We start from the raw sequence: 125,376 nt of genomic DNA, 5'->3' as shown, positions 1-125,376 counted from the left end.
ACAGAAGAGTAGTAAAAGGGAAATGAATTTAAGTAAATCTTAGAAATATGAGTAAGTTGTAAATGATGGTAAGACCACAAATGTTAATAAAGGTTGAACTTCATACAATTTCTGAAAAAGCTCACGAAAAGATAACAGAAAAGGTATCTTTTACTGAAAATAAAGGAATAATTGGAAAAGTAAGGAAGAAATGAGAGAAAATTATACATCAGGACCTGGACTGGAAATGAGTTTAAGGGAAACAAATTTAAATATCTGACCAATGGAGAATTGAGGTGGAGAAGTGTCTTAGTGGACTCAGATTGCTATAGCAAAGTATCAGAGACAGGGTAGCTTATAAACAACAAAATTTTATTTCTTTTTTTTTTTAAATATACTTTTATTGATTTCAAAGAGGAAGGAAGATGGAGAAAGAGAAACATCAATGATGAGAGAGACTCATTGATTGGCTGCCTCCTGCACACCCCCCAATGGGGACCGAGCCCACAACCCAGGCATGTGCCCCTGACCAGAATCGAACCCAGGACCCCTCAGTTCACAAGCCAATGTTCTATCCACTGAGCCAAACCAGCTGGGACTGAAATTTTATTTTTTACAGTTCTGCAGGCTGGATTCAAGATCATGCTGCTGGCACATTTAATGATAAGAGCCGTTTCCTCAGACCAGTTTTCTCTTTGTAACTTCACGTGGTAGAAGGGATGAAAGCTTACTTGGGCTTCTTTTTATAAGGGCACTAATGCCTTCACGAGGGCTCTGCCAAGGCCTCCCAAAGTCCCACTTCCAAATACATAAGCCTGTGTGTTGGGGGGACACAAACATTTGGTCTACAGCAGCAGTCACTTTCCATGGTAAGGGTACCAGAAAAACTAGTTTATATTGAATAATTGATGATGGAAATAGATAAAAAAGTAAGAGAAAGTTGCAATATCAAATTCCATTTGTCAAAGAGGTGTGTGAAAGGAAGAGGGAAAGGTGAGGGGACTATTTCTTAGATCCTAAGAAACTCATTTACAATATGATAGGAAAGGGTCTTTGGAAGACTCTTGAGTTGTAAAGGAGACTGGTCATGAAGGAAGAAAATGCCTATAAAGTGGGTTGTGAGCTAGGAGGTAAATCCAGATAAATTTGTGGTCCTGAGTAAGGTAAGGAGGAAAAATCTCACCTGTAATTTCCAAAAAAGGACAAAGGCAGTAAATTTTCTCATCATCCTGTTTGCAGAGCATACAGGGAACAAAGGCCTCTTGAAGTTGTGGCCCTTATCATTTCCCTTTGTTAATCCAGATCTACCTCAAATGTGCTCTTTCCCGCAATAGCACTGATTTCCAAGCTTGAGTCAAAACCCAAGTTGGTTTCTTAGAAGAGAAGCCTCAGTCAAAGGGGCTTCTCTAATCTTACCAGCAGTTCTGGAGTAGCAGAGCTTTCTGTTTGGCCTTCTGGGAGGCTGGGCCTTTGTTGCTAAGCTTAACTGGTGTCCACTTTAGAGTTTCTAAAGGAAAGGAAGGTAAAGAACCATTGGTCTAGACAGGTGCACAGCAGCCTTTACCCAGCAGATGGTGCTGTTTCTCCAGAGACCTTCTCAAGTGTGAGGCCACCAGATACAGGGATGGAGCTAACGTAGTTCATTTATCCTTAAAAGGCAATCACATGATATTTTAGGAGTCAGAGCAATTTGGAAAAACAGGCAGTAATACAGAATGAAATTCACCCACTAATATGCCTCTTCCCCCTTCTCCTCTAAGTCACATTTTCTTAAAAAGTGATTTTTGGCCCTGGCTGGTTTGACTCAGTGGTTAGAGCAGGTGTCCTCAAACTACAGCCCGCGGGCCACATGTGGGTGTTTTTGCCGTTTTGTTTTTTTACTTCAAAATAAGATATGTGCAGTGTGCATAGGAATTTGTTCTTTTTTTTTTTAACTATAGTCCGGCCCTCCAACGGTCTGAGGGACAGTGAACTGGCCCCCTGTTTAAAAAGTTTGAGGACCCCTGGGTTAGAGGGTCAGCCTGCAGACTAAAGGGTCATGGGTTCAATTCCTGGTCAAGGGCACATACCTTGATTGCAGGTCCAATCCCTGGCCCCAGTCAGGGTGCGTGCAGGAGGCAACCAATCAATGTGTCTCTCTCACATAAGTTTTTCTCTCTTGCTCCTCTCTTTCCTTCCCTCTACTCTCTTTAAAAGCATCAATGGAAAAAGTATCCTCAGGTGAGAATGTAAAAAAAAAAATAAAATAAAAGATTTTTGGAAAGCTAGTTTTTCTAGCTGAAGTGTAAAAAGGACTTGTTTTTAGGTGTTTAAACTTCCCACCAGAGCACAAAGTTGAATTAATATATGCCAACACAATTTATTACCCCACCACTCATTACCTGATGGCAAAATGCTATTATCTTAAACCTAATTTAAGAATAATTTGTAGTTTTTGCTAACACATTGGAGTAACTCTAATAGAAGTAGAATTCACCTTCCTTAAGATTTAACCCAAAGTGTTCATTCAAATATTAACTAAGCATCTACAGTATAATGTGCCCTGGATCTGCTGGGAAAATAGGATAGAGTGACTTTTTCTAGAGGGTTGCTAAGAAGGTAAGTAACATCTAATCTGAACGACATGAAAATGTAAGAAACAAGAAGGAAAAGCATTCCATGAAGATGGAAAGGCATAGAGTAAATATCTAGGTGCATATTCGGCATATTCCGTAATTGAGAGTAGGCCAGTGGCTGGATGCCATTAAAAAAAAGTGGGCAGAGCCAGATTGTTAGGACTTGACCATGATAAAGTTTGCTTTGTATTCCAAGTGTGGTGGGAAGCCACTGGAGAATCCTCCTATATAATAAAGAGGTGATATGCAAATTGACCATCACTCCAACACAAGATGGCTGGCAAGGGAGGGCAGTTGTGGGCGATCAGGCCTGCAGAAGAGGGCAGTTAGGGGTGATGGGCCAGCAGAAGAGGGCAGTTGGGGGCAACCAGGCCTGCAGGGGAGGACAGTTGGGGGAGGACCCAGGCCTACAGGGGAGGGCAGTTTAGGGCAACCAGGCCTGCAGGGGAGGGCAGTTAGGGGCGACCAGGCCGGCAGGGGAGGGCAGTTAGGGCCAACCAGGCTGGCAGGGGAGGGCAGTTAGGGGCAACCAGGCCTGCAGGGGAGGGCAGTTAGGGGCAATCGGGTCGGCAGGGAGCAGTTAGGTGTTGATCAGGCTGGCAGGGGAGTAGTTAGGGGGTGATCAGGCTTGCAGGCAGGCGAGCGGTTGGGATCGGGCCTAAACAGGCAGTTGGACATCCCTCGAGGGGTCCCTGATTGGAGAGGGTGCAGGCTGGGCTGAGGGATACACTTTCCTCCTCCCCTTCCTCCTCTTATGCTCTGGGCCTCTAGTTTTAAACAGAAGATGACAGAACTTGATTTACATAAGGGAATTCTCCATTGGATGGAGAAAGCGTTATAGGCAGGTAAGAATAGATGTAGGAAAATCAGGAATATCAAGGTTTGAGTGCCAAGTCAGAAACCACTTTAGGTATCAAAGAAATTTATAACAAGGAGTGAGGTGTTGACAAAATCAATGAGAAGGACTAGAGTAGTAGTAGTAAGGGAGGCTGCCATTGGACTGTGGAGTTGAAGGACACCCTATCTCCACTTTAATCTTCATTATTTCCTTCTACTTGCTTTGGGTTTAGTTTGTCCTTTTTCTAGTTCTTTAAGGTGGAAGGTTATTGCTTTGAGATCTTTTTTATTTTAAATATGTTTTTATTGATTTTTGGGGAAAGAGGAAGGAAAAGGAAGAGAGAGGAGATAAAAACATCAATCGGCTGCCTCCTGCACAACCCCTACAAGGGATCAAGCTTGCAACCTGGGCATGTGCCCTGACCAGCAATCGAACTAGTGACCTCTTGGTGTATGGGTCGATACTCAACCACTGAGCCACAACTTTGTGGACAACTTTGAACTCTTTTAATGTAGTTTATTTATAGCTCCAAATTTCCCTCTGAGCACTACTTTCACTGCATCCCAGAGGTTTTGATATTTTGTGTTTTGTTTTCATTCATCTCAAAGTATTTTCTAATTTCCCTTGTGATTTCTTCTTTGACCCATTGGTTGTTGAGGAGTGTTTTGTTCAGTTTCCACATGTTTGTGAATTTCTAAATTTCTTTCTGTTACTGATTTCTAATTTCATTCTATTGTACTTGGAAAACATACTTAATGATTTTGATCTTTTGAAATTTATTGAGACTTGTTTTGTGGCCTAACATATGGTCTATGCTAGAGAATGTTCTTTGTGCACTGGAGAAGAATATGTATTCTGATGTTCTTGGGTGGAGTGTTCTATAGACATTTGCCAGGTCTAATTTATAGTGTTGAGTCTTCTATTTCCTTGTTGATATCTGTCTAGGTGTTTTATCCATTATCGAATGTGGAGTATTGAATTCTCCATCTATTATTTGTTGAACTATTTCTCCCTTCAATTCTGTTTTTTTTGTTTTGTTTTTTCTTCTCCTTTATTTGTTTGTTTGTTTTGGTACTCTATTTTAGGTATATACAGGGATAGGCAAATGTAGGTTTACAGTTGTGAGTATGCAAAACAGTTTATTCTTGTATTATTTTGTGTTGTTTTCCTTTACTTAAATCATTTTTTATTTTTCAATTACACTTGACATACAATATTATGTTAGTTTCAGGTGTACACCCACTCCAGTGATTAGACATTATATAACTAAGTCGGTCATCCCAATCTGACACCATACATTGTTATTAGGATATTATTAACTATATTCCCTATGCAGTATTTTACATCCCCATAACTATTCTGGAACAACCAACTTGTACTTCTTTTTTTTCTCCTTAATATATTTTTATTGATTTCAGTGAGGAAGGGAAAGAGAGAGAGAAACATCAATGATGAAAGAGAATCATTGATCAGCTGCCTTCTGCATGTCCCACACGGGATCGAGCCCACAACCTGGGCATGTGCCCTGACCAGGAATCAAACAGCGACCTCCTAGTTCATAGGTCAACGCTCAACCACTGAGCCATGCCTGCCAGGCTCTTGCTGCTATTAAGATTCTTTGTCTTTATTTTGGGACTTTAATTATGATGTGTCTTCATATGGGCCCCTTTGGGTTCACCTTGTTTGGGACTCTCTGTGATTCCTGGACTTGCATGTCTATTTCCTTCACCAGGTTAAGGAAGTTTTTTGTCATTATCTTTTTCAAATAGGTTTTCAATTTCCTGCTCTCTTCTCCTTCCGGCATCCCCATGATGCAAATGTCGTTATGCTTGAAGTTGTCCCAGAGGTTCCTTACACTACCCTTTTATTTATTTTTTAATTCTTCTTTTTTATTTCCCCTGTTCTGATTGGGTGTTTTTTGGGTTCTTAGTTTTTACTTCCTTATATTCCAAATTGCTGATTCGATGCTGGGCTTCATCTACTCTACCATTGATTCCCTGTAAATTATTCTTCATTTCAGTTAGTGTATTCTTCATTTCTGACTGGTTCTTTTTTATGGTGTTGAAGTTCTCACTAAGTTTATTGAGCATCCTTATAACCAATGTTTTGAATTCTGCATCAGGTAGATTGCTTGTCTCCTTTTTCTGGAATTTTGTTCTGTTCTTTCATTTGGGACATGTTTGTTAGTCTCTTCATTTTGGCAGTCTCTCTGTGTTTGTTTCTATGTATTAGGTAGAGCTGCTGCGACTCCCAGGCTTGGTAGAGTGGCCTAATGTAGTAGGTGTCCTATAGGGTCCAGTGACACAGCCTCCCCTTTCATCCAAGCTGGGCACTCCAGGTGCAACCCCTTGTGTAGGCTGTGTACATTCTCCTATGTAGTTTAGACTTGATTGCTGTTGGTACGTCAATGGGAGGGATTTAGCCCCAGGCCGATGAGCTACAAGGACTGCCATCCTGTCACTTGCTGTTGGGTACAGTTTGCAATTAGAAGATGGATAAGTTCTGGAGATCTCATGCACAGCATAGTGAATATAGTCAACACTGTGTATTACATACTTTAAACCTGATTTCTATATTTCTTTATATATTTTTTTGTTACTCAGTCCCCCATTACTGCCTTCTTTTGTGTTAGACATTTATTGTATATCATTTTAATTCTTTTGTTGCTTATTTCACTATATATTTTTGTTATTTTCCTAGTGGTTTCTCTGGGGATTATAATTAACATCTTAATTTCTTACAGGCTAGTTCTAATTAATAGTGCCTTAGTCTTAATAGAATATAAAACTTTGCTCCCCTGCTTATGTTTTTGTCACAAATTATGTCTTTATACATGTGTGCCCATCAACATAGATTAATAGTTATTGTTTTATGCAATTGTCTTTTAATTCAGGTAGAAGAAACAAAAGGAGTTGAAATAAGTACATTTATACTTCCTTTTAATATTTCCCTATTGTATTAGTTTCCTATAGCTGTGGAGTACCACAGACTGGATAGCTCATAGCAATGGAAATTTATTCTCTCATAGTTCTGGATGCCCAAGGTCTGAAATCCAGGCCTCAGCAGAGTTGGTTCCTTTGGAGGTCGTGAAGGAGAATCTTTCCCAAGCCTCCTGGCTCCTGGTGCCAGCTGCATCTTGGCTTGTAGAGGCATTACTCCACTTTCTGCCTCCATCTTCCTGTGCATCTTCCCTGAATGTGTGTCTTCACATGACTGTCTTCTTAGAAGCACCCTGGTGGTATTGTATTAGGGCCTTATCTCCTCCGGCATGCCTTCATCCGAACGAATTACATCTGTGATGATTCCATTGCCAAATAAAGCCTTACTCTGAGGTTCTGGGTGGGAGCTTAGGACTGCTCCAACTAAAGGAGGACAACAGAGGTGATGGTTTGTGACTTTCCAGGCGCAGTTAGGAAAGGATACAGCGTCTCTGTTCCTCTTTCAGGAGCTGAGGGTTAGACACTCGCTCTGGAAAGCCATCTACCGTGCTGTAAGAGAGCACAAAGTAGCCCAGGTGGAGAGGAACCAAGACCCCAAACTGACCGCCAGCCTCAATCTCCAGACCTATGAATAAACTTGCCTTCAGATACTTCCAGCCTCCGGCCCTCAAATCTTATACCTGAGACCTCAGACATCAAGGAGCAGAAATAGACTGTCTGAATTCCTGACGTATAGAATCTGTGCACATAATAAATAGTTCTATGCCGCTACATTTTGTGGTAATTTGTTAGGCAGCCACAGCAACCGGCACAGTCACCAAGTGAATCAAAGGCTACCAAGCAGTGGCTCGACCCTTTAATCCCTTTCAGCACAGCGAGGCTTTCAAAAGGCCTTTGCCAGAGTTTGCAATTAGGAGCAACAGATTGTCTCATTCTCTGTCCTTCCAAACAGTGACATCTGTCTTCCTAGACTTTGCAAGATTCCCCATCTTCCCAATCATCGAGGCTTAAAGCCTCAGAGCATCTGATTTTCCCTCCCCTTCACCCTCTACGGACACCCCTTCCTCACAAATTCGTGCTTTTCTTCCCATTCCTAACAGTCTGTGCTTGAAACTCAGGAGTTCATTATTAGCTACAAAATAAAGGCCATGGAATAGAAAATGACTACCAATAACAGGCTTAGTGTTTCTAGATGTCATACTGGAAAAGGGTAGTACTTAAAGCTTTCCAAGGGCAAGTGATGATAATGTTTATAGGTAAGATGTGGAAGTCCACTGTATTTTGAGAAAGCTGTCTGCCCCCTACTAGGGCAATGCAAATAGCAAATCACTGTCTAGTCTCTGGAGTACTTCGAGCACATGCATCGACTTTGTTCTGTGTTTAGTCATAGCCCTTGTCCTCCATTTCCTCTTAACTATCCTGGCTCCAAATCTAAATTTGGTTTACAAAAATCTACAGGTATTAGATGTTATCTTAATACTGACTGTTGAATAAATCTAGTTCTGCTTTCTACAGAAATGTTTATTCAACTGATTATATCTTTTTCTTTATCCTGACCTAAACAGCATTTACTGTAGGGAGAGTTTTTGATGAGTTAAATTTAAAAATGTGAGTTTAACTTACAGTGTCAGCTCAGCTTCTTAAAAACAAAATATATGCAGTTTTCCTCAGGTAAAGACCCAGTTATCCCCACTATTTTATTTTTGAAGCTACATCGGAGGAAATCAGGCACTGACACAGTTTGCACAAGGATTATTTCAGGTCCTAGTTAGACCTTGGGTACTTAACATATACTAGTTGCTGCCAATACTATAAGAAATAACTCTTTTTATAATCTAGAACTTACTCCTTAAGACACAGAAGGCTATTTGCTATGAGAGCAGGATGACAATTGCATCATCTGAAATCTGACATTACCATTGTTTCTGAAATGCCTTTTTTGAGCAGCTCATATTTAAGAGACCAGACCTTGAAAGAAAGAAGGAAAGAAAAAGGGGGATAGCTACTTGCTATTTATTTATTTTTAAAATATCAAACATTTAACTACTCTGGGAACCCTAATCAGTGTATGCCAGATGTTCAAGGCCACTCTGAGTGTGGGAATCCTAATCAGGATGTTCAAGGCCAAGTTGCCATAGGCAGGTGCAAGGATGCAGCAAGCTAAACACTGCACAAGCGTGCCGTTCTGTAACACAAAGGTTGAGGTCATTACTTGGCAAGAAGCCTCTTTTGTCTAAGTTAGTATAAAGTATATTACTGACCAGCTAGTGAGAAGCTGCTGTTATGTGAGGCCGGCTCCTGTATAGCTCCTATGTTGGGGGCTGCATTGTAGGAAAGATGTATTACTGACCAGCTGGTGCATGGCTTCTTGGTCAGACTGTTTTGTTAGCAATGGCTCCTGTGTTTGCTATTGTATTAGCAAGGGCTACTCTATGTTTACTACTGTGTTAGCAAGGACTACTTTGTGGACTTCCTTATTAGTAATGGCTACTTGGACCACAGTAAAGACTCTCTTATATACTTCTCATATCTTCTCCGTCGAATACCCAGTGTTCAAGGAGGTCCAGTCCCTGGCAGAGGGATTCAGTCCCAAAAGTTGGCAGGATAAAGGACTTGTACTCCACAATTGGCGCAGCAAGCAGATAATGAAGGAGAAACTTACTTCCCAACCAACAACTGCATGACATGGTAAACAAAAGTCCCTGTCCTCAAGGAAATGTGCATTTTAGGAATGAAGAGAATGAGATACGAGAGTAAAATGTGTTAGACTGTTACGGATGTTAGAATTTTAACTAATCACAGGACCATGTTTTTAAGCCACTATAGAGCAAAATAAAGCTGGAAAGAGCCATAGTGGTAGGGTGGGCTTTGAGGGGGTTACATTTTAGAGGTGAGGGAGGTCTCAGTGAGAAGGTAACATCTGGATATGTGAAGAAGGTGAGCAATTAAAATATCTCAGTGAGAAGGTAACATCTGGGTATGTGAAGAAGGTGAGCAATTAAGTACCTGAAGATGGTCCAGGCCAGAGGTTTCAGCAAGTGCAAAGATCCTGAGGCTAGAGTATGCCTGTCGGAGGAACACAAGGAAGCAGAGGGACTGGAACAGAGAGAATGAACAGTGGAGAGGCATGTCTGGTTGGGCCTTGCAGGGCGTTTCAGTGATTGGGGTTTTTCATCTGAGTATAAGAGTAGCCATTGGAGGGTTTTAATCAGAGGGGTGATCTAATTTAGCTTTTAACAAGATCATTTTGACTGCTGTGTTGAGGGCAGTGAAGGGAGCCAATAATGGAAGCTGATCAGTGTTTGTGAGCTATTGTAAAAGTCCAGGAGAGGGAAGTGATTTGGATAAGATGGTAGCAGTAGACAAATTTTAGAATAATTTTTAAAACCTTTTATTGATTTTATTTTTTTAAAAATATATTTCTTTATTGATTTCAGAGAGGAAGGGAGAAGGAGAGATAGAAACATCATTGATGAGAGAGAATCATTGATTTGCTGCCTCCTGCACGCCCCCCACCGGGGATCGAGCCCGCAACCCAGGCATATGCCCTTGGCCGGAATCGAACCTGGGACCCTTCAGTCCGCAGGCTGATGCTCTATCCACTGAGCCAAGCCGGCTAGGGCTCTTTTATTGATTTTAGAGAGAGAGGAAAGGAGAGAGAAACATCGATGTGAGAGAGAAAACATCAATTGGTTGCCTCCCATATGCACCCCCCGAACTGCAACCTAGGTATGTGCCCTGACCAGGATTCAAACCCGCCCCCTTTTTGGTGCACAGGACAAAGCTTCAACCAACTGAGCAACCTACTTGAGGCTAGGTATAATTTAAGATAAGCGCAAACTACATTTGCTGACAAATGTGGGATGTGTGAGAAATTAAAAAAAAAGAGAGAGAAGAAGGATTATTTCTCAAAGTTTTAGTCTGAGCAACTGATAGAGATGAGTGGTCCTTAACTTGGATGGGAAGAAATATTTTAAAGGTCTAAGATCAGGATGTGTTAAACGTGAGATGCCCTTCAAGTGGAGATGGCACAAAGGTAGTTGAATGTACAGGTCTGGCATTCAGGATAGAGGTCTGAGGTGGAGAAGTGGAGAGGGCAGTATTTAAAGCTAGAAGTCTGGATGAGGCTCCCAAAAGAGTGAGTGTAGATAGGAAGGAAGGGCTCTGAGGACTGAGTCTCAGGCACTCCAATATTAGGATGTCGGGGAGACAGCCTAGCAAAGGAGGTTGAGGAGGCAAATTAAGAGGGCACAGTGCTCTGGAAGACAAGTGAAGAAAATGTTTTAAGCAAGGTGATCAAATTGTCAAATGTTGCTTATGGGTCAGGATAAGGTATTGAAAGAACTAACCACTGCATATAACATTACAAGGTCTTTGGAGAACTTGAGTAAAGCAGTTCCAGTTAAGTGGTAGGTGCAAGAGCATGACTGGAGTGTGGTCAAGAGAGAATTAGGAGAGAGAGATGGGAGACGGAAAATAGGGACTTTTCCTTTTTTAAAGATGGAAGAAATAAAAGCATGCTCTATGCTGATAAAAAGATCTTTGCTTTTCCAGCGATGGACCTAGCCTAATGGTTCCCAACTTTTTTTTTGGCCATGCCCCACCTAAACATCTCTAAAATCCTGATGCGCACCCGCCCCCCCGACATATAATTCTTATTATTCAAAAACTGAACTCCTATTTTCGTGGAGGAAGCCTAAGAGGCCATTAACTTGGTCTCAAGAACCTTCCAAAGAACAAGCTTCCAAAGAGCATGGCGTCCATGAAAGAGAAAAGAATGAAAGGACAGTTGAAATACTGAGGAAGAAACTACTAAGAAATTGTTGAAAGAAAAATAATAATATGAAGTGATATGAAAAAATAGCAAATAAAGTTTCAAAACATAATAGAGAACTGAAATGCATAATATGTCACAATACATATTTATTTACTGTATAAGAGGCCCCTAAAACCATAAGAAATGCAAAAAATTCACTGTTAATAACTCATTCTCAAATTGCCCCCCTTAAAAATCAAATTGCCCCCCTGTGGGGCATGTGCCCCAGGTTGGGAACCACTCACCTAGCCTTTTCTCCCCAACTCCCTTTTTTAGGCTTCAAATTTGGATATTTGCTATTTCTTGGAACCCCAACTTTGAGGAGTGTTTTAATAGGACATCTGAACTCATATGGTGCTGAGGATTGTGAAAATAAACATTTCAGATGTGGAATTCTCTTCCTCCCCAACTGTTGGTTCCCACTACTTGGAGGAATATAACACATTTTAGATGTGGCCAAGGGTCCTTAGACTGAGTGGAATTACATTTCTCTAATTTAATTACTACTTGGATGGCTCTTCATACTTGTAATTTGGTGCTCTATCCCAACCCCACAGATAGCTACCTTCCTCAGTTTCTGCATGATGATGGGTTCTTTACCGATCTTCAAGGAATGGCAATGACCCATGAAGCCTGAAAAACTCACTGTGAACCCTGTGGTGGTCACTCGGCTGTTCACAAATATTTCTCCTATTCTGGGCAGATGGCAGGAGGGCCACAGATATGGCCATGTGATCTGCCCTGGCCAATGAAGTGTGAGCTAAGTGACGTTCCATTTCCCAGCAAAACCTTTAAGAACCAGCGAGCAGCCTGCCACATTTTCTAGGCTGTCAGCAATTATGGAAGCATGTATGAAATGAAGCCTCTATCTGCCAGGGCCTGAGCCATCGCCATGAGCAGAGCCCATTGCGAACCCTGGGTAGACTCTAGTATGAGAAATGAACTTTAATTTTATTAGCTTTTATCTTGGGATGGCAAAACTCAACTATTCTGACACAATGCCTAAGGACAAAAATAAAATGAACAGTGGTGTTCGGGCTCCATTACAACCAATAGATGACTCATTTCAGGGTATAAAGGTTTTACTTTCCCATACCAGGAGCAAAGAAAATTCAATAAATAACACAGGTCATAAAACTTTACCTCGCTGTCAGTTCTCCATTAAATAAAAAAACGATTGAACCTTTAAAATGTTAACATTAAAAAAAAATATTTCTCTCTTAACCAGGAGGGGAACGTTTTTCCTTTAGGAGGCTTAGCTAGACTACCAAAAGCATAGTCTAATGTATTTCAAACTTTGTTCTCTGGAGGCCATCTGTGTTAGATCCTCCAGGACTACTCATTCCAAAGGCAGAGTCCCGGGTCTTGGCTTCTTAGAAGAAAGCTGTGGCTCTTAACTTCCAGGAGGTAATTTTTATCTTTGTTTATGTGTGTGGTATAATACAAAAACATATTTGGTCTTTGTCCTCAGTTCCTGCTGCGGAGCTGCTAAGACTCATGGAATTTCCTGATAGGATGTGTTTTGTTATTCATAATGAGCCCTGGAGTTTATGCTAATGAGTGAGGCCTCTTAGGGTGGGGCTCCGAGATAGCCTTAGGATGGAGCTGGTAAACTGAAAGCCCAAGCGATTAGACCTCCTGATCAACCTCCAGGAACAGTGATCTATAAACTCTTGAACTGTGAGATTCGGAGAGCTTTTGGGTTGGTGAGCACATTGAAATGCTGGGAGGTTGGCATGCCCCCAAATCCCTCCTTCCCCCTTCTGGGCCCAATGGAAGTTAAGTGTTTTCTTGAGTTCTGTGAGCCATTCTAGCAAATTATCGAACTTAAGTGAAGGGAGTGGTGGGAACTACCCAACTTTATAACCAACTTGGATGGGAGTATGGGTGACCTGGGACCCAATACTAGCAGCTGGCATCTGAAGTGAGGGCAGCCTGGTGAATGCCTTAAACCATGGGGTCTAACAGTAACCTCGCGAGTTAGTGTCAGAAGTAAAGTGAATTATAGGACATCCAGTTGGTGTCCAGAAAATCAGAGGATTGGTTGTTGCTGTTGGAAAACACCCTAAAAATGTGTTACCAATATAACATGGAAGTTCATTTCCACATACTGTCTTATTGAGTTTACACGTGCTTCAATATTAGAGATAGTGTAAGAGACAAATCACAGTTCTGCATAAAAATTTTATTTAGTGGTCAGATCCCAACAAATAATGTCAGTCATTGCTTGGTTCTGCTAAAATGTGCTATATAAGATATGCTCATAAGAAAGTGTACAGTGCATCACCAAAAGCTGTTTAATTTGGATTGTATAGAGCAGTGATGGCGAACCTATGACACGCGTGTCAGCACTGACACGCGTAGCCATTTCTGATGACACGCGGCCGCATGCCGAGGATGAAACATTTGCTGCTCCTGAGGATGAAACATTTGCGACTAGAGTCTTGGAGTTAGTTTTTTCCTCAAAGTGACACACTACCCGAGTTATGCTCAGTTTTTTGGCGAAGTTTGACACACCAAGCTCAAAAGGTTGCCCATCACTGGAGAGTAACAGAGAACTTCATAAACCTTTGTTCTCTGATAAAATTTTTAAAATATAAAAATGAAAACAAAAAACCCAAAAGCAGTATTTCAAAATGATAAATGTCACCTTGGACTATTTACAGTAAGATACCGTTAGAATAGAATATTCTCTGCTTGATTATTTTCCTCACAAATTTTAAGTATTCTCACTCCTCCTATCATTCGCATCTTCCTAGAAATAGTCATCCTCCATTCTCTCGCTCGTCTTTGAGTCTTTCTCTGATACTTCTTTTTCCTACTCTTAAATGACCAATAATTCTGTTCAACAGACATTTATTGAGCACCCATTATGTGCCAGGCACTGTGTAGGAGGTGGAGATAAATACAGAGGTGAAAGGTCAGTGACACCCCCGCTCCTCAAGAAGCTGAGTTTAGGTTGAATTTAAAAAAAGAAATGTTTTCACATTGTATTCCACGAAATCCCAAGCCCCTATAAAGTAAATTTGGGGATTTCTTGAAACAAAGTGCACTCAGGGAGGGTCTGTCAACGTGGCCTACCTCCAATTCTATTCTTTTCTATGAAGCACAGCCTCAAAAGCCCAGGCGTGTAGATTGAGTTCCACACTCTTAGCAGGTGGGGCTACATGTCAGGCATTAGGGGACAGCTGTGCCAATTTGTAGGGGGGGGGGGAGTAATCTTTTAATTGGCTTCTACAAATTCCGAATCTGAAAAGCCCTTCACCACCACCCCCAATACAAAATTTGACCCATAGACACATAGGAAGCAGCTCTCCCCTGACCTGGACTTGCAACAAGATGCTGGAAAACTCCTGTCTTTCATAAATGGCCAGCGGGAGCTCTTTCATGACCTCCACACGTTTCTTTGTGCTTTTCTGTGAACATGTTCTTAGCTTCAAACATAAAAGCAGCACATTAAGCCTACAGGTCACCTTTTTGGGGGGTTTTCTTTTATCATGATTGAAACCAAAACAAGCTCATCTCTTGCATCTGGCCTACATCTTTGTCCATGAAGCCTCGAGAGACCCTTGGTGGTTATTTTTAAAAAAGAAGGCAAGCCATGAACTAGAAAACAAAAAGGATAGACAGCATACTCTAGAAGCAACAGGGAAAGCACACCCTCACTGCCCCATCCTGTTCCATGCCGAGCAGACCACACACGTTCACATTTGGAAATATTTCTTGGTCACAGTAAAGTCCGAATCACGACGGCGGGCTTCACTCTCCCAGTTCGTAGCGTATTCCTCTTTCACGGAATCCTCACAGCCAACCACTGAACAGTGATGGAGTTTTTGTGGGAAAGTTATATCCTCACAGGTTACCCAGGGTCAATCTCTGTACAGCTTCCATCCATTTAGATGACACACTATACATTCACGAGTATTAGTGCCAGGTTCAGAACTTCCTCAGGAGCTGGTTCCAAGCCCTTGGGATCTGAAGGCAACTTCGGGAGTTGGCATTATTCCCATGATACATTTGGCCTGCTCTACCCTATGGTAGGGTGATCGCAATGTGTGAAACGTGAAGAGAATGAAGAGCAGGGAGTACTGGGAGAGAGGGAAAGTATTGGTGATCATACACAAACTTCTTGCTCTGTCGTGCATATATTTTCAGTGTAACAGCGTGTGTTTTGACATGTAAGGGCTTGTGCTTTTTTTGTTACAGAAATAACTCGCCCCGAAAAACTCATTTGGCAAACGTGTGTGTGTGTGTGTGTGTGTGTGTGTGTGTGTGTGTAAACTGTGTCATGAGGTTATGTGTCAAGTCCAGTGGGTGTGCCCTCCTGGCCCCTCCCCCACTGTCACACCCAGCTCACCAGCAAGGAAAAACTGATAGGTTACACCTGGTCAGTTTGATATTCAGAAGCTTCGGACAGGCTTTCTGAGAAGCTTAGGAAATTCTCCTGGTGCTCAGAACAAACAATCTCGTAACGGTAATGCCGGAACTCCACAGCGAAGGTGCCAAAGTAGGACAGGAAGCACATGACCAGGCCCCACTGGACCCTGGCTGCGTACATGTGGATGCCTTGGGCCATGAGGATGAAGTCTGGGGAGGAACAGTCAAGGAAAGTACTTCTATCAGCCACGTGAAAACTGGGCTTTTTTCTGGGCAGAGACAGGTTACAGGAAAAGCTTGGCTCTGCCCCTCACTAGCAAGAGTTAGCCTGACAGAGCTTCCTGACACGAACATCTACAGGAACAATGCTTGATCACATTATCGAGCTCTTACTTTGTGCCAGACATGCTTCTAGGTGCTTTCATGGAAAATCTAACTTATAATCCTCCTAACAACCCTATTGACATCATTAGTTCCTTGGTGTGCCGCAGGTGGTTGAGTGTTGTTCTGTGCACCGGAAGGTTGCTGGTTCGATTCCCTATCAGAGCACATGCCCAGGGGCGTAGGGGAGGCAGCCAATTGATGTTTCTCTCTCATATCAATGTTTCTCTCTTTCCCTTGCTCTCTAAGATCAATAAAAACGTATTTTTAAAAAATAGGGAAACTAAAAATAAATAAGAAATAGGGAAACTGAAGCCAAATGGGTAATTTGCCCAAGGTCACACAGGTTGTAACTGGTGGGCCCAGGATTCAAACACAAGCACTCTGACTCCCAGGCCTTGCATTCAACCACTATATTCCACGGCTGCCTAATAAACTGTGAGATTAGCAAGAGTCACAGTACCAAAATAAGTAGTTGGCCAGAAAAATAAAGTTATCTTTTTAAAAATCACTGCAAATGACTGTGGATGCATAGTCATCATTCTATCTGCAGAAACAATTTTGAACATATCAAATCGCTAATTACCTCCATACACGCTGCATTTTCTCTGCAGTGTTACTAATAATGTCTAAGTAGTCCCTCTTCCTTTTCTGTCTAGTTTTCACTATCGTATTTCAGACAATACTGTATAGGTTAGTTTCATTCATTCGTGGTGTCACATTTAAAATTGTACCTAAATGAAAATAATTTAAAAAAACACAGATAAGATTCCTGTGCCTGAATATACATGGAGTATGTGTGTTGAGAAAGACTTAGTGAGAGGCAGAGAGGTCAAGGTCTAAATAACTATTTAGAAAAATCAGTAATACCCCCTTAGAATTAGTTCTATTGTAAGAACTTAGACTTAAGATCTTGGGAAAGTTTCAGCCAAGCTTTGCTCTCCAGATTAGACCTGGATCCATTCACCTGGGAACCAAGAAATGGCTCCACGTGTTCAGAAATAACATGGATCAGAATCACTTGGTATAAGCTCACACACTCAGAATAATTTAAAGTCTGTACATACTCTTCTGATTAAGGGTTCAAAACATTGCCAAAGCAATAGTATTACTTAGGTTAATGGGGAAGGAATGAATCTTCAAATCTCATACTGGCAGAGTTCTGACCTTTTCACTCAAAATATTCTATTAGGTTGCTAACAATAAAGTTTTTTGGTTTGTATTTTCAAATCCTTAAATGTTCTCTAATGCAACAGCAGAACTTCAAAAGAAAAACCAGCCGAAGCCGGTTTGGCTCAGTGGATGGAGCGTCGGTCTGCGGACTGGAGGGTCCCGGGTTCGATTCCGGTCAAGGGCATGTACATTGGTTGCGGGCACGTCCCCCAGTGGGGGGTGTGCAGGAGGCGGCTGGTCGATGTCTCTCTCTCATCGATGTTTCTGGCTCTCTATCCCTCTTCCTTCCTCTCTGTGAAAAATCAATAAAATATATTTAAAAAAAATAAAAAATAAAAGAAAAACCAACCAAACCATAAATGACTTAATGGTAATTTGTGAAGGAAGAAGAAATAAAAGACTCCAAATACTCCACTACCTAAAGAACATCACTAAACACTACATCTTTTTATATTTCAAAGCTACATTCTCTAAGGTGAGATCATGTATTGAACTGAGCCTGACTTTAAATCAAGATCACCACATACTGTGTGATCTTGGGTAAATTGACCTTGGTGCCTCACTAGTCTTACCTGTGAAGATTAAGGAAGTTGATACATCTAAAGCAAGCATGTCAAACTCGAGGCCCACGGGCCACATTCAGCCCACAAGGAATATTTTTTGCGGCCCAGTCAATATAATGGTATGTAAGAATCGTTTTAATAAAAATTTTGTAACTTAATTTTTACAATATCCTGTTATACATAATCCTAATATATAAAAACCCTGGGTCTTAACGACCAGTAATGACTGGAGGCTGACCCACCAGAAGTCAGTGCTGGCCCCGCCCCCAAGCAAGTGGGTAGGGGCAATCAGGCAGGCAGGCAGAGTGGTTAGGGGCGATCAGGTAGGCAGATGGCCCCTCGCAGGGCTGGCCCCACCCCCCAGCAAAGACAGAGGGAGGCCCAGGCCAGCCAAGCCATTGCACCCCAGCCTGTCGCCTGCAGAGGGAGGCCACCGGTGGCAGGGGAGGGGGGGACAGTGCTGCACAGATGGCAAGCAGTGGCAGCAGCGGGGGTGGGGCCAGCTGCTTGAAGCCAGGGGAAGGAAAGCCCCAATAGGCCCTGATCTCAGGCCAGGCCTAGGGACCCTACCCAAGGGGTCCCAGATTGTGAGAGGGTGCAGGCCGGGCTGAGGGACCCCCCCGAGTGCACGAATTTTCGTGCACTGGCCCTCTAGTTATTAATAACGAACTACAACATTCACTAATGACTGATTACTATAATCGTGTTGCATTCATTTCCCTTATGCGCAGGCGCACCATTTCTCTCCATTAATACTAGCAGTGAATATTTTTGCAGCCAATCGCCACATCATTAGCCTTGGACTGACTTGTTTGGTGTGCGCAACAGGAAATATTTTGCGTTCAGAGAACAAGAAAAATAGGTTTATTTGCTTGACGCTTATTAATTTGTGCAGTTATTCAGTGTCTGGTAAGTTAATGTTCAAGAAAAAAATATTAATTTTTATTAAAATGTTCTATTATTTTATGTTAACTATTACTCATTTATTTCAGTCCTTTGAATTCAGCATGTCTCTACTGAAATAAACCTGTGTTTCTATGAAAATTGAAGCTTTTGTTTGTTTGCGGCCCACATAAACTTAAACCTTGCTTATTTGGCCCGTGTTATCCTTTGAGTTTGACATGCTTTATCTAAAGTATTTAGGATAACCCCCAGCACATTATTAATGCCCAGTAAATATTGGCTACTGTGTGATGGAAGATGTGTAATTGTGTTACCTATACAGTTTACCATCTAGGAACCTTGTTCCCTTCTTTGGTTTCCTATGGGAGTGAACATTTATGATCACTCCACCCCATGGAATGATTAAGCAATCTGACTGGTGGGATTGAAATTGGCTGGCCCACTGGGCCAGGCCACCAGTAGGTGAAGTCACTGTGCTCCATCCTAGACTAGTCTCTCTGTCTGTCTCTCTCTTTTTCTCTCTCACTCCCCCCCCCCCCCTTTTCTCTCTGATCTGTTTGGGGTTAAACTGAGTGAAGCATCTCTTCTCTTCCTTTCCCTGGTTTCTCTGCTTGTTACTGGGTGAATGCCAGGGTGTGAGATGAAGGCCTGCGGCATTTTCCTTTCCAAATGTACCAGGAATGAAGGCTGATTTCTCCTCATTTGGATCCTTGTGTCTGTTCACCACCGGTTTAATCTCTGAGGGAGGAAGGGAAATAAACAGCACCTCAAACCTCAAAAATATGTTTTAGGACAACTATACCTGCAGTAGTAATCTAATTCTTGAATTTGTTTCCTAGAAAAGCTTATTTTCCCGAAAGATATAAATGTAGTTGTCCCTTGAAATTCATGTTAGAGTGAATAAATTGTAGGGCCATTAATAAAGTTAAATGAAATTTTTTCAAGATAGAGGGGGGGAAAAAATCACAATTCTCTTTTGGTTAATCATTCTATATTTCTCACAAAGGGAAACTTACGTCATTAGTAATTAGGAGAGTGCATGACACCATGTCCACAGAGTGAAACAATCTTGTGATGGCAGAACTTATTTTTATTTTCCGTTCTCCTCTTTGGCGTGAGAGTTTTTATTTTTATACCTATTTTCTTTTCTGTTTTATCCGCCGTAAGATTCTGAAATGATCTATCTATATCCTAACCAACCTGGAATGGCAATTTTCTCAGTTATCTGTATTTTAATCTCAGTGGCAAAGAGCCTTTTCACATTCAAAGGATACAGAGGACCACACAGAGCGTGATCAATGCTGAGAGAATAACTCGTGGGATTCCAACTTTGCGTCCTTCATTCTTGATGTTGACTTTGAGTGTCAATGCAGCCTGGATCCAGCATGTCAATGTGCCAAATCCAAAGGTCAAGGAGGTGCCAACATTATGGATTTCTTCATCATTCGTGAGCTAAGGGATGAACAGTTAAGAACGTGTGGAGGCCCATTTAGAAACAACATAAAAGCCAATGGAATAAGTTAGGGGGGAAATAGTGACAGCCCAACAGTGAAATGATGAGTTTTAGAAAGATTAGAGTCCTTCATCTCCACTGGCTCCTTGGGTCAGTTCTCAGTTGGTTTGAACTCTGAGGGGAAGAAGAAATAAATAGTACCTACAAACCTCAAAACTTTTGTTTGAAAAAAACATACAAGGCAGTGCTAATCTATTCCTTGAATTTATTTTCCAGAAAAGCTTTGTAGAAAAGTCAAAGAAAAAGGCAGGAAAGTTATACCCCCAAAATAGAGAAATGTCAAAGTTTCTACAAACATACACCCCAAACTTTGTTTTTTAGACTAAGAAATGAGACCTGGGATCTGTCTGTGTGTTTACTGATTGAGGGGGACCAATGCTAAAGAGGTCACTATTGCACTGGCATAGACTACTAGTAACACCCAGACTGTACATTACTCCTACAAAACTGGCCTGTCCATACAGAGTGAACACTTCACTGTTAATGGGGTTTGTTTTGTTTTCCTGTTATAATAAAACTGCCTCTGAGCTTTTGCCATCTCTGTAGACCCATTAAAGGACAACAGTGTTTGAAGATTCGTGGCCACGGCATTTATAGAGCTAATGGGTTAAAGGAGACCCATTTGAGTTATTTCCATTGGGTATTAGAGATGTAAACTCCCTAAATCATCACCCACTGATTTAAAACAGTCATTTGTCACTTAAAGCACCTTTAGTAATTACATATATTTAAAAATACATATTTAGGAAAATAAAATCTATTTTGAAGAGATGGTTTTTAAAACATGGTGAAAGCCCTGGCCAGTAGCTCAGTTGGTTAGAGCATCATCCTGATATGCCAAGGTTATGGGTTCGATTCCTGGTCAGGGCACATACAAGAGGCAACCAATGAATGCATACATAAGTGGAACAACCATCAATGTTTCTCTCTCCCTCTCCCCTTCTCTCCCTCCGCCCCATCTAAAATAAAAAAGTTTTTTTTTAAGTTTGAAAAAAATGTTTTTAATATATGGTGAAAATCTTCTTTTGATTTACCATTGCCTTCAGATGTTTTATTATTTGACATTGCTGTTATCAAATCAATATTACTTTCCTTTTACAAATTTTTCTTTTTTTTCTGTATGATTTCCCCCCCTCTTCTTTGGAAGAGGCCACTTTTTCCTCTCGTAGTTAAAAAGACATATTTCAAAACTTATTTTAAAAAATGATTCCTCAAGTCAGTTTTTACTTCTAGGAAATTGGTTTTCTAAACTCCATTCGTTTATTATTTTAACCTAATTTAAAAAATAGATAATATAGTTACATGGTTCAAGCTTTCAAAAATTATAAAAAGTATAGACTGAAGCCTGTTTCCCATCCCATATACTAGCCACCTGGTTTTTCCACGGGCAACTAATTCGTTATTTGTTTCCTGTGTATCCTATGTGGATATTCCAGAAAGTGTTTTTCATGTGTAGCGTCATCATGCAGGGCTTTGAGCAAAACAACCTAATCTCTGGGTTTCTCCTAGGACTTTAGTAAAGAGCAAAACGTCTACTCATTAACTTCCATCCAAGTCCTGGTTGAGAGAAACGATAGTTACTGGGCCCTTTTCAACATGCCAGCACCTGCAGCCCAGACAAAAATCTCAATAAAAACGCTCCGTGCCCTAACATGTTGGAGTTTGACAGGATAAACTCTCCAGAATCTCCTGATAACTCATTGTCCTATGGATACAGCTTCTTGTTGTCCAGCTTGACACGGGATGAGACTTAGAAGAGTTAGAGGAATTGGTGGGGCTGCCTATCGGTCAAAAAATCCCCGTTTAATGAATTATCAGGACTGAGGGTCAGGATAAGAGACACTCTGAGAATCTACTGCCATATCTTCTTGAATGTCTATGCCATTTGGACTGCACTCAACAGAAGGGGGAGATGTGTCCAGGATCAGGTGTTTGACGACAAGAGGTAAGTGTCTAGCAGCAGCATACAGCACAGGCGGGAGGCTGCTGGGAGGGAGTGGAGGCAGGGAAATCAGACAACTACCATAACACTGCAGCCGTCTCCTTGTCTGTTTTACAAATGAAGTCATGCAGGTCAAGAGTTGGGTGATGGCATTGGCGAGGGAAATTATTCTTAAATGTGGTGACCTTGGGCTTCTACATTTCTGGGAAGAGGAGTTAGTGTCTCTTTATACAAGTCGTAGGTATTCTAGAGAAATTCTGGGTTTTCAACTTGAGCTTGCTCATCTGAAATGCAAGCTTTCATCCTAAAAGGATGCTCAGTGTTTAATAATAGAAAGGCAGTGATCCTATTAGGTTTATAGAAAGGTACATTAGGATACAATTTGTGATGAAAGAAAGTATAAAACACTTTGAAATCTTTTGTAGAAAATGTACAGCGATTTTTATAGTTACTTTTCCCAGCAGCTGTGCTGTATTTCCAACGCATAGTGAGCACCTTCCAGAGTGTAATGCAGAGTTAGACAGGCCAGGCCGAGAGGCCATACAGGGGCTGCCGGAGAACCTGGGCATGTTAGGAACCACTCTTAGTAATGTTTTGAAAGATTCGTGCAGAATGAGATGGGCCACATAGTGACTGCCCCTCCGTGGCTGTGATGATCATATGGGAGAAGTGTGAGACGGAGGTGAAAAAGGCCAAATGAAGTACCTGAAAATTACCAAGTAAGGTCATTCCAAAGGAAGACAGACACAGGGCCACCAATCCACTAATATTCAGCCACGGGTTTAAAACCTTTGGTTTCAGTTGTATGAAGCGCAGAACAGCTACCACAAGAGCTAGGGGATAAAAGAAAGTGTTAAAACAGAAAAACTGAAATCAGACACTCAGACGATGAGGCAGCGTTCCAAAGCAAAATTAAACTTTTCACCACAGTACGTTTTTAAGTCCCCGAGATGACAATTTTTAAAAGAAATTTTTCATGCGGTGCTTACCATTATTTAGATGTTCTATTGTACCGAACCTGGGGGAAGCAGAGAGGGCCTCAAGCAGCAAGTAGCCCTATATGTTTGTTATTTGGGTGATAGAACTGTTCATAGTGCTCTCAGGGTTTTCAGAAACGAGGCCGGCACCGGACAGACTGGCTTAGGAGAGAGCACTGCAGAAGCTTGATGCGTGACACATAAGACAGGATAAAGACAGCCCCTGGCACGGAAATTCAGACTGAATCATCCTTTAGCTCAGAGCAGTGTTAGAACAGACAGGGCAGGGACACACGGGGAAGAAGACAGGTCTAGACAAACCTGCTGGTTCCTGTGCCAGAAATCATTTCTGCGGACAGGAAGGAAGATAAGGCAAGCGCACAAACCCCTTTCCTACTGGGTTATTTCTGCTTCCCTCTGACTCCACCTGGAGGTGTTCATGGACAAAGGAGAGCAGCTACAGTAACCAAGTGACGAACTATGAATTTTAACATAGCGGATTTGGGGGTCTGGTATGTATTTAAAATCACACTGATTATATTAAGAATGCTCAATTATTCCAAATGATGTTAATTACTTATTTTAAAAGACCACTCTATCTTTTTGCAGTAAATTGTCATTTCAGACCCCGAAGAAAGAGTGAAGTAAGTTACTTAGATTTCAAATCTGACTTCTTCTTTTTTAATTCAATAAATATTTATTGTTCAGATTATTACAATTGTTCATCTTTTTTCCCCCCATAGCTCCCCTCCACCCGGTTCCCACCCCACCCCATTCCCTTACCCCCCGCCCCCTCACTGTCCTCATCCATAGGTGTACGATTTTTGTCCAGTCTCTTCCCGCACCCCCCACACCCCTTTCCCACCGAGAATTGTCAGTCCACTCCCTTTCTATGCCCCTGATTCTATTATATTCACCAGATTATTCTGTTCATCAGATTTTTAACTCACCTGATTTTTAGATTCACTTGTTGATAGATATGTATTTCTGGTTCATAATTTTTATCTTTACCTTTTTCTTCTTCTTCCTCTCTTAAAGAATACCTTTCAGCATTTCATATAATACTGGTTTGGCGGTGATGAACTCCTTTAGCTTTTTCTTATCTGTGAAGCTCTTTATCTGACCTTCAATTCTGAATGATAGCTTTGCTGGGTAGAGTAATCTTGGTTGTAGGTTCTTGCTATTCATCACTTTGAATATTTCTTGCCACTCCAGTCTGGCCTGCATAGTTTCTGTTGAGAAATCAGCTGACAATCGTATGGGTGCTCCCTTGTAGGTAACTAACTGTTTTTCTCTTGCTGCTTTTAATATTCTCTCTTTGTCTTTTGCCCTTGGCATTTTAATTATGATGTGTCTTGGTGTGGTCCTCTTTGGATTCCTTTTGTTTGGGGTTTTGTGCGCTTCCTAGACTTGTAAGTCTATTTCTTTCACCAGGTGGGGTAAGTTTTCAGTCATTATTTCTTCAAATAGGTTTTCAGTATCTTGCTCTCTCTCTTCTTCTGGCACCCCCATAATTCGGATGTTGGTACGCTTGAGTTTGTCCCAGAGGCTCCTTACACTATCTTCAAATTTTTGGATTTTTTTTTGCTTTTTGCTTTTCCGGTTGAGTGTTTTTTGCTTCTTTGTATTTCAAATCTTTGACTTGATTCTTGCAGTCCTCTAGTCTGCTGTTAGGTCTCTGAATAATATTTTTTATTTCAGTCAGTGTATGTTTAATTTCTAGTTGGTCCTTTTTCATATCCTCGAGGGTCTCGCTAAATTTATCCGCCTTTTCTAGGAAACTCTTGAAAAACCTTATAACCGTGGCTTTGAACTCTATATCCAGTCATTTGCTTTCCTCCATTTCTTTCATTTGTGATCTGTTTCTTTGTCTCCGCATTTTTGCTGCTTCCCTGAGTTGGTAGAGTAGCTTTGTGTGGTAGGTGTCCTACATGGGCCAGTGGCTCAGCCTCCCCAGTTACCTGAGGTGGACACTCTTGGTGCACCCCTTTGTGGACTGTGTGCACAGCCTTGTTGTAGTTAAGTCTTGATTGTTGTTGATGTCACTGGGAGGAACTGACCTCCAGGCCAATTGGCTGTGAGGATCAGCTGTGTCTATGCTGGGAGAACTGTGCTGGAGACACCCTTATGGGAGAAGACTTGCAAAAGCCTCTGCGCTCAGCTTGGATGGGGCGGAGTCTTAGGGCAGAGCAGACAGCCTTGGCTTCCCATCAGCCCTGCCCTATGAGGCTCCTGGGTCTCAGTGTCCCTTGGTATTCGCTGTAAGCACCTCTGAGAGAAAGCCACCCTTGAGTTTTGTCCACTGCCAGACAGTCCAGTTTCTCCCCGAATGAGTCTGGGTTCCCAGAAACTCGCCCAGAACTGGAGGTCAGCGCAGCTGGGAGCTTCCGTCTCCCTCCCGCTTTAGAAAGCCAGCCACACACTCAGCCGCCCATGCACTCAGCAGTCAATCCTCTCTGTGCATGCGCACCTCCAGACCTCTGCCTTCCGCAGCTCCCCTGAGTCTCAGTGTGCTTTCTCTTTTCCTGACAGTCCAGATTCCCCCCGAATAAGTCTGGTTTTCCAGAGTCTCGCTCGGGACTGGAGTTCAGCACAGTCAGGAGCTTCCGTCTCCCTCCTGCTTTAGAAAGCCAGCCGCGTACTCAGTCGCCCATGTACTCAGCCGCCTGTCCTTTCTGCGCACACACGCTTCTCCATACTTCAGCCTTTTGCAGCTCCTCTGAGTCTCAATGTGCTTTCCTCTTTCCTTCTAGTTGTAGAATTTCCACTCAGCCAGCTTTCCTGTGGTTCTGGATGGTGTCCGTTTTGTCTTTTAGTTATAGTTTTGATATTGTTGTGCAATGCAGCAGTTTAGGTGTTTACCTATGCTGCCATCTTGGTTTCTCCCCAAATCTGACTTCTAACAGTAACCTTGAGGATGGTCCATACTTAAGCCATGAATCTAAGAATCCCCTTTATATTGCTTAGTGCAAGGATCCTATATAATAAAGAGGTAATATGCAAATTAACCCTCACACCCTCACAAGATGGCTGCCTATGACCAGGCCGGCAGGGGGTTTAGTGAGGGAGGACCAAAAGACTGAATAGCAGGCTGCTTGGGGCAACCAGGCCAGCAGGGGTGTTAGTGAGGGATGACCAAACGACTGAACAAGCAGGCTTCATGGGGCGACCAGGCTGGGGGGGGGGGGGGGGCCGTGAGGGGTAACCAGGCCGGCAGGGGGGGTAGTTAGGGGCAACCAGGCCGGCAGGGGGGCAACTAGGGGCAACCAGGCCAGCACAGGGGGGCAATTGGGGGCAACCAGGCCAGCAGGGGGGGCCAACGTTGGGGGCAATCAAGCAGGCAGGCCGGTGAGTGATTAGGAGCCAGCGGTCCAGCATTGTGAGAGGGATGTCCAACTGCTGGTTTAGGCGTGATTCCCAGGATTGGGCTTAAACCAGCAGTCTGACATCCCCCAAAGGGTCCCAGATTGGAGAAGGAGCAGGCTGGGCTGAGGGGACTCCCCCTGCCCCCCCGTGCATGAATTTTGTGCACTGGGCCTCTAGTATTTCTCTAGTATTTCCATATTTATACAAAAAGCTGAGAGAGATTAGTTTACGAATGATAAAAAAGATACTTGCAATTAATGTAAATTATCTATACATATAAAAGCCTAAGAAACCGGGTGACTGGCCGGTAGCTATGACATGCACTGACTACCAGGGGGCAGACACTCAAAGCAGGAGCTGCCCCCTGGTGGTCAGTGTGCTCCCACAACAGGAGCGCTCCTCAGCTGACAGACAGGCGCCAGACGCTGGCTCATGGCTGGCGAGCGCAGCTGTGGCGCCGCAAGCCTCTTCCGTGGACACTTTTCCTGCACACCCAAGTGGCGGTGGGGCCGGGATGAGTGGGAATGGCGTGGCACCCAGCCTGGGCTCAGCTCCTCCCCAGCTGCCTGCCATTTCCCACACTACTTCGTGCTGTGCAGGATTGATGCAGAGAGTGGGCTGGAGTCCAACGAGCTGGCGGGTAAGGCCAGGCTGCGGCAGTGCGGAAGTCCACTGATCCATGCACCGGGCCTCTAGTCCTACCTAATAAAAGAGTAATATGCAAATTGACCCCAACTCCGCTACACCCACAAGCCACGCCCACCAGCCAATCAGAGCGAGTATTCAAATTAACCCAACCAAGATGGCTACAGCCACAGAGAAAGTAGGAGGGAGGCTTGGGTTTCCAAGGCAATAGAAGAAGCCAAGCTTTCCCCTGCCCTGGCCGGCCTAATCTCCACTCAAGGCTACAAAGTTTCAATTATAGAAGGTAAACAAATCCAAACAGAAATGGCTGCTGGCCACGGAGCGAGCAGGAGGCTTGGCTCCACTCCAGGCTACAAAGTTTCAATTGTAGAAGGTAAATAAATCCCAGATACCAGGGCCTCCACTTGGGTCGCGATTGGCCTGCAAACCCCCACAGGCCGCTCACTCAGGCCGCCCCACTCCCCAAGGGAACCCCCACCCTGATCCGGGACACCAGGGCAAACAAGCTGGCCCCTACCCATGCACCAGGCCTCTATACTATCTAATAAAAGAGTAATATGCAGATTGACCATCACTCCAACACACAGTATAGCTGCCCCCATGTGGTCAAAGATCCTGCCCCCATGTGGACACCAGATGGCCACCACAAGATGGCCAGCAGGGGAGGGAAGTTGGGAGGCACCAGGCCTGCAAGGGAGGGAAGTTGGAGGCAATCAACCCTACAGGGGAGGGCAGTTAGGGGTGACCAGGCCGGCAGAGGAGGGAAGTTGGGGGCAAACAGGCTGACAGGGGAGCAGTTAGACATCAATCAGGCTGGCATTGGAGTGGTTAGGGGGTGAACAGGCTGGCAGGCAGGCGAGCAATTGGGAACCAGCAGTCCTGGATTGTAAGAGGGATCCCAGATTGGAGAGGGTGCAGGCTGGGCTGAGGGACAGCCCCCCGCCCCCGTGCATGAATTTCGTGCACCGGGCCTCTAGTATCTACATAAAAGGAAATGCACTTATAATTTCCTAAAACAATTTATTTTGACATTAAGGTTTAGCAGGGAAGACAATTAGAAATTCAAGAATTACTCTATACAGCAATTAAGTAGGTAATTGCATGCTAAAGGTTTTATAGCAATCACAGGCCATTATTAGTAGCCATTAAGAAAGAAAACCCATCCATAAATTTGCATTTCCAAGTATGCTAAATTTCATAGTTTCAAGCTACAAGCTCAGTGAGTTGACATTCCCTCTCAAGTACCTCTGATCAAAGAGTGGTCTACAACTTGGACAATATTGGATTTGGAAACAAAATAGAAATACACCATAACTTATGCAATCTCAAATTTCTGTTCTGATTTAGCTTTTAGTATATTCATGTTTTAGCTAATGCCCACTATTGATTATAATATTAATAAATTATATTTGAATTGACAATAGTTTTCTAACCTCCTTGTTTGAGGAACCTAGTTAGGAGTTATATTATATTAGAAGTCCATTTAAAAAATATATATTTTTATGTGTTTCAGAGAGGAAGGGAGAGGGAGAGAGAGATAGAAATATCAATGATGAGAAAGAATCATTGATCGGCTGCCTCCTGCACACCACCTACTGGGGATCGAGCCTGCAACCCAGGCATGTGCCCCAACCGGGAATTGAACTGTGACCTCCTGGTTCATAGATTGACACTCAACCACTGAGCCACATTGGCTGGGCAAAAGTCTATTAATAATGACAATAACTACCCTAGAGGATAAAAAAACAACAACAGTGCAACTTATTGCTTTTTAGGATGGGAATAGGAGGAGGAAATGGGGAGAGAAGAAATTCAACATAAGCACTCTGACACAAAGTGGCCATCAGATAAAGAAGATTCAATCCAGAGACCCAAACACAGGGCACCATGGGAGACACGTGCTAAGTAATCACGTGTGGACACTAGTCAGGGCATAGGACAAAATACCAAGATAGCACATTTCATTACTTCTGAAGTACTATTCTGGGAGCTCTCTGGTTGCCATGTAGTTTGGAAGAGGATTGTGCTAGAACTTAGGCCTAAGCACTAAACTGCTGCTGACATTGACCCATCCAGACAGTCTGTTCCACTATGTCCAGAAGAAGAGTCGAGGGCCATTCTCTGCCTTGCCCATTTCTCTCCAATGAAAACGGGACATGTATCCATCTCTTGGTCCCAGCATTGCTAGCCTTCCCATAGGGATGATAAAAGTCATTTTATCATGAACAGATGATGAAATTAAGCAGGAAACAGAAACCTACTTGAAGACAGGAACTCAACCCAACACTCTGAACTTCCAGAATTGCATTCTCAACCCACACTTTGCCCTTTTATCCTATCGATTCCATTATTAATCCTCTCAGACTGGGTATAATTTCCTTTTAAAACAGACTCTAGTTGAATTTTAGGGTGATGGGAATAATTAAGCTTAAAGGGAAGCAGACTCTGACCCATCTCTGTTACAAAGTTCATTTCCAACCAAGCAGTGGTTTCATCACACCTTCTTGAAAAAGGCTTCTGGGCAGTTGGGCAATTTCAGAGCCATCTTGATATATGCTGACCAATTTTTAGTTTCATTAAAAATTTTAGATTTTTATCAACAACTTTAGACAAGATTTTAAAAACCCACCCTCCTGTTGTTTTTGGTGTTTAGAACAGTCTTTTACTCTACAGGTGTCCCCCACTTAATTTCTCTAGTGTAAAAGGACACAAATATTTTTTACATTGCTTATTTTCTTTACTAATTTCTTTTTTTTAATTTGAGGCTGATTGGGTTCTTAAAATTCAATTCAAAATAACAGCTCTTCACTGCCGTGCTAAACTGGTACCTGGCCAACTTCCTTTTGCTTGGCTTAGTTTTATTGTTTATGCATCAATGATTCCTCTTTATGACTGCAGTAGAATGCCGCAATCAATATGCTTTGGCTGAAGGAGGGAGAGTGGCTGCTTTTAGGTGACTGAAATCATTCAGTGATTAGCTTTATCCTGTAAACCTCTCCAGAGCAGAAAATAATATTCCCTTTAAGAAATTTGTCTTAGCCTTAGCTGGTTCGCCTTAGTGGATAGAGCATCAGCCCATGGACTGAAGAGTTCTGGGTTCAATTCAGGTCAAGGGCACATACCTAGGTTGCAGGCTCAATCCCCAGCCGTGGTTGGGGTGCATGTGGAAGACAACCAATTAATGTGTCTTTCACATCGATGCTTCTCTCTCTCTCTCTCTCTCTCTCTCTCTCTCTCTCTCTCTCTCTCTCTGTCTCTCTCTCTCCCCCCCTCCCTTCCATTCTCTCTAAAAGTCAACGGAAAAATATCCTCAGGTGAGGATTAACAACAACAACAACAAAACGCCAAAGAAAAGAACTTTGTCTTAGGTAACCCCCCTTCCCCAGGAGAAATAAAGTGTTGACTGAGAACAAAGAGCATAACTAAGTCAGTAAAGAAAATAATGGAGCATTTGATCTTTGATTAGTCCATCAAAAAGATAAAAGATATTTGGTAACTAGTTTTAATCAATGCTACACCAGCTCATTTGTAGATTGTAAATTATAATCTACTAGAGGCCTGGTGCACGAAATTCATGCACTCGGGGAGGGGGGGTCCCTCAGCCCAGCCTGCGCTGTCTCACAGTCTGGAAGCCCTGGGGGGATGTCCGACTAATGGCTTAGGCCCACTCCCCCTGTGGAGGGGGACATCGTTAAGCCATCAATTGGATATCTTTAGCACTGCTGCGGAGGTGGGAGAGGCTCCCGCCACTGCTGCTGCGCTCGCCAGCCATGAGCCAGGCTTCTGGCTGAGTGGTGCTCCCTCTGTGGGAGCACACTGACCACCAGGGGGCAGCTCCTGCATTGAGCCTCTGTCCCCTGGTGGTCAGTGAGCGTCATAGCGACCAGTCATTCCACCATTTGGTCGATTTGCGTATTAGCCTTTTATTATATAGGATACAGCTGGCAAAAAGCAGTGACTTATAAGTAGTGCAGGTTGTTTCTTAAAGTCACGTATGTCGTCTAAGGTAATAGTCTGAGGTTGAACAGGATGAGCCTGGGGAGATGGACATGCCCACGGTTCCAAGCAAGAATCATCAGTAAGTGAACTTTCACCCCCAGCATTGATAAATAAATAATTGTTGGTTTACTCCCACTGAACACTAATCTTTTTTTTAAAGGGAGCATTTATTTATTTATTTTAAAAAGTCTTTTTTTAAAAAATTTTTTATTGATTTCAGAGAGGAAGGGAGAGGGCTAGAGAGATAGAAACATCAATGAGAGAGAATCATTGGTTGGCTGCCCCCTGCAAGCCCCCTACTCGGGGGGGGGGGGGAATGGAGCCCGCAACCCGGGCATGTGCCCTTGGCCGGAATTGAACCTGGGACCATTAGTCTGCAGGCTGACACTCTATCCACTGAGCCAAACCAGCTAGGGCTGAACCACTAATCTTAATCAGTCTTATGTCTACCAGATGGCCCTAAAAATGATGAAAGATAATAAAGAATAAACACTGGATGCTGTTATACTTTAGAGCAGGAAAGCTAGTAAAAACTTCATTGCTCCTTGGTGGAGTGGGAGAGGACGGGTGGTGACAAGTGTCATCTGGAAGAGAGGAGCTTGTTTTCATTGCTTTGTTTTTTGAAATGCTTTTATAACTAGTTAATCATAGCTTTATAACGGGATACATTTGTGAGCTGTGCAAACTGCTATTTTTTAGATGATACACTAAGGACTACTGGGAAATAATTGATTTTTCTTAAGGATATGAAGGAAACAGTATGTGACTTCCAACGTGTTCATTGGTTTCTTTAAAGCCCAATGGAGGACAGACAGATGTGACAGCTTTTTCTATAAGGCCACCCTCCTCTGTGCCGTGATAGGATGAGGTAGCGTTTGCAAAGCTCGCAGCATGGTGCCTGGAATCTAAATGACGGCCATTAATTATTGTTATTATTGCGCCTGTGGGGATACTCATAGGAGTAGGTGGTACCCACCTGCAGGCCTACATGGTGTGATTGCAGAGGGGTTGGGGAAGGTCCCTAACACTGCGATGGAAGATGCACTCTCGGGCCTTTGTGCTCTATTAAATGCAAATATCTCCTTAGCAGTCCTGTAGGCCTTGGTCTGACTAAGTTGATTAGATCTTTTCAGAAGAGTGGTGTCAAGAGTAGAAAAAAAGGGCAAGTATAAAGCTCCTGGCAACCCTGAGTGAAGGCACTGAAGACAAAGCCTGAGGGACAAGAACGGGCCCAGGAGCTTCATTAAAGATTCAGGAACTCAGGCTGTGTCTAACCTTCACCTTAGAGCTGGTGGAGCAGTTCCTGCCTCAGACACCGCCTGCTCAGGGAATGGGAGGTGCTTTGGGAAGCCTGCACAGGGAGCGTTGGCTCCAGGGGCCATCTAACCGTAGACAAGCCCCTCACAGGTTCAAGAGAGGCCTCTTGGGCCTCACGGGCACGTTCTCCGTGTTTCTCACTTTTTGAACCCTCAGAGCTAACATCCTGCCTGGGTTTCATGTTGGAGCAACCCTCTCCCTTGATTTTCCAATAAGGCCTACAGATTTTTCCTTTTCCTATAGCAAACATGAAAAAAGAACCCGTTAAGCACAGCCAGCATGGCTCAGTGGTTGAGCATTGACCTATGAACCAAGAGGTCACAGTTCAATTTCCGGTAAGGGCACGTGCCGGGGTTCTGGGCTTGATCCCAAGTGTTGGGGGTGCAGGAGGCAGCCAATCAATGATTCTCTCTCATCATTGGTGTTTCTATCTCTCTTTCTCCCTCTCTCTTCATCTCTGAAATCAATTAAAATATATGTAGAAAAACAAGAACATGTTAAGAGTGAATTGAGCTAAAAACCATATGATTTCACATATGGTTGCCAGAGGGAAGGGGGTAGGGGACGTAAGAGGTCCTAATGTAAGGTGACGGGAGAAGAATTGACTGGGTGTGGGCACACAGTGCAATATACAGATCTTGTAACGTAGAAACCTACACCTGAAACCTGTACGATCACATTAACCAATGTCACCCCAATAAATTTAATACAAATAAAAAGTAAAAATAAAAAGCCAAACCAAAAAAGGTGAGTAGAAATATTTTGGGCGGGGTAGGGCGGGGGCGGGGATTGTACTTAGATGAAATAACAGGTCACCTCTTAGGAACACAGATGCCAAAAAGGCTGAATACTTCCTCAGTAAATAATGTCACCTTTATCTCTCACATGGAGTGAAAAATCTCACCTTCCAAAAGAACCCTTTCCAGAAAACCACTGCTGAAATATTTAGTTGTCACTGGCCTGTCCCCCACAGCAGGCTAATGACGACAGTTGGTTGACCCTTTGAAAGACACTGGGAAGGCCTGGCCTTGAGGAGATGGCATATAAGGCCGGTTGGAAAAGAACAGGGAGCATGGCTGGTTCCCACGATCCCCAGAGGACCACCAGGACATAGAAGCTCTCACAGAACAAAGGAGACCGGATATTAAATGAGGGTCTTGGGCCCCGAAGAAAAAGTGAGGATTTGGGGACAGACATGAGTATAAAAGTTATCTTTCTTTCTTTTTTATTTTTAAATATGTTTTTATTAATTTCAGAGAGAGAAAGGGAGAAGGAGAGATAGAAACACTGATTGGCTGCCTCCTGCACGCTCCCTACTGGGAATTGAGCCCAAAACCCAGGCCCTGACCGGGAATTGAACCGTGGCCTCCTGGTTCATGGGTCAATGCTCAACCACGGAGCCACACTAGCCAGGCTTCTTCTTCTTCTTCTTCTTCTTTTTTTAAAACTATGTATCCATTTGCCAGTTTGATATGTATGTAGGATAGACACAGGGGAGAGTATCACCTTTAAATTGTAAAAACAGTATCTGCACACATCAATATTTATCACAGAGCCTAGGCATTTTTCATTTTTGCCAGTGAAGAAATAAATAAGGCATTCTTTTTAAAGCAAACATATTGCACAATATGACATTCTCATGCAAGATTTAATGTAATGTGAAATATATTATTTCATGCAGCAAAAGAAATAAAGTCAAGACTACACTGAAATGATAAAGATTATAAAGAGATGAGAAAATGAAAGATAAACAGGGTGAACATAAAAGGATTTACGAGAAAAAAAAATACTCTCAATACAAAAAGCCTCCCCATGATATGACCCCAAATTATCAACTAAGCCTGCCATGCTTTTGATATGGGCCTGGGAGAACTGAAGATAAATAGAAATGTACCAAAGCACATAAAGCATCCTTTATTATCTTCTTACCTAGGAATGCTGCCATGTTCATGACTTGACTAAACACACAGCTTGCAGGAGGTTGATCACCTGCAATACTTGAAAAATATGAAATGTATTTTTTTATTACTGTGTTAAAGTCTATAACCCTCTACAAAGGACTAAAATTCATGTGCTGAAATCCTAATTCCCAATAAAATAGTATTAGGAGGTAGGACCATTGGGGGTAATTAGGTCATGAGGGTGGAGCCCTCATGAATGGGAGTAGTGCCCTTACAAAAGGGACCTCTCGTGTCCTCTTTCCATCCTGTGAGGATCCAGTGAGAAAATGCTGGTCTGTAACCCAGAAGAGGGCTCTCATCAGGGCCTGGCCATGCTGGCACCCTGATCTTGAACTTGTAGCCTCCAGACTACGAGTGTGGGAAATAAATGTGTTACTTATAAGCCACCCATTCTATGCTACTTTGGTAAGCAGCCCAAAGTAAGCCACTCCCCCTGTAACTTTTTCATAGGTCAGAAGAGAATTATCCAATTACCTTATATATGGTGCATGCTTCACACCAGGTTTCCTGGAAAACAGAAAACATAGAGGTTCAGGTTAAGTACAGTCATCTGTGCACAGTTTAACCTCACCAACTGCAAAGTTTTTGTTAGGTCTATTGATGAACAATGAATTACCCAGAGATAAACCTTACCTTTCAGCTGAATTTAATGGGAAAATTTTGTCATCTTCCACAGCTATAAAGTATCTATGAAAGAAGAACAATAAATGTTTATAAAACAAAGAATTTTTTTTAAAAAAAAACAAGAATCATTTGTTTCCCAGTTTTATTAGACTAACCACATTAAATCCTATTCATTTTTCCCTAACCAGGAAAATGCTCTTTTACGCTAATGCTTTTTACCTTTAGATCATATAGTTCTTTGAAGCTCAAATGTCATTCTTAATAATATTTCTTTAATTTTCAAAACATCCCCCAAATTAATGGAAATAATTATAATCTGAAAACTGGAAATCAAAGAAATGAGACCTTACATCTTTGGGCAAACTGAAATTCGAATTCAAATTTTCTAATTTCTCACTCCACCTTTCTTAATGAACTGCAAGGAACTAAAATAATCTTCTACAAGTGAACAGTAATTGAAATAAGCAAGAGTGGGAACATTTTGTGATAAGACAAGACTTCCAATGTAATGATACCCATTGTATAAACATACCAGACCCAGTCACACAAAAAACCACTCTGGACTATGAACTGGACTGTCATAAAATCTTTAGGATGTTAGTGTCTTGCAAATAATGAATCCATATCACCAGTGTTTAGGATGTTCATTACTGGAAGGACACGGGAACACAAGAGTCTAGTATTCTTCACTACCTGCTGTGCATAATTTATTATTCTTGTTACTTTGGATAACAGAAGAAAGGGAGGAGAAATGGGGACTTCAGCAAGGCTGAATTTGTAAACATTTTAAAAAAGTGTTTATAAACACACTAGAGGCCTGGTGCATGAAATTCGTGCATGGGGGGGGGGTATCCGTCAGCCCAGCCTGCACCCTCTCCAATCTGGGACCCCTCTCACAATCCAGGACTTCTGGCTCCCAACTGCTCGCCTGCCTGCCTGCCTGATTGCCCCTAACTGCTTCTGCTGCCAGCCTGATCACTCCCTAACCACTCCCCTGACAACCTGATTGATGCCTAACAGCTCCCCTGCCAGCCTTATTGCCCCTAACTGCCCTCCCTTGAAGGCCTGGTCACCCCTAACTGCCCTCACCTGCAGGCCTGGTCCCCCAACTGTCCTCCCCTGTAGGCCTGGTCCCCCTAACTGCTCTCCCCTGTAGGCCTGGGTCCCCCCACAACTGCCCTTCCCTGCAGGCCTGGTCACCCCTAACTGCCCTCCTCTGCTGGCAGGGTCACCCCTAACTGCCCTACCCTGCAGGCTTGATCGCCCCCAACTGCCCTTCCTTGCAGGCCTGGTCCCTCCCAACTGCCCTCCCCTGCTGGCCATCTTGTGGTGGCCATCTTGTGTCCACATGGGGGCAGCCATCTTTGACCAAATGGGGGCAGCCATCTTGTGTCTTGGAGTGATGGTCAATTTGCATATTACTCTTTTATTATATAGGATTCTTCTAGATATGCCATAGGCTATCAAAACCACATTGTTATCTACATTGCACCTCAGTCCTTAAGTAATAAATAAGAGGATACTCACACTATCCACAATCCAGCCGAAGTAAATAAAGTAAATACAAGAGGTAAAAACATCCATACGCTGCATTTCTTCCCATCCATTCCTGTTCCACTGAAAGAAAATGAACAATTATTAATAACAAAGACAAAAATGTATCTGACTCAGGACAGATAGGAAGTTTACTTTCATTGAAAAAGAGTGAATTTTATGAAACCACTAGAGGCCCAGTGTATGAAATTCGTGCATGGGGGGCGGGGGGGGGGGGAGGTAGGAGTCCCTCAGCCCAGCCTGCACCCTCTCGCAATCCTGGACCACTGACTCCTAACTGCTCACCTGCCTGCCTGCCTGATCACCCCTAACCATTTGCCTGACTGCCTGATTGTCCCTAATTGCCTCTGCCTGCCTGTCTGATGCCCCTAACCACTCGACCTGCCTGATCACCCCTAACTGCTCACCTGCCTGCCTGATCTCCCCTAACCACTCGCCTGCCTGCCTGATTGCCCCTAACCACTCTGCCTGCCTTCCTGATTGCTCCTACATGCTGGTCTGCCTGCCTGATTGCCCCTAACTGCCTCTGCCTCAGCCCCCACTGCCACGGCTTCATCCAGAAAGTCATCCGGAATGATGTTGGAAGGTCGTTCGGCTATCTGGTTCTAATTAGCACATTATGCTTTTATAGTTATAGATGGTTCTACATTACAACCACCTACATAAGAAATCCTTGCACAGGTAACATGGATGATTGTTATCCTGTATTAGCTCAGATATTCCAGAGTCTTCGTTGAGAACTAGTGGAAAATTTCTAATTATGACATTTATCCTTATACAAGTATCGATGTATTTAAGAAACAACAAAAGGGTTTGGGTTAGGACTTGGAGGAGAAGGTTTTGTGTTAGGACTAGGTACCAAAGACAAACTCAAACATACTTTTAGTGCTATTAACATTTATGGATCTATGGGTCCAGCATGTACATATGTTTACTGCTTAGCTAACAAGAATATTAGAAACAAATGGTTACAAAATTAATTAGCAACTCGGGAGGAAATGACAAATGCTTTGCAAATCTGAATTTTTCTCACAAAGTTATTGAACAACAATCTCAGTAGACACTCAAATGAATGATTTAGAAAATGTGTTGTGTGTAACTTTAAATTAGTTCCTACAAACACAATGGGGGGTGTGAGGGGAAAAGCCATATGCTAGGCATTTTGGATGTTATATTTTAAAGCAAAAATATATAAATAAAAAATCCCCCACCAAAATAAAGTGGAAAGCAGAGCTTCAGAGGTGCCTATGAAAAATGATTGGTAGAGAACAGAAAGAAACAACTATCACTTTACTTCTTTGCCCAAAACCATCACAGAAAATCTGTTTGAGACACTGGATGCCAACAATCCTTAAGGCAAAAAATACTGGTTCCTGGAAAATAAAATACCCTCGTGATTTCCACAGTTGACCTGGCAGGCAGAAGGATATGGGATTACATAGAACCACTAGGGAGAAATTGCTGCTCATTGTTTTGGGTTTTATAATTAACAGGGAAAAGTTGTTTACTGGGGTTTGAACCAGTACTGTCAACATTTCTGGTCACCTCCATGGTGTCTGCTTTCATAATGCTGATATTCTAAGTGTTGAGAACAGAGAGGGAACATGGCCCTCCTGTTAGCATGGTAGCCTAAGGTGCCAGGAAGGTCTTCGTTCCCAAAACTGACCTACCTGATTAGGTAGATCTTTCAGGAAAGGGGACAGACACCTGGACCTAACATGTCCTTGAACAGTTGTGCTGTCCTCTAAACACCTGTCTGGGTAGGGGTGTTAAATAAATGACAGAATCTAGTTGAAAGACATTAGAAACACTTGCAATCAATCTATACTAGTAAAAGGGTAATATGCTAATTAGACCGGATAGACCGGACGTCCTTCCTGACAAAGCTGGGGCCTGGGGGAAGCCGCCCGGGGTCCCAGGTGCCTGCAGCTGTGGCTGACCTGGGCAAAGCCGGCCCGGGGTTCCGGGTACCTGCCTGGGCAAAGCCGGCCTTGGTACCAGGTGCCTGCGGCCTCCAGAGGGAAAGAAGCCCGAGTCCTGGGTGCCTGCAGCTGGCAAGAGGGAGGGAAGCCTGGGTCCTGGTTGTCTTCGGCCAGCCAGAGGACGGAAGCCTGGGTCCCGGGTGCAGGGGCCTAGGTAGAGGCCGTTAGGGGTGATCAGGCAGGCAGGTGAGCAGTTAGGGGTGATCAGGTAGGCAGGTGAGCAGTTAGGGGCGATCAGGCAGGCAGAGGCAGTGTGTCAAGTTCCATTTTGTGGGGCGATCAGGCAGGCAGGCAGGCAGGCAAGTGAGCAGTTAGGAGTCAGTGGTCCTGGATTGTGAGAGGGTGCAGGCTGGGCTGAGGGACACCCCCTTCCATGCCCACATTTTGTGCACTGGGCCTCTAGTTTAATATAATCTAATCCACCACAATTCACAAGAATGCGACCTACTTGTGCCAGGTACTATACTGAGTGGTGGAAATATTTAGGTGAGATCTAATGAATACAATATATAAAAACTAGTGTATGAACCAGTTGGTACATGATTACTCAGTGTATGTAGTGTGGAAGAATGATGACTATTCTAAGCATACAGAATTTAGTTAGTGAGTATCCATTTATTTATGTCCAGAAATCAATTATGCTAAAATAATCCCATCAGTTAGCTAAGTTGTAGAGGGAGTACAGAAAGCTATTGACTGAGCATGTAAACCAAATTATTCTGGATCTGCCCCTGAAATAGGCTGCTCCAACAGGATGAGCACAGCTGAAATAGTTACATTGGAATAAAAGTTAGGACACCAGGGTCTCAACCTTAGCTTTTTTTTTTTTTTTTTTTTACTGATTTTTTACAGAGAGGAAGAGAGAGGGATAGAGAGATAGAAACATCGATCAGCTGCCTCCTGCACACCCTCTACTGGGGATGTGCCCGCAACCAAGGTACGTGCCCTTGACCGGAATCGAACCTGGGACCCTTCAGTCCGCAGGCCGACGCTCTATCCACTGAGCCAAACCGGCTTCGGCACTCAACCTTAGCTTTTTCAGTAATTGACTCAATGCACCTGAGCAAGTTACTTAAATCTGTAACACCATTTCCCTATCTCACTACATGAAGATCGTTGAAATCAAAGAGAGAGAGACAGACATCAAAGACCGAGGCCTCACAGGGTGATGGTACTTGTAGGTTAAGCCAAGTTCAGTAGCATATCTTTGCAGTAACAGAATGCTCCAATATGCCCAAAATGATCAGCCCCAGAAGAACTCGTGCCTATAAACCATTTTAAAAACAGACTGGTGAATAAACCATAATGCCAACTTATTTATGTACACCGAGAAACACAACTGCCAAATGGACAAATACATTGGCTCCTCTTTTAGGAGCGTCTATCTGGGAAATCAGACTTTGGAATCAGGAAAATAGAGTGAAGAGAGCTGAGATAATTCTAAGGCCATGGCATCAAGTTACAATAGCTTTATGTGCTAATTTACTTCGGAGAGAGCAGCATGGCGTAATGGAAATGGTATGGCAACGCGCAGGACCAAAACCCGGTTCTGCCGTGCACTAGCTGTCTGATCTCTAACAAGTTATTTCATTTCTTAAGTTTAATTATGGAGATAATTAATTATGGAGATAACTGCTACTTCGCCTTTATGTACTGCATAGACTGTTACAGAAAAATAGTTGTATTAGGAGGGGATTAGAAAGGGGGGAATGGGAGATACCTGTAAGCCTCGGTGTGTTGTGCTGAGGGTTAATGATGAAGTGGTAACACCGCACACATACTATTAACGCAAGTTCCGTAAGTGGCAGCTCTGCCACCACTAACTCTAAGATCGATGTTAGGACGAGGTCCTCTCCCTCCAAAGCAGGGCTCAGGACAGCCGAACACTTTCTTCTTCTCCGGGCTCCTGCTTTTCCAGGATGCAGACACCCTTCCTGATAGAAGTTTCTTCAGATGGCTCTCCCCCAAAATGAGTTAATACCTTAACTGTGCACACATATTGAAGGCCTACATTCCTCAGATTCTCCTCTGTGGTTACTTTTCACTATGCATTGCTTTCTTCATTTTGTTGTGGAAGCATCTAATGGCTGCTCTCCTTAATTATTTTATTCTTGATAGTTTAATTCTCATATGTCAACCTCATCTCCAAATTCTGGGAAAATCATACTATACCCCCTGTCTAAGGATAGCTGAAATTGTCCTTTTTTTTTTTTTTTTTTTTAACTCAAAGGGATGCCTTGAGAGGTGAAAGAAGAAGTCTATGGATAGTTGTATGATTAGCTTCCACTACTTGGGGGCTTCTTCAGGACTTTCACATTGGTTCTGCACTTCCCTTTTTGTAATTTTGGAAATAATCGCAAATTCACGTATGAGACATAGTAGAGAGAAATCCTGTATATCCTTCACTCTCTCTCCCCAATAGTGACATCTGTATAACCAGAGTACAACATCAATAACCAAGATATTGACCTTGGTACATCGCTCGATTTCATCAGTTTTACATGCACTCCTTCTTGTGTGTATTTAGTTTTATACAGATTTTGCCATGTGTGCACATTTGTGTGATCACCAACACAGTCGAGCACAGGACATACAGGTGTTCCTAAAAGGGGAGCCGAAGTTCCCGCGTGTTGCCTTGTTATATAACCATACTACTCCCTTCCCCCAGTCCCTCCTTCCTACTCTCTGACAACCACTAATCCTTTCTCCACTTCTATAATTTTTATCCTTTCAAGAAGGTTATACAAATGGAATTATAGAGCATGTAACCTTCGGGATTGCTTTTTTTCACTGAGCCTTCATCGGAGAATTCCTTGGAGATTCATGTAAGGTTTGTGCTCATCGGTGGTCTGGTACCTTTTATTCTTTGGTAGTATTTCATGCTACGGATGTAGCCAGTTTGTTTATTCACCGATTACAGCATACCTGGTTGCTTTAACTTTCTGTCTATTGCAAATAAAGAAGGTATGTAACGGAGACGTAAAGTACAGCATAGGGAATGCAATAACCTATATCCTAAAAGGCCTGTGGTTGTGACGCCGTCACGGTGTCACGACCAACCACCAAGAGGTGCACTGATGGGACTGGTGGCGGCGTGGTGGGCGGGACTTCTGGGTCCCAAGGCCCTGCCGTGGCACAAGGGACTTCTGGAGCATCGCCGGGTGCCAGCAGCATCTGAGGAGCATCGCAGGCTGCCAGCATGCGAAGCTTCGCGGGGCAGCGGACATGGCCCTGATGGCAGGTTAGGTAGGCCTAGGGGATCCTACACGCACACGATTTAATCGTGTGCTGAGCCTCTAGTATTTAATAATTATGTATGGTGCAGGTGGGTACTAGGAGTATCTGGAGGAACACTTTGTAAAGTATATGATTATCTAACCACTGTGCTGTACACCTGAAGCTAATACAAAATAATATTGAATGTAAACTGTAATTGAAAAATAAAAAATTTAAAATAAAATTGAGCACATAATTTTATTTTATTTTTTTGCAGTTGAGCACACAATTTTTTAAAAAAAGAAGCTATGAAGTGTGAACGTAAGTTTTTATTTCTCTGCAACAAAGGCCCAGGACTGCACTTGTTGGGCAGTATGATACTTTCATGAACACTCTTTAAAGAATCGGTTTCCTGAGTAGCTATACCATTTTATATTCCTAGCAGCAAGGTAGGATTGATCCGGTGTCTTCGCATCCTTATCACCATTGGTGGTATCACTATTTGGTGTTAGCATTAAATAATTGGTGTTAATTGGTGATAATTCGTGTTATCACTATTTGTTATGTTAGCCATTCTGACAGGCATACACTGATATCTCATTGTGGTTTTAATTTGCATTTCTCTGCTGGCTAATCATGTGGAATATCTTTTCATGTACTTATTTGCCATCTGTATATCCTCTGCAGTGAAATGTCTATACCTGGCTTTTACCCACTTACAAGTGGACTATTTTTTATGGTTGAAAACAAAAAACAGTTTGAAGTGCTTTGTAAATTCTAGACACAAGTCCTTTTTCAGATAGCAGTTTGCAAATACTCTTCCAAGTCTATAGCTTATCTCTTCATCTACTCAACAGGGTTTTATGTAAAATAATTATTTATTTATTTATTGTTGTGTGTGAGTTAAAATATACATAAAAGTCTTATCATTTTAAGTGTACAATAGAGTGGTATTAAGTACATTCACACTGTTGTGCAAACATCACCACCGTCCATCTCCAGAACTTTTCATTATCCCAAACTAAAACTGAACTCAACCTATATAATAAAAGCCCAGAGACCAAAAGGGCGGAATGACCAGAATGATCAGAGACCAGAATCACTGTGGCCCCTTGCCCCGACCAGCCCTGCCCCCCAGTGGGGACCCCCGCCTGATTGGGGGCAGGGCCGGCCTGCAAACCACCAGAGGCCCCTCGATCTGGCCGGCCCTGATCCCCAGCGGGGAACACCACCCTGACTGGGGCCCCCATCAGGGTAGGCCAGCCTGCCCCCACCCATGCACCAGGCCTCTATCCTATATAATAAAAGGGTAATATGCAAATTGACCCTAATGGTGGAAAGACCAGACAACCACTCGACCAGTCACTATGAGGTGCACTGACCACCTCTCAGTCCCTTTCCCTGGCCAGCAGGCTCCAATCACCCAATGGCGAACAGGGAACTGGGGGTGGGTGGCGGAGGACGTGGGTGGCGCCAGGCCAAGGCCCCCACCCCACCAGTCACCCCACACACAGAGGGCAACATGCGGCGGGGGTGGAGCCAGCAAGCAGGCGGGAATGGCTGACCTCTCGGACCCATCCCCTGGCCGTCAGGCTCTGATCGCCCGATGGCAAATGGGGAACCGGGGTTGGGTGGCGATGGGGGGTGGGGTCGGCTGTGGGAAGCCGGGGAAGATGGCCCTGATTGCAGGCCAGGACTAGGGACCGTACCTGTGCACAAATTTCATGCGCCGGGCCTCTAGTCTATATATATAAAAGCCTAAGCGACTATCTGGCCAGCCAACCATTCGACCAGTAGCTATAATGCACACTCACCACCAGGGGGCAGATGCTCAATGCAGGAGTGAAAACCACAGGCATGAAAACATGGAACAGACTGATGAATTTCAGAGGGAAGGGGGGAGAGGGGAGGGTGGGAAGAGGTTAACCAAAGATCATATATACATACTAGAGGCCTGGTGCATGGATTTGTGCACTGGTGGGGTCCCTTGGCCTGGTCTGTGCCCTCTCGCAATCCAGGACCCCTTGGGGAATGTCAGAGAGCTGGTTTTGGCCTGACCCTCACAGGCCAGGCTGAGGGACCCCACTTGTGCATGAATCCGTGCACCAGGCCTCTAGTTAAATAATAACTCTCCATTCCCATCTCTCCCAGCCTCTGGCAACAACCATTCTACTTTTTATCTCTATGAATTTGACTATGCTAGGTACTTTATATAAGTGAAGGTATTTGTCTTTTTGTGTCTGGCTTATTTCACTTAGCATAATGTTCTCATTATGTATCATCCATCATGTATCATGTATCAGAATTTCATTCTCTTTTAAGGCTGAATAACTTGTCATTGTATGTATATACCATATTTTCCGGCGTATAAGACGACTTTTTAACCCAGGAAAATCTTATACGCCCAGTCGTCTTATACGCCAGAAAATACGGTAATAGTAAATAGGCTTCTCGCCCAAGTCTCTCTCATGAATAGAGTGTCAGGTACCGTATTTTCCGGCGTGTAAGACAACTTTTTAACCCAGAAAAATCTTATACGCCCAGTCGTCTTATACGCCGGAAAATACGGTACTACGTTTTTTATCCCTTCATCTGTGGGTAGACAAGGATTTGGGAAGTTTCACCTTTGGGCTGCTATGAATAATGCTATGAATATAGGTGTACAAATATCTGTTCAAGTTTCTGCTTTCAGTTCTTTGGGGTATAGACCAAGGAGAGGAATTGTAGGTACTTGGTGGTCATATGGTAATGCTATGTTTAATTTTTTGAGGAACGATCATGGCAGCCGCACCATCTTACATGCCCACCAGCAAGGGTTCCAATTTCTCCACATCCTCACAAACCCTTGCAGATTTTAGTTTTTTTACCCTAATAGGTACCAAGTAGTATCTTATAGTGGGTTTGGTTTGTATTTCCCTAATGATTAGTGATGTTGATTATCTTTTCATGTGCTTATTGGCCATTTAAAAAAACTTCTTTATTGTTTAAAGTATTACATACATCTCCTTTTCCCCCCCCACTGACCTCTCCCCAGCCACTCCCACCCCCTCAGCACATGCCCTCACCCCCACCCCTACTGTCAGTGTCTATTAGCTATGCTTATATGCATGCATACAAGTCCTTTGGTTGATCTCTTACCCCACCTCACCCTCTCCCCTGCCTTCCCTCTGAGCTTGGACAGTCTGTTCAATGCTTCTATGTCTCTGGATCTATTTTGTTTCATCAGTTTATGTTGTTCATTATATTCCACAAATGAATTAGATCATGTGATATTTAACTTTCTCCAACTGGCTTATTTAGCTTAGCATAATGCTTTCCAGGTCCATTAATACTGTTGCAAATGGTAAGAGTTCTTTCTTTTTTACAGCAGCGTGGTATTCCATTGTGTAGATGTACCACAGTTTTTTAATCGATTCATCTGCTGATGGACACTTAGGCTGTTTCCAAATCTTAGCTATTGTAAATTGTGCTGCTATGAACATAGGGGTGCATATATCCTTTCTGATTGGTGTTTCTAGTTTGTTGGGATATATTCCTAGAAGTGGGATCACTGAGACAAAATGGGAGTTTTTGAGGAAACTCCATACTGTTCTCCACAGTGGCTGCACCATTCTGCATTTCCACCAGCAGTGCATGAGGGTTCCTTTTTCTCCGCATCCTCACCAGCACTTGTGATTTGTTGATTTGTTGATGATAGTCATTCTGACAGGTGTGAGATGGTACTTCATTGTCATTTTGATTTGTATCTCTTGGATGATTAGTGACTTTGAGCAGGTTTTCATATGTCTCTTAGCTTTCTGTATGTCCTCGAACAGGAGTGGTAAAAGTGGGCATCCCTGTTCTTAGGGTAAATGGTTTTAGTTTTTCCCCATTGGGTAAGATGTTGACTGTAGGTTTGTCATATAAGGCTTTTATTATGTTAAGGTATGATCCCTCTATTCCCACTTTGCTGAGAGTTTTTATCAAGAAAGGGTGTTGGATTTTGTCAAAAGCTTTTTCTGCATCAATTGATATGATTATATAATTTTTACCTCTCAATTTGTTTATATGATGTATCACATTTATTGATTTGCAGATATTGTACCATCCTTGCATCCCTGGAATAAATCCCACTTGGTCATGGTGTATGATCTTTCTAATATAATACTGGATCTGATTTGCTAGAATTTTGTTGAGGATTTTGGCATCTATGTTCATCAGGAATATTGGCCTGTAGTTCTCTTTCTTTGTAGTATCTTTATTTGGTTTTGGGATTAGGGTAATGCAGGCTTCATAGAAAGAGCTTGGAAGTATGCCTTCCTCTTGATTTTTTTTGGAATAGTCTCAGGAGGATAGGTGTTAGTTGTTTTAATGTCAGGGCTTTTGTTTGCTGGAATTTTTTTGATTAATGCTTCAATATCATCAGTAGCTATCAGTTCAGGTTTTTTATTCTTCCTGATTAAATTTTGGAAGATTGTAGTTTTCTAGGAGTATGTCCATTTTGTCCATTTTGTCTAGATTGTCCAGTTTGTTGGAGTAGAGTTGTTCATAGTATTTTTTTTTTACAATCCTTTGTACGTGGGGGGCTGGGGGCGGGGGGAGGAGTCAGTTGTTACTTCACCTCTTTCATTTCTGATTTTATTTGGGTCATCTCTGTTTCTTGGTGAGCCTGGCTACAGGTTCATCAATCTTATTTATCCTTTCAAAGAACCAGCTCTTGGTTTTATTGATATTTTTTTATTGTGTTTTTTTTTTTCTGTATGTCGTTTAGTTCTGCTCTGATCTTTATTATTTCCTTCCTTATGCTTACTCTGGGCTTTTCCTCCTGTTCTCTTTCTAATTCTTTAAGTTGTAGGGTTAGATAATTTATTACCAGTTTTTCTTGTTTTATGAGGTAGGCTGTAAAGCTATGAACTTCCCTCTCAGGACTGCTTTCACTGTGTCTCATAGATTTTGGATTGTTGTGTTTTCATTGTCATTTGTTTCCAGGATGCTTTTTATTTCTTCTTTGATCTCTTTGGTAAGCCAATCATTGTTTAATAGCATGCTATTTAGCCTCCAGGTGTTTGATTTTTTTCATTTTTTTATTGTAGTTGATTTCTAATTTTACGCCATTGTGATCTGAAAAGATGCTTGATATGATTTCTATCTTCTTGAATTCGAAAAGAGTTTGCCTGTGTCCCAATACATAGCCTATCTTTGAAAATGTCCCAGGTGTACTTTAGAACAGTGATGGGCAACCTTTTGAGCTTGGTGTGTCAAACTTCGCCAAAAAACTGAGCATAACTCAGGTAGTGTGTCACTTTGAGGAAAAAACATTATTTCGCAAATGTTTCATCCTCAGGAGCAGCAAATGTTTCATCCTCGGCATGTGGCCACCTCAGCGGCCGCGTGTCATCAAAAATGGCTACGCATGTCAGTGCTGACACGTGTGTCATAGGTTCGCCATCACTGCTTTAGAAGAATGTATATTCTGTAGCTTTGGGGTGAAATGTTCTGAAGATGTCAATTAGTTCCATCTGATCTAGTGAATCATTTAGTATTGCTTTTTCTTTGATTTTTTTTGTTTAGGGGATTTATCCAGTGGTGTCATTGGAATATTAAAGTCCCCTACTATGATTGTATTGCTGTCGATCTCTCCCTTGATATCTTCCAGAAGTTTTTTTAAGTATTTGGGTGCTCCTGCATTCGGTGCATATATGTTTACCAGATTATGTTCTCTTATTGAATTGCTCTCATTAGTATTATGAAGTGGGCCTTCTTATCTCTTGTTATGGCTTTCACTTTGAGGTCTATTTTGTCAGATATAAGTATTGCTACCCCAGCTTTTTTTTTCATTTCCATTTACTTGAAATTTTTCCCCCCATCCCTTCACTATCAGTCTGTGTGAGTCCTTTGTTATGAGGTGAGTCTCTTGTAGACAGCAAATATATGGGTCATGTTTTCTTATCCATACAGCTACCCTATGTCTTTTGATTGGAGCATTTAATCCATTTATGTTTAAGGTTATTATTGATAGGTAATTGTTTGTTGCCATTTTTATTCTTTATGCCTGTGTTCCTTCTTCCCTTTCTATTTCTTCTTTGTACTTCAAGCAGAGGAGAGGAAATTAGATATATGAGTAAGCCAACAGAGACTACAATAATAATAACACATCAATAAAGCAGATAAAGAAGATCAATTTGTAACAAGGGGTAAAGAGAAAGGAAAGAGAAGAACTAAAGTGGGGACAAGAGAAGAGAAAACAGGATGAAAAAGGGAGAAGTGAGGAAGAAAGGGTGGGAAAAAAAGACAAAAGAAAATAAAAAAAAGAACAAAAAAAATAAAAATAGAATAAAGAAAAAAGAAAAAACAAACAAAAATATAGAAAAAATTGTTTTTAAAATAAAAGATAAAAAATAAAAAAGTGAACAGTTGGTCACTTCAGCTGAGTTTTAATGCCCCATGGGGGCTGGGTTAAGACCCCACTCTTCTGCTCTATCTGCCTCTTCTTAGTTTCCTGTTAGGTAGTCAGCACTGTGTTGAAGTTCCAAGCGATCCACCACTCCTCTGTGACTATCCCACAGCTTTGGCTGCAAGTAGGCGGGACCAATCTGCCCTCTTTGCCTGTCTGCCTGCTGTCAATCTTAACCACTCAAGCGTCTATTTCTGACAGGGCTTTAGGTGCGGGTGGTGCTACATCGCTTTCCAGGACTGAACAGCCCCTCTTCAACCCAGTCCCTGAGGGTTCTTTGGGGCTATTCAGAGTCTTTGTTTCCTTTGTAAAGCTCAAGGTGTATGCTGGGTGTGGCTGTATTAGCTGTTGGGAGGGGCTGGCTCTTCAGGAGAAAAATGGCTGCTTAGGTTTGAAGGGTCACGAATGCCTCAGTGCCAGATTCCTGGTCACCTCTCCCCGACACACTCTCCTCCATAGCCTCTCCCCAGACTCCACAAATCTGCACCTCTACCTGCACCACAAGCCTCAGGTGAGTGTTTGTAATTGAAAGGTCCTATGAACTGGGCTTAGCAAATAAAAGCAAAGAAAACAGAGGCAAAACAACCACGAAACTGCAAGTCTCCCCCTCTCACCCCCCCCCATTTCCCTCCTGGCTTTCCACTGCTCAGGCAGCTCTTCAGGCCACCTTTCTGGGTGCAGACTCTCATGACTGTGGACTTAGATCTAGATTCTCCAGCTGCCAGCAGCCCTGTGGACTTCCTTTCCACAGTTGGATGTTATGCCTGTCCCCAAGGGACACAGCCTTGGTGCAGTGCAGCTTCCTCCTGACCCTCTTGGCCCAGTGGTCACGCATCTCTCTCTCCAGCCCAGATCCCTGATCCTACCAGGTGTCCTCTGCCCTTCCCAGCTGCAAACTGTCTCACCAGCTGTGTCTAATTTGCCAATTCTGAGAGGACGTTCTCTGATTTAGTTGCTCCTTCTATCTGCTCTGGGACAAGGTGCAGGACATGTCTGCCTATTCGGCCACCATTTTTCCAGACTTATATCTTCTTTGAAGATATGTCTACTCATGTCTTCTGCACATTTTAAAATTGGGTTGTTTTCTGATGTAGGAGTAGGAGTTCTTTATATATTCTGAATATAAATCCCTTATCGCATTCATGATCTACAAAATTTTCTCCCATTAGGTGAGTTGCCTTTTTATTCTGCTGAGAGTGTCCTTTGATGCACAAAAATTTAAAATGTTGATGAAGGCCAATTTATCTATTTTTTTTGTTTCCCATGTTTTTGGTGTTCTATCCAAAAATATCACTGCCAAATCCAATGTCATGAGACTTACAGTTTTTACCCCTCCAATTTAGGTCTTTGATCCATTTTTGAGTTAATTTTTTTATATGGTACAAAGTAGCTTTGTTGGCATGTTAATATGTAGAACCATTTGTTTTTTTTTTGTGTTTTTTTTTTCTTATATTTTATTGATTTTTTTACAGAGAGGAAGGGAGAGGGATAGAAAGCTAGAAATATCGATCAGCTGCCTCCTGCACACCCCCTTCTGGGGATGTGCCGGCAACCAAGGTACATGCCCTTGACCGGAATCGAACCTGGGACCTTTCAGTCCGAAGGCCGACGCTCTATCCACTGAGCCAAACCGGTTTCGGCCAGAACCATTTGTTTAAAAGACTATCTTTACCACATTGAATGATCTTGGCACTTAACAGGCTCTTTTGCAGAGCAAAAGGTTTTTAATTTTGATAAGATGCAACTTACCATTTTTTCTTTCATAAATTGTGTGTGTTTTTTATGTCAAGCCTAAGAAGTCTTTGCCTAGACCTTGATCTTGAAGATTTTCTTCTATAGTCTTTCTAAAAGAGTTACAGCATTACATTTTACATTTGAATTTATGATCTGGTTATGTCTTTTTAAACTATAGGTCTCTATTGTCTTTTTGAATTGAGTTAGACCTAGACAATTTATAACTCATTTTCACAAAGATCAGGAAATATGTGACACTAAGTCAATCTTCTGAAGTAGTAAAGAAATCCTCTCTAATAAAATGGTAATATGCAAATTAACCATCACTCTGCTACATAAGCCACGCCCACCAGCCAATCAGGGCGAGTATGCAAATTAACCCCATTCAAGATGGCTACAGCCACAAAGAGCAAGGTTTCCTAGGTAACAGAGGAAGCCAAGCTTTCCGATAGCTGTTGCAGGCCTAAGCCTCCACTCAAGCTACAAAGTTTCAATTATAGAAGGTAAACAAATTCAAACAAATGGCGGCAGAATGGAGCTTGAGAGAGCAGGCCAGGGTTGCCGCCGGCAACAGGGGAAGCAAAGCTTTCTGCACACCCTGGCCGGGCTCACCCGCTTAAGGCAACAAAGTTTCAATTGTAGAAGGTAAATTAACTGCCACAGAAATGGCTGCCGCCCCGGAGGGAGCAGCAGGCTTGGCTCCGCTCCAGGCTACAAAGTTTCAATTGTAGAAGGAAAATAAATTCCAGATACCAGGGCCTCCACTTGGTTGCCAGGGGGCGTGGCCGGCCTGCAAACCACCACAGGCCCCTCGAGCAGGCCACCCCATGCCCCAAGGGAACCCCACCCTGATCCGGGACATCCTTCAGGGCAAACCAGCTGGCCCCCACTCCTGTACCAGGCCTCTATCCTATCTAATAAAAGAGTAATATGCAGATTGACCATCACTCCAACACACAATATGTCTGCCCCCATGTGGTCAAAGATCCTGCCCCCATGTGGACACAACATGGCCAGCAGGAGAGGGCAGTCGGGAGGCACCCGGCCTGCAAGGGAGGGCAGTTGAGAGGCACCTGGCCTGCAAGGGAGGGCAGTTGGAGGTGATTAACCCTGCAGGAGAGGGCAGTTAGGGGTGACCAGGCTGGCAGCAGAGTGGTTAGGGGGTGATCAGGCTGGCAGGCAGAAGCGGTTAGGGGCAATCAGGAAGGCAGGCAGGCAAGCAGTTGGGAGCCAGCAGTCCTGGATTGTGAGAGGGATGTCCCAGATTCGAGAGAGTACAGGCTGGGCTGAGGGACAACCCCCCGCCATGCACGAATTTCGTGCACCGGGCTTCTAGTATTCTTATAATGAAGAACATATGCTTTAGCCATAATATACCCTAGCATGCCAGGTTCTTTTGGCATCTGACCATTATGAGCCTGAGAACAGAACAGTGAGAGAGAGAGAGAGAGAGAGAGAGAGACAGTGAGAGAGAGTGTGAGTGTGTGTGTGTACATGGGGAGAAGAGCTCCCTTACCTACTTCACCTCCCACCCACATAAGAGTTAGCATGAAGACCAGAAGATCCAAGTAAAAAATTCTTTCAGGACCAGTTTCTGGTTTGTTAACCTGCCAATGCCCCATGTGACATAAATTGGTCTTTTTAACTTCTTTCTCCTTTCCTAGTAGGATTGTGTTAACCAAATAAGGGGAATCTGTTACATATACTTTTTTTGTCTAAAACAATCTAATATATCCTTCTTTTGCCCTCACTCATCTGATAATGTGACCGAAGAACCCGCAGTAGAGAAACGACCCTGATGTGCTTTCTACTGTCTGTGCTGGAAGAGGATTCCTGGAGAGGCCAGGAGATGACCGTTTGATTAGGTTTGGTTTCATAAGACCCTGAGTGGTCTGGCTTGACAAGTTGATATATTTGATTGGAGTACCTCTGCAAAGAACAAATTAATAGATCTATTTATTTAACTCTCTTCACTGCCTCAGTGTTATCTGAGAATTAAAAATTAAAACTGAGAAATGGTTCTTTCTCCTCCATCCTTCCAGGCACCATTAAAATAAACTTCCAGTCACATTAGAAAGTGTCACCCAAACGTTACCTACGTTTCCTAGCAAGGACAAGTTCCACTCCTTCCCTGAGCAACATCAGCACGGTACCTACCAGCTAACAGTACATTTTTCCTTCCCTTTGTAAGGAAAGATGGGCAGAAGGAAAAAACACTCCACACTTTCAGGATAGTTTTATCTTTGCAATCTGAGTTATACTTCTGTGTAATACTTATTCCATTGATGTTAATCTCCCAATAATATCTCACAGTAAAATACTTAGGATAATTGTTCCCGCATCCCAAATGGTAAACTACATCTGGAACAATGTCACCTAATGGGTTCCTGACAAAAGGAGGAAAAGAGCCAAAATTGCATAAACCTTCTTGAAAGGATTCTGGCATGTAGATGCAGTTTGGAAGACTCTCCTTCAAATGGCATCATTTATCCAAACGATTTGCAAAGCTGCTACCCAGATGGTCAAATCCTCCCAGAGAGCCAATACTGCTAACTCCTTGTATATTCCTATCATGCATTCTTTTCTTCCAATAGATATCAAAGTTTGAGTGATTTCACTCTCTGACACCCAATCTGTGGCAGGAGTGTGACTGCACAGTGTGAACTTTTCAGCACAGAGTCAGAGGCTGAAAATCCCAGTCTGCTCCCTGCTCCCTCTGTGACCTGCATCCTCGAGGCTCTTATTCTTCTTCGGAGACAAAATGAACTGTATCAAAGGCTTGTGGTGGATCCCACCGCTGACAGTTTGTTCCCCTGGAAGTCTTCTAGCTGCAAAAGCCCAAGAGAATACCTGGCCATTTAAAACGTACAATCTCATGGAAGCAAACAAAGTATTACTATAAGCCCACATTAGCTCAACACCTAAGACTCCAGTTACTGTAACTGATTTGGAAAAGGGGGTCATGATAAAGTTGAGGTCATATAATTATTCCTAATTTTATGATTAACTTACAAACAGATGGTCTTACAGTATAAGCTAATAAAGCTACTGAAGTCAAAGGATATAGCATACTGTTACCAATGATAATCCTTAGAGACAAACTTTCTATTCTGTCAGGCAATGATAAAACTCCAATTTACAAATGGAAAAGTAAAGCCTATTGATCATCTTCATTTACAGCTTTCAAAACTTTATTAGTGAGAAACCACTTATAATAATAACTGAAATGTCACAAAAATTAGTAATATTTTCTGGGGCTGGAAAGAATTTGCTTGTTCGGAATTAGAAGGAGTTTGCACTCCCTAAGGTGATGGTGAGAGGCGGCAACTGTTCATTGACTCTGGAGCCAGATTACCAGGGCTTGAATGCCAGCTCTGCCACTTACTAGCTATGTGACCTTGGTTAAGTCCTCTCTGTGCCTCAGTTTCCTCGTCAGTAAAATGGAAATAATAACAGTACCTACATTAGAGGATTTTTATGAGGGTTAACAATACATTGAAAGTGCTGATAGTACCTAGCATTTGGCGGCTTTGCAATAAATGTTCACTATATTCCACTGCAAGTGATGTTTGGGGTCTTCATTTTGTAATTTGTCAGATTTTGAGCTCTCTACCACAGCGATTTTTTATTCTGTTGGCAGAGCCAGCTGGAATAGAGCAGGAAAGATTAATGAGTCACACACTAATGGTTAGGATTGTCACAGTGTCTGTAAACAAACAGCATCCTTGACGTTTTTTTAACTTTCTGGGAATCTTAAGTTATTTTCCATGTGTGTCATGGGCAAATAAATGTGAAGGGCTTATGTTATTTTGTAATTCATTTACAATTATAAGTAGTAATGTGAGGACTATGTGTTTTGTTACTAAAATGTTTATAGGCCCTCAGCTATAAAACAAGAGATCTGCGATACAATCAGCTCATTATGCTGGCAGTTAAAATTTTGCTTTCATTGAACCCCAAGTTTGGGAAAGCATGATAGTTTGAGTGACCTGGTGTCACCCTAAGACTATATGGCCTCCTCTAACCAGACAGGTAGAAATATTATTTAACCTATGAGGTCAATTTTGCTCCAAAATAATTTTCATGAACACTGGCAAGAAACAATAAATTAATAAAGGATTTCTGTAAAATATTACCATTTCCAAAAGAATATGATGGTTTCTAAGTAGAAGCAATGGTGACTGGTTTTTCCCCAATGCTTTCTTTTTTAAAAAAATATATTTTTATTGATTTTAGAGAGGAAAGGAGAGGGAGAGAGAGATAGAAACATCAATGATAAGAGAGAATCATTGATTGGCTGCCTCCTGCCCGCCCCCCACTGGGGATTGGGCCTGCAACCTAGGCATATGCCCTGACTGGGAATTGAACTGGTGACCTCTTGGTTCCTGGGTCAATGCTCAACCGCTGAGCTACACCCGGCTGGGCTCCCCAATGCTTTCTTAATTTATAAAATACTTTAATTCAATTGACAGATGATTTGTAGGGATACTTTCAAACTAGTGGCCCAAAGGATTATTTTTCTCAGAAATAGATGGAATACACTGTCCTCACACCATTCATGGAGTAATCCCAGAAGGAAGTCCCTTCTACCAGTACTTGAATTTTAAACATCTTCTTAGAGTTTCTATGCCAAAATCCTCCTCAGAATCCATTTATATCTTCAATAATATTAAAAAAATATTCCCATAATGCAGACTGGTGCAGCCACTGTGGAAAACAGTATGGCATTTCCTCAAAAAATTAAAAATGGAACTCCCATTTGACCCAGTAATACCACTTCTAGGAATATATCCCAAGAAAACAGAAACACCAATCAGAAAGGATATATGCACCCTATCTTTATAGCAGCACAATTTATAATGGCTAAGATTTGGAAACAGCTTAAATGCCCATCAGCAGATGAGTGGATTAGAAAACTGTGGTACATCTATACAATAGAATACTACGCTGCTATAAAAAAAGAAGGAATTCTTACCATTTTCAACAGCATGGATGGAACTGGAGAGCATTATGCTAAGTGAAATAAGCCAGTCAGTGAAAGAAAAATACCACATGATCTCACTCATTTATGGATAATAAAAAACATTATAAACTGATGAACAAAAATAGATGCAGAGGCAGAGAAGTATTGAACAGATTGTCAAACTACAGCGGGAAGGCTGGGGAGGTAAGAGATCAACCGAAGGATTTGTATACATGCATATAAGCATAACAAATGGACACAAGACACTGGGAGGGGGGTGAGGGCATGTGTGGGGGCGGGGTAGGGGTAGGGGAGGCTGGGGGAAGATCAATTGGAAAAAAAAGGAGACATATGTACTACTATTTGTAATACTTTAAACAATAAAAAATAAATAAAATAAAAAATATTCCCATACGTGGCAAGTATAATTGCCAATCCAACAGTCATTTTTCCTCTTCTTAGCTAACAGAAACTAGTTTTATTCAGGACAGCTATGTTTTTAGCCCAAGGGTATATGTCATAGCTGGTCTAAGCCAATCATAACTATCTCATTTTCCTTTGTTGAGTCTCTTTCCAGACTCCTTTGCACCTGGCCTATGAGATGCAAGGGGAAATCTATTGTGTAGCAAGGGAAGGGTTTACATCCCTGATTATGAAAAACCTCTTTTCTTCCCACTCTCCTCCTTTTCTACTTGGGATATTGTTGTGAAAATACTGTACCTAGTGTTATGGCAACTATCATACAACCATAAGACAGCAAACATGAGGACCCAAAGCCAACATACTGAGAATGGCAGAGTAGGAGGAAAGAGCTGTCTCCTTGATAACACCATTGAGAAACGATACCAAACTTCTGATATTGTGAGCCCCAAACTTCTTGTAATGTGAATCTATTAAGTCTTTATTGCTTTACTACTGTAGGTTAGTATAGCACCAAAATCCATTCTATCTTCTTCCATTATAGCTGAGCACTATGATTACCAGTCTCCCTTTCAAATAAACATGGCCCTGTGAATAAGTTCTCTCCAATGGAATGTGAGTGAAGGCTCATATGATAATAGTATTATCTCTATATATAAAGAGCCAGGGTCATAACATCCACAATGACCAGAAGCTCGACCAAACTTCAGCTGCGCACGCAGCAGGTGAGCGGGCTGAACTGCTGACCTCTCGGAGAGAGAGAGAGGCAGGGCTGATCAGCAGCAGCAGCAGCTGCTGGTGAGGCCAGAGAGAGAAGCAGGGTCTGATCAGCAGCCAAGCCTCTCTATCTCTCTCCCAGAGGACAGCAGTTCAGCCCGCTGGCCAGCAGCCTGGGGTGGCTGCTGATCAGCCCTGTCTCTATGATCAGGCCCAGAGATAGGCCCAGAGATGCTGACTGGCATAGAAACTGACCAATCAGAACCAAATCTGGGTGATGCGTGAGGAGCCAATGGCTGCCTAGGAGGTGGAGCTTTTGACACTGACTTGCATAGAAACTGACTAATCAGAACCAAATCTGGGTGAAGTGTGAGGAGCCAATGGCTGCCTAAGAGGTGGAGCTTTTGATGCTGACTGGCATAGAAACCAACCAATCACAACCAAATCTGGGTGAACTGCAAAGGCAGAACCTAAGGTGGGGGCTGAGGAGGGGTTTTAAGGGCAACAGCTGTTTGGTGTAAGGTGTAAAAAAGTGATTCAATTTTTTAATGACCGGTTTGGCAGTACAGTGCATATGGCTGGCTATCAGTCCAGATATAGGGATTATGTGTTTTTGTCTGCCAAGAGCATCTCCTCCTTCTGAAAAAGGCCCCCCCCCCCCATTTAAGCAATCCTATACTATATAATCTATCTATACTAATAAAAAGGTAATATGCTAATTAGACCAGGTTGACCGGCCATCTTCCAGATGTCTGACTTCCTTCCAGACAAAGCCATGGTGGTGGGGGCTGAGGCAGAGGCAGTTAGGGGAGATCAGGCTGGCAGGGGAGGGCAGTTGGGGGCGAGATCAGGCCAGCAGAGGAGAGCAGTTGGGGGTGAGATCAGGCCAGCAGGGGAGGGCAGTTAGGGGCAATCAGGCAGGCAGAGGAAGTTAGGGGTGATCAGGCCCGCAGGGGAGAGCAGTTAGGGGCAAGATCAGGCCAGCAGGGGAGGGCAGTTAGAAGTGATCAGGCAGGCAGGCAGAGGCAGTTAGGGGCGATCAGGCCCGCAGGGGAGAGCAGTTAGGGGCAAGATCAGGCCAGCAGGGGAGGGCAGTTAGAAGTGATCAGGCAGGCAGGCAGAGGCAGTTAGGGGCGATCAGGCAGGCAGGCTGAGAGGTTAGGGGCGATCAGGCAGGCAGGGGGGCAAGGTAGGGGCAATCAGGCTGGCAGGCAGAGCGGTTAGGGGTGATCAGGCAGGCAGGCAGAGGGGTTAAGGGTGATCAGGCAGGCAAGTGGTTAGGAGCCAGTAGTCCCGGATTGCAAGAGGGTGCAGGCTGGGCTGAAGAATCTCCCTCCATGCATGAATTTCGTGCACCGGGCCTCTAGTATATTATATAGGAAAAGGTCTCTATTTTCTAGAGATGCATACTGAAGTATTTAGGGATCAATTGCCTCAATGTCTAAAATTTACTTTTAAAAACTTCATTAATGGGGTGATGAGAAGTTAGCAAAAGAGTGGTAATGATTATCCAACATTGTAAATACAATTAATGCTAGTGAATTGTACATTTAAAATGGTTAAAATAGCAAATTTTATTATATATATGTTTCACCATAAATAAAAAAAGTAAACACATAATCAAAAAAGATGTTCTACATCACACCATTAGAATATCTATTATCAAAGACAATAAAACCTAGAAAATAACAAGTGTTGGTGAGGATGTAGAGAAATTAGAATCCTTGTGCTCTGTGGCTGGGAATGTAAAATGGTACAGTTGCTGTAGAAAAAAAGTATGGTATTTCCTAAAAAAATCAAACAAAGAATGACCATATAATTCAGTAATTCTATTTCTGGATATACACCCCTAAAGATTGACAACAGAGGCTCATAGAGATATTTGCACATCCCATGTTCACAGTGGCATTTTTCACAATACCAAAAGCTGGAAGCAACCCAAGTGTCCATGGACAGAGAATGGATAAACAAAATGTGGTATCTACATACAATTTAAAACAATAATAGCCCTGATTGGTGTGGCTCAGTTGGTTGAGCATTGTCCCAATCACCAAGAAGTTGCCAGTCTGATTCCCTGTCAGGGCACATGCCCAGGTTGTGGGCTCAATCCCCAGTGGGGGTCATGCAGAAGGCAACTGATCGAAGTTTCTCTCTCCCTCTCTCTCTCCCTTCCTCTCTCTCTAAAATAAATAAATAAAAATAAATAATAAACACAAAGAAAATGTCTTACAAAAATCTGGTTTGTGCCAAGAAAGTATCTTGATTCTTGGAAAGAAATGAAAAAACGAAACAGTCACCTGTTTTGTCTGACTTGGAAGACAGACCAATTCTTTTTATGAAGTTATAAATTGAACCTATAACTTCATAAAAAGAATTGAAAAGAGCCTGTATATTAGTATGAATTGGCTGTTCTTTGTTGTTTTTACCAAGGAGTTATAAGAAAGAGACTAGCCCAGGTCAGAATAGACTAATTTGCAAAGAGAGATGTAAAAGTAGAGGAAGAATTTAGAAATTTGGGCTCTTAGCTTCTCCACCTCAAACAGCATGGGATTAGAGATGAGTAAAAGCATGTTGCCTTTCTTCCAAAGTCTGTGGCTTCAGAGGCCTCGATACAGCTGCCATTACATTGAGAGAGAAGCATGGAGGGCATGGAAGCAAAGAAACAGAGCAGGCTCAAGATCCATGTCTTGGAAAGGATTTGGGGAGAGATTGCTGGCACATGATCTGTTTGCATGTTAACAGATCAGAAGCCAGCTGAGTTTCTGAGGGAATTGTATTAGCAAAGCCAATAAAACCTTGTGACTGCTGTACTCTAGGCTTCCAGCCTGCACTAGTAGGCAGTGGGCTGCAAAAGCTGGATAGCCACCAAGGAGGGCACCCACTTCAGATTTAGCTAAAGAGGAAACTGAACAGAACCACCATTCCCCAAGGGCAAGTTCAAGGGACAGACAGAAGCATGGACACGGGGCCCTCCTAAAGGGCAGAACCAGGGTCTAATTAGGGAACCTCCTCCTCTGCCAGGGCAGGTGGCCTTCCCGTTCCCCTAGGATCCCAGCATCGCTATGGGCCAGGAGCTGCTGTGTGCCTGTCTTTCTCCTCTTTTTTGAATGGGGGTTTTAAATGTGGTTTTCTACTTCCTGTCCACCATTGTATATGGAGTGTGCGTATGAGTATAGAAGAAGAGATAATTTGCTTTTTAGTTCACTGGTTGTCAGACCATTAGGCCACATCCAAATCGGATGGAAAGGACAGTGCATTACCCAGAGACCATGGCTTTCAGGTGGTGCATTTTCTGGATGGGCTTGTCTGTCTCCCTTGGGATGAAGTGTGTTTCTCATGTTGGAAAGAGGGTGTTCACTAACTCTCGGTAGCCAGAAGGACTGACTGTGGCAAGACTGTTACCAGTCAATGAAAATCCATTCTCCACTTGCGTTAGAAGTATAATAGTTAGCTTGGCTGGCATAGCTCAATGGTTGAGCATCTACCTATGAACCAGGAGGTTGCTGGTTTGATTTCTGGTCATGGGCACATGCTTGGTTGTGGGCTCAATCCCCAGTAGGGGGCATGCAGAGGCAGCCGACCAATGATTCTCTCTCATCATTGATGTTTCTATCTCTCTCTCCCTCTCCCTTTATCTCTGAAATCAATAAAAAAATATACTTAAAAAGAAAGAAGTGTAATAGTTAGACATTTGGCTGCCCAGCCTCCTCTGCCCTGTGAAGTAGCCATAAGTTCCTGCCAATGGAATGTGAGCAGAAGAGACGTGTGCCACTTCCTGGCCTGGTACACACACCTCTCAAACACAAATTCCCTGTGGGCTGAGACGTCAGTGACCAGAAGAAAGAAGCTGTGCTGAGCACGGGATGGCTGTCATGGGTCCCCCACCTGGATGCTACACGAGGGAAAAAATAAACTGCACCTTTAAGCCACATAGTTGCTTAAACTTTTACTCTAGATAATAGATTCAGATACTCTGTTAGCTACAGCCCAAACATCTGATCTGATACCTCACATTAGTCCCTATAAAAGTGACAAAGTTGCTCTGTTCATGAGCTACTTGAGAGGTAAAAGGATTTTTAAAATTTTTCAATTACAGTTGACATTTTAATAGTATTTTATGATAGTTTCAGGTGTACAGCATAGTGGTTAGACATTTATATAATTTATGAAGTGATTTCCCCGCCCCCCCCATAAGTCTAGAAACACCTGGCACCATACACAGTTACTACAATATTATTGACTACATTCCCTTTGCTGTTCTTTACTATTTTTTAAATACCAACTTGTACTTCTTAATCCCTTCACCTTTTTCACCCAGTCGCCAACCCCTCTCCCATCTGGCAACCATCAGTCTGTTCTCTGAATTTATAGGTGATAATAATTTACAGAATCAGATGATACCCAAAAGTGCCAAGTGATGAGGAGGTTTCTCCAAGTGCGTGGAAGTATTAAGGCCAGGAAATGATTTCCTCACGGTAGCAGCAACCAATCTTTGACATATAATTTCTACGTATAATTTTTACAAAGGTTTTATAACTATACACACATCCTCGGAGGTATATAAAAGCTGGGTAGTGGACTGATTTTATTTTATAGATGACAATGACGTGATTACTCCCGACATGCCTGATTCAGCAGTTCTAAAGAATCTCTTCTAGACCCTTTGCTATATGCAATTATTTCATGTGATTTCCTATCCTTAAGGTAAAAAACAAATACATAAAAATCCTGTAAAGCAGTCAGACCAGGGGCTCACCGAAAATGAAACCCTTGTGCCTGGAAGTCCCTTGGTCTGAGCTTTGAAATCACACCACAGCGACCTTTTTTGGCCCACAGTCCCAGTATTAAGTGCCAAAACAAACAATGACTCATCATGATGCTGGCTGTCTCTTGCTAGACTCTGACACCAACACCTCAAGCCTGGTTCCATGAAGAGAAACAACCAAACCTGAAACCAACTAGAGCAAACAAGAAATCCCCAACGGACAGATAAATCCAGTAAGTTCAAGAGACGGGGATCTGAGAAGGAAATTCAGGTAGAGTCCTATGTGGCCATGAAATGCTAGGCTAATGCACATCAAACACCACACATTGAACTTGGATCTCCTCATCCAACAAACTGGCAGCTGCTCAGTGGATGTGTTATATCAGAGGTGATGGCCAAAATAGTATTTTTTTCATTCTGTTATTGTAGTTTCATGAGCACAAATCCTGGATCCAGAGTCTCTGGTTTCAAATCCAGGCTCTGCCACTTAGTTGCTGGATGGCGCCGTGCAAATTGCTTAACCTCTCCAAGCCTTAGTTTTCTCATCTATAACTCAGAGATCATCACAGTACCTACTTCATAGGGCTTCCATGATGATTAAGTGAGTTAACACAGAAGGCTCTTTGATAAGCACATGGCACGTGCTGAATAACTGCATGCCTATTATCATTCATTGTCTTTATAGTTTCAGATATACACTAATCAGTGTAAATCCCAACACAACACACCAACATGATTTTGTATATTGGAAGGGGAAATATTTCCTGATGAAGTGGAAAATTTGGCAGCCAGCTTCTGGAAGACCTTCATTCTAAGCATCTTTATTTTATTTCTTTCTTAAAATATTTTTATTGATATTTAGAGAGAGAGGAAGGGAGAGGGATAGAAATATCAATGCTAAAGTGAAGCATCCATCGGCTGCCTCCTGCACACCCCTTACCAGGAATCAAACCAGCAATATTCTGACACCCAACTGAGCCACACCAGCCAGGGCCGACACAGCTTTACAGTAAAACATTTCATTTAAAAATCTGGACCTTCCGCCCTAGCTGGTTTAGCTCAGTGGATAGAGCGTCGGCATGCGAACCGAGGGGTCCCAGGTTCGATTCCAGTTAAGGACACATGCCAGGGTTGCGGACTTGATCCCCAGTAGGGGGTGTGTAGGAGGCAGCCAATCAATGATTCTCTCTCATCATTGATGTTTCTATCTCTCTCTCCCTCTCCCTTCCTCTCTGAAATCAATAAAAATATATTTAAATAAAATAAAATAAAAATCTGGACCTTCTTTTTCAGTTTGCTGTAAACTACATTCACGGAGTAGAAGTTGGATTGATCATTGGGAACTAGTTTGTTCCAGGGTTCTGGGTTAGTTTTTCTGTCCCAGCAAACATCTGGATTGAATAACGCCAGGCACAAGATACTAGCATACAGCGCTGCCCCAGGACCTTGGGCTCCAAGAAATACAAAGAGGGGGATGGAGCTCGGATGCTTCCTGGCCTGACCAAGGATCTGGCGGAGCATGGCTGTGGCAGAGGGCTCTGGCCTGGAGGCAGAGAGAAACAAAACGGCAAGGCCCGGAAGCAGGTAGTCTGTGCAGGGAGCATAAATGGCTGTCTTCCTATCACTGATGCCCATCCCATTTGTGGTCCCAAAAAAGACCGCAGATTTATTCTAGCTTCATGGTGACTGCTTAGGAATTCAGTGAGGAACCTGGGTATGAATGACCTTGTACAAAGACCCTTCAGTCTCTTAGACATTATGCTGATGACTTCTTTGGAAGGACAGACAAAACACAGGAAATATACCAGATCAGAGGTTGTTTGTGGAGTCCAGACTGGTGCTGAAGAAGGTCGTATGTCACTGTGTCCTCCCCATGTCTAGAAGAATTAATCAACACCTCAGAACCCGAACTCCCCCCAACACTCAGAACCATCACATCGCCGAAGCGAAAGCCACCGAAACCGGGGACTCGTAAGTGTAGTTAACTGCCTTCCACACCGTTGGAGAAAGGTGACCTAAGGCAGTTCCTCATTTCCTACAGTTCCCTACAAAACACCACCTGGAACAGACCTACTATGTATCCATCTTCTCTATCTTCCTCCATCCCTCATCCCCACAGATGATGTCACTAGGTGTTCATTGTAAGCACTCAGAAGGCTACAGGATATAAAGAAGGATGTGCCTGCAGAACTGGGAACAAAATTAGGAAAACCAGAAAAGGTGGCTTTAGTGAAGCAGTAACATCATGTAATGCATTTGAACGACTTACAGGTCTGCTGCTAAGAGGGCTGGCACGTGTCGCAAGTCTCAGCAGAGACTGGCATGAAACTGGACTTCTACACAGCCCAGTGTGCTGGCCCCCATTGTGCCCACTGGTGGCTCTCCAAAGGCTCCAGGGACCAAGGATGCATTGACTCTGTTCCTGGGTTACCTCTTCCGGACACTGCCATCCCCATCCATGTTCTGAACACACTTCTCTTCCAGAGGAGTTCTCTGACTGGGACTTGTGAGCTAGCCTGGTGTGCCCTGTTCTTGTTCTCTCACCAAAATCCACAACTGACCAAGGCCAAACAATGCGGAGAGATCACAATGTTAGAGATCCTTGAAATGGTTGATGTGATGGGAGTAAGCTCCAGTAAAACATTACAGAACACATTCTGGAAATCAGCTATGGGTCAGTAGTATCCTCAATTTTATTTCCTGATGAGTCCAATGACAGATTTACAAAGATAAAGAGATGCTTCTAGGTTTCTTTGAGGCGCACAAAAAAAAAAAAAGTTTGGCATCTTAATACATGAAATCAAAATGTGTACTGTTCTGAGAGGCATCAGATAGACAATTGTATGACGCTGAGCACTATACATAATGTTCAAAGAATGAAAAGAAAGAGTGGGTTGGGTCAAAATTACCTACTTTATCAAAACACAGGTAAAACATAACCATAATTCAAAATTAGGTTGCAGAAGATAAAGTTATCTCAGAAGAACCATTTTCTCCTTTGATTTCAAAAAACACACACACACAGAAAAACTAAAATCTATTTTTTCCCTCCTCCAAAGACATTCATTTAGGTACACACAGTACATTTCTAAAAAAGAGAAGTGTGTCCGGGGAGCTCTGCATTTCACCCTTTTGCTGTGAATGAATAGCCCATTTCTTTTAAATTGCACACAAGTTACTTGAAGCTTTCTCTAGTGTTCCAGAAAAATATCCAAGTAATTGTCTTCATTATTATGCTTTTCCTTATTTATATACCCACTAAAAAACTGTACTTACATTCACTCAACAAGTATGGACCAAGTGCCTTCCCTGGTCGGGTATTGTACTGGGGAGTGGGGAAGGTACAGTTATAAAGAGGCAAGGATTCTGCCCTTAGTGTCTAGAGGAGGAGACTGACACAATGAAATAATTGCCAATGCCGATGTAATAACCTTCACAATACAAACAAGCTCTCTCCAGGCCAAAGCAAGGCATGCATAACCCCACCCGAGGAAGCTGAGCAGAGATTTCTAGAGGACGTGACATTTAACATGGTCTTGAAGGAATTCACCAGCCAGACAAAGGCAAAAGGGCATTCTGGGCAGAGGGACAGCTTGAACAAAGCCATGGAAACATGACTGGATGGTGAACCTATTTACCAGTGAAGAGGATTTCAGTGTGGCAGTGGTACTGGGGGAGCAGGAAGCCAGGCAATGTCCCTGGAGACACTTGTATCCTGAACCAAAGAATAGGGACATCCTAAAACAGCTGAACTCAAGAAATATTATGGGGGTGCGAGATGAAAGCAGAAAGAATTCTTGATACATTTCATTCTTGAAAACAGCTGAGGTGGCTCGCAGTACGCACCTATCAATGAATAGAAACCCTTCCATTTATTTGGATGAGGAAATTTTTGTATTTGGAGTAATGTCAGTTTGGGTTTGGTAATGGAGAAAAAATGATTGCATTGATAGGATACATGGATTTTGTTTTAAAAGAGAGGCATGTCAATGAAAGTACATTCTGGGGATCCAATCAATACTGAAATTGGGTAATAAAACCAGAAGAGACTATTATTTCCAAATTCTACGTCAGTTATTTTTCTTCCGTTAAAGTGTCCACAAACCAGAAAACTCAATTAAAGATGGAGAGAGAAAATGAGACTGAAGATTTACAGGAGATAGATTCATGAAAACCCAATGATAATCAGGATAAAGAAAGAGATTAGAAGGGCTCTTTAATGAGAGGATAACATTCTATTCTTGGTTCTTTATTGTTTAACAAACATAAAGAGATATTCATCCAGTCCTTTTTCTCGGGCAGTAAAATGCTTAACAGCTTCTGATTATGGTTACAAAATGGCTGTGGGTGGACATCAATCTGTCTTTTCATGGCCCCATAAGAGAAGCCCCTAAACTCTGCTACAAGAAAGCCCTACATTCACTTTAACCTCATCCCATTCCTTCCTGCTAGGACCTGAGTGGGTCAGGAAGCTGGGGCTCCAGTCATTGCACCTTGGGCTTTAAAACCATCTTTGCTTAAGGTCCAGTAGAGCAGGTAGTGGAAAAAAGCTGCAGAGCCCATTTCTTAGACAAACGAAAGAACTTTTAAAATAATTTCTTTATTGATTAAGGTATTACATATGTGTCCTTATCCCCCCATTACCCCCCAACCCCCCCACTCATGCCCTCACCCCCTTGTTGTCTGTGTGCATTGGTTAGGCTTTTACAGGAAAGTGCAGGAATGCATTTGGAGTTGGGGCTGAGAAGACAAGGGCAACTACATTTTAATCCAAAGAAAGCATAAAAATAAGTAGAGCAAAGTTCTTCTGGCAATCAAAGCTGGATCCTACATGATAAATTGGCCTGCTACTTATTTGGAGGGCAAAGGATTATTGAGCCTTAGAAATCAATCTGTCTGGGAAGTATTTCCTAGGGAAATAACAATACCAGTAACAACAATAACAATGATGAGCTATTGGCAGCAGTTAATATACTATGTGCCTAATCGTCTGCCAAGTACTTTACATGAATTCTCTTATCAAGTCCTTACAACAACTCTATGCGATAAAGACTATTATTGCCACTTTATAAATGAGATACAAAGGCTTACAGAAGTTTAATATCTTGCTCAGGGTCACACAGCTAGTAAGTAGTTGAGTCCAAGCTCTTGCCCACTACATTCTACTAAACTCTATTATTCTTTATTACACTCACTACTTACCAAAAACCCCAATTAATTACAACAGATGGATGATGTTCTAATTAATTAAATATAGATGGCTTTGCTCCTAATTCTTATAAATAATCTTTCTAAAATCAGTAAAGACCATATACTCGACATAATTATCCCTTTCACTGATGATGGGGGTCTTCTGTTGAGAATCATGATTTTGTCTCCCCTGGGATATCCTAGTCTCCCACACAGAATTGTTTTTAAAAAACATATTTTATTGATTTTTTTTTAAGAGAGAGAGAAAGGGAGAAGGATAGATATAAATATCGATGAGAGAGAAACATCATCGATTAGCTGCCTCCTGCACACTCCCCACAGGGGATTGAGCCCACAACCCAGGCATGTACCCTGACTGGGAATCGAACCGGTAGCCTCTTAGTTCCTGGCTCAATGCTCAGCCACTGAGCTACACCGGCTGGGCACCCCCCACAGAATTCTTATCCATCTTTCTTAAACCAATTCCATTGCCAGCCAACCCAGGAAGGGTTTTCCTTTATGTTTTGTAGCTCGAACACATCTATCTGCTGGCTCCCTCCTCAATGTGGGACAGTCACAGGGCCTGTAGCTGCTCCCTTCTCCAACATCCTCCTTCCACTGCCCTGACGGCTGGATCAGGAGTGTATTTAGCTCCAGGATGAAGGCACCTGCTTCTCTGGGGGAAAGTCTATCTCATCAGGGTTGGAGACAGGAGAACTGACTCAGTTCTCGTCTGTCCCCATGCATTCCAGTTCATGCTTGTGAGTTCTACTGTGTGGGTGTGGATCCAGTTTTCCTTTGGTTGCCCTTTTGCTCTATCATTCCCTCCCCACATGTTTGTCCACTGGAGTTCAAGCTCCAGCATAAAAGTGAGACAACAGCTTTGCACAGATGCTTCAACAGTCTACAACTACATAAGTTCAAATCCCTTAACCAATCATACATACATATATCTATATACCTATACCATTTGTGGTTCCACTTCTCTCTTTGAACCCTGAGTGATAGATATGAATAGGTGAAAGCTTGAATCCAATGAAAACACTGCTTTGGGATGGTAAGATCTCATTCTGATGATTTATTCATACCTAGAAACCAGGTTTGAGGAAGAAAAACAAAGGGTAAGTAGGGAGTGAAAGGGATCACGGGAGCAGAAAAATAAAAGTAATTTGTGATAATGTAACATATGTCTACTTCATGCCAGGCACTGGAAATATAAAGATCAATAATAAGCCTAGGCCTTCTAATCTATGGGGGAGGAAGGATTCTAAAGAGCAACTATAATAGAATAAGTGCTATATAATTGGCATGAATAAAGTACTATGGGAAAACAGAGGAGGAAGTCATTAATTTTGTCTGAGGGGATTGGGGAGGGCTCTGCAGATGAGGTAACATTGAAGGTAACGCTGGGCCATGAAGGAGGAATAGGAAATTCACTAGCACAGGCATTCTCAAACTTTAGCAGGCATACCTCACCCGGAGGGCTTATTAAACACAGATTGCTGGGCCCTAGCTCTGGGTTTCTGATTCAGTAGGCCTGAGAATTTGTATTCCTAATAAGTGATGCTGATGCTACTGGCCTGGGGACCACACTCTGAGAACCACAGCTCAAGTGAAGAAAAGAGAGGCTGGAGGTGGTCCATGCCCTATACACAGCTGGGCCAAAGTGAGAGAGGCATAAAAAATCATTCACAACTGTTTTTTTTCCCCCTTCCCACAGTCCTCCCTCTTGTTCTCCTTTCTCTCTATTTCTACTTCCTTTGCCCTCTTTGCTCACCATCTTGAATGAATCAAGTTTTATGGTGTCTTGGATGGAGGCACCAAAGTGGTGATGTTCAGAAGGAAGGGGACAACCTAAGGCTGGAGTTCAGGAAAACAGCGGGGCTGGATATATTGATGTGGGAGTCTAGGCAAACTGGTGGTAGAGGGAGCCATGGACATGCAGGGGAGACCTCACTTAAGGAGAATGTGCAAAGGGAGCACATGAGCAAGTAGGAGGGAAAGGAAAGAGAGCAGAACAGAAGAGAGCTCAGCAGGCCAGAGGATGAGGAGCACCGGGAGTAGGAGGATAAAGGGAATGCTGCAAAGGAAAACGAGTAGGAATAATCGCCAGACAGGAGAAGAACAAGAGTCTCATTATGGAAGCCAGGAAAGGGTTTGAGAAAAATAGAGTGGTCAACCATCTCAAAGGCTGCAGGAAGGTCAAGTTGGGGGCTGAAGAGAGGCTGAAGAATTTTCCAAATAGTAGGTCAGTGGTGGCCTTATTAGAGACGGCTCAGTGGAGTTGTGGAGAGACCTCTCTGCAGCGATGTAGAATGAAAAGGTGAGGACGTAGATAAAGTGAATGTGGACCACTCTCAAGTAGGTTGGCTATGAAAGAAAGGAAATATATGCAGTCATAGATAAAGATTCAAGAGAGAAGTTTGTTTGTTTTTTTTAAATGGAGATTCGAGCATACATTATAGTCAATGGGAAAGAGGTGAAAGGTTGAAAACACGGATAGAGGGAGGGAATACACAGTGGTTCCAGATCCTGCAGGAGGCAGGGGAACTGTCTCCAAAGTGGAGTGAGGGTTATCCACCACAGGGGGAAGAAGCAAAGTCAGGAGAGTGAAATTCTCAGTCAGTTCATTCCTGATAATCTCCATTTCTTCTGTGAAAGGAAAAAAGGGCAAAGAGAGAGACAAAGAGAGAGATAGAGAGATGAGAGACAGAGAAAGGATGGAGCCAGGAGACTACTCATATTTAGGGGGCAAGGGAGGGAGGGAGGTTGAAAAAGTGGTCATAGAGGCTGAGTAATAAGAGGAAAGAATATTGTCGTGAAAACCAAGAAAAGGAAAAGTTTCAAGATGAAAGAGATGTCAACAACATCAAGTGCTCTGAGAACTCAACAAAGACCAGAAATGAGATGAGATCATTGCATCTGGCAATTCAGAGGTCATTATCTATGTTGGTATGAACACTGGTTTTCATAAAGTCCTGGGTCAGAAGCAAGAGTTCAATTGGGTTGAGAAGGAATGGGAGGTACTATTTCAAGAGCTTTGGCTGTAAACAGACAGATGGAGCAATAGTTCGAAGAAGAGTGAGGATGAACGAAAGACCTTTTTGGTTAGAAATGACAACAAATTGAGCATAATGATTTGTACCAGCTGATGATAAGAAGCCAGTGGAGTGTCTTTAAAAGAATATGAATAAAGCAACAACATGTTTGTTTATCAAGTCAGCAAAATATTTACTAAAAATGACATAATTCAGTGCAAGTCATAGTGCATATTGATATAATCTTTCTGGATTTGTCAAATATGTAGGAAAGTGTAGCCTAGGCTATAAATTGGTAATCTTAAAATTTTTCATTATAATAAAGAAAGGAAGGAATAAAAACAAGCATTCTCTTCATGAATTTAGGGGAAAAAAGACAAATGTAAAGAAATGAGGGAAGAAATAAGCAAGTTAAAAGTAACAATCAATGAATTAAAAAAAAAGAAATTAACATAAAGAAATTTAAGAGCTGGATTTCAAACCACCTCTACTACAGAAAATTTTCCATTCAAATATTTTAAAAATAAAAATATGCAAAAGTACTGTTAGAAAATATCTATAATACGTATTTACACTAATTGGTGTATGTATATACATATGTGTGTGTACATATAGAGAGATACACACATAAAACAATATACTGGTATATGACTATATATATATACACACACACATCTAACTAAAACAAATAGTAGATGCTTGTTGAGAGAAGTAAGAATTTGGCAGATGAGGAAAAGCAGGAGATATAAATTTCAATAAATAACTTTTATAATTTTTGATATTTAAATAATAGGAATTCAAAAATAATCCAAAAGAAAGTTCTAGAAAATAAAGATTTTTTTAAAAAAATCATAATATTATAAGCAATTGAATGTTAATACATTTGAAAAGCAATACATAGATTTAATGCAATCCCTATCAAAATCCCAATGTTATTTGGGTTTTTATGGAACCACAAAAGACACTGAATAGCCAAAGCAATCCTGAGAAAAAAGAACAAAGCCAGAGGTATCACACTATCTGACTTCAAATTATACTACAAAGCTATAATAATCAAAACAGCATGGTATTGGCAAAAAAACAGACACACAGACCAATGGAACATAACTGAGAGCCCAGAAATAAAATCACATGTATATGGGCAAATATATATTTGTTGTTGTTAATCTTCAACTGAGGATATTTTTTCCCATAGCGTTTTAGAGAGTGGAAGGGAGGGAGGAGAGAGAGAGGGAAAGAGAAACATCAATGTGACAGAGACACATCCATTGGTTGCCTCCTGCACACCCCTTGATGGCGCAGGGGATGGAAACAAGGGCAAATAATTTTTGACAAAGGAGCCAAAACATACAATGGAGAAAAGAAAGCCTCTTCAATAAACGATACTGAGAAAATTGGAAAGCCACATGCAAATGAATGAGACTAGACTACAGTTTGTCCCCACGTACAAAAATGAATTCAAATTGGATCAAAGACCTAAATATAAGATCTGACAAAATAAATTACATAGAAAAAAACATAGGTACTAAACTTTTGGACTTTGGTCTTAGAGAACATTTTATGAATTTGATCCCAAAGGCAAGGGAAGTAAAGGCAAAGATAAATGAATGGGACTATAGCAAACTAAAAAGCTCTGCACAGCAAAAGAAAATGACAACAAAACAAAAAGGCAGCCAACCAAATAGGAGATGATATTCACAAACAACAGCTCTGACAAGGGGTTACTATCCAGAATATATAATGAACTCGTACAACTCGAGACCAAACAAGCTATCCAATTAAAAAACGGGCAGAGGACCTGAACAGACACCTCTCCCAAGAAGATATACAATTGGCCAACAGATACAGGAAAAGATGCTCAATGTAACTAGCTATCTGGGAAATGCAAATCAAAACTACAATGAGGCCCGGCCGGTGTGTTTCAGTGGTTGAGCATCAACCCAGGAACCAGGAGGTCGCTGGTTTGATTTCCAGGTTGTGGGCACAATCTCCCATAGGGGGGGCGTGCAGGAGGCAGCTGATGCATGTTATGCTTCCACATCAATGTTTCTCCCGCCCCCTTCCTCTCTGTCTCAAAGTCAATTAACATCTTAAAAAGCAAACAAAACACAAAAAAACCTTGGTTTTGACACCTGTTAGTTTTGGCAGGTAAGCAACTTTTAATTTTTTTTTTTTTAAAATATATTTTATTGATTTTTCACAGAGAGGAAGGGTGAGGGATAGAGAGCTAGAAACATCGATGAGAGAGAGACATCGATCAGCTGCCTCCTACACACCCCCGACCGGGGGACGTGCCCGCAACCAATGTACATGCCCTTTGACTGGAATCGAACCCGGGACCTTCCAGTCCGCAGACCGACGCTCTATCCACTGAGCCAAACCGGTCTCGGCAGTAAGCAACTTTTTAGAAGTAAACCTCTCACAGCTGGAGAGGGATTGCTATCATAGGGAATAAAACATAATACATGAAAAGAATAATCCATAACTAAGTACATATAAGTTATTTCAGAAAGGCGAGGATGAGTTTGGAATTTTATTAATATACATTTTTTTATTTTAAAAGAGGATAGTATTATCACTTCAATAGACACTGCAAAGCCATTGAGTAAGATTTGAAGTGGATAAGGATATGCCCCCCAAATAGCCTCTTTGACATAAGAATTATTTTGAGGTGAAGGCACTGGAGTTCTGAAATCCCTTATCTGCCTAAAAGAAGAGCTTCCCCCCAAAAAATCAAATGTCATAAATCCCCTCCTCAGAGCAAATCTAATTAAACTCTCCTCAGAGAAGAAGAGTCAGCATCCACCTGGGCAGACATGGCCACACACTAGCTACCTCCTCTCTGTTTTCCAAGGGCCCATTCATCTTTCCAAAAAGTCACTTGCTTTTCCATTAGTGCCCCTTCTTCCCTGCCCCTAGGAAGTTAGGCATATAGACTCCAAATTCTTTCTTTTTAAAATTGAGGTATAATTGACATACAACATTGCATTAGACCCCAAATTCTAACCACCTCTTTGAGCTCCTCATCTCTGGGTGCTCTCGTGTGTAAGTGGGATGCACATGCTAATCAACTTGTTTGTTTTCTCTGGTTCATCTGTCTCTTGTCAGCCCAGCTCACAGGGCCCCAGGGGAGAACACAGGAGGGGAGAAGGGAAAAGGATTTTCCCCCATAGAGGTCCCATATCCATTCCTTTTTTTTTTTTTTTTTAAAGCAGCTTTAAGAGTAGGAATAGAAAACTATTTTCTTAACCTAATTTTTAAAGGGTTTATGTAAAATCAATAGCCTCAACCATTCTTAACCAACGAAAGCTTAATAAAGGCATTCCCTTTAAGAACAGGAACAAATGAAAGGTGGATCCTATGAGTGTTTATTTAGCAATGTCCTGGAAGCCTTGAACAATGCAGCAACGCATACACTAGATATAAAGGTGTAAGAGGTATAATGTAAAGGAGGCGGCAAAAATCAAGTGTTCTCATGGCTGGGCTGGTTTATCAGCCTCCCTCCCACCTCACCCTTGGGGAAGGTTTAACTGAAAAACTATTAGATTTAACAAGGGAACTCAGCAAGTGGCTGGATACAAAACAAACACCTAAAAATCAATAGCTTTCCTGTGTACTAGCAATAACAATTACGATATAATAGAAATAAAACGCACTCACAATGTGCAAGATGTAACATCTGTAGGGAAAACTTTGCTAGGAGATATAAAGACCTAAGTAAATGGAGAGACAGTAATAAGTTGTCAATTCCGTGCAAATTACTCACAGCGTGAATCTCTAAATGGGGTCTAGGGATTACTGCCTTAAAATCTTTTGGATGCTTATTAAAATGCAGATTCCTGGCTCAGCCCTGACTTAACAGCATCACAAGAGGGGGAAGGGTAGGTTTTCAAGAAAATTGTCTTCTTACCAAGCTCCCCAAGTGATTGTAATAAATACACACTAAAGGTTGGCAACCACAGCTTTATGTAGGTTTCATAAAACTTTAGTAAGATTCCAAGTTCATCTGGAATCAGAGCCAAGAAGGTGACTGCCCTGACATATATTAAAGAATATCATAAACTTAAAGTATATGCATAAGATACATCATAAACTTCAGTAATAAAAATAATGTGGTCCTTTGAAAAGACCAACAAACTAATCACCTGAACGGAATAGTCCCAAGACAAAAATCCCACATTAAGTTACACAAGTAAAATTGGTTTTGTGTGTCCGTTATTGCATCACCAGAAAACCACTGCCTCTTCCTTCACCCAATTTGGAGGGTTGGTTTGGAAAGACCTGATGCCACATGTAATCGAAGCAGTTTGGTTGGGGAGGCCACAGGCACATGTGTTGTAAGGAGTAATTCTGTTACTTAAAAATAATTTGTTTTGGATGGTCTGTCTGGTGAGAACATGGACTAACACCACAGAGAGATATGAAAGTGAGACACTGATCTTACTCCCAGGTTCTAGAAGAGGGAGGGATGGCATACCACTCAGGGGCTCACAGGGGAGGATGCCCAGAGGGTGGGCTCAACCAAGAAGGTGGGAAGAGAGAGAGAACCCATGAGCAAGTGCCTTTATTGGGGGACAGAGGGAGGATAAGCAAAAAGTGCAAGGGGATTTCGGGGTGCTCGTAGCCTGTTTGTGGGGATATTGAGGCAGCAGGAAAACAGGATTTTTGTAAAAGTTATAATGCAATCAACTCTGTGATGCTTCAACATCAGTAACTATATTAATTCAGACCTTGCCACCTGGGTTGTGGAGATGTTAAAGGTGAGTGGGACAGCTTGATGTAGCCACTGGAAGGCAAACTTTGATAGAGATGACAGCTAGGAAGAGTCCTAGCAGGACTGTGACAAAAATATGCACAATCAGGCATTCTACTTTGTGAGCAATAGCCAAGAGAACAGGCCAGGCATCTCCGATTGTAAGGGAATCTGTTGGTTACATTATGAGAGATCTTTACCTCTTGGCCCATCCCTCATAGTTTGGCCTATTACTCATAGTTTGGCCTGTTCTAGTCCAGAGTTAGTAATGTCACACAGTATGGACAAACCCCTCCCGCCCTGGCTTGTAAGGAGTCAAAAGTCAGTCTGTTATCTATTACGATTTGGGCTTAGAGACTCATGGGTTTCTTGCATAACGGACAGTGTTTTGTGCAGCTTCTGAATGATCTGTAAGGGCCATCAAAAGGTGCTGGTTGGCAGTTATGACTTGATTTTGTTCGAAAAAGGACACTACGTTGGTGCCAATGCTGGCTGCTCCTTCGGTATGGCAAGTCCTATTACAATAGGTATAAATATCGTCTGCTTTGTCTGGCCTCCTTGGGTTGGTGGAAACAGGGAAGTACCCAGGTCATTAAGAACTATGGGAATCCCCAGCATAACCACTGCACATTGAGTTACTGTTTTATTAGGGAAAACATGTTGGGGAGTCAACAAGGGGAACTAAACAAGGTGCTATGCCTAATAACCACTATTTAGGGCATAACGAGCCCGTGAGAATGTGGTGCCGTGTTTAGCCAAGGGCAAAGAGTGGTTGTGGTGGCCATGGTAATGGACACAAAGCAAGAGACGGTAGTGGAAGACTGGGGAGGAGGGTTTAGGAAAAGGCACCAGAGAGTGGGTGATCCTCTCTCCCAGGGGTTGACTGATAGAAGGCAGACCCTCCAGGGGAAAGCAATAATCTCCATTACTTTTAGTTACCCCCACCAGATTTCCCCACAGGCAAGGGAGCGTAGGGTATACATTTTAGCAGAGAACAGGGAGTAAACTTGAATCATGGGCTGAGAAGATAGCAAACTCAGTAATAAAAGCAAAAATGTCCTGTGTACACTTTGTGCCACAGGAGAGGTGGTCCATGGCCCACCTGGGGTGGAGATTTTAGTATAAGAGGTGGTTATCTCCAATGGCAAGGTCTTGGGTTGAAGTGATGTCATCTGGGGCTATGTCACCTCTAGCCCCGAGATTGTGGGTCAGGGCAATGTTGTCTGGGATGTGGGATTGGAGCATCCTTTCCAAAAGGGTACTTGCTTGCTGTGAGCTTCCAGATTGTAAACCAATAAAAGCACCCAGGAGTAATAAGAGCAACAGTCAACAGAATGGTGTGCAGTTTTTGTTTTAGGTTTTTGTGGAAGTTGAGGTTCAAATGGATCCCATATCAGATGAACAGTTGCCTGGCCTGTGAGACAACCTAAGTTTAATGAGTCCTAAGAGAGTACATACAGTACGTGCCCTTGATCATGGGGGATATGATTAAAAATTCATAAAAATAAATTAAGACCTGGGGCAAGTAGAGAACATTACAGTTTGTTATACTAGAATTTGAAAAAGGGTTTTGTGAGAAGACCATATGTCTCTCAATTAAACAGTTATGTGGGACTTATCAGGGACATGCAAGTGCTTTTGTGTATCTCTTCCAAAAGCCTAGCTTGTGTATTTTGAAAAGTGAAAATGGGTGTCTTGGTTACTATCCATAATGTCTGTTACTCTGAAGGAAATAAGGAGTGTCCTGCAAAGCCATGTATTTTGGCCTTGGTATATGCAGAGGCATGCATGATTTTTATTTGGGGTATCTGTAAGGCAAGAGATTTCTAAAGTAGTTTACCTTGAAGGGGATAATTTTTAGGAAAAGGGCCAATAGTTTACAATAATGTGAAGATGGGCCATTTTTGGCCAGGGCATCTGGGCACTAAGATGACAGCCTGCAGTTTGGCCAAGTAGTTTCTGGGGTCCTCTCCTATACTAGGGACATTCTGGCTAAGGAATGAAAAGCAGCAACATTCCCTGGGGCTCTATCACATATGATGGTTAGCCATTCCCACTGCTGTTCAATTAATCCCAAGAGGCTCCCCAGGGAGGCAAGGGGTCTGAGAGAGAGGCGACTTCCTTTAGCACCTTGGCTGGCCTCTGGCAAGGGACTGAGGACAAGGAAAGTCACCCCCTCCTGGAGGTAGAATATGCCAGAAGAGCAATGTTTGGCTCCAACCTGTCTTAAGTAGGCGTTGGTGGTGGTGTAGAGCTTGTGGTGCATTCTTGTTATGATTTAAAGAATAAGGGGCAGTGGATATGGAAGGTCACAGGCTCAGGGTCTGTGAAAGCTTCTACTAGTATTTCCAGGACAGTCCAGTAGGTAGCTAGTCATTTGTTGTTTTAGTGGAGAGACCAACTGGTACAGGTTCTTGCTCAGAAGCTCTGGGGAAACCAATGGCCTTCAGAAGCGGTTCAGAGGCTCCCGGAGGCATGAGAAGAGGTTGTCAAAGGTTCTGCAGTGAAGGCATCTTTGAAGGGACTAATAGGAGTACCTACTGATTTTACTTTTTAAGTAAAAATTTTAAATAAGGACGATGTTGTCACCAGAACCCAAAAAGAACTACATGATGTTGGGTTTATGTGTCATTAACAAATGTCGTATGATTAACAAATGTGTCATATGAGTCTCCTTGGAGGAGGATGCTATCAATGTAATATTATATGTATGCTCCTGGAGAAAGATGGATGAGTCAAGGTCTTGTCTGCAAAGACTCTGTGATAGCAAAGGTGTTAAAGTACCCCATGGGAAGCCAGAAAAGATAGAAAAGATAGAAGGTGGAGGCAAACTGCAGCTGACTATTGAAACAGACACTGAGTAGAACTTGTTAGCCAAACCTACAAGAGCAAAGTATTTACTCATTGTTCTTTGACTAGAACCCATAATTTCAATAATATTGATATTGGGTATGGGGGCCTTGATGGATGGAACCATAGCATTAAGGTAACCCACTTGAGGTGCCATTTATTTATTTGCTTTTCAGATTTAAGAACAGGTAAAATTAGACTTCCAAATGGAGCAGTGGGGGTAATCACTCTTTACTTATTAGCTTTTAATAATGTTTTAATCTTTGAAGGTCCTATTTTAATTTACTTTAGGCCACATTAACTATTTTAACTGGGGTCTGTGGGGTTCCTTTTATGAAGCCAATTTGTAAGTGCCAAAACTTACATTCATTTAAATTTATTATGCATTATATTAGAGCCTTTATGTCTAATATGAAATATCTTAGGGTAATGAATACAATGACTATAGAAAATTTAGGCAAGGCTACAGTTAAAGTGAAGCATACCTACTGTTTCTCTATTTATATTTAATTATCTTTCTAAGGTTATAGAGGGCACAATGTTTAAATTTAGTGGGATGCCCACAGACAACTCTAATTTGAGCCCCAGTATTAAGTCCAGGAAGTTTTATCAGTTGGTGCATTTTAGCATATTTTTAAAGTTAATGTAGAACCTAAGTTGCAGAGACACAAAAGCCAATCAGCACCTTTTTCATCTTTTTGCTATAGAAATTCTTCAGGCCCTAACTGGTTTGGCTCAGTGAATAGAGCGTCATCCTGCAGACTGAAAGGTCCCAGGTTCGATTCCGGTCAAGAGCACGTACATGTTTCTAACTCTCTATCCCTCTCCCTTCCTCTCTGTAAAAAATCAATAAAATAAAAATTTTTAAAAATCAATAAAACATATTTTAAAAAAGAAATTATTAAAGAAGTTCTTCAGTATATAAAAAATGTATATACACTTTGGGTTTCCAATTGGATCAAATTATGGAGCCTTGCTTTAACTGAGTTATGCACACACAGATATACATAATGTATTTAATTACCTTTATTTACTTTTTCCTGTAGTTAGGGTTTTTTGTTGTTCTTGTTTTGTTTTTTAATCCTCACCCGAGGATATTTTTCCATTGATTTTTAGAGAGAATGGAAGAGAGGGGAAATGACAGAGAAATATCGACGTGAGAGAAACACATGGATTGGTTGCCTCCTTCATGAGCCCTGACCAGGGCCCGGGCAGGGGAGGAGCCTGCAACCAAGACACATGCCCTTGACCGGAATCAAACCCAGAACCCTTGGGTCTGCAGGCCCATGCTCTATCCACTGAGCCAACCCGGCTGGGGCTCTTGTTTTTATAAGAAACTAGAAGCCCGATGCACGAAATTCATGCAAGAGTAGGCCTTCCTTCCCTCAGCTGCCGGCACCAGCTTCCCTCCGGCACCGGGACCTGGGCTTCCCTGGCAGCCCTGGCTTTGTCCAGAGGTTGTCCGGAAGGACGTCCTGTCTAAGTAGCATATTATGCTTTTGTTATTATAGATAAGCAATCAGGACTAGCATTATTTTTGCTAAACCTGAGTGTGCTCCACATGTAAGGTGTCAAGTTCCTTTTTTTCTTTATTTCCCTTTGGGCTAGTAGCTGCCTAAGTGGCAGTATCTCCTTCCCCCTGCTTCCCCCCCGCCCCCCTTTTCTTTCATTTTTTCTGTTTTAGGCTTTTAACCACCTGAAAAAGCAGGAACTTTAGTTTCTGTCTCTGGTTGATAAGAGGAAGGGAGCAAAGGCTATAGCCTCTCTCTGGGACAACACCCCACCAACCACAGGATAATCAGCCCTACCCCCTACCCCCCACCCGTTTTGTTAAACAAAATCAGAGTGCTCTGTATCTTTAGGCAGCTAAATTTTCCCCCTGTCTTTGGTTGTCTACCTGACACTTTCCAGGTGGTCCAGTGACCCCCTGCTGTGTGTGTATGGGGGGCTGCTCTCTCTCTCGGGGGTCCCAGTCAACCTTAGAGGGACTAGGATCTACACGTAGGAGAGCAATAGTGGCCTCAACTCCGTCTTTTAAATTCTTTGTTTTGTTCATTCCAAGGAGACTCTCAGCATGCCACTAGGTAGCAGCACTAAAAAGTGTCCAGTCGCCCTAACCGGTTTGGCTCAGTGGATAGAGCTTCGGCCTACGGACTGAAGGGTCCCAGGTTCGATTCTGGTCAAGGGCATGTACCTTGGTGGCAGACACATCCCCAGTAGGGGGTGTGCAGAGGCAGCTGATTGATGTTTCTAACTCTCTATCCCTCTCCCTTCCTCTCTGTAAAAAGTCAATAAAATATTTTTTAAAAAATGCTACTTCCCTCCCCACCCTCTCCCTCCCCCCTTTTTTTTACACTGAGCCACCAGTCTGGGGGAACAGGATCCTTGCCATCCCATGGGGTGGGGGCCAGGAGCGGGTCAGCAGCAAGGGATGCAGCCAGACAAGGGAGCCAACCAGCAGCACGAACGGCCCACCATGGGCTCTGAGGAGGGGTCGCCCGACACCCGAGTGGGAGGCAGCGGTACTTGCCCTTCACGAGTGTCACTCAAAGACGCATGGAGCCGTGTGGTCGGGGGTGGGGGTTGGGGGGTCACCAGCTTGTTTTCCCGGGTGCTTAAGAAGTCCGAGCTTGGACTGTGCCAAACGACAGCCCAGCTGCCCAGTGGCTCTGTTTCGGGATCTGGGGGGTTGGGCTGGGGTTGGGGCAGGACCCCTCACTTTAGGATGGAGAGTGTGGGCGCGCCCGAAGGGGCAACACAGGGCAGCGCACTGCCCCCCAACCAGCCAGAGCCTTCCAGACCTAGCTGAGTGGTGAGCAATCCAAGGGCATCTCCATGGGGTTTTCCGTCCTGACTCAGATCATCCCTGCCTCCTCGCCAACTGTGTTGTAAGGAATAATAGGTCTTTGTGTGTGTGTGTGTGTGTGTGTGTGTGTGTGTGTGTGTGTGTGTGTGTGAAGATCAGCAGGGTGCAGACGCGGAATAGTACCATCAAGAAAGTAAGAGATTGAGCACATGCTCAGGTCCTTTAAGAGGAGGCGCTCACCACCGGCAGGGCCCCCATGAGAGGGGCACCCAGGCTGTGGCTCACCCAGTAGGTGGAGCAGAGAGGGGGGAAGACAGGCAAAGTGGCTTCAGTGGGGGCAGGGGTGGGGCCACAAGCAAAGGGTAAGAGGAAATGTCATGCTGCGTTTGAATGTCACCAGGTCACAGTCAGGGGAGGGCAGAGGGGGCTGGTGGCAGGGACCAGCCTTATCACACCAACCCGGTTGCCAGGACAAAGTGCTAATCGCCTGTTTGTCGGGATACTGAGGAAGCAGGAAAGCAGGAAGATTTGAAACTTTACAGTACAGTACACCTCAGAGGTCCCATGAAAACCAGAACAAGGGGAGGCCCTGCGATTCCCAGTCAGGAGATGTATTCCGGATGTAAAAACATGTAACAAAACATCAAAGAGAGCCTCCACGTTGGGGGAGGGCGGGAAAGGCCCAAAGAAATTCAGGCACTGACCTGGGCTGCTCCTCACGTGCACAGTTCTAGGCGGCGGGTGCTGGAGTGGGGAGCAGCAGTGGCTTATATTTAACATCTACTCTCTAATACGGGCAAGGCCTAAGTGGTCTAAGATACACTTGAAAATAGGGTTTCTCCATAGCAGCATTACTGACATTTTGAGCTGGATAATTTTTTGTTGTGGGGGCTGACCAATACATTGTAAGATGTTTAGCATCACCCCTACCTCTAAATTAAAAGGTAAATGCCCGGGCCTCTAGAGTACCGACTAAGCACTGAAGGGTCCTGGGCTCAGTTCCCTGGCCGTGATCAGGGCAAGTGTGTGTGTGTGTGTGTGTGAGTGAGGGGGGTTAACCAGTTGATGTCTCTCTCACAAACACTGAGGTTTCCCTTCCCTTCCCTTCCCTTCCCTTCCCTTCCCTTCCCTTCCCTTCCCTTCCCTTCCCTTCCCTTCCCTTCCCTTCCCTTCCCTTCCCTTCCCTTCCCGTCCTTCCCTCCCTCCCTCTCTCTTCCCCTCTCTCCTTCCCTCCCTCTCTCCCTCCCTCCCTCCCTTCTGCTCTCTCTAAAAAAATTAATGGAAAAAATATCCTGGGGTGATGATTAACAAAAATAAGCAAATAAATAAATAAAATGAAAAGGCAAGTGACAAATTGGGAAAATATTTACAAGCAGTATGACAAAGAGCTACTATTCTTCATATATAATGACAGCAGCAATAAGAAAATGACTAATGCATCAAAAAGAAAAATGGGCAAAAGACATGAACAAAGTTTTTACAGAATAATTACAAACGTCCATATTAAGTACATGAAATTATTAACTTCACCAACGAGTGAAACTAAATTTTAAAAATAATGTTTCCATTTTTGCCCTGTTTAAGAAGCAAACATTTATTTTGGTAATACTTAATGCAGGTGAAGATGTGGATAAATGAGCTGGGCCCTCTTTCAAATGTTGGAAAACAACTTATTATTACGTATCAAGTGGCTTAAGAAGGTTCCTATACTTTGATTTTGTATTTTAATCCCAGAACATGTAGTGAGTTGAATCGTGCCCCCCTTCAAAAAAAGATAAGTTCAAGTCCTAACCCTCGTTACCTGTGAAGGTGACTTTATTTGGAAGTTGGCCTTTGCAGATATAATTACTTAAGTATCTTGAGAAGGTATCATCATGGATTTAATGTGGGCCCTAAGACCAAAGCTTGGTGCCCTTATAAGAAAAGGAGAGGACACAGAAAGACATACATAGAGAAGGTGGCCATGTGAAGACGGAGCCAGAGACTAGAATTATGCTGTCACAGCCACGGAATGCCAGGAGCCACCAGAATCTGGAAGAGGCAAAGAAAGATCTCTTCCTAGAGCCTTCAAAGGGGGCATGGTCCTGCCGACACCTTGGTTTTGGATTTCTGACCTCCAGAACAGTGAGAGAATAAATTTCTGTTTTAAGCCATTAAGTTTATGGTAATTCATGGTATTAAAGTTGTTGTGGCCCTTGGAAACTAATGCACTATGTGATATGAATAAAAAAATATAAAGGTGTTCACCTTTGCATTAGTTGTGATGGCAAAAAAATTTAGGGAAAACTTAAAAGCAATGAAAAATAGGAGGGTTAAATTATAATGTATACATAATGTATTGTGCAACCATTAAAATATGTTTTGAAGGTAATGCCATAGGGAAATGTTTACTGTATAGAAAATAGAAAGTATAGGACACAAATATATGTACAATGTGATCCCAAATGCAACTATATATAACACACATACTTATTGCCCTGATGACTAACACAAGTAAAAAACTTCAAATAGAAAATAGCACATAAAGTCTACAGTATACTAAAAGAAAAATGACATAGGAGCGTTTATCCCAGGAAATGTAAAAGTATTAGTTGGAATGTAATGTAATACATTAATAAGTAAAATTAAAGGGAACTCTAAGAGGATGTTGAAAAGACACTTGATAAAATTCAGTGCTCATCCCTTACAAAATATCTGGACAAACTAGGAATGGAAGGATTCTATAATGAGTGTCTCCCACAAACCATAAGTCAATATCACTTTTTTAGTGTGAAAAGACAGCTTTCCTATTAAACAAAACTAGGCTGAATGAATAAATACTATTACCATGATTAACACTGTTCTGGTAGTTTTTGCCAATTCAATAAGACAAAAAACAGAAATAAGGGGACTACCTATAAGAAATACAGAAAAAAATTATCTGCAACAATAAGACCAGAGAATTGATTAAAATATCATTGAAATGAATGAATGTTCACATAAGGGGTTGGATTAAAAAATGAAAATTCAATTTTTAATTATGCAGAAAAATGGAAACATAAGAGATTTACAGTAGCAACAAAACCCACAAAATATCTAGGACTATCTGTAATATGAAATGCACATAAAAAAAAAAACAACCCACAAAGCTCTGAGAGACACAAAAACTTGAATCAATATTCAAGTTAATTAGAATTAGGGTTAATTAGAATATTGTGAAGAAAGCCACTCTTGCCAAATTAATTTAGAGATATCAAAGAATTCAATTAAAAAAAACTTACAGGGATTAATTTTGGATTTGACAGTGTTTCTAACATTCATCTGGAATAACTGTTGAAACACATAACTACATATAAAAATGTGTGTCTAAGTCCCTCTTTACAATCTACTTAATAATTCTGAAGAAAGTTAGTTTTATTTGGAATTTCACAAAATAAGTTATTCATTGTCTCTACCTGTTCTTTTAGCAGTTAATAAGAAATTAGCATTCATTACTTGGGAGGCTTCAAAATTGATGGGTATTTATTTTCTTAATAAGTATATTTCCCCTTGTGCATTATTTCTTTTGTATTTTATTACTTTTTATTCTGACTAATTTCCCCTCAGGACAAGCGAACTCCTGCAAAGCTCTGTGGTTATTTAAAAGTATCCATTGCCAAAACCGGTTTGGCTCAGTGGATAGAGCGTTGGCCTGCGAACTGAAAGGTCCCAGGTTCGATTCCGGTCAAGGGCATGTATCTTGGTTGCGGGCACATCCCCTGTGGGGGGTGTGCAGGAGGCAGCTGATCGATGTTTCTAGCTCTCTATCCCTCTCCCTTCCTCTCTGTAAAAAATCAATAAAATATATTTTTAAAAAAATGAAAGTGTCCATCAAAACCTTTTATTTACATACTAGAGGCCCGATGCATGAAATTCGTGCAAGAGCAGGCCTTCCTTCCCCTGGCTGCCAGCACTGGCTTCCCTCGGGCACCCGGGATCCGGGCTTCCCTCACAGTCCCAGATTCGTCCGGAAGAATGTCCAGTCTAATTAGCATATTACACTTTTATTATTATAGATTAAACTTTATTTTTATACTGGCATAAGGACAGATTGGTATGATAAAAAAGTGGTCAAGACTTGAATTCCAGTTCTGCCTCTTTCCCAATGTATTCCAATTCTTCTTTTGCAAAGTAGATTAGTGTATCTACCCGAAATATTTGTTGTGACTATACAGTCACGTGATTATTACCTAGCACAGAGCTTGACACATACTAGAAACATATTATGGTTTACTGTAAGCTATATATTTTCCAAGTTTATCTTTCTTTTTCTTTATTTTCCAAGTTTACTTATATAAACTCTTTACCCTATTTTAATTCAATCTCGTGTGATGGTTAGAGAGAGAAGGAAATGCTTTAATCATCTACAAGTCCACCCAGCTCCTAGTCCAATGCTTCCCACATTTTGGATACCCCTGGATGTGAAAGAGAAGAAAAAGAAGGAAGAGAAGGAAGGAGAAAGGACAAGAAGACCATGTTGGTTTTCATCATACGGGTGATATGTTTGTGCTCTCGTAATAAAATTGTATTTCAGTCTATCTTGCAGTTAATAAAATCTTAGTATTTTAGAAGATGTACTAAATTAGTAGAGGGAGGTAAAGTGACACGTACAAATCTGACTAAATCAGTAAGGAGACAAAAATAAAGTAGAAACCAGCCTGTCCACAACGTTTATTAATTTCCCACGATGTACTTAAATGATTTCAGAGTCTGGCTCTCGATTCTACAGTCTATCCACGGTTTAATGGTGAAGAAATGTTGATATACTGAAGCAGTCGGAGTCTTATTATTATAAAAGTCAAAAATAAAAACTTACGAGTCCCGTAATAGCAATAGCAGCCCTGCCTTGCTCTACAGCATTATTTTGTTTTACCACATATGGTCTCCAGGGCTCCGTTTATGTGCAGTGGGGTGAAATGACAGCTGCCAAGAAGACAATGTTATTTGCTTTTTTAGTTACACATATAAAACCAGTACAATTTTCCTGAATGCCTAACTAGTAAGCTTATAACAATATTAATATGACCAAGTTAATCTGAGAAGATACTAATTTTAAAAATGGTGCCTAATAAAGCTCTAAATTAAATATAAGCACATGCAAAAGTATCAGAAGAAGCCAATCAATGTTCACAAAGAGGTAGGGTTTACGAAAAAGGTGGGCCGTATAGCTGTGGGCAAATGCCAATAAACAGAATGGGCCAGGGAGGGCATTTCAGTGTGGGAACCATGAAAATGAAAGTAAGAAGACAAGACTGGTGAGTGGAAGAAAAGCATGGGTTCTGATTATGCACGGACTTGAATGCCAACAGCAGGAGCCTGGATTTGGTCCTATAAATAAGATACTATTTCAGGAGTGTTCCTGGGTCAGAGAGACCTTATAAAAGCAAAATGCTGGGGAGATGAGCAGACAGCACTGTGCACTCAAGTGGCCAAGAGGCAGGAGGCAGGGAAACCAGTGTGGAAACTACTGCAGTGTTTCCACTTATGAAATCATTATTATTTAACATAAGCTTAAAAATCTGTGAAGCCTGGGAATTGACCCAAGTTATTTCTACAGAGCGAACAGTGGAGAAAAGAGAGCAAGCTGCAGTTCCAGGCCAGGGCAGCCCAAGGTCAACTCTTCTTTGAACTTACACTTTGCCTCAAGATGATCATGGGTATCATTAAAAGGGTGCAGGTGGGCCCTAGCCAGTTTGGCTCAGGGGATAGAGTGTCGGTCTGTGGACCAAAGGGTCCTGGGATCGATTCAGGTCAAGGGCACATACCTTGGTTGCAGGCTCCTCCCTGGCCCGGTTGCAGGAGACAACCAGTTGATGTGTTTCTCTCACATCGATGTTGCTCTCTGTCTTTCCCTCTCTCTTCCAATCTCCCTAAAAAAAATCAATGGAAAAATATCCTTGGGTGAGTACTAACAAAAACAAAAAAACAAAAAGGATGCAGGTGAAAGTCACCCTAAGTGGGCTTTAGAAAATGTGGAACAGTGTGTCGCGCCAGCACAGCCAAGGGTTCGGGGAGCCTGAGCGGGGGCAACGAAGGATGGAGAAATGATAGACAAAGAGAAAAAGCTGGGTCTAGGTGGATCTTCTGTGCCTTGATGAGGCCACAGAACAGATCCAGACTGCAAAGCTGAGGCTTTATTTATACTCAGGGACAAACAAGGCAATTGACAATGTTCTTGTAAGTTTCACTTGTTTTGGCAGCACTTGCTGCCCCTCCCACAGCCCACTAGCTACCCAGGAAAGATCTAGGGAGCAGACACAAGATCAAGCTGGGACTTGTTTGTGACTTTGCCAGCAGGTCAGTCTGAGGCTTAACCCTATAACCGCTCCCAACAGAGCAGAACAGAATTACCACTGGTTAATATAGGGAATGGCCCAAAACTGAAACTATTTCAAAGTATGTCCAGTACATGGCAAGACCTCATCAAATAAATATTACCTTTATGTGACTAGCACTGTGAAAGACCTTTCACATGTTATATAAATAATGGATATATATATCTATACTAATAAAAGGGTAATAAGCTAATTAGACCGGGAGAGCTTCAGGATGTCCTTCTGGACAAAGCCATGGCAGTGGGGCCAAGGCAGAGGCGGTTAGGGGCAATCAGGGCAGCAGGGGAGGGCAGTTGGAGATGATCAGGTTGGCAGGGGGAGCAGTTGGAGGCCATCAGGCCGGCAGGGGGGGGGGCAGTTGGGGGCAATCAGGCTGATGGGGGGGCAGAATGGAGGGGACCCAGGCCTGCAGGGGAGGGAAGTTAGGGGGAACCAGGACTGCAGGGGAGGGCAGTTGGGGGGACCAGGCCTGGAGGGAAGGGCAGTTGGGGGGGGGGGACCAGGTCGTCAGAGGAGGGCAGTTGGGGGCAACCAGGCCTGCAGGGGAGGACAGTTGGGGGGCGACCAGGCCTGCAGAGGAGGGCAGTTGGGGGCAACCAGGCCTGCAGGGGAGGACAGTTGGGTGGCGACCAGGCTGGCAGGGGAGGGCAGTTGGGAGGGACAAGGCCTGCAGGGGAGGGCAGTTGGGGGTAACCAGGCCTGCAGGGGAGGACAGTTGGGTGGCGACCAGGCTGGCAGGGGAGGGCAGTTGGGAGGGACAAGGCCTGCAGAGGGCAGTTGGGGGGAACTAGGCCTGCAGGGGAGGGCAGTTGGGGGTAACCAGGCCTGCAGGGAAGGACAGTTAGGGGTGACCGGGCCAGCAGAGGAGGACAGTTAGGGGCAACCAGGCCTGCAGGGGAGGACTGGTGGACGCAACCAGGCTGGCAAGGGAGGACAGTTAGGGGTGACTGGGCCAGCAGGGGAGAGCAGTTTGGGGCGACCAGGCCTGCAAGGGAGTACAGTTAGGAGTGACCAGGCCGGCAGGGAAGGGAAGTTAGGGGCAATTGCGCCAGCAGGGGAGCAGTTAGGTGTCAATCAGGCTGGCAGGGGAGTGGTTAGGTGTAGAGGGCCCCCTGGGAAGACAGAGGAGATTCTTTAGATTGCTGTTGACTAAGTCCGAGACATTGGCGGAGTCATGTCAGTTGCACCCCGCCCCAGGAGTATGGGGGTGTTGTCAGTTCCTGGCTTACCTTTGTCCAGGTTCCTGAAGAGGGCTTTGAGATGTGGAACCAGTCTAGCACCGGAAAAGAGGAAATGAAATGGACCTGGGCCCTCCCAAGCTCCTTTAATCTTAAGTTTTCCGGTGAAACCCCCAGGCCTAAACGGGCAGTCAGACATCCCTCGAGGCGCCCCAGATTGGAGAGGGTGCAGGCTGGGCTGAGGGACACCCCCCTCCCCCCATGCACGAATTTCGTGCACCAGGCCTCTAGTATTAAATAAGTTCTCCACGCACACAGTGGGTATAGAGTGTGTTTAGGCCAGGAGTTAAATGTTGACGTTACATCTTCAGGTCTAATGTTTATTCCAAGTGATCTTGTTACTTCCTTTTTGGCCTACTGGGAAAAACCGAAAGTAAACAAAACAATATCATAACCAGGACTATCTAGTCTAGCCAAACTTCTCCAATAAGATTCTGATCTGGGTAAGAAGGAACATTCAATTAAGTCATTGTGATTCTGAGGCAAATGGCACAAGCTATCTATGCCAACATACCACATGTTGGTTCAACAGTTGAAAAATGCATCATTTCAAACATTAAATGTCTTATCATCAATAATTTTTTCTAAAAATTGCAGATGCTATGGATGAATCACTCACATTGGGCCACTTTTCTCAAGGAAAACCAAGATAAATCCTTGTGGGCTCAGAAGCTGAAGATGGCCCTAATCAATTCAGTTCCACAGTAATTAAAACTATTTTTCATTTTTCTGTCTGCCCTTTTAATGTTGCCTAAAGGAGGCCTAGAATCCTCCTTTTATATGTCAGAGAATTGTCCCATACTACCTAACTGTGCCAGCCTATGAAATCTGTTTTACCAAATTGTATGGCACCTTACAGCTGTTCAGTGTGAACTACCATTATTCACAATATGTCATTAAGCCCCTCTCAGTCCAAGGTGTAGCTGGCAACATCAAGGGCAAGAAGGATGCATTAGCTGTCTTTACCCACCAGGTGCTACAATACAGCACTCAAAGCCTTGTCAGTAGTAGATCTTTTTACTTCTTTTTTTATTTCGCATGAAGTCTTGACCAGATTAATCATACATGTGGTGTAGGCAGCCAGTCTCTATCATTTGATGTGAAGGGTGATAATAAAGGCCTCCAGTGCCTCTAAATAAATCCTGTCCCAACCTGTCAAAGTAGCTGAGTTTAAGAAAGAGGTTTGAGCATACAGTGCTACTAGGGGTCTTAAGCAGGTTAACAGGTATTTACCGAACAAATAAGCCCAACAAAATAGGAGACCAGGCATGGCCCACGTGACCAAAGTTCACCAGTATCGTTAAGATAGAAATGTCATGTTTTCAATCATTTTAATATCTAATTTATTTTCAGTAAAAGGTAAAGTATTTTAAAATCTTTACATGGTTCCTACCATAGGCAGCAGGGTATAGTGGAAAGAAAGGCGTGGGGCAAATATTCCACCTCTTTTCCAGCCACATTTCTGGGCATCCAGTGACCCAGCCCCTCTGAATGACCAGTGGCTCCCTAAGCTGCCCAGATTGTTATGCTAGGCTCTGTTCTAAGCACTGCAAATACAAAGATGAATGCACAGTCCCTATCCCCAAGTAGCTCATAGATAATGAGGACACAAGTGCAGGGACACAAGTGCAGCAGCAGAGATTAGTACAGGGAATTGGGAGCTCCAAAGCAAGGAAACGGAGCCAACACTGAGGGCGGGGGAGGGCATCCAAGAAGGAAACGATCCTGGACTGAGTCTTCAGGGATGAGTAGGCTTCCCATGCAGCTGTGAATGCAGCCTGGGCAGGGCCTCCATGGCATTCAGTCACTGTGTGCAAGAACCAGAGTTTTGTGGTGCTCAGAGCACAATGGGTAAGGCATGAAATGGGGAAGGATGAGCGAGAGAGGAGGTCAGGTGCCTGATCATGGGGGTGACTAGACTGGCTGAGGAGGAGCCAATAAAGGCTTGTTTCCTTCAGCTTCTACATCAGGGAAATGTGCTCATTATAAATACTTCAAAAAGTACAGATCAGAAAAAAGATGATGAAAAATATTAAAAATTCCACAATTTAGTGATAACCACTGTTAACATTTTGATTTGTAATATTTTATATATGTGTGTTCATATATTATATCTATGTTTACATATACTAACAAATATCTTTTTCTTCAAAAATAAAATCATTCATAATGTGACATGTGCATACAGTGAAATATTATTCAGCCTTACAAAACAAAGGAAATTTTGACCCATGCTACAACATGTACAAACCTTCAGGACATTGTGTTAAGTGAGATAAGCCAATCAGAAAAAAGACAAACAATGTTTGATTCCACTTATATGAGGTACCTAGAGTTAAATTCAGAGAAAGTAGAATGGTGGTTGGGGAGGAGTGGGAAATGGAGAGCTGCTGTTAAAGGGTATATACACTGAGTGGCCAGATTATTATGATCTCTGAATGCATAATAATCTGGCCTCTCAGTGTATATCCTATATAATAAAAGGCTAATATGCAAATTGACCCCTCGACTAGGAGTTCAACCAGCAGGCAGTCCGGCCAACCGCCCATGTCCCCTTCCCCTGGCCAGGCACCGGGCCTCATATGTATATATGTATATATGTATATATGTATATATGTATATATGTATATATGTATATATGTATATATGTATATATGTATATATGTATATATGTATATATGTACACACACACACACACACACACACACACACTGAGTGGCCAGATTATTATGCGTTCAGAGATCATAATAATCTGGCCACTCCGTATGGAGTTTCAGTTTTGCAAGATGCTAAGAGTTTTGGAGATTGGATGCACATGTCAATATACTTAACACATTGCGGATGGATCACGAGAATTTTTGCTTCATATTACACAGTGTTTTATAAAGTATCATACTTTAAAAATATATTAGCTTGTAAGAACATGTAATAAATAACTTCAAAATGCAATGGGTATTTAATTTTAAAGATGCCTTTAACATTTATGTAAAACGTTTTTTGTACTCATTCAATAGAAACTTATCTGGCCACTGGATAAAGCTAGCAATGAAACTACTGGTCTGCAATGTGTTAACACCACTGAGCTGTATACTTAAAAATGGTTAAGATGGTAAATTTTATGTTATATGTATTTCACCACAAATAAAAATATAAATAAATAAAATCTGGAAAAGAAAATCACTTAATGAAGGTGTTTTAACACTCTTTTCACTTATTTTTGCAGTCATCTTTCCATGTGAGACATATACACCTCCATCAGTATTTCAGAGGACTGCATAGTGTTCTATTGTAGAGATCTACTTTAATTTACTTAACCTAGGAGATTTATTTTTTAGGATGGAAGAAAATTATGAATGCTTGGCTGATGAGAAGGAGCCAGTAAAAAACAAAAGAGATACAAGACCACAGAAAAGAGAGGAATATTAAAATAGCAATGGTTCTGAAGGAGGCACAAGAAGATGGCATTCAGGGTTTAAGTAATGGGCCGGCCTTAAACATGGGGAAATATGGACACCACATCCTCTCAAGGAAGGAAATGAAGATGGATCTGAATATATTTGCACGTGCAAGGGAGAGTTTGGTTAGTTGAAGCAAGTCAAAAGATAGGACATCCCAGGAAGTGGGATGAATGAATGAGTTGGAAGGATGCACAGCTCGTTAAGTAAAAAGGTCCAATGGATTTTGAGACCAGATTCATGGTGGGATCACCTAGGATGGGGCCATCATCAAGGGTTACGACAAGAGTTGGAGAGGAAAGGGGGTATGGGAAGACATGGAGCCAGGTTTTCAGTTCTCAAGAAATGGACGAAGTGACTTGGAGCTGGATGAAGAGTAGTGATGAGGAAGTGACAGGCAGTTTACCACATGTAGCCTCAGAGTTGGGGATGACAAGCCTTTCATGCAGTGACCCACAGAGAAGGTTGAGAGAGCAATCAGCCAAAAGGCTGACAACTTTAACCATGGATTCCCCAGGGTGAAGAGAAAAAGAATGTGGGGAAATCAACAGAGGACTGGAAGTGAAAAAGTTAAGAGGGAGTGAAAATACAAGATATTATATATGGGAGTAGCAAGGTGCATGTGAGAGGTTATGCTGGCACAAGTTATGGTCCTGTAGGAGGTAGGAGGATGTGGGGTTATGGACAGAGTTGGATGGCCAGGCTTGAACAACAGAAAGAAAATGACGGCAGGTCCCAGGGCTAGTCTCAGAAAAGTGCTAAGAATCACTATTAAGTTTGCAACAGACAACAAGGAGACTTCTCTAGTTCTCAGAGCACGTTCTCTAGTACCTCCACATTCTTTACCACGATTTATTTTTCTCTACAGCACATTAGCCATATGCTATACTAGTTCCTTGTTTATTTCTGATCTAGAATATAGATCAGAGTATAAACCTCCCTGAGGGCAGACACACCATCTGTCTTGTTCATTGCTCTATCAACCAGCATCTAGATCATGTCTGCACATAGTAAATCACAGTTGTTGAATGAATAAATGCTAAAGGTTAGTTAGGATAAGGATATCCCATGAGGTTTAGTAAAATAGCAGGTAGGATCTTCCCCCAAGAGGGAGCTATGTTTGGGTGTTGGTCTTGGTCAGAAAATGTCAGCCATGGCCTCTTCCCAGGTTGTATCTACTCTTCACATGACTACGCCTTCTGATCCTATAAGATCAGCTTGAGTGTCACCACTAATGGGAAGCCACTCTGGAAGTTTCTCCCTATCCAGGGCAGCTGCCCCCTCTTGGGTACTCTCAAGGCACCCTATGATTCCTCTATTATTATGCTTACCCTACTGTATTGTGGGTGAACAAAAAAGGTTCTATGGAAACTAACCTCACAGGGTGATCTGATGATAAATTCCTAACTGGGCAGGTCTTGCTGAGTAGCCATGCCCCCAGCATATACTTTTTAGGAAAATGTTTATCTTTGCCTTAAGCAAGCCCTGTCCATTGTTTCTGTGCATCTAGGTTAATACACCATTGAAATAAGGACCCTCAAGAAAACACATAATATTGTTAACTATCCTATAGTCCAGTCCCTGCCTTGCTTCTCCCCCTCGTGTAATCTTCCTTATGTTCCCTCCTTAATTTCAAATGCATAAAATAAGCTGCAAAACTTATTCTCCGGGACATTTGAAATCTTGCTCCCCAGTATATGTAGTCAGTTTGGCTCAAATAAACACAAAATTACCTACAGGTTTGGACGTTCTTAAGTCAACAGAATAACTACTTACATGTCAGCCTCCCCCCCACTAGACTGAGCAAGAACAGCATATCTGAAATACACAATAGGGACTCCAAAAATGTTTGTTGAATATATAAGTGGAAATCACTTAGCAGTAAGTGTGACAGTTATGTGAGATGGTCAATAAGAGCCTGTATTTTCCCTTCTTTGAAGCTCAATGTGCTATTCAGAAATTTGCACTTTGGCCCTACTGAGCAAGGGAGCCCTTGTTGCCAAGGTAACTGGGTGAGAAAACAGCCTAGCACCCAACACCAAAGATAAGTTTGAATCTTTCTGTTTAAAATACATTGGGGGTCCACTGTGCTTCACGTGCCCATTCCCTGCCCATCTGACAGTAGGCATGCCTTGATGCCCTGGTGGAACAGTGTGCCTGGGCAGCCTTCCCCACCAGAGATGCTCCCCAACTTACAGAGCATGACAGAACACTGGGGGAGCTTTTAAAAATGTCTGGTTTTATTGGTCTGGAGTGCAGCTTGGATTTTTACAGCTCTTCAGGTGGCTCTACTGCACAGCCAGGGTTAAGAACCTTTGCACCTTGGCTCCTTGCCATTTCCTCCTAGTTTGTGGCACCATCCAAGGTAGCATCTCATCAAGCACGTCTATACCCCAATGTCTGCCAAAGCCAGCCATGCGCAAGGGTCAATGGTTGTTTGAACAACCCTGAGTAAGGATGTTGCTCTTTAAGACAGTACCAGAAGCCAAACCATACAGTTAATTGTACTGGAGGAAATCACACCTTTTTGTTCAATTTTAAACTGTGCTGTCCTTCAGAGGAAAGGTAGGGGAGGGTGGGGGTAAGGGGGAGAGATCAACCAAAGGACTTGTATGCATGCATATAAGCCTAACGAATGGACACAGACACCAGGGGGGTGAGGGCATGAGTGAAGGGGTTGGGGGGGGAATGGGGGGATAAGGACACATATGTAATACCTTAATCAATAAAGGAAAAATAAAATAAAACTGTTGCTGTCCAATCGCAAGAAAGGGTGTTTTAGTTTAAATTTATCCAAATTTTTAAAAAAATAAATAAAAAATTCAGTTCCTCAGTAGTACATTCAAGTGCTCGATAGCTAGTGCCTACTGTGTTGGAGAGGGCAGAAATAGAGTATTTTCATCCCCATGGAAAGGTCTATTGGATAGTGCTGATATAAAAATATTTCCTCAGAAAACAAACTGGTTATATTCATTTTCTGCTAATCACGGACATGCCATGAGGTATGCAGAGGGTAACTGAATATCTGGTCATTTCTTCTTGGCAGTCACACCCTGATGAGTGAGGGTGGCTCTTTATACCCCTTTGTGGGAATGAGAACTAAGAAAGGAACAAAAGTTTTTTGTAATAGTTCCACGTATGTATTAGGGTGGCAGTGGCTTTCCAACTATTTTTTACTGTGACCAATAATAAAAATATATGTTTTATATCACAATCCAGTATACAAATATATATGTACTAGTAGCCCGTTTGCACGAAGATTCGTGCAATAGACCTTCATTCACCTGGCTGTCTGCACCAGTTTTCTGCCGGCACCAGGGACCCAGGCCTTGGCTGTGGCCACCGCCTTCTGCCTTCTTTCAGGGTCAGGGCTTGGCCCCGGGCGGTGGCCTTGGGCTCGGCCGCACCCAACATCCCTGCTAAGGATCGCAGGAGCTGACCCACGGTGGTTTCCTGCGATCTGTGCAGGCTGGTGCCCAAGGCCGGGTGGTGCCCAAGGCCGGGAAAGCCTTCGCCTGAGGCTTTCCTGGCCTTGGGCTTGGCAGCACCCAGCGTCCCTGCTAGGGATCGCAGGAGCCGACCCCCAGTGGTTTCCTGCGATCGGTGCAGGCTCCCCGCTGGTGCCCAAGGCTGGGAAAGCCTTGGGCGGCTTTCCCAGCCTTGGGCTCTGCCACACCCCAAGGTCCCTGCAACGGTTTCCTGGTGGGCGTGGTTGGTGGGCGTGGCTTGGTTGGTGGGCGTGGCTTGGGCGTAGCGAAGGTGTGGTCAATTTGCATATTTGTCTATTATAAGGTAAGATATGACTGAAACTAAAAGTTTTTAAAAATTTATCTTTATTGTTCAAAGTATTACATATATCCCCCTTTTTTCCCTCTTAGCCCCGCTCTACCCATCTCCTACCCTACCCCAGACCTTCCCCATGCTATTGTCTGTGACCATGGTTTATGCATATATGCATATAAGTTTTTTGTTAATCTCTTCCTGTCCCTCCTTGTAGACAGCGCCTGGGAAGGCACATGGGCATTTCTTTAATTATTGTCAGCTGAACCCAAGGTGACAGGCAAAGCTGCGTCTTGGATACACATCTTACCAAAAAGGCAGATGTGTTCTCAGCCTTTTTTTTTTTTAATACTTTTTTCTTTATTGATTAAGATATTACATATGTGTCCTTATCCCCCCATAGCCCCTCCACCCCCCACTCATTCCCTCACCCCCCTGTTGTCTGTGTCCCTTGGTTAGGCTTATATGCATGCATACAAGTCTTTTGATTGATCTCTCCCCCTCACCCCCACCCTCCCCTACCTTCCCTCTGAGGTTTGACAGTCTGATTAATGCTTCTCTGTCTCTGGATCTGCTTTTGTTCATCAGTTTATGTTGTTCATTATTTTCCATAAATGAGTGAGATCATGTGATATTTCTCTTTCTCTGACTGGCTTATTTCGCTTAGCATAATGCTCTCCAGTGTTCTCAGCATTGACTCTTATCTTTGCCCAGGTGTTGGGGAGTGTGTTTTCATATGTAAATCCAGTCAAGCACCAGGAATGCTTGGGCCTACTCAAGAATGCAAATAATCTCCTTTGTCTTGACTTTTGGTGAAACTTCCTGGTATTGGGGGATATAAAATAAACTCGCTGTATCGGCTTTGGGTCATTGTCTCTCCAGCAAAAGAGGGCAGTGGTTCCACCCGGTCCCCAGCTTTTTCCTTCCATTTTGTGTCTTGTCTCTTTCTTTCTTTTATTTCTCAATCCCCAGCTGCCTCTATTCGAAGAACCGGTTCATCTCTCTTTCCGTGCTGGACGCAGAAAGAGAGACCCCGCTATACTTCCTCCCCCAATTCCTTCTGAGATCTATCAGTCTGTTCCATAATGCTACAAGTTTTATATATCAACTAGTGGCCCGGTGCACAAAATTTGTGCACGGGGGGGGGGGGGGTCCCCTCAGCCCAGCCTGCACCCTCTCCAATCTGGGAGCCCTTGGGGGATGCCCAACTGCCGGTTTAGGCCCGATCCTGGGGATGGGACCTAAACCAGCAGTCGGACATCCCTCTCACAATCCGGAACCTCTGGCTCCTAACTGCTCACCTACCTGCCTGCTTGGTTGCTCCCAACTGCCCCCCTCTGCTGGCCTGGTCACCCCCAACTGCCCCCCCTCCTGCCAGCCTGGTCACCCCTAACTGCCCCCCCCAGCTGACCTGGTCACCCCCAACTGCCCTCCTTGCTGGCCTGGTTGCCCCTATCTGCCCCCCCCCCCCTCGCCAGCCTAATCACCCCAACTGCCCCCCTGCCGACCTACCTGGTCACCCCCAACTGTCCCCCCCGCTGGCCTGGTTGCCCCCAACTGCCCCCCCCATGCTGGCCTGGTTGCCCCCAACTGCCCCCTTGCCAGCCTGGTCACCCCCAACTGCCCTCCCACTGGCCTAGTCACTCCCAACTGCCCCTCCTGCTGGCCTGGTCGCCCCAAGCAGCCTGCTGTTCGGTTGTCTGTTTGGTTGTTTTGGTCGTGACAGCCCCTGGCTTTTTATATATTAGGATAGGATATTTATCCTTGTTACATATTTGCACTTGATTTTTTCTTTATTATCTATTATATTCTGTTTCCTGTTTCACTGAAATAAATATAACTACATAACTGTTTTCACAGCCCTGGTGAGCTATAGTTTGAAAAACCACTGTCTGAAGATACGTTTCCACATAAAACTGGCACTCAGCTTCATACTGCAGGGTTACTAGCTGGCTAGGTAATAATTAACAGCCAAAATTTTGGGGGCACTTACTAGATGCCAGGCTATGTTAAATGCTTTATTCCTTACCTTATTCAAGTCTCATAATAACCCCATACAATAGGTGTCCAAGAATTATGAAAGCGCTGAAATTTTATGCTATTTGCACAAGTTAGCCTGCCTCAGTTTCATGGATGCTAGCAGAAGACACAAGACTCCTGGGTCAGAGACAAAGGACTTTATTACTTGCAGCAACAGTAGTGACATATTCATATCAGCATTTTCTTACAGTTCTCCAGCTCCAATTCCCGTAGGGTGTCACAAAGAAGGCCATGTGACACCTATACATGCAGTGAGCAGCCTACTGGAGAGGAACTCTGACCTGGGGAAGCACAAATCTACCGAATATAAGCATACCCATCCTTTGCTTCTGAAGGCAACACTATCATCCAAGACTGTTCACTACAAACATCCTTGAAAACACAGTCCAGAACAAAACAGCAGTGAGTGCCTCTCCGTAAGACCTGTCAAAATGCATGGGGCAATGAGAAATGTCTGCCAACAGCAGGTTCCACATTTATCCTCATCTTGTACACGAGGAAACAATAGCTTAAAAGGGATTAAGTAACATATTCAAGGTTACATAGCTAGTAACCCAGGTCTATATGACACCTAAGCCTATGCTGATGGTACTTCCACAGCCAGTGGGCAGTGCAACAATAGGAAAAAAGAAGATATTTGTCATTCAATCGGTCATTCAGATATGCAATCTGTCCCTAAAAAAGCAATTAGCTAGATATAGGTTGTAATAGGCCATCTTTTCCACATTTTTTCAAGAACCATACAAGAAGAGTATCATATGAACAGGAGTCTACAAACTTTGCCTGTGAAGGGCCAGGGAGTAGAGATTTTCAGCTTTATGGTCAGATGTGCTGTTTCAACTACTCAACTTTGGTGGTAGTGCAGAAGCAGTCACAGGTTACAGGTAACCAATTGGGCATAGCTGTGTGCCAATAAAATTTTACTTACAAAATAGTTTGCCAACCCCTGTCCTCAGATAACCCAGTGGGATACAAACCCCCCCAAAAAAACCCCATAATATAATTTCTACACACAAACCAACAATGATATAACTGGAAAGACAAGGTAAACATGCCACAAGCAAGCAAACCAGGAGATATATGGAACTGAAGTGAGCCGAGGTTTAACTTCAGATTACTGTTAAGTCAGCTTGGATAAACAATATGCCAGGAACTAGTGTAAAATATTCATAGACTAAAAGGAGAATACTAAGAGTCTCTCTGTGATGACTGTGGTCATGCCAAGGTCCTAAGAAATAAATGACGTGACTTCCAAAGGCTTTTGCTAGCCTTAGGTGCCTTAGATGCTCAATAGGGAAGCAATTGTCCAGAACAATCCTCTTTAATTTTCCATGTGATAAAATGAGTTAAAACCTGTGTTATAAGTAAGGAAAAAGCAACAATTAAAAAAAAAAAACAGTTGAAAAATAACAGTGAAAAAAAAAAAAAAAAAAGGAAGTTACTCTGGCTAGGGGCCATGCTAGGGATTTCACAAATATTGTCCAATAGCTAATAGTTCACTTACAGAGCTGCCTAATGTCTGGCTCTGTAAGTGAACATTCACTTGGTTCAATGGCCTGATCTTAAAAGAGCACAATGTGCCACTCTTCGATCACAATGGTATCCTTTTGCCAAATCAGTTCATGGAAAATGTTTGCCTTTATTTTTATATCATACATATTCAATCAAAATTTTGGTACATCAAATCATTATGATGTATTCAATCAAAGGGCAACCCACTCCTTTTCATATAAATCAATTTTTACGCCACATACAAGCTCAAATTATAATGGAAAAACACTAATCAAAATGTCAGAAAAGATAATCAGCTTTGTCAAGAAAAATTCCAATAGCTGCTAAAATTACAGGGAGATAAATATGAACATTGTGCTTTCATTGACAACACTGGGGGAAAAATCAAAACTGACACACTTTTTAAGTCTAGACTATGTGGGAAAATCACACTGCAAGGAAGACAAACTGTCACCTCTAAGTTAGTATTCCTGCTACTGCATGCAGGTGTATTTTAGTTACTAGTGCTTCTATGTAAATACTCCTTCAGTTTTTAAAAAATCTTTATTGTTGAAAGTATTACATATGTCCCCTTTTTTCTCCCATTGACCCCTTATAGCCTGCTCCTGCCTCCACCACTTTCTTGTTTGTGTCCATGGGTTATGGATATATGCATTCAAGTTCTTGGGTTGATCTCTTCCCACCCACCCCCACCTTCCCTCTGAGATTCCAGAGTCTGTTCCATGCTCTGTCTGAATCTATTCTGTTCATCAGTTTATTTTGTTCATTAGATTCCTCATATGAGTAAGATCATGTGGTACTTGTTTTTCTCTTTCTGGCTTATTTCGCTTAGCATAATACTCTCCAGGTCCCCCCATGCTATCTCAAAGGGTAAGAGATACTTCTTCTTTACAGCTGCATAGTATTCCATGGGGTAATTGTACCACAGCTTTTTTATCCTCTCATGTACTTAGGCTGTTTCCAGATCTTAGCTATTGTAAATTGTGCTGCTATGAACATAGGGGTGAATGAAAAGTAGAATTTAGACATTCTAGGAAATATATTTCCATTAGAAATTCCAGGACAATTACTTTACAGAATTCTAATTCTATTTATACACTCCAACTTCAATAAAGAAATTATATTTCTATTTTGACTGCTTTACAATGGTATCAACATTTCTTAATATATCTTCATTCATGAATCAATTGAAGGAAAAATAATTTGAAAGACTATTTAATTAAGCAACCTAATTAGAAAAAAATATAACATCATTTTTGCCATGTACAGTAATTTTATGCTTTAAAACTTCCACTTATCTCCATTTTAAAATATTTCTCTGGCAGTTAAATCACATCATAAGTGTAAAAAATCTAGGAAGAAGTCTGCTTTGTTAATAAATGAAACATTTAATGAATAGTAAGGCTATGCTATTTTTGGAGACATTTATGTTTATATTCAATTGAAAACCATAAATCATTATAATAATTAACACCATTTAAACTACAGGCTAATTTCCTCTACTGCCATAGTTAATCACAATTACTTCTTAAGCTTTGTCTACACTTGTCTAAAAGTATTACACGACTTTCAACATTTTTTCAAAGACACTCTGTATTCTACAGATAGCCTGTATCACTGTCCCTGGAGATGGACGATTCTGCAGCCTTGAACAAAAGTCTGAATATCTTAAGGATTTTTAGCATGTTAGACACAGCCTGTACTTCTTAAAGAAGAAGAGAACCATGATGACAAGCTTTCGCCTCTTCTATTTTATCTCGCAAAGTCTATGGACAAGCAATTGCTTATATTTAGTTCGACCTTTAAGGAAAACTGAAATCTACTTCCAAAATAAAATTAGTTTTACTTTCTAGATTGCACTGGGGGAGAAAAGGATTTCCAGCCTCCTTTTATATGAAATTCTTTTATTTATTTTTATTTTATTTATTATTAAAGTTATTGGGGGGACACTGGTTCATAGGGTCATCCAGGTTTCAGGTGTACATTCCTATGATACATGATCTGTTATTGCATTGTATGCCCACCACCCAAAATCAAATCATCTTCTGTAACAATACATTCGGCCTCCTTTACCCTTTACTACCTCCCTACCCCCTTTCCTCTGGTAACCACCACACTGCTGTCTGTCTGTGTCTGTGAGTTTCAGTTCGATATCCCACATGTGAGTGAATTCATATGGTTCTTAGCTTTCTCTGACTTATTGCCCTTAGCATAATAGTCTCAAGCTCCATCTATGTTGTCGCAAATGGTAGTACTTCATCTTTTCTTATAGCTGAGTAGTATGATGTGCTACATCTTCTTTATTCAATCCTTCATCAAAGGACACTTTAGTTGTCTCCATGTCTTGGCAACTGTGAATAATGCTGCAATGAACATAGGGGTGCACATATCTTTGCAAATAAATGTTTTCAAGTTTTTCAGGTAGATGCCTAGAAGAGGTATTAAATTCTTAAAACAACATTGCTTTCCATTTATTATATTAAAAATTAAATCAAAATATATAAATTTCCATTATTAAATAAGTCCTAGGGATGCATGGTATGGTGATAGTTAACAATACTTATTGTATATTTTAAAGTTGCTAAGAAAGTAGATCTTAAAAGTTCTCATCACAAGAAAACAAAACTGTAACTTGTGGTGAGGGATGTTAACTAGACTTATTGTGGTGACCATTTTACAATATATTTAAAAACCAAATCATTATGATGTATACCTAAAACTAATATAATACTATATTGTCATATATATAATGAAGCACTTCCAGGCAAGCAGTGGTTTTGGGAAAAAAAAAAACAAAAAAAAACACACCACCACAAATAACTCAGAATGTAGTAAAAAGTGGGGATTTATGGATGGGATGGATATATCTATCTAGACCATATGTCACTGTTAGCTACAAACCAGTATGCAGACGTTAGGAAGTGGTTAGGAGGGAAAGACTGAGCTCTGGAGATGTAATCTGCTGGAACATTCAGTTTCTTTGGGCAGCAGGCTGCCTGTTCAGAGGCCACAGGCTGGCAGCAGTGTGGTCTCTCCCAGCCTAAATGTGCAATGACGCCCCTCTCACTCATCAAGCCTCGTCTTATACAGAAAACAAGTGTTGCCGGCTCATTTCTGCACCTGTGCAATGCTGCACAACGTTGGAGTCCCATAGGCCTGCAGATGTCCATCTATGTATCGACATCGCAATGCAATATAGGAGGTGACGTGGTGGAACCCTGGACTGTCACCAGACTGCCCTGGGTTCAGATTCTGCCTCTATGACTTCCTGGGATATAGGAACTGTGGGATTATGGCAGCGCCTACATTAAGGGACTGTGAGAAATAAGATAATACATGTAAAGCATTTAGCACAGAGCCTCTGGTAAGTACTCAATAATGGTACATGTTGTTATTATCTATCACATATATCTTAGATCAGTACTTCCCTAAGCCTAGTTTCAGAGGTAGTGTTTTATATCATGATCCAGTACATATACACATCCTACCTAATAATAGACAAATATGCAAATTGACCATACCTTCGCTATGCCCATGATTGGCCAGGAGGCGCGGGGCGGGGGGGAGGTGGGACTCGGGGTGGCCGGGATAGCTGATTGGGCCGGCGGGACGCTGAGCTGCGTTGCCAGCAGCGGCACGAGCTCAGTGTCTGCGCCATGGCTGTGCTGCGGCACAGAAGGGGCCTCTAGAGCAGCAAGCTGACGTCCCGCCGCGTGGACCATCAAAAGCGTGGGAGCTGGGTGCCTGTCCGCTCAGGCAGCAGGCCTTTCAGAAGCCTCTGCCACGCCGAAGGCTTCTGAAAAGCCTGGTGCACCAGCGATCGAAAGGAAAGCGTGGGAGCTGGGTGCCTGTCCACTCAGGCAGCAGGCCTTTCAGAAGCCTCCGGCGCCTGGTGCACCAGCGGACAGGCACCCAGCTCCCCAAGATCGAAAGGGAAAGCGTGTAGGGGACCCTACACCTGCATGATTCAATCATGCACTGGGCCTCTAGTATTTTATATAATAATACAAATAATGACCATGCTTATATACTGCTTACTACGTAAGGACACTTCAGTTGTTTCCATGTCTTAGCCACTGGTGATAGTTAATAATACTGTAAATTAGCTAGATGTAAATATATCTAGCTAATAATACAATGATGCAATAAACACAGGAGTGCACATGTCTTTGTGAAAAACAGGTGTTGGGGGCACTGCTTATGAGTTCAAATTTTTCAGGTAGACACTCACAAGAGGGGTAACTCTATTCTTAATTTTTTTAAAAATATTTTTTATTGACTTTTTACAGAGAGGAAGGGAGAGGGACAGAGAGTCAGAAACATCGATCAGCTGCCTCCTGCATACTCCCCATTTGGGGATGTGCCCGCAACCAAGGTACATGCCCTTGACCGGAATCGAACCTGGGACCCTTCAGTCCGCAGGCCGACGCTCTATCCACTGAGCCAAACCGGTTTCGGCTATTCTTAATTTTTTGAAGAGCCTCCATACTGTTTTCCACAGTGGCTGTACCAGTTTACATTCCCACCAACAGTGAATGAGGGTTCTTTTTTATCCACAACCCCTCCAACACTTGTTATTACTCGTCTTTTGATAATAAATAGCCATTCTAACAGGTATGAGGTGGTATCTCATTGTAGTTTCGATTTGCAGTTCCCGAGTAGCTAGTGAAGTCAAACACCTTTTCCTATATCTGTTGCCATTTGTGGAACATATGCTAGTATATAATGGAATACTACTCAGACATATGAAAAGATGAAATACTGCCATTTGCAATAACGAGGATGGATCTTGAGATGATCATGCTAAGTGAAATAAGTCAGAAAAGTCAAGAACCATACAATTTCACTCATATGTGGGATATAAAACTGAAAGCAATAAATGAACAAACAAGAAAAACAAACAAAGAAAAAACTCATAGACCTAGACAACAGTATGGTGGTTACCAGCGGGAAGGAGGTGTGGGGATACAGTAAAGGGTAAAGAGGGCCAAATATGTGGTGATGGAAGATGATCTGACTTTGGGTGGTGGACACACAATGCACTATACAGATCATGTATCAGGGAATTATACATTTGAAGCCTATTTAATTTTATTAATGTCACCCCAATAAATTTAATTTTAAAAATGCTGATCCTAGCCTGTTGAATTGGTTTCATGACCCAAGACCTGTAGTTTGAAAACTATTATAAGCATTGTATAAAAGTTTTTTTGAAAGCATTAGCAATACAAAAATTAAATGAGTCTATATATCTCATCTTACCATGTTGTTGTGCAGTGTAAATCTACACACACACACACACACACACACACACACACACACACACACGGATTACTATATGGAGCATTTCCTAAATTTATTCAAGCATCTCTATTCCTTTGTGGGATGGACACAAATTTGGAAAATGTCATCCTAGGGTGTTAACACCTTCAGGGCAGAGACAATTCAGGGGTAAATCTAACTTATATTCTAGTCAGTATGCACAAACACGTTTGAAAAATTTCTAAGTAATTGATTGAGGACGAGTCCCTCCATGTGAAGGGGGACCACCAGGACCATGAGCTCTGGCCTGAGGAGAAGTGTCCTAGGTAGAGGGATGGTCAGTCACTTACAATATATATGAGAGGCAGTGCCTTGTGAAAAAGTCTAATTAAAAATGTGTCACTCTCAAATGATGGCTTTAATCACAACAAATTAGCCTAAAAATTGAAACATGGTAGATGTTAAATAAAATCCCATTTTAATGGTTTTACCAAAAATAATGGTAGGTTATTTTTAAAGTGGATTTGTTCAGCCACAGGGGCTGGGCTGAATGAGAAGAGCTGGGTTTGAAGCCGAAGGGAAAGAAACTAGACAAGAAGGGCCCAGGAGAGACAGAGCCTCAGCCACTCCCTGAGGCAGGCGAACTCACTTGTCAGACTTGTCTTAGTGTCTCTGTAACTGCAGGGGGTGGGGTGTGCAAATCACCATCAATTCCTACCTCTTTGCAAATCTCCCTCCCCTTGAAAAATTTAAAAAGTGCAGAAACCAACTCGCAGAATAAACGACTCTATAATGTGCAAGAGAGCAAATTCAAAAACTTCAAGAACACAGACACATGGGGCCAAGCAACTAAACAATTCTGGGTGATGCTTATTTTTGTGGCTAGCAGACACAGAATGTAAAAGGGAAGCTTTATTTTTAGAGTTGAACATCAGCATTAAACATGTTCTTTAGAGTAAATACAAGTGTTTGTTGTTGTTGTCGTTGTTTTTTGGTAACAACAGGATTACAGAGTCAAATCTGCCTCATTCTTGGTTCTATCGATGTCAATTTCCACTTGTTTCTTGCTAAAGGAATATTACCATCACCTGTTATCTCTACAGGAGATGGGTGGAGAGAATTCAGAGCTTCATCATCCAGTATGGTAGCCAATAGGCCCAGTAGCTATTTAAGTTAATTAAAATTAAATAAAAGTGAAAATTCAGTTCTTCAATTGCACTAGAAAATTTTCAAATTCTTAGTAGTTAGTCAGTCACATGTGGCTCTTGGCTACCAGGCTGGGCAGATTATAGAATATTTTCATCATTGCAGAAAGTTTTATTGGACAGCACTGACCAAGAGAAAAGCCACTTACAGATGCTAAAAAGAAAATTGTTCACTTCTCATTTGGTAAAAGGCTTCCAAGTCCTACTCAACAGAACTAGCTTGACTTTGAATAATGTGGAATTGAATTTATTTATTTATTAAAGACTAGAGGCCCGATGCATGAAGATTCGTGCAAGAATGGGCCTTCCTTCCCCTGGCTGCTGGCACTGCCTTCGCTCAGGTCTGGAGCCGCCTTTCCGCCTTCCCATGCTGCCCAGAGGCCCAGAGCGGCTGGGGCAGTGCAGAACGCCTGCATCCCACCCCGCCCCCTAGGCGCCTGTGTATGCAAATTAACCCACCATCCTGATTGGCTGGTGGGCGTTACAAAGGTACAGTCAATTTGCATCTTACTCTTTTATTAGTGTAGATTTTAAAATTTATTTTCAGAGAGACAGGGGGAGGAAGAGAGGGAACCATCGAAGTGAGAGCACACCCCCTACTGGGGATCAAGCCTGCAGCCTGGGCATATGCCCTGATCAAGAATCAAACCAGCAACTTTTCGGTGCATGGGATGATGACCAACCAACCGAACCACATCGGCCAGGGCTGTGGAGTTGAATTTAAAGGCGGCTGCCAAAATTCCATTATGATCTCAAAATATCATTCCAACCAGCCTGTTTAAAATCTCTTTGCACTGACTTTCCACTGCCACAAGTTGTCTTTCAAAATCCAACATGCCAGGAAATGATTATTGGATGATCACAATAACTTGTTAAAGTTCCACTAACTTAGTCTGAAAGTGCTTAGAGCAATTTATCAAAACAAAAACAAAAACAAAAAAACACATAAAAATACATGGTACTATCAGCTCCAGGAATAAAAGTTTATCCTATATAATAAAAGCCCAGCGACCAAAATGGCAGAACGACCAGAATGACCAGAAACCAGAATGACCGTGACCCCTCGCCCCGGCCAGCCCTGCCCCTCAGCGGGTACCCCCACCCTGAATGGGGGTTGGCTGGCCTGCAAAACCCCCACGGCCCCTCACTCCTGCCCCCAAGCAGGGACCCCCATCCCCATCAGTAGCTGGCTGGCCTGCAAACCCTCCGCGGCCCCTTGCCTCTGCCAACCCCGCCCCCCAGCGGAGACCCCCACCCTGATCGGGGGCGTGGTCTGCCTGCAAACCCCCCATGGCCCCTTGCCTTGGCCGGCCCGCCCCCCTAGCGGGGACCCCCACCCTGATCCGGGGCCCCCATCTGGGAAGGCCAGCCAGCCCCTATCCATGCACCGGGCCTCTATCCTATATAATAAAAGAGTAATATGCAAATTGACCCTAAGGGCAGAATGACCAGAACAACCACTTGATCAGTCACTGTGAGGCTCACTGACCACCTCTTGGTTCCTTTCCCTGGCCAGTAGGCTCCGATCACCTGATGGCAAACGGGGAACTGGGGGTGGGTGGCGGCGGGGGGCGGGGCCGGCTGCAGGCAGCCAGGGAAGATGGCCCTGATCTCAGGCCAGGCCTAGGGACCATACCCACGCATGAATTTCGTGCACTGGGCCCCTAGTAGTTAAAGTAGTCCCTAGTTAAAATAAGAACTTCTGTTACCCTGAGAATGAGGAAAATATCTCTCACACATCTGATGTGTCCCTAACCTTTTCATGAACTTAGATTCAACAACACCTGGTCTTTGTATCACATTTTGAGAACTGTAGTACATGTCTCATCTGAGCTGCACAGAACCTAATCCCCACTGTAGTATGGATTCTGAGCGCTATAGATCCTTCTCCTGAAGGGGAAGACTGAGAGGGAATACATTCTCTTGTCTGCGTCTGTCTCGCTTAATTGGTTACTGAACTGATCCAACTGGCCAGATTACACCGTAGGGAAACCAAGTGGCTGAGATAGCGGGGCCAGCTAGTTCCCCTCTGTCGTGATTCCAGGTGCCCTGCCGATCTGGCCACTGTCCTGCAGTGTGCGCCTCGGTCACAGAGAAACCAAGCAGGAGGACAGGTAAGAACATGAAGCAGAGAGATCTCAGAGAGGCAAGGTGAGCACAACAACAAAAAAACCCTGCAAAGTCGTCGTAGGCATGAGTGTGATCGCTCTCTAACAGTGATTTTCAACCCTTTCCATCTTACGGCACACGTAAACTAATTACTAAAATTCTGCAGCACACCAAAAAAATCTATTTTTTGCCAATCTGACAAAAAAAGGTATAAGTTTGATTCATGCACACCAGATGGTTATTGTTGTGCTGGCTGCTGTCATTTTTAAAATTTGACAATCTAAGGGAAAAAAGGCCAGTGCCCTTGACTAGTCAGGCATCCCATGATGCACACCGGTTGAAAACTGCTGTTCTATAACAAAGCCTAAACATGAGGCATTATTATGTCCATGAAAAAAAAATACACACACACACACACACACACACACACACACACACTGAGTGGCCAGATTATTATGATCTCTGAATGCATAATAATCTGGCCACTCAGTGTATATCTTATATAATAAAAGGCTAATATGCAAATTGTCCCCTCGACCAGGAGTTCGACCAGCAGGCAGGCCGGCCAACCACCCATGTCCCCTCCCCCTGGTCAGGCTGGCCAGACCCCCACCCATGCACAAATTCAGGCACCGGGCTTCTAATATATATATATACACACAAACACACACACACACACACACACACACACACATACTGAGTGGCCAGATTATTAAGCGTTCAGAGATCATAATAATCTGGCCACTCAGTGTATATGCCACAGAGCAAATCTCCTCTGCAAAGCAACCTGTGAAAGACATTTGATGTGAAATGCATGAATTAAGCAATTGTTATAGACATTTTAATGTTGATTTAAATAATCCAAACAGATTGCTTTTGGTGGCAGATTATAATAAACATGCATTTTCCAAATACTTTGTTTGCTCAATGTTATAACATCTGCCATCTAGTCATTATTGTTAGCAGAACTTCCTCATCCTTTTATTTACCATGTCCAGTTTTTGAGCTTCCAACTTGAGGAGCTTGCAAGACATTTATTAAATGTGTATAAATAAAGGACACATCATTAAAATTCCTATGCCATGCCTTGAAGGTTAAATTTACATTTCCAGTTCATTAAGAAATGACAGCTGTCATTAATCCTGGAGACATGGCATCTCCAGGACATATAGAAGAAAAAGTTTGGGATTTAATGCATGAGAGCGGAGACGCTAAGATTCTTTGATCTGCAAATATTACATATATGAGCCTAACACTTTTCTTTGGAAATGTTAAGTAGGTCAATTTATCAACTGCTACCATGGAAGGTATACATCCACATTCGCCTATCGTTTGGATGAGCTGCAGCCTAGAATGGAGTTGCAGCCCTGCAATATTAAAAACCTGCCACTGATTCAAGCAGAGACATGAAGCAGAAACTCACATTACCGCTTAGGCTTTGTTATTATAATAGATCCAATAACTTTATTTTGAAGCATTGATAGTAACTTAGTATCAACTGAATAATAAGCAGCCATCTAAAGAGAGAACTCTTGAAGCATTAACATGGAAAATTCCTCAAGATATATTAGAAGTGAGAAGTGAGGTGCAAGACAGACCCAAGAACTTTGAAAAACAAAGCACATCATTTATTATGTTTGGTTCCCTAACAGGACCTCCCAGGTAGGAAGTCGGAATGGGTTCCTTCAAGGAGAGGGCTTCCATTCCCACTGGGCTGTTCTATTCGCAGTCACAATCCCGGCTTAGCCGTGAACGGTCTGGCAGGAATAAACCTGACACCCCCCCCCCCCCCCGCAAACCAGTAAAATGTTTGAGATATAACTAAGTGCATTACAGGTAGGGTGGATGGAGGAGAGGGATGAGTTGGGGGGAAAAAAGGAATATGAATTAAAAATGGGAAAACTCCCTCGTCCTCTGAGTCTATTTGATTTATTTAAAGGGGGAGAAAACCTCTAAATAAGGGCTCTCACCATAACCCAACCTAATCACTTTATTTCTCATTGTAGCGGATGCCCCCAAACAGCCTCGGTAACCCAGAGAAACGGAAAATCCCCTTTCTTACCCGAGTGTGCGCCCAGGAAAAGGACCAGCCCGGCCGCGCGTTCGGAGCGGAGGGCGGCGCGCGCGGCAGGGAACTTGCTGCCTCCTTCCCGGCTGCCCGCCCGCCGCGCCGGCCGGACTCGGCTAACGGTATCGGGAACCGAGCGGCCGGGAGGCCGGAGGCCACACTTGGGGTCCCTTCCCACCAGGGTCCACCCGACAACAAAAGGCCTGGGTGACCGCTGGGGCGCGCGCGAGGACACCTGTCACAGGACGGGACCCCGCGCCGCAGCCGGCGGGGGGCGCAGGGCTCGCGGCGGCACCGGCGGCACCGGGCGCCGGCTCGGCGCTGCGTCCGCGGGGGACCGGGCGCCGCCCGCACCTGCGCCGCGCTCCGGCCGTGCGCTCGAGGGGGTCGGGCCGGCGGCCCCGCGCCCGGGGCGCTCCGAGGCGGGTGACGGAGCCGAGCCGGGCCCCGCCGCCGGGAGGACCCCGCCGCCTGAGCCCCGGTGCAGCGCCCGCCGCCCCCGGTCTCCGCCTCCGGGCTGGGAGCGGAGCCGGGCCCAACGCCCCCTGGCTGCCCGGCGGCTCGGGCGGAGGACGGGGCGCCGCGAGCGATGCGCCTACCTGCTCCGGGGCGGCGGGGCGGCGGGCGCCTCGCGGGGCCGTGACCTGCGGCAGCGGCGGCGGCTGCAGTCGTGGCGAGGAGGGCGCTTCTTTAAGGAAGGGGTGGGATCTCCCCGTCCGCCGAGCCGCGGCCCGCCCCCGACTTATTCTGGGGTCCCTGCCAGCGAGAGCGGGACCCCCGGGCCTCCGCTTTCACCGCCCCTCGGGGTCCCTAAATAGTTACCCGGGGCCGGAGCCGAGTGTGCGCGGCGGAACCGCTCCTTCCCGAAGCCTTTGTGGACGCGCTCGCCCGGCGCTCCTCACCCAACAAAAGGAAGGACGGGATCTGAGGGATCCTCCGCCTGCTGGTTATTTATTCCCGACCTGTCGTAACCTTCTGGCTGGCTCCCTCCTGTCCACGCACCTAGGGTTGGTGCACAGAGCAGCTGAAAATCATTCTAATGCCCACTGGCTGAGTGGAGTTCCCCGCCGCTCAGCGCTCTCCCGCGGTTTTGTTTCATCGTCAAGAACAAACACGGGGCCAACTTGTGACCCTGAGGATGAAGAGCGCACTCCGAGGCCGCCCGCGCAGCGCCAGCTTGCTCTCCCCCTCCCAGAAGCTCCCAGACTCTGTTGCAAAACTCTATTCGTCAGCATTTTAACAGCTTCCCCCAGCCCAGACCCCGATCTACCAGTGGCACCATGTCCATGACCTCTAGCAGCAGCTGGATCAGTGCCATTTTTATCATACGGTCACCCCATTTAACTTCGTTTTAGGGGGCTCCCGCACACAGGAGGTCCTTTATCACCCTGCCTTAGTCAGACTGATCTCCATTCTTTTTGAGGCCTCGGTACCACACCTGTCTCATTTATCTGTTTCCTCTCAAAGCACACGGTTCGAATTGTCCGGTTTAACATCGGAGAACTCTCCCTTCCCCCACACTCTTGTAATTGTTGTTTTCATGGGTATACATTGATTTGTTATTGTTTTCTCCTGGTACTGGACTGTGTGCTTCTTGAGGCCAGGGACCTGGCCTCTCCTGCTTTCCTTACCTTAACAAATGGGACTGTTACCCCTTCGGTTAAAATAGCAAAATCAAAAAACTTAATTCTAATCTAGAATCCTGAAAGTATGTGCTAAATTTTGGGGGGGAGGGGGGTTTTCCTGAGAGAGTGACTCTAGCTTCCATCAGACTCTCAAAGTGATCTGTGACTTTCTCAAAGAATTGCTTGAGGCCTATCTATGAATGAACCCCAGCTCTGATGTGACACCCCCCCCACCCCTGCTCCCACCACTCTGCCCTGACTGAAGGAGCCCTCCAGCCAGACCTCTCAGTCCATTTTAAAACTTCTGGGTCCATCCAAACAATTAGTGGTCCCTCTCAACTGTCTGCACATCAGAATCACTGGCAGGGTTGGTGCTTTGAAACAATGCAAAGGTCTGGGTCCTCCTCAGACCCCCTGAGTCCCAACCCGGAGTAGAGGGGGAAGAGCATTTTTAAGAAGAGCCACAGGTGATTCTGACATGCCCACCACTGAGAAGACACGGCCTTTCTTGGGAACAGGATCCCTGATTGGTAAAATGCCCTTCTTTTCCCTTTTCTCCATGGAAGCACTGAGAATCCTTGCACTATGTTTAATTTATTGGAACATTTTCATTTTCCCTTAGAGCCAGGCTCACTTTTGTTTAAGAAACCAACTTGAATGTGTGAGTATAGCAAGCCTAGCACCATGTGGCAGCAGCACTATGTCACTGCCACCTTCATCTCCAAAACGTCTATCTAAATAAACCCAGAGTGAAATAAATTACATTCCTGACTGTGATATTGACAGCTGAAATATTATGTAAAATGCTGGCATGAAGGAAAGTTGGTTGCTATACTCAGATTCTGTTAATGTCATGAGAGTCTTGGTGAAGCTTCAAGAGAACTGAGGACAAACAAAACATAAATTTAACGGTGCTTTTATCTTTTATTGATCTTGGCATCCCACCCATTAAAATTTGTCCACCATATATGCACTATGACCTTAGATATTTTAAATCATGTGTGGGTGTAGAATTGAAATACTATTCCAGTGCTGGATGTCTATTTTTATTGTGGTTTTTTTAAATTTAATAAATCTTTATTGTTCAGATTATTACAGTTGTTTCTCCTTTCCCCCCCCCCCCATAGCTCCCCTCCACCCGGTTCCCACCCCCCACCTCTGCCCTTACCTCCCTCCCCCCCGCCGCTGTCCTCATCCATAGGTGTATGATTTTTGTCCAGTCTCTTCCTGTGCCCCCCACACAGACACCCCTTTCCCCCTGAGAATTATCAATCCACTCCCATTCTATCTATGCCCCTGATTCTATTATATTCACCAGTTTATTCTGTTCCTCAGATTTTTAATTCAGTTGACTTTTAGATTCACTTGTTGATAGATATGTATTTGTTGTTCATAATTTTTATCTTTACTTTTTTCTTCTTTTTCCTCTTTTTAAAGAATACCTTTCAGCATTTCATATAATACTGGTTTGGTGGTGATGAACTCCTTTAGCTTTATCTTATCTGTGAAGCTCTTTATCTGCCCTTCCATTCTGAATGATAACTTTGCTGAGTAGAGTAATCTTGGTTGTAGGTTCTTGCTATTCATCACTTTGAATATTTCTTGCCACTCCCCTCTGGCCTGCATAGTTTCTGTTGAGAAATTAGCTGATAATCGTATGGGTGCTCCCTTGTAGGTAACTAACTGTTTTTCTCTTGCTGCTTGTAAGATTCTCTCTTTGTCTTTTGCTCTTGGCATTTTAATTATGATGTGTCTTGGTGTGGTCCTCTTTGGATTCCTTTTGTTTGGGGTTCTGTGCGCTTCCTGGACTTGTAAGTCTATTTCTTTCACCAGGTGGGGGAAGTTTTTGGTCATTATTTCTTCAAATAGGTTTTCAGTGTCTTGCTCTCTCTCTTCTTCTGGCACCCCCATAATTCTGATGTTGGTACGCTTTAAGTTGTCCCAGAGGCTTCTTACACTATCTTCAACTTTCTGAATTCTCTTCTCTTCTTGCTTCTCTGGAGGAGTGTCCTTTGCCTCTTTGTATTCCAAATCTTGGACTTGATTCTTGCGTTCCTCTAGTCTGCTGTTGGGTCTCTGTATAATATTTTTTATTTCAGTCAGTGTATGTTTAATTTCTAGTTGGTCCTTTTTCATATCCTCGAGGGTCTCGCTAAATTTATTGGCCTTTTCCAGGAAATTCTTGAAAAACCTTATAACCGTGGTTTTGAACTCTATGTCCAGTTGTTTGTTCTCCTCCATTTCTTTCGTTGGTGATCTGTTTCCTTGTCTCCTCATTTTCACTGCTTCCCTGAGTTGGTAGGGTAGCTTTGTGTACTAGGTGTCCTATTGGTTCAATGGGTCAGCCTCCAAGTTACCTGAGGTGGACACTCTTGGTGCACCCCTTTGTGGACTGTGTGTACAGCCTTGTTGTAGTTAAGTCTTGATTGTTGTTGGTATCACTGGGAGGAATTGACCTCCAGGCCAATTGGCTGTGAGGACCCGCTGTGTCTATAACGGAAGAATTGCTGTGCTGGAGACACGTTTATGGGGCAGGAATTGTTCCAATAGGGCTTTGGTGCTCACTGAGTCTTCCTCTTGAATGTGTCCCTTATGAGAGTAGTTGAAATCTGGTGTCGTCTCACACCGACCACTAGATACACTAGTTTCTGGATCTCCAATGGGGTGCAGGTCAGCTACTGTCTGAGGCCACCCAGCAGGAGCTACAGCAAGAACTACAGTTTTCTCCTCTTTGCTTGTGGTTTGACAGTTTTGGAGCAGTCTGACTAGAGCTGCAGTTTATTTGGTTAAGCTTCCACAGAACAGGCCATTTATATGCAAAAGCCACTGTGTGGAGCCTGGGCGGGTTTGTAGAATGTGCGGGGCAGGGTCTCAGGGCAGGGCGGGGTCTCAGGGCGTCACTAGGCTAGGGCATGGCAAACGGCGATGGCTGCCGTCAGCCGTCTCTGCCTTTCCGCGTTTCCAAATCACCGCGTCCCGCGCTCCAGCGCAGTAAACAATGATTGCTGGGCACACCTCAGCAAGAAAGTCACTCTCACTTTCCGACCCGATGGCCGAGAGTCCAGCTTCTCCCCGTAGGTGTCTGAGTCCCCCACGTATCCCCAGAAACTGGATTTCAGAGTAATCGGGAGCTTGTCTCCCTTTGGGTTGAAAAAAAGCCGCGCGCCCTGTCGCCTGCCACCAACCCGATTCACACACCTCTGTATCTCAGCTTTTCAGCATTTGTGCTCCTTTCTCTTTCCTTCTCAGATGTAAAACTTCCACTCAGCCAGCTTTCCCATGGTTCTGGGTGGTAGACGTTTTGTCTTTTAGTTGTAGTTTTGAAATTGTTGTGCGAGGCGGCAGTTTAGTTGTTTACCTTTGCCGCCATCTTGGTTCTTCTCTGGATGTCTATTTTTAAAAACGTGTATAAAGATTCATCCTGTATTCTTTTTAAAAAATGCTTTTATTTATATTTATATAGAGAGAGGAAGGAACAGAGATAGAACAATAGAAACATTGATGAGAGAGGAACATCATCAATTGGCTGCCTCCTGTATGCTCCCTACTGGGGATCAACCCCAAAAATCCCGGCATGTGCCCTGACCAGGAATCAAACAGGCGACTGCTTGGTTCCTGGGTTACTGCATAACCGCTGAGCCATACGAGCTGGGCCATCCTGTATTCTTGAATGATATGTTGACAGTGTTCCAGAATGCTTCAGGCTTTGAGGAAAGGGCTAACTACAGAACAAACAGGGCGTAAGGCCTGAAGATAGATGCCAGTCACAAACTTCCTGGGGTGGGATGGAGATCAATATGCAGGGACATAATCATGCCACAGGATCCCAATGAGGCACCATGATTTTGACACCATGTTGCTCTACCCACTGTGCTGACCCAACTCTGGTGAATAGCACAGGCGTCCATCCATCTGAGTCGGGGTGATAGTTTCTTTGGTGTAAGTGAACTTATCTAATGGAAACCACTACAGACCATTAGAATTACAATGAAATGCTATATTTTCATTCATTTCCTTTCTCTTGGGCAGCCAATTTGTTCTTGATATTCAAATCACTTTCCTTATTCAGTTGGAAAAACAGACTTGAGAAGCACAACTCATAAAATAATACTGCCTGGATTCTGGGAGATCCCGCCCCTGGTCAAATTGTAATGAATCTAGTTATAATAAAAAATCTCTGTATAACAAAGTTATAGCCAACCCTTCTCCCTAACCACCGATAATTCAAGTCTCCTCCGATAAACAACAAAGCCATACGAAGTTTGTTGAAGTGGCATTTGATCTCTACCAACATCTTCCTATTAAAGAAAACCTGGTGGGGATAGTTGGAAAGAGAATGAGAATACATTTGGTAACAGGATGTTCAGTGGGAACTATTGTTTTATTTCCGTTTTATCAGAGGCTCCACATAATGGTTGCCTACCACTCTGACATTCCAAACAAGGTGCAGGACTCGCAAAGGAGTGTTCCCTTAACCTCGCCCTTGCCGCCCTTGCCGTGAAGGTGTAAGAGAGCTGAAGTGGAGGCTGAGGAGACTGCTGTGGATTAGAGAAGAGCTTCTGTAGAGGAGTTGTGGGTGTTCTAAGAGGCCCCTCCCCTGCATCCTGCCCCCACCCAGCAGGGGACGCAGGGGTCGAAGGGGGCTTTGCTCTCACCTTAAGTCTGGTGAGAGGCACTTCGGGCAGACCGCTCAGAGAGCTCAGGATGTGTCCCTTGCAGTTGGAGGAACACCATGGACTGGTGCCTGCCTCATGCCTGAGAAATCTAAAGGGCCAGCGTTGGCAAAAGCGTCCTGAACACAGGGTAGGAGCGCGGGTGAGGAAGTAGTTTACTCCCACGGTAGACAAGCCCAAGAGAGTGAGACAGTGTGGGCTTGACTTTGATCCTACCCAACGCGACTGCTTGGAAAGTCAAGCAGAAAGAAGCCAGAGGTTTGCCTCCAGGTGCCCAGGGTCCCTGGGGTGGGGGAGGGGACAGACAGACTCTAAGGCAACTAGTCAGAGGCAAAACACGAACTTGTCTGTGCCAAGGAAATGGGTGGCGAGAGATTCCCCAGCGGTGGTTCTGACAAACCCATAAAAGTGCCCACGAGAGAAAGTGTCAGCTGGAAATACCTGCCATGGCCAGAGGAAGCGATGGCAGCTGGAGCCCCCGAGGCCTTTCTGCCTCCGCTTCCCCACGTTAGTCCTGGAGGCGCTGGGCAGCCTAGTGAGTGTGGAAGGCGGGGAGAGGCTCCGGGCTGGGAGACATACAGAGGAAGCGTGCCATTCTCCCCCTTGCCACGGAAGTATGAAGTTTTGCATTATTACACTGCTCCAGACATATTAACTACTTATATAACCCTTTTTTGTTGTTTTTTTGTTTTTTGTTTTACTAACAGTAGCCAGAGGCCTTTTTATTATTTAAGAGTGACCTAAAAAAAGTTATAGGGCCTATGAATTAATCCATCCAAGGGCCAGGAAGGCAACTGGCCCCGCGGAGCAGGCTTGAGCAGGCGTGATAGCAGAGAAGAAAGCTGTGTTCTGATTATGCCATGAGTCCCACTGGGTCAATATATCAGCTCTGCATTCCAACATAATACATTCCATATTATATCTTAAAACTTCTGAGGTGTCTCATTCTGTCATCATACCTGATTTACAAGTAAGTGATATGTACCAAGAAACCCCCTTCATGTGTATATAAACTATAACTTAAGCTTTCCAGTAAGAAAGTTGGAAGTAAGGGCTCTGGATGAAAAGATCCAAATGGACCCTGCAACAAAGGTGAGAGTATGATCCCTATATTACAGGTGATGGAACTGGAGAACAGAAAACAACTTTATAGAGTGTCTGAGTTCATTAACTATGATAATGTTTGGAATGCTTGGCACAGAGCCTGATACTTATAAATGCTAAAGATTACTATTCATGTAAAAACATAAAAATTAAAAGATCCAAATGGATCTAAGTGTTGGTTTAACCTGCAATTAAATAATTAGCTGTCACAGTTTCCTCCCCGCTAAAGGTCTGGGATTGGATAAAAGGTCTCTTTCAGTCAGAAAATTCTGTTTTGAAAAGACTACAGCCACCTATCGCATGATCTAGATCGAGGGCCTATAAATCCTTCAGTCTGCTCCGCCGGCCTGCAGCGGAGTGCTGTGCTTTGGAGTGATGAGGGAGACATGCATATTTCAAACTTGAAGAGTGACAGGTACAGGGGTGCCTTCCTTTGGAGGCCGACACAGGGCTGAAGTTGTTACAGTCACCTTGGTGACGGTTTCCATATTGTGCCCTGGGCATCCCCAAGCACTTCCCCATATTCTCTTGAGGGCTAGGTGTGATCAGCGCTCTCTCCTCCTCCCCCCGCCCCACCCCACCGTGGGAGAGCGGAGTTGCAAATAGGTCTGTGACTGGTGCTCAGTCGGAGACCCTCAAATAATCGCCAGATTCTGTGTTCTGAAATTCGTGGAACCCCATTCCCCTATTTGAACCACGAGATTGTTGTTTGCTGCAAGAGAGTCAGCCAAGGGAGTGTGAACAGTTTTTATTTCAATCAATTCCCTCTCTTTGGACCTTTTGCCAACGTGCATTAAGTTTATGGAAGGCATCCATTATTTACTTGATAAAAAAAAAACACAACCTTCTAAATCAGAGAGCTAAAGATGAATAATTTTATAGTATCACATTTTTTTGTCACAAATGACGGTTTTTGAGGAATTTGGATTATTCTCATTCAGTGTTTTAAAGCTTTAGCTAGGAGATGTTGCTTCAGCCCTATATTCTTGTTGCCCCACTCTGCTGTCTGCCTCCTCAGCTGCCCAGCCTCTGGTGCCTATCCTGTGCTGGTTGTTAAGTATCTATAATAATAAAAGCGTAATATGCTAATTAGACCAGACAGCTGAACGACCTTCCAGATGTCCTTCCAGATGACCTTTTGGATGACTATGCTATGACACACCCCCTGGTGCCAGGCCAGCCAAGGTGGGTGCGATGCAATTGGTCAGGGGCCCGGCCATCGCCCCATGATCGCCCTGCAGCGGGAGGCCCAGGCCAGTGTCTGGCAGGGTGATCGATCAATCGGGGGGGCTCCACAATCGCCCCAAAGAGGGAGGCCCAGGCCACTGACCAGCAGGCTGTGGTGGGTGGGCGGGGCCTCCCTCTGCAGAGCACAATCAATTGCCCCAAAGAAAGAGGCCCAGGCTACACCCTGGTGGCACTGCAGCAGGTGGGTGGGGCCTCCCTCTGGGGGAGCAATCCATCACAGAGCCCTGGCTGGGTGGGAAGGGCCTACCTCTTTGGGGTGATCAATCTTGGAGCTCCCAGACTGTGAGAGGGCACAGGCCGGGCTGAGGGACCCTCTGCCCCTCAGTGCACGAATTTCGTGCACTGGGCCTCTAGTTTTAAATAACATCCCTGAACAGAAGCTCAACTTCTCTCCGCCAAAATATCTTTTTTTATCTTTTGTAATTCATATCCTCTCTATCTCTATCACTATCCCTATCTCTATCTCTACCTCTATTGCTATCACTATTGCTGTCTTTTCCTCTCCTCCAACCCCACTCTTACAAGATGAGGATCCTCATTTTATTTCTAAGCCACCTAACTCTACTGGTTGTTATTCTACCCTCGGTCCTGTCCCAAGACTCTTCCTCTTAAGAGTATCTAATCTCTCCCTGCCACATGCCTCTTCCCCTTAGCCTACAAACATGGGCATATTTCCTTCTTCCTAAAAACACACTTCAGAGCCCCTGCTTTCTCGGGCAAGTTCCTCTTTCATTACTTTCCTTCTCTTGGATGAGAAATTTATCAAAAACATAGTTTTCGCTTGCCACCTCCTCTTTTTTCTGGTCTTTGATTTACTTTCAGCCCCAGCAATCCGGATTCCACACCTACTCTGTCCAAAATGCTCCCTTGGAGATCCACAAGGAATGACCTTCCAGCACCAAGTTCCACTGACTGCTGTATGGAATCCTACTCCACCCTCCTGTTGTCCTGGAAACTCGAGGACCCTTCCCCTTGTGGGATGTCATCATAACGTCCTGGATTTCCTTCTTAAAAATATATATATTTTTTTATTGATTCAGACAGGAAGGGAGAGGGAGAGAGATAGAACCATCAATGATGAAAAAGCATCATTGATCGGCTGCCTCCTGCATGCTCCCCACCGGGGATCAAACCCACAACCCGGGTATGTGCTCTGACCGGGAATGGAACCATGACCTCCTGGTTCATAGGTTGATGCTCAAGCACTGAGTCACACTGGCCAGGCTGGATTCCCTTCTTCCTCTCTGACTACTTCCTCATATATTCCTTCACAGGAATACCCTGAACGGGGATGTGGTCCTCAGTATCTTGCTTTTGGTCCTCTCTCTTAAAAAACCCTGGTCTCTTGCCCGGCTGCTTTGTTCACCTTAGTAACCCAGTCACCTTAGATACCGCAGTATCTTAGCACAGTTCCTGACACACAAGGCAGGCACTTAATTTTTTGCTTACGGAGTTGCAAAGGCACTCAAAAAGCTGGGGCTGCCTCCTTGCTAACAAAAACCTATTTTACTTCCAGGCTATTTTTTTCCTTTTCCAACATCTTATCCTGCCTTTCTCCTTAAAGACTGCCTCCACCTTCATTTGAACCACATTGACCTTTGACAGAAGGTAAGCACAGGGTCTGACCCATCCCCATCATGGATTCCAAACCCACCTGGAGACCATCTCCTAGGACAAAGTTACTAACAAACCTTGGGTTGTTCATTTCTAAAGAACAGGTCTCTGTCCTGGACGGTTGTTCAGTGGTTAGAGCATCAGCCCAAGGACCAAAGGGTCGTGGGTTCGATTCTCTGTCAAGGGCACGTACCTTGGTTGCAGGTTCTCTAACCACAGTAGGGGCGTGTGGGAAGCAACCAATCAATGTATCTCTCACATTGATGTTTCTCTCCCTCTCTTTCTCCCATTCCTCCCTCCCTTCTACTTTTTTCTAGAAATCAATGGAAAAAATATCCTCTGGTGAGGATTAAAAATAAATAAATTAAAGAACAGGTTCCTGAAAGCCAGGCCCTGCAGCCTCAGGCCACAGCTGCCACTGCATGAGTTTATCAAATTTTTATATATAGCTCAGCACTACATATGCACACTTAATTATCTCCCTCACCTTTTGCTTCTTCAAATGCACTAATTGAAAGGTAAGCATCCGGCACTACCGCCTGGCGATCTCTGCCCCTGGCCTCTACAGATCCTCTCTCCACAGTGCCGGCCTCCCATCTCCCCTCAGGCAGCCCTTTCCAACTCACAGAGCTCTGAGCCTTGAAGAGGCAGGCTGGCCCAGTCCTCTCTCTGGGGGTGCTGACTGGACCTCTCCTTGGCTGTTCTTTGTTAACAGCTTTTGTCACTATAGATACACTATTTGAAAGTAACAGAGCCATCCTTGTTTTAAAGCATTCTACATTGCTTTCACTGGCTCAGTTTGCTCTCCCCACAATTGTGAGTTAGAGAGGCCAAGTTTAAGGTCAGGACTCCACAAGCACAACTTTGCAAGAGGCCATTTTGCATTATAAATAGGCATGCCAGTCCCCCACATATTGGGGAGGAGGAGGTCCCTGCGGTAGTCAAGCCAAGCCAATTCAATTAAATTCCACCCAACAACCTGTTGTCAGGCAACTGGGTTATTCAAGATGGTTTTTGGACCATCAGCTAGTTGTGTCACCTTGAGCCAGCCAAATTCTCTGGGTGCCAGCTATAAAAGTGAAGTCTTGGACGTGAGGTGATCTAGCTCTTAGGGACTATGGTTTTAGATGCAGGGTCACCCATGCAGAATGGATCCGAGCCAAGTCACCATGGGATCCCTTGTCCTTCCCCTTGAACAGGTTTTCACAGATGAAACCTGATTAGAAATAATATTAAGAGCAGCTTTGGCTGATTCATTCAGGCTTCTAACGCTAAAAGGGGAGGGAGCATCGTGGTTGCAGACAACTAGACACTGTCATTTTGACAGAGGGATGGGGCTGGTGGGCTCTTTTTGAAGCTGCAATTTGGTGGGTATTGCATCCTGTGGGACTCCGCCCAAATCATCCACACGGGAGTGTGGGAACAATCCTACCCCCTGGCCATTCCCAAAGTTGGCAGACTAGAGCAATGAAACCAAGGTCTTTTCTATAACAGCAGCTCTACCCATATTTGTAATATATCTACATCTATCTATCTATCTATCTATCTACTTAATATTAGAAAGTATTAATTAATGTAACCTCCCCCATCTTTTTTTTTTTCTTTTTACTGTCCTAAATTGTTTATTAGGTAAGAATTTTACAAACATTAACTTACATTAGCGGGAACAGTGGAGCTGGAGAGTACTGCGCCTTCTCCAAGCTGCAGGGCGAGAACCACCAACAGTGTGGTGGAACCTGTGGCCTTTCCCAAGCCCACGGCCCTTGCGGCCCGCAGATGTCAGCCCTCACATCTCCCAGTGCTTGTGGACTGGTTTGGTGATCCATGGGGTGTCAGGATTTCTTCTGAGAGCTTTATGGAATGGGTCCATGAGGATAACCTCAAAGAATTTGTTCGTGGAATCTTCACCAACCCAGTAAGAATTCAGGACTCCCAGAGCCCCACAGTGGCGTCCAGCTCGCTCTTCGGCAACAGACTGAAGACTTTGAGCAAACTTCGGCTGGTTAACACCGTGATGGACAGGTTGACGTAGGTCGAACCCTTAGGAACAGGGCGTTTGCGGCCACCACGGCGCACACAAATCCGATATGTGACATAACCTTGCTTGGCCTTGTAGCCCAGCCTGCGCGCTTTGACGGGCTGGGGGTGGGAGGGTGAGGGGGTGGGGGTGGGGGAGGGGCACTGTGGAGCGTAGAGAGCCGGTGGTACTGCCAGCAGCACACCCAGAGAAGGAAGCGCATTACATCGGACTGCTTCTTCCTCCAGAGCTCCTGGAAGTACTTGTAAGCGCCCATCTTGGTTTACCTGATGGCGGCGGCCAGACGGAAAGAAAGAGTGCAACCTCCCCCATCTTATGGAATTCTCTCTCATTTGCCCCTGAGGGCTTGTCATCACCCTAGCCACATAGACAAGAGTCACCCAAAAAGAACACCGAGATTGCAAATCCTCAGTTATTAAGTCTACTGTAAAACAGAGAGGTCCAGGTGAATATGTATAGAGTCAGTCTCCCCTCACTACTGTGGGGCTGGAAAGAGGAGGAGGAGGCAAGACAATGAGGAGAGAAGATTTAAGTCTGAGAAATGTCAAGCTTCTTCCAGAGGAAGCCTCATTTCTCATCAACACCAGTAGGCCTTCCAGTCTGTGCCCAGTACCTGAGGTCCCTCACGGACAGTGATCGGCACAAGCCTGTCCTTCCTTCAGCCAGTGATGCTTGCCTTTCCGATGGCCTCCTCACGTGGACAACAGCTCTGGACCGAGGTGGGTCTCCACATACTTTGAGCAGTAATGGTGGAATGAAAGGGCAGCTGGTGACCCTGACCAACGTGAGAAGACTCGGAGCAGTTTGAATTCCCCCACTCAGCCTCATGGTGGGACGAATGGTTCTTATTACACACACACACACACACACACACACACACACACGCACACATGCGCACACACATGCACATGCGCGCACACACACACACACACACGCACACACACGCACGCACGAATGCACACACGCACATATACACGTTCCCTGGACTCCTCCCCATTTCCCTTGCACTACTGTCATTCAACCTATCATTATTTACAACTGGTCTCCCTATACCCACTCCTGTCTCCCTCAATCCAACAGCAGCCAGAGTGGTTACAATTAATACTCTTTACAGACCATTTCTTTCTTCAGTGGCTTCTCCTTAAACTAAGAATAAAACCTTATCACCTTCCCACTGCCTACAAGGCGCTATGTGGCCCGGAGTTTGGACACCACCTCAACCTTACCCAGGTTCCACACCCAGGTTCCATCCCCCAGCTCACCTTGTTTCAGCGATCTTGGCCTTCTGCACCCACAGTCTAGAAGAGGCCAGAGTCGTTCTCCCCCCACGGCTTTTGCACTAACTGTCCTTACTCTTTGGAAAGTTCTTTCCTTGGCTATTCATATGATTACTCTGTTTCTTTGGTCAAGTCTCAGCTTAATTGTTTCCTGCCTGCTCTAAAACAGTTGCTGCTTTTATTCTCTATCTCATCACCCTGTTAATTTCCTTCACAGTACTTACCATGATCTGTAATTATCTCATTTATATATCTGTTGACTTATTTATTGTTGCTTTCTCCCAACAGAATTCAAGCTCAGTAGGATCAGGAAGTAGGTTAGCTTGTTCATAGTTTTATCCAAATGTCCAGCTCACTGCCTTGTACATATTAAATATTTATTGATTAAAAGAATGAAAATGAATAAAAGAGGTACCAATATAACACATTTACATGTAATCACACCCATGCATCATAACATCACTCACACCGTGCTTACTATATGCCAGGCATTATTCTAAACACTTTACATGTGTTAGCGCGTTTAGTTCTCACCTAACTCCATGAAGTAGGTGTTATTATTATCCCCAGTTTACAGTGAAGGAAACAGAGGCATAGAGTGGTTAATCAACTCCCTTACGGTTACATGGTAAGCTGGGTGGGGCTGGTGTTGAATCCCAGCATTCTCTTCCCACAGCCTGTGCTCTTAACCATCTATACTAATAAAAGAGTAATATGCTAATTAGACCAGGAGACCTTCCGGACATCCTTCTAGAGAAAGCCTGGGGCTTGGCTGGCCTGCAAACCGCCCCCAAACGGCCCTCAGCCCCTTACCCAGGCTGGCCACGATGGGGGCGTGGCCAGCCTGCAAATGGCCCTCAGCCCCTCACCCAGGCTGGCCCCACCCCCAACAACCCCCCCCTCCCCCGCACCCAGATGGCAGCATGGCCGGCCTGCAAACTGCCCCAGGCACCTCGCCTAGGCCAGCCCTATCCCCCAAGGGGATCCCCACCCTGATCTGGGACCCCCTTCAGGGCAGACCAGCCAGCTCAAAAGGGTAATATGCTAATTAGACCGGATATCTTTCCGGACAAAGCCATGATGGCAGGGACAAGGCAGAGGCAGTTAGGGGTGATCAGGCCAGCAGAGGAGAGCAGTTAGGGCAATCAGGCTGGTGGGGGAGGGCAGTTAGGGGGATCAGGCCAGCAGGGGAGAGCAGTTAGGGGCATCAGGCAGGCAGGCAGGTGAGCGGTTGGGAGCCAGCAGTCAGACATCCCCCAAGGGGTCCCGTATTAGAGAGGGTGCAGGTCGGGCTGAGGGACACCCCCCCTTCCATGCACGAATTTCGTGCACTGGGCCTTTAGTTATGCTATAAAATCTCTGAACAAATAATAACACATTTAGTACATTTTGAATTTCCTGGTGTGGGAGGCACCTTTAGCTGCCTACTCAATATCCATCTCTGCTCTCCCTCCCCTTTTTTTTGCCAACAGAAGCTTACTTCGTTTCAGGAAAGCAATGCAGCCAGCCCTAGCACTAACTCCACTCCCATTTGCTATTTGTTCACATTCTCACCTTGTTGCATATAGGGGTGGCATGTGGCCTGGTTCTGTCCAATGAGAGACTAGAAAGAGTCAGCAGGTGGACTTTCTCTTCTAAGGGAGACTGTCAGGAGCTAAGATCTTACCGACACCATTTTTCTTCTTGTTGTGCATGTGGACCTGACCCTGGAGCTGCAACAGCCATGTTGGGACCGAGAGAAGATGAGCATGAGGACCGAAGGCCACCGTGCTCAGAGTGACAGACTAAAAACACAGTAAGAACATGAGTCTGATGATATTGTGGAGCTGCTGGAGCAAATTTTGAATCACCAACTTCAGATGTCTTGTTATGAGATAATTAAATATCTGTATGCAATCATCTTTTAAAACAACTTTATTGAGATATAATTTAATTCAGGCATCACAAAATTCACCCATTCAAGCGTACAGTTTTAGTAAATTTACAGAGCTGTGCAATCAACCACTACAACCTAATTTTAGAACATTCCCATCACCTCAAAAAGATTCCTTGTGCCAATCTGCAGTCAATCCCCATTCTAATTTTTCTGTCTGTATAGATTGTTGCTTTTTTGACATTTCATAGAAAGGGTTTTATGTTTAGGGGAGAGCTGAAACTATTCCTAACTGCTTTTCTCAGCATGTAGGTACTCAGCTGGAAATGGACCCCACACTTGGGTAACAGCAAAATGAAGGGGAAAGGATAGCCAACAATACGGGGTAGTGGAAAGAGCCTGCAAGACTAGGAGACCCTGCCCTCGGCATTGCTCAGTGGTTAGACTGTCGGCCCATGCACCGGAGGGTCTCAGGTTCAATTCCCAGTCAGGGGCACATACCTGGGTTGCAGGTTTTGATCCCTGGCCCCAATTGGCATGCATGCGGGAGATAACCAATCAATGTGTCTCTCTCACATTGATGTTTCTCTCTCTCTCTCTATCTACCCCCCTTCCCTTCCCCCCTCTCTAAAAGCAATGGAAAAAAATATCCTCCAGTGAGGATTAAAAATAATAATAATAAATAATAATCAGCCTAAAATAATCCTTAAAAAAAAAAAAAAAAAAGACTAGGAGACCCAATTCTGCTCTCTGCTGTTCTCCTGACCAGCTGTGTGCCTTTGGTTAGTTTTTAAACTTCTCTGAGTTGATTTTTCTCATCCATGAGATGAGAGGATCCAAATAAATAGCTTTTTAAAAACTTTATTTTTATTGTTGACACTATTACAGATGTCCCCATTCATCCCCCTTTGCCTACTTCCACCCACGTGAATAGGATTTAAGATCCCTTCCAAATCTAAAATTCTAGACCACGTTCTTAAGAAATAAAGGTAGCATTTGAGTTATTTCAGCTAAAACTCTCCATCGTTCAACTAAAATGGATTACGACTACTCCACCCTTCTATAAATCTAAACAGTTAGTCATGGTAAGGTGCCCAATTCTACTAATTGGGAGAATTGAGGGTGCTTTGATATATATTCTCCAGGGGTTCATTATGCTCTCTTCTCTCTTTCTGTATATGTTTAAAGATTTTCCTTACAAAAAGTTACACATAAAAAGCACTGGTGAGCAAGAAATTTATTCCTGCTTGTGTGCTTAAAAGAAGCTTATTTCTGACTCCCAGACTGATGGCTCTCCGAGGGAAGAGTTGTCTACACAGGTGAAGTGATAGATGGGAAAATGTATCATCTTTCTGTATAACTGATGCATATTTTGTGATATGAGAAAAGATTTTTCATGTATCCGATACAGCTGGGCTGAGTACATTTAAAAAATTATCTTTACATCAAATTAGAACCAATAGCTACCATTTATTGAGCACCTGCTTATCATAGTCGTCAAAACAATCCTTAAAGTGAAATATCTTAAATCTTTACAGCCTCCCTAGAAGAGA

At 43.5% G+C, this 125,376-nt stretch overlaps 2 protein-coding genes and 1 pseudogene across 6 annotated transcripts; all 3 read right to left on the bottom strand.

Moving 5' to 3' along the window:
* Nucleotides 1-15,464: 15,464 nt before the first annotated feature.
* Nucleotides 15,465-109,223, bottom strand: TMEM150C (transmembrane protein 150C). 5 transcript variants are annotated; one of them, XM_054727816.1, is made up of 9 exons: nt 81,151-81,320; nt 66,850-66,990; nt 36,456-36,545; nt 34,938-34,991; nt 34,779-34,811; nt 34,273-34,340; nt 22,745-22,872; nt 19,859-20,036; nt 15,465-15,774 (listed from the first exon to the last, which is right to left on the bottom strand). In XM_054727816.1, the coding sequence occupies exons 3-9, from the start codon at nt 36,533-36,535 to the stop codon at nt 15,566-15,568; spliced, it is 750 nt and encodes a 249-aa protein (XP_054583791.1). In that variant the 5' UTR covers nt 36,536-36,545; nt 66,850-66,990; nt 81,151-81,320; the 3' UTR covers nt 15,465-15,565. The 5 variants fall into 5 exon arrangements, with proteins under 5 accessions (XP_054583791.1, XP_054583784.1, XP_054583796.1 ...); XM_054727809.1 differs by having other exon boundaries at nt 66,864-66,990; XM_054727821.1 differs by lacking the exon at nt 81,151-81,320 and adding an exon at nt 72,601-72,610 and having other exon boundaries at nt 66,864-66,990.
* LOC129150466 (cytochrome c oxidase subunit NDUFA4-like) lies at nt 61,985-62,233 on the bottom strand (the record flags this gene model as incomplete). Its single annotated transcript, XM_054722017.1, has 1 exon — nt 61,985-62,233. A coding segment is annotated over exon 1 (249 nt), but the record flags the coding sequence as incomplete, so codon positions are not given.
* An 11,069-nt stretch (nt 109,224-120,292) lies between the features above and the next one.
* On the bottom strand, nt 120,293-120,929 carry LOC129150742 (60S ribosomal protein L15-like; annotated as a pseudogene).
* Between the last annotated feature and the right edge of the window lie 4,447 nt (nt 120,930-125,376).

This window comes from Eptesicus fuscus, chromosome 2 (assembly GCF_027574615.1).
Source record: "Eptesicus fuscus isolate TK198812 chromosome 2, DD_ASM_mEF_20220401, whole genome shotgun sequence".
Taxonomy (NCBI): domain Eukaryota; kingdom Metazoa; phylum Chordata; class Mammalia; order Chiroptera; family Vespertilionidae; genus Eptesicus; species Eptesicus fuscus.
Note: the sequence above shows the minus strand (reverse complement) of the source record. Positions and strands in the feature narration are given on the sequence as shown.

Excerpts from the sequence above, each read along its gene's own strand:
- TMEM150C (XM_008143617.3), bottom strand. The coding sequence starts at position 36,535 with ATGGATGGGAAGAAATGCAGCGTATGGATGTTTTTACCTCTTGTATTT. Across the intron at positions 34,341-34,778 it reads AAGCATGCACCATATATAAG|TATTGCAGGTGATCAACCTC; the intron begins GTAATTGGATAA and ends ATATTTTTCAAG. Across the intron at positions 15,775-19,858 it reads CACGCTCTGTGTGGTCCTCT|ACTTCATCCTCATGGCCCAA; the intron begins GTATCCTTTGAA and ends GTTCCTCCCCAG.